This window comes from Xiphophorus couchianus, chromosome 13 (genome assembly GCF_001444195.1).
Source record: "Xiphophorus couchianus chromosome 13, X_couchianus-1.0, whole genome shotgun sequence".
In the NCBI taxonomy this organism is placed as follows: Eukaryota; Metazoa; Chordata; class Actinopteri; order Cyprinodontiformes; family Poeciliidae; genus Xiphophorus; species Xiphophorus couchianus.
The window spans coordinates 10,113,496-10,246,138 of NC_040240.1; the positions used below are offsets into that span (position 1 = coordinate 10,113,496).

At 39.1% G+C, this 132,643-nt stretch overlaps 5 protein-coding genes across 10 annotated transcripts; 3 read left to right on the forward strand and 2 right to left on the reverse strand.

Moving 5' to 3' along the window:
• Positions 1 to 13,637: 13,637 nt before the first annotated feature.
• LOC114156364 (chondroitin sulfate proteoglycan 5-like) lies at positions 13,638 to 25,756 on the forward strand. 2 transcript variants are annotated; one of them, XM_028036745.1, is made up of 5 exons: positions 13,638 to 14,236; positions 19,200 to 19,968; positions 21,672 to 21,860; positions 22,012 to 22,090; positions 24,764 to 25,756. In XM_028036745.1, the coding sequence occupies exons 1-5, from the start codon at positions 14,152 to 14,154 to the stop codon at positions 24,950 to 24,952; spliced, it is 1,311 nt and encodes a 436-aa protein (XP_027892546.1). In that variant the 5' UTR covers positions 13,638 to 14,151; the 3' UTR covers positions 24,953 to 25,756. The 2 variants fall into 2 exon arrangements, with proteins under 2 accessions (XP_027892546.1, XP_027892545.1); XM_028036744.1 differs by having other exon boundaries at positions 13,641 to 14,236; positions 22,012 to 22,174.
• A 15,637-nt stretch (positions 25,757 to 41,393) lies between these two features.
• On the reverse strand, positions 41,394 to 56,618 carry mrpl3 (mitochondrial ribosomal protein L3). Of its 2 annotated transcripts, XM_028037060.1 has the most exons (11): positions 56,552 to 56,618; positions 56,370 to 56,473; positions 51,392 to 51,573; positions 51,210 to 51,301; positions 49,870 to 49,968; positions 48,138 to 48,237; positions 47,991 to 48,051; positions 47,097 to 47,208; positions 46,918 to 46,995; positions 46,728 to 46,805; positions 41,394 to 41,593 (listed from the first exon to the last, which is right to left on the reverse strand). In XM_028037060.1, the coding sequence occupies exons 2-11, from the start codon at positions 56,459 to 56,461 to the stop codon at positions 41,444 to 41,446; spliced, it is 1,044 nt and encodes a 347-aa protein (XP_027892861.1). In that variant the 5' UTR covers positions 56,462 to 56,473; positions 56,552 to 56,618; the 3' UTR covers positions 41,394 to 41,443. The 2 variants fall into 2 exon arrangements, with proteins under 2 accessions (XP_027892861.1, XP_027892862.1); XM_028037061.1 differs by lacking the exons at positions 56,370 to 56,473; positions 56,552 to 56,618 and adding an exon at positions 52,992 to 53,029 and having other exon boundaries at positions 41,427 to 41,593.
• Positions 56,619 to 59,338: 2,720 nt separating this feature from the next.
• On the reverse strand, positions 59,339 to 94,513 carry cpne4b (copine IVb). The gene is made up of 16 exons (XM_028036775.1): positions 94,130 to 94,513; positions 87,300 to 87,490; positions 83,142 to 83,321; positions 79,572 to 79,643; positions 79,266 to 79,340; positions 78,693 to 78,776; positions 77,883 to 77,972; positions 73,401 to 73,502; positions 73,123 to 73,209; positions 70,418 to 70,477; positions 70,182 to 70,315; positions 68,449 to 68,503; positions 68,150 to 68,201; positions 67,491 to 67,624; positions 66,885 to 67,121; positions 59,339 to 62,411 (listed from the first exon to the last, which is right to left on the reverse strand). The coding sequence occupies exons 2-16, from the start codon at positions 87,468 to 87,470 to the stop codon at positions 62,280 to 62,282; spliced, it is 1,665 nt and encodes a 554-aa protein (XP_027892576.1). The 5' UTR covers positions 87,471 to 87,490; positions 94,130 to 94,513; the 3' UTR covers positions 59,339 to 62,279.
• A 3,330-nt stretch (positions 94,514 to 97,843) lies between these two features.
• On the forward strand, positions 97,844 to 107,163 carry dync1li1 (dynein, cytoplasmic 1, light intermediate chain 1). The gene is made up of 13 exons (XM_028037080.1): positions 97,844 to 97,996; positions 98,254 to 98,327; positions 100,171 to 100,287; positions 100,415 to 100,645; positions 100,785 to 100,939; positions 101,316 to 101,409; positions 101,855 to 101,990; positions 102,072 to 102,183; positions 103,292 to 103,351; positions 103,472 to 103,516; positions 103,633 to 103,720; positions 103,812 to 103,931; positions 105,856 to 107,163. Exons 1-13 carry the CDS (start codon positions 97,893 to 97,895, stop codon positions 105,972 to 105,974), a joined length of 1,455 nt encoding a protein of 484 aa, XP_027892881.1. The 5' UTR covers positions 97,844 to 97,892; the 3' UTR covers positions 105,975 to 107,163.
• A 2,820-nt stretch (positions 107,164 to 109,983) lies between these two features.
• On the forward strand, positions 109,984 to 120,880 carry LOC114155744 (catenin beta-1-like). Of its 4 annotated transcripts, none has more exons than XM_028035785.1 (17): positions 109,984 to 110,140; positions 111,084 to 111,133; positions 112,919 to 113,128; positions 113,251 to 113,501; positions 113,600 to 113,838; positions 115,568 to 115,769; positions 115,846 to 115,990; positions 116,085 to 116,188; positions 116,906 to 117,040; positions 117,143 to 117,346; positions 117,430 to 117,588; positions 117,686 to 117,805; positions 117,920 to 118,070; positions 118,164 to 118,285; positions 119,229 to 119,289; positions 119,621 to 119,816; positions 119,906 to 120,880. In XM_028035785.1, exons 2-16 carry the CDS (start codon positions 111,121 to 111,123, stop codon positions 119,809 to 119,811), a joined length of 2,307 nt encoding a protein of 768 aa, XP_027891586.1. In that variant the 5' UTR covers positions 109,984 to 110,140; positions 111,084 to 111,120; the 3' UTR covers positions 119,812 to 119,816; positions 119,906 to 120,880. The 4 variants fall into 4 exon arrangements, with proteins under 4 accessions (XP_027891586.1, XP_027891587.1, XP_027891588.1 ...); XM_028035786.1 differs by having other exon boundaries at positions 109,999 to 110,153; XM_028035787.1 differs by lacking the exon at positions 109,984 to 110,140 and adding an exon at positions 110,264 to 110,282.
• The last annotated feature ends 11,763 nt before the right edge of the window (positions 120,881 to 132,643 follow it).

Sequence of the window (132,643 nt, forward strand, 5' to 3'; positions counted from 1 at the left end):
TGTATGTGTGAGACAATCATGTTCCTGCGCAGGTGTTCGCAATCATTAGCTGCTCACCGTCACTCTGACCCTGGTAATTGGAGGCATCATTGGCTGGATGAGAGCTGTCTGAGACTAGGTTCCTCAGATCTGGGCCTGGAAGGTTCCTGGTTCAACACACTTCAGTCAAATAGCCTAATTACACCCTCAGTATGTAGGCAAGTTCTCAAGGATCTATCTTTCAATTTTCTGATTTGAAAAAGATGTTTGAGCTCCTTCAGCTTAGCCTTGCTAGAAAAGACATGGGAGGTTTTCAAACCCACATCCCACACTGAACTCTAATTCTGACAAATTTTGTTTTCTTACAAATGTTAACAAGGAATTAACAGGACTTATAATTATTCATCAGCAAGAAGCACTGTTCTACTAAGGTAATAAGTATTTATTTTAATATGGTGTGCTTCCAATGGCAGTGTAAAAATTGGTGGCTTTTTTTTTTAGCTAGTTAATATTTTGTCAGGTACTCTGGTCAGATATGATTAAAATAATCTGACCTTCAGTAAGTGTTTTTACATGGAAGATCAGTAGCACATTCCTGGTCTTGGTCAAAAACTATGAAGGTGGGTTTAAATTCAAAATAGTTTTATATCGCACTGAACCTTTTGAAATTGGAGTTATTTTGAAATGGTGGAAGTTCACTTTAGAACCAGCTTCTCTTTAGCAGTCGGCATCATTCACAGGAATGAACAAATCTGGTTCTAAAGTTTAACGCAATACTTTTTAACTGAACCGTTTTTCCGTTTTCTTATCTAACATTATCCACATTGATTAGATTATCTGTATTACAAAGTCTCACTCTGTTCAGAATGTAAAATATTTGGTTTTCTTTGTTTTCTGTGAATAGTTTTAGATAAATGCATCTGTTAAAATCCTTTGGCTTCTGCAAGTCACTCGGGTAAAGAGGGATTGTAAAGCTGTTTAAGTGTTGGAGAATTTTTTCCCTCCAAGGTGAATATTGGATACATAAAAAAAGCTTTGTGTTTGCTACTTCAAATGGTACTATAGAAAATGCTTTTTATTCAATATCTTCTTGTTTAAGTATGTCTTAATTGGCTTGGATGTTTTTTTTTTTTCCGTAAAGTAGCTTGTATTTTGATGCTGAGCCAATGGAAGCCCAGTATTTCAGCACAAACAATTCTTCTGTTTCACAGGTGAAATGGAGATTATGGAAGTAATAAACGTTGCAGCTGATGTTGTGATGGCTTCCATCACAGTCACTCAAGCTATAATTAATTCAGTGCCCAGCAGAGAATGCAACATTGAGATCACAAATTTCTCAGACCTCTACGTTCTCAAGAATCCCGGGTAAGGAGCTTTCTGTTGCAACTTCTGGCATTGATTGTCTCACTGTATAAGCTGATCAGCTTTCTTGTCGACCAGGATGTTCCTCTGCAGAGGAGTTTGTGTTAAACCTCTGCCAACAAGAATTCTGCCATCTGGATGTGGAGGTGCGTTTTTTGCCAAGACGCCGCGGACACGATTTGGATTTTCTGGCGTCATCACCTATGACCTTCTCAACAGCTCCACTGGAAAAATCACTGAGCAAATGGCCTTGTTTTTCAAGGTTCCTTATGATCTGAACTTTAAGGCAAATGTACACGCAGTGGGAGTTTTTGATGTTTGCAAGGGATGTAAAGTAAATCTCCATGAAGAAATGGCAAATAAAACAGACGTAACATTTATTAGAGGCAATGCCAAGGGCCCCTCCTTGACTCATAAAAGCAAAGATGTAACCATAAGTGCTACAATGTCAGAGAGCTATTCTTCTGTGATAAAGGTGAACTTGAGTGACAACTAACTCTTTTGTTTTTAAAAAAAATACTGTTATCAGTTATAGATTAAGGTTAAACAGGTGAAACACCACACCAAACATTAAGTTGCTTACTTTTAACATTGGTGGGACTTTGAAATAGGACAAAGATGAAGACTTATGTATGCCAATATCTCTAACATGTTCATTAAAGGGTTTTATTTTTCAGCATAATTGCAAGTTCTGTAACTGAACCTGAGTTTTTTTTTTTGTAATTATTTTCTAACTTTAAATTTTATGACTTATCTGTCAAAATGTATAAATACTGTATATATATTTTTTTAATCAAAATGACTGACTTGTCCTTCCTACATAAAAATAAAGGGACATTTAAGGGCACTATTGCTATGTGTTGTGTTTTTGTTTTGAGTTGATCCTTTAGAAAAAGCTAAATTACCTGATCTACTGTCTGCCACAGTAATTTCTCTCCACACTTCTCAACATGAAAGAGAAATCCTCTGTATTTTATTTTTTGCTTTTTTAAAATTTCTTAATTTAAAAAAAGATGCTTCTTTTTGGATAGCAATCATAGCATGTTTTCTCTCTGAAGTATCTTGCAAAAGTGTCAAAACCTCTAGAACATTTTTACTTTTATTCTATTATTTAAACAGGAAAGTAAGGATTCTAATATTTTCAGTAAAAATGTATAATGTATTCAAGTTTAACTCGGTGTCCCACCAAATAAGATAACTATCTTTAAGATAGCTTCATTTTGATTCTTAGAACAATCCTCAAGACTTTTCACCTTTTTTGTCATTTGAAATGGCCTAAAAGACTAAATAATCCAAGTAATCCCATATAATCTAAAGACGCAGCTCAAGTGGTACTTTTCTTTAAATGGCACAGCATTAAATATCAAATCAGGTTTCGGCTTTCTTTGGTATGACTGCATTCTGACTGTGTTAAAATTAAAACCAAACATTAAATGACTTGATATTTTTAAGTCTCTACATTAACCTTTGGTGCCTACACACATTAGAAACAAAATCACAACAATGAAAACTATGCAATCCTCTTTTTTCATGGAGTATAGTACTCCAGTTTATTGTATTAATATTTTATTATTCTTTTCATCGTTCTCTACCTATCATCTTTGAGCTCATCAGCTTCCCCTTCAGGTGCCTATAATTGCAAGCTGTGTCCAATCACCTGGACTTTACCAACCTATTTTGGTAGGTTGGTAAAGTCCTACCAAACTGTGGGAAAACTCAGTGGCTGTGATCAACACACTGCAGAAGACAGGTTGTCCAACAGGCGCTGGATATGGTTGCAGCTGCGTAAGGTACAACAAAGAACATCAAATTGTTTGGAGGTTATTCTTACTGTACAAAAAGATTGATCCAGGTTGAAAGACAAACATTGAAAGGAAAATATTTGTCTGTGTTCCACTTCTAGAGTAATCTTTGAAAACTCTTTACTTGTTTCAGAGTCTGCAGTGGTTGCATGTCAGAGGAAAGATCACTATCTGAGGGACTTGCTAACACCAGCATAGTGTGTAGGTTAAAAGTTCTCTTAACGTTTTCAAACTCCCATGGGCCATAAACCATAATATGAGAGCAAGATTAAGTTTAGATCCATTTGAAACTTTTTTATCTTTTTTTTAATACATTTTACTTTATTTCAGGCTGACATCATCCAGGGAAATTTACACCTACAATGCAAAAATAATTGTATGGAAACAAATACTTGCTGCTGGTAACATGCCTACTTGAAGTCCCTCAAGTGGTTACTGAATAAACTTGAATTTTATGACGAAACCAAATCATAAAAGTAAAAATCTAACTAAATTATTAGTCAAAATAATGGATGTCCCCCAAACTCCCTAATGTTTTTTTTTTTGAAGCAACCTGCTCTTGGTATGCTTTTATATTGTAATGTAGATAGTTGTAAAGTTGATCCTTTTATTGTTTTGCTGTGATTCAATTGGCATTCTGTAAGATGACATTTAAAATGTCCATATAATGCAGTGTATCTGATGCTTCATCAAGGTCTGATGATTCAAATACCCTGAAAGCACACTGATAAAAGGTCCTCAAAGGATAAGGGTTAGATCTTTTGTTTTGCTAATCAGTAAAACCAAATCTACTGTGAAAATGAACCAATGTCTTTAACTGCTGTGGCTTCCAGTACATTGCTTTCTTGACCCTGTTAATGAAGGTACATCCTCTGTATTTCGGTCGTCTCCAGTACACCAGCTCTGTTAAGGGCCAGCACTCATTACGAGAAATGGAGATTGTGGAAGCAATAAATTTTGGAGCAGACCTTAGCAGAGACTGCAGCTATACATCAATCCCCACCACGTCGACAGTGCACCATCCACATCATCAATTTTTCAGATCGCTACACTCTTGAAAATCCTAGGTATGTAACTTCCATCATGTGTTTGTACAATGTTTTGCCTTACTTTGGAAACTAACCCCAACTCTGAACTGACCAGGACATACGCGTGCAGGGGAAGCTGTGTTGATCCTCTGCCTCCTAGAATTTTGCCGACTTCTTCTGGAAGCGCAGTGTTCGCCAAAACACCTCGCACTGGACGTGGCTTTTCAGGCATCTCAATCTATGATCTCTGTGATAACGCCACAATGGTTGCCTCTGAGTAATTGACTGTCGTGTTCAAGGTGCCATATGACTTGAATTTCAAGGCAAACGAGTATGCACTAGGAGTCTTTGACGTCAACCAGAAGTTTAATAAATATGTCATTGAAAATATGATTAAGGATAAGGAAATGACAGTGACTAAAGGCCAAGCAAAGGGCCCCTCTCTGATTCACAAGAGCCAGAGTGTTACTATGAGAGCCACAATGTCAGATTGTATTGATCCTGTCATAAAGGTGCATGTAAGTGACAACTAACAGCCATAATATTTATTTGGATTGCACTTGAATATGAGCAATAAAGTGGTGATTGTGACTGAAAGAATGATGAACAAGTTTTCTCTTTTCTTATTTTAGTCTTAGTTTCAATCAATCAAATTTTATTTGTATAGCACATATCAGCAGCAAGGCATTTCAAAGTGCTTAGAGAGGTTTAAGGAGAAGTCTGATTCTAGTAAGCAGATTCTACTTCCAGAGCCAGAAAAGTGAGAAAGGAGGCAGAAGTTAAAATGATAGGGAAAACTGTGAAGTGCTTCACACATTGGTTTCCCAAAACTTGATTATGAACTTTTGCCTGGTACATCTCGTGTGTCTGGACATCATTAAAAAGTGCATTTATTTCAATTGTAAACTTGTACAGATTCATTGCACACACGGATACATCCACAAGCCTATTGTGTAAGTAGTGCTGTTGATGTCCATTAATCACTTTCTGATGGCCACTTCCAAGAGGATAAAGTTTAAATATTTTCAAAGCGGTTTCTTTAACATGAGCTCATTTTCTGCTGGTGGTTCAGTCAACAGATCTGAACTTCCAAAAGTGTTCAACAGAGCACTTTTGGAATGTGGTGGAACTGGAGATTTGTGTCATGGATTTGCTGGAATCTTAAAATGGGAGAAAATATGTAAGACTTTTTTTTTTTTTTTTTTTTGACATCTTGATGAATTACCATCAGATGTGGCAGTTCTGGAGAAGACGGGTGATGGTTCCAAAAAAATAAAAAAAGTAGTGCTTAGTGAGTAAGACAAACAAATAAAAACTTCTTCCTGATTTTTGCAGCAGTTTTGAAGGGGAGTTCAATGTGTGCATTTAGTGTGCCATCTCGTGGTGACATAGCTTTCAGCCTCCTGTTCAGCTGCTGCTGATTGCAATCAGCTAGAGGCTTTTAATTAGACCACGCTGCAGTCTTGTTTTTGTCTACCTCGTTTACCCCCATTGGGTTTTGCTTGGATGTCTTGAGCCTTTTCCAGCAATCAGAGGATAAATCGTGTTGCGTCACAGTCAGTCTGCAAGTAGGCAACAAGAATTGTACTGTTGGATGGGGAAAAAATAATTGTCCTTGGTTATCTGTAGAAGCCATCAGGGGAACATTAAAAACTGGTAGACACTATTGCCAAACAAGATTTACCTGCAGTATAAACACAAATTTTATTGCATCTGTGTGTTTTACTCAGTAACCACTTTCTTAATTTACCACTGGACAGAAGAACAGATTTCTCCATCCCTGTTTTGGTATAAACTAGAATATTTTGAGATTTTAAAACGTGATAGTTTAGGAATGCCTCGCAGTTCAGATCCCACAGTATCTTTCTAGTTTTTATGTTCAGATGTATGCCTTCTCTAATTATTATTATGCCGTCATCAACTTGCCAAGTGGGTTTTATTTGTGTCTGAACAGGTAGTTTGAAGAGGACATGGCGTTTTTAGATGCAGTAAGTGTGGGAGCAGAAATCTTGCAAGGCACTGTGGAAGTCGGGGGTGCCATCAGAAGAATGTTACCAGTCCGCCAATGCAAGATTGACGTCACAAACGACTCCAGTCGATACGTCCTTCACAATCCTAGGTAAACTTTCTATAGTTTTCAAGTGGTCTTCGTTTGATGGTGATCCTTATTCCTCTTACTTTTACTCCACTAGGACCTACACTCTTGGGGGAGCATACGCAGATCCCTTATCTCCTAGAATCAAACCATCCTCCTCTGGAGCTGCAGTTGTGTCGAAGACCCTCTACACAGGGCGTGGATTCTCTGGTGTCTTCACCTATGATCTCCTTGATAGCGCCACTAGACAAACAAGCGAGCGCCTGGCCGTCTTCTTTAAGGTGCCGTATGACTTAAACATAAGGAAAAATGAGTATGCAGTGGGACTGTTGGATGTTGTCAGAGAGTGTGACAAAAATCTTTATAAACACATGGCCACGAATACAGATTTGACAGTCGTCAGAGGCCAAGCAAAGGGTCCCTCACTGACTTTCACAGGCAAAGATGTCACAATCAGGGCCACAATGTCAGAAAACCATGCGCCTGTGATAAAGGTTGACTTGGATGATGACTAAAGAACTTTGTTTTTGAACATTTTAAGTGTTAAAATTTGATTCTTTTTCTTTTAATCTTTGACCTGTGAACCAGTAGCAATAAAGACAACAGCAAATTCAGAAAGTCTGTGAAATAAACCACCATAGTTTGTCTTTCTTGACAAGGTGCAGAGTGCAGCTTTTGAATCATTTTTAGGGTGCTTGAATTGCATACACCTGACACTAAGATGTTTATGTAATTACTTTAATTCAACGTTAGAACCGAGTAAAATGACAGCACTGAAAACCTGTCACTGCTTGGTTAAACATTTTGTTTGGTAATATTCGTTCTAAGCACTGTTATTGAAATTATTAATTTTTAATTGCAATTCAGTGTTGTAGCCTTTGAGGATTAACTATTTATCTTTGTTATTATACCTCCTTTTACTACATCTTTCTTTGTTTTTACTTTAAAAAGCTATAAGGATTTTAAAGACCTTTTAGCTTTGATACAAAAAAAATATCATTTTGTATCAAAAGATCAAACTTCCATTCTCTTACAACTTTGTAACTGGTTTTACTATTAATGAAGTACATTTTAGAGTGTTATGTTTGCAAGTTTACTCAACTGTACAGTTTGCAAATTACTCCTGTTGATTCCACATCAAGGGTCTGGAGGTCCTAGCATTGAGAATAGGGACGAACTCATCTGAAACTGTGTATTCGTGGTTTTATATGTTTCATTGCCGGTAATAAAGTTTGTAAAAGCTGCATGGAATCTGCTTTTTCTTTCTCCCTCCCTATCTCTGCCAAAAAGGGAAGCACATTCTATGCAGAGCCTTAAAAAGTGAACATATTTTCAACAAAATTCTTTTGCACATGATCTACCTGCTGCAGTGTTGTGTTGTTTGTCTAATTTTCTTTTACTTTTACAAAGGTGTCAGGAATAAGACTTCCTTTTATTTTTAAGCAACTTTATTTTAAATGACAATTTTTCTTTTACTTTGCATTTGTATTTACTTGGATGGGTTTATCTTTTGTTGGAACATTGCGGGGAGTAAGATGATATCTTTACAAATCCCTTAAAGAGCAAAGGGGTAACTAAGACTGTGAACCAATTTCTGCAGCAGGTTTGATGTGAATAAAGTTGAAACTGCTAAGAAGAAATTACATTTTGCCCAGATAATGTAAAAACTGGAGGTTGTAAGAGATTGTAAGATCTCAAATCTCCTACATTACGAATGCTGCATTTTTACTCTATAAACTGGTAATTGTTAGGTTAGCACAATAATTACTATATATCTGGTAATTGTTTGGTTAGGGTAAGGGCTAAGAATAGGCTACAGAAATACATGGAATCAATGCAAAGTCCTTGTAAAGATATTGAAACATAATGCGTGTGTGCCATGTATTTGATGCATTGTGGGGACCATTATCCAGACGCATATTACGTTGTGGGCACTCACTGTTTCTTCCCCAAAAGGAGAACTGCTGTTTTTGGGTTAAGGTGTGAACTGAGTTTTGTTTGGGTTAAGCGGGTAAGTCTACGCGAAGATACTGTGTGTAGCCCACAATTCACACAGTTCAAACCAATAACACTCTTATGTAACTGATTTGAACTTGACCTGATGATGAATTTAGGACTAAAGTTACATTTAACATGATCTTTTAAGATTAGATGATATTATGATTACAGGTATTGTGTTCTTCCAACTTGCATTGATTACAAAGTCCAGAATAGTAATGCAAGTTATAAACTGGAACCAAAAGTTTTATATTTGTCAGTCTTCAGCTTGTTCTCTAATAAATGTTAGTTTAAAAAAAAAAATTAGATTACTATCAAAAGGCTTTCTCTTAGAATAGCTAAGTCAATCTTTCAATGATTTACTAGCTGTTGTGCAAACTCTGTCAGTAATTAAGTATGGCAAACAAAACCTTAGTCATTAATGTTGGAATTTCAGCAACGCATTCCAAGATGACGGCTTAATCAAACTGCTCCTCCAGTTCTGTAGAGCCAAATTCATTTAACTTCTAGACATTTCTTTCTGTCAACACACATGAAACACATAAGTCACTGACAGGACTGTAGAGCCTGAGAGCAAGTGCAGCTCTTTAGGTCAAACGGAACAAGACAGCTGCTTTCTCCGAATATGTGGCATTGTTGGGGCGGGCTTAAGTAATTATACCAGGACATCCTGTAGTTACATTTGGATTGTTGGCACATCAAAAACGACTGAAATTTGACACACCTGCCTTATGTGTTTCCCACAATCACTAAAGACCAGTGTTTATGGATATTTTGAAATACCTGCAAGCAGATTGTTGGCCCAAGCTAATGTATTCACACCAGGTTGCTGATGCACCTTGTGCATGAGGTAGATGATAGGAGAGCAAAGTTGAAGGTATACGAGACTGTTCCAAGTAGTTGTTTGTGTCTGATGTGTCAATAAAAACCCCTGAAGGTGGAGCCAAGAAGGCATTCTGAGCAAACAGGGGAACCACCTCACTGAGTCCTTTAAATGTGGAGAAGTGACAAACTCCAAGATCCCCCAAAAAATATGTTCATAAATCCACGTGTTGTGATCAAATAAGCCAAATGGATTATCTCAGGCATTATCAGTGCTGTAGAGTTACAAAGCCATCCGTGTCCAAGAGATAAGCGTCATGAAAACCTGTAAAAAGTTGGAGGTCACTGGAAAAAAAAAAAAAGTTCACAAGCTTTTAAAGATTCCTCCGTGTACCAACATTTGAACCAGTAAAAAAATTGACCTAAAAAAAAAAAAATACCAATGTGATGATTTTTTTTCAGATACTGGGAAATTCCATAAAATAGTCATACAGTCACATCAGAGCAAATTAGATCTGGCATGACAGCTAAAAAAATGTAAGAAGTATATAGTTTATCCTCTTTGACTATTAATATTTTTAGCAGCTTAACCTTCACAAATTTGTAAATTCTTGTGATACATCACTAATATTAACACATTAATATTATATAAGCAATGTATCGTGCGGCCTATTTCAATTTATTTCAGCTTTTTTTTTTAAATGATTAAAAATCTAACTTCAGCAAGCAAACAATTCACAATTTCTTGATGTGTTGCAAGATACTGTATGTGTGAACATAGTCCTTGTTATGCAGAGAGAAGATTTCACCCGTTTATACTGGAGGAATTTTGGACGTCCTGTGCACCTCTTACTGTTCAACATGGGAACAGGAAGCAAATCATGTGGCCCAAGCGCCACATGCTAAGGGACAGACACACACATAAAGCTTGACGTCACCCAAGGTGTGTTTTTCTTCCCCTCTGGGTCCCATCCATCTGCTCAGCACCATGAAAAGAGCCCTTCTTGTTCTTCATGTTTATGTCTGGTTGTCATCATTATTTTTTGCAAAGCAAAAAATACAATAAAATAACCAGACATGAATATTGGCTATATTGTAAAAAATGTGAAAAGTTAAACATCGAATATGTATATCCATATGACATACGGGGTGTGTAGGCGTGTGTGGGTGTGTGTGTGTGTATGTTTGCAGGGATGGTAGGTGGAAGCGGGAACAATTTTGTTCTGCTCTGTTTGGCAGTACATCAGTGTGCTTTTTTGTGTGTTTTGTCAGACTGCACCATTCTTCTGCTCCCCCTCTTCAACACTCACCCATCTATTTTCATCCTCCAAAACTCTCTGTCTCCCCCGTTTTGTGACAGTCTCTGCTCTCTCCCATCATAGCACTCGTGGTTGGAAAAAGAAAATGCTCTCTGGTTTGTTTAAAGTATGGGGAATATGAAGTAAAAAACACAAATTCTTGATGCTGTAGAATATGAAATCGAATGAGGCGAAAGAGCAGGTATAATACATAAAAAGGTTTTAAAATGAATTCATCTTTTTTTTTTCCCAGTTGTATAATCCGTCACGGAGACTATCTTAAAACCTTTTAATTTTACAACATTTCTTAAGTTGAAAACAAAAAAATATGTTATTATATATTTGTGATTATGTAGGATCAATGTTATTCATACCACTCCTGTTTATATTTGAACAACAACCTTCTGCCCGCATAATGGCATAAATATTTTCAATACTGTTTCACAAGGTTGAAGCAGATTTAAATCACTCACCTTTGCACAATTTTTCCTACGTCATCCAGAGTCCTGGGTCCTCTCTTTTGTGTTCTGCTCTACAGCTCACCTCACAAGGTTTGTGTGGGCTTTTGTTTTGATGACTGGGAAACCCCATAAAACTGCTAAAATGTACCTCAACAACGCTCTCAGCCCCTGTAGAGGACAAACAGATCCACAGAGTAGATCTTCCACCAATTAAAAAGCATTTGGTAATGTTTTTAATGTGTTTTTCCATAAAATCCTGTCATTTGTTTCAGTCCAAACAACCCAAATTGTTTGTCAAAAACCTCTATCTAAAGGCAAATTCTTTGTGTGTGTATGCACGGGCTGATTGGACCATACTGACAATATTAGTTCAGTTGAGCAAGAGTGTTTCACTCAGAGAAATAGTTTTCACCAGAGTTTAATAAAAGACAATATTGTGATATTTTGTACACTTTCTACTCAGAACACAGGAAGAAGAATAACTGAAAAGGAAAAAAAAAGTGATTTCCTATATATATATATATAAAAAAAATCTATTTAGTTTTTATGTTCAAGTACTACTGAGATGTTCTAGCGGTCAGTTCAGAGTGTACCCCTGACTCTTGTCCAATGATGTTTGGAGATAAGCACCTCCTGCAAGTCAGACCTCTCCATCAGTTCCCATTGCCTGTTAATATGTTACCCTGTTGATCTCATCAGTGTAAATTCATGTAAATCATGTAAATTTGTAAATTTCTTGTGTTTCCGTGTGGCTTTGAAGACTGGGAGCACGCTTCGGTTTGTTCACCACATCCTGGTTATGCCATGGAATCTCAAGCCACCGTGTACACAAACACTAAATAAGAGGATATGCTGAACCTACTCACTTGAAGTACTTGCTGTCACAGGTAAGGGAGAAAACAAACCAATATTTTACCAACACCTATCTGCCTGTCTACCCACAATCCTCACATTGTCAGTCGAGCCACCTACCAACAACTAAAAAGAAACAAAACAAAACAACTCTTACTTCTTACTATTTCCTACTTCAGCCATTTTGACATTTCAAGTCGTCTTCTGCCGCCTGAACACTGACAAGAAAATCAGGCAAACAATTAAATAATTCTTTTCATTTACCACTGGAGTGTCAGTAATACTTCCTTCCTGCTTCCAAACAAGAATTGACCTCGTTTGTGTGTGAAAAATCAAGACTCGTTATTTTCATCTTGTGGCAGTAAACCGTTTAAACTGCCATTAGAGTCTCTAAGTGTTTCATATAATTGAGCCATAAACCTTTGCAAAACATGACACTCTCATCTGGCCAAGACACACAACAATAAAAAAACTGCTAAAACTACATCTAAATTAAAACAGTCGTTGCGGGTCCTAATAATTGTGCTTCCGGGGAGTCTATAAAATGCAATTATTTCTTAACATGAAATTTCTTGTCTTCTAAAAGAATGTATTAGACTGAAAGCGTGCCTCTTCTAAAAAAAAAACAAAAAAAATAAGTGTGAGATTATACAGCAGAAATAAAATGTCTATCTTTAGGCTTTGTTACACATATTTACCAAGGATGCACGCAAATATCTCTGTATAGCAGTGGTTTATCTCAATTCAATTCCAGATTCAATTACCGATAAAAATGGTAGAGCAACTAATTCACTGAAATCAATGCAGTCAATCCTAATTATTTCATAATGTTTCTTACATAATCCAATTTAGGAGGGGAATGGGATGACAGCCCTCTGCAGGCTATTCTTGTTTGCTGGATTAGTGCCAGTGAACTGTGATTATACCCGCTTAGGGTGATAAAAGGAACAGATAAGGAAATGTGATTGAATAAAATATATATCAGCTGACATCGATATAGAGCAAAAGCTTACATACATAAAAAGACATGTTTTCCTTCGCTGTTTTACTTAGTATTTGTAAATTTCAAGCTAGTAGTAGTTCTTGCATGCATGATGCCCCTCCTTCTTCGTTCTGCTGCCCCACACATACCCAAACACACACCCACTCCCACATACAAACCGACAGACAAAACTGTTTATTTTTCTGAACACACGCAAGAAAATCTCTTCTCAGTGTAAAATAAGCCAGTTTAGCTTTGACCAGTTGAAATGCAAAAGATTTTGTACTGGACATGGTCATGTGCAGTTCAAATATCATATTTAGTAAAACCTCCAAGTAGCTCTTTAACGTAGCACTGGATGATAAGCCGGAATCAGACTCCAGATTCAGTTTTGTCAGCCACCTTGGTGGTGTAATATTTTCTTGCACTAATAGAAGAAAATTTGCACAGACGTGGATATCCCACTGTCTGACATGTGCATACACAATGCATATTATTTTGGTGCAATTGACAGAATTTTCTTCTTTTCCTTTAACAGCCTGGGAAGACAGCCATATCCTCTACATCACAAACCGCCAATGACTGGTGCATTGGTCATTGTGTTGTGTGTAGTAAAGTCCTGCTATTCAGGGAGCCCTAAGCGGGCGTCAAGTTCGCTTGTACCTCTAGCCTGTCCTGCATGACAAAGTGATTAAGGAGCAGATGTCATTGTCTCGAGTCTATAGCATAACATAAAGAGGATTATCCAGTCCTGCGCGTGTACACACCAATTTCTGCTGGCAGTTATAGGCACCCAATAACCTACTGACACATAAACGCCACCCGAAGTGGGGGCCCACATCATGCTCTCTCATGCATCTGAGCTGGGGTGTAAAATGGAGCATATTGACGTGCAATTGACAGCAGACGCCGCGTAAATCCCCACGTTCACTCCCATTCTACACGAACCGCATTCGCTGGGTGTGTGACGATGTGTGTGTGAGTGTGTGTACGCTGGCACTTTGACACCAGAACCCATTCTGCGCGCGCTGTTCCGTTCAGACAGGCAAGCGACAGGCAAGCAAGCACGAGAGACTCGTGTCATTAAAATCTCGTCGACGGACCCCTGCGTTGGTCGCGCGCGTCATTACGCTACAACTACAACTCCTGGCGGCGCTGCTGCTGCTGTCTGTCTGTCTGTCGACCGAACCCCAAAGGCGCACCGAGAAGCACGAGGAACGCGCGCGCAAAAAGGTGCGAGAGGGACAGGCCAGCCGCTTGGGGACAATGGGACCGTCCCCTCGCTGTTAAGCCAAGCAGAAGGCGGCATGACCAAAACGGAGCAGATTTGAACTTTGACAGGATCCGCTTTGATCTGGATTAATTGCGGCCGCATCTGACCGGTGTGAAGAAGGGGACAAGATCAGATCAGATCTCTTTTTATTATTATTATTATTATTATCAGCGTGTCAAGGGAAAAGCTAACCCACACTATGGCTCGTGGAGACAGTCGACTGGAGACCTGGCAGGTGCTGCTGACCATCTCCATGTTCATCATCCCTCTGTGTGCACATAACGGTAAGACCACCGCTCCACCGGAGACCCACCCTGCGCGTGTGCCCGGCAGTGTAGTTCGGTCATTTGTGCAAGACAGCGCGCACGTGCGTGGATCAAATCACACCTGCACTTGGACAAGGATTTAATGAAACGTGGAAAATGTCCAGATAGAGATGTTCAGCTAAATATTTATTTTTCATCAACCACATGGACACAGGCTTTGCATTGATTTACTAATATGTTGTAATAGTGCAGTACTGCTATTATATTTCATTAATTCGGCAAAGGTAGCAAGAGGGATAATTAGGAGGAGGACATGCAGGTGTATCATTTCTGTTTCACTGGCTATTTTTTTTACCCTGTAGTATTCTTAATTATAGGTTAAGAATACTATAGGTTCTTAATGATAGGTTTAAGCTTCATTGCTATAGATGCAATTGTCACTGTTGAATAGTTCGAGTATATAAAAAGAAAAACATACATGGTAGTATAATATATAGGCTATGCCATTATATTCTTTTTCTAATCCAAAATCCTCGTTTAAATAGCAAAACATTGAAATAGATTAAATTAATGAATTCCATCTTTATAAGTGATTTATGCTTAAAGATGATAAGAGTTGAAGCGGTTCATCCCCAGACAAAGGCCGGATTAGGTGCTCTGTAGTCGGTCTACATGAAGCCCATTGTGCCGCAAAATGCAGTAAATTCCTCCAGACATTAGAGGGGGGCGGGCGGGTGGGGGTCACAGGACAAGCCCAATCTGCCCCCCTCCTTCTTTTAATTTCGTCTTTCCGTTTCCAACATATACAGAAAAATTCCAGCAGACTCCTGGAAATAAAGGAAGAAAAATCTTTCGGGCGTAACCCCCCCCCCCCCCAAAAAAACGTGCGCCGCTGCTGCCCAGCAACAGGGTGGCTCGTGCACGTACGTGGGGTCGCTGGGGTTCACGCGGGAACGCGCAGACTGTACCCCGCACCTCCCATTCCTCGTCGCCTCCCTCGGCCTCAATGTGTATCCAGGCGTTAATGCTGTGACATATTGACCAGGAAATAGGCACGCAGTCCTGGCGCCCTCCCTCTTGTGATTTAGAGCACAGCGACCACGTGGGAAGGGGGATGTGATCAATTAGGACCATGAGCTCAGGTGTATCATTTCAATTTGACTGGCCTGGTGGAACAGTTTTATCTATTGGTAAAATTTCTATAATATAAATCTATCTATCTATCTATCTATCTATCTATCTATCTATCTATCTATCTATCTATCTATCTATCTATCTATCTATCTATCTATAAGAATTTTGTTTAGGGCGTCTAGCATTTCAATGTGAAAGCTAAGGATTATAAAGTGAAGCTGATTGGTCCTGGAAACTGAAACTAGCTGATGGTTCGGTGCTGTGGCCTGCTAAGACCTGAATTTACATCTGATGTCTTAAAAATGTCTACAATTTCAAAACTTCATTGTGGTTTGTATAAATATTACTTTTAAGCCATCATTATGCTTGTATTGAGCAGTAATTTTCACAGATGCAAACAATCATAGGTAGGCGTTGTCACACTACAAATGATCTTCAAATGCATTATTCTATTCTATTCTATTCTATTCTATTCTATTCTATTCTATTCATTAACTATTTACCTAATTAATTGCTTAAGCTTCTATGATTGCAATTGCTCCTTTGGAAATGTTTCTGTGAGGAATTAATCAACATCCTTTCAAAGACCTAATCGAGTAAAAGGCTAATAAATCCATAAGTGCATAGCAATGGGCTTTTGCTGATGCAGTCATGGAAAATGACGTGGACCGATTCCAGACTCTTGGGTGCACTGTCATGCGAATGTGTGTGTATTAACTCAGAGACTACATACTGTGAGGTCCATCTGCCCTGCAGCCCTAGAAAGCTCATGATATGTCAGAATAGATCAGCTTGTCTCCATCTTTCACACCAAAACACACTGAAGGAGGTGAAGTCAGGATGGTATTTATAGCTTAACAAGCAGCGAGAAATCCACAAGAGATGATGGATAGAGTCATTTTAAAATGCCTGAAACAAAAATTCTGAATAAATTATGATTGCATTCTCAATTTTTAATTTGAGTCTTTTCGCCCATCTTGAATATTTTGGCGTTTTTAGTTTGCAACTTTGCAGCTGTGTCTCTTTACTACCATGTTTTTCCCCCATGTTTAAAATCGGTGTAACTCCTTCAAGTCTCCCCCCGAAACAATCAAAATGACCTCAGGTAGAACTTGTTACCATGGTGACTTGCTCAATGCAGTGCCAGAGGTTGCAAGCTGACTGTCAGTAAAAAGCACAAATCACAGCCTGGAAAAAGCAGATGTCACATAGCAAAAGCAGAGAGTTGTGCATTCAGTTGGAGCATCTTGTAATCTCCTCATGTTCCCCTTTTACTCTTGGACTCTCTACAAAGACTTCCAGCCGCTAACAGGATGCAGCTTCGCCTAAGTCTCAACAGAGCAAATTGGCAGATTGAGCCCTTAAGTGAGAGCTGAATCGGCTGCAGCCAGTTTGAGTCGGCGGGGAATGTCTCTTCCTACAAAAGAGAAGAAAAAAACCATAAGTTTTCAGATTCATTCCAAATCCTTCTTTTCCCAGAGATGGAGCTGGAATCCAGCACCTACCGACTGGCCGGGCAGTTGATTGAAAATCAGGGAAGAGAAAGAGCACTAACACTGGATTCTCTGTTTCCACTGCAATTCCCTCGCCCTGCTCCTCCTTTCAACACAGCACCTCTTTACATCTCACCATGGCAACTGTGCTCCACGAGTGTGTGTGAGTGAGGTGAATCTCATGGCTTCTCAGCCGCCACTGGTCTTCGTGACTCGAGGCACGTTCTGATGGTTTTTGTTTGAGGTCTGAATAAAGAGCCATGTATTGAAAGGTGCCACCTCTTTTTGAACCGAGGAATTTGAGGGTGGCAATGGAAGACAAGCCATCCAGCAAACCTTTTGGCTAGGTTTAGCTGTATCTGTAGCTATAGGCCAAAAGAAAAGTGAAAAGAAATGACAGACCACTGTGGGAACATATAAAAGTATTCCTAGAAAAAAAAGACGTTAATGGCTGGTACTTAAAAAACACTTTTATAGTCTTACAGGCCACTTATATGGCTTTTTTACACAACAAGCCACTAGCCAAGGGGCGATGTGACAAAATTTTAATATGTCCTACTACATCAGTAGATGTCTCTTAGAAGGTTTTTGTAGATTTTTACACTTAAATGTAATTTGAGTGCTGTTACCATGAAATATCAAGATCTTTTACTTCATTGGGTATTTGCACCCCTGTTGTCTGAGTCCTTCTCCCCAGATTGCAAAGTGCAGATGAGCCTGACCAGTCAGTCTCTAACCCACAGCTCTAAATCCTGATTTAATCCTCAACAAGTCTCAGTCACCCGAGAACGTTTGTCAGTCATTTACTGTAACAAATCCTGTATCACCACATGCACACTTCCATCTTCAACTTTTGCTTTTATTTCTATAAAGATCCTATTTGATTCCTATGAGATATTTCCAGTTTTTTAGTATGCATCTCTCATTAAGAAAACAACAGATTTATCAAAGGTGACGGTGTGATTGTGGTATATACTGCTAGGAAATGAGCCTGGGAAAACTTTCAGACATTTCCTCTGAGTGGTGTAAAGAGACACTAACATTACTTATGCACAAAGCAGAGTTGGAAACCTGGGAATTCTCAATTTGCCTTTAGGTAAGATGCAAGATAACAACAGCATAACTCAAAGCACTCCCTCTCACAGTCATGCTGACAGCGACTGTTAAACTCAGTCATTGATTTTATTCTGAATTGTCAGCTTGAGTGTCAGGTTGTATATGTGATCTTGTCATAATGCAGATGCAGTAGCAGTACCTGCCACCCCTGGCATAAAGTATGTTAAAAGGAATAGTATACAGTATCTACACTGAACAATAATCCACCTTTTAGAAATGCCATGTTAAGAAGCTAATGAATTAGGGTTTTAAGCAGAAATACTAGAATAACTCTTATTAGCATCCCAAACAATTCTTATAAAATAAATATAAGTGTAATTTAATACAACATTTTTGATTCATGATGGACTTTCACTTTTGCCTGGCCATTACCTTACTACATGATTCCATTCAATTCTCCTGCAAAGCATAGAATAAGGGAGTGGTTTCTACCCAGCTACCATTGGGCATTAATATGCTTTATCTGTAAGTCCATGATCAAAAATATAAAAGAAAAAGAAGCATTACATTCTAGCAGAGTTGTGGCCTATATTAAAATAGCTACTTTTATACATCTCATTATTTTGATCAAGAAAAAATAACTGTGGCAACTGTGACAAATAAGAGAGAACAAATAGGAGAGAACTGGGCTTGTCTTACCACCAGAATGAGATTTTGAGGCGACTAAGTCTCCATGGCAACTAGTAGAAGCTATGACTTGTCCTACTCTCACTAATGTGAATGAAGTGAGTTGGCTAAGTTTGCCAAATGCTACCAGGGGTTTTAACTGGACATGTGTGCTTGAGGCTTTGATATCTGGCCAGGCAAGAATTGACCTTTGAAGCAACAACCATCTCAGGTAGGTGTAATGTGAAAGAAAGAAAGAAAGAAAGAAAGAAAGAAAGAAGATGTGAAAAAGCTCTATATCACCATTGTTACGAATGGTATAGAATCAACGATTCCGTGATCTGTGGAAAATTTCATCAAACTTTTTGAAATACCAGAAGATTTCAAAGAAAGATTCAGCGGCTTCTGACCAAAACACAAAATGGATTGTCTTTGGGAGTTTCTGCAAGATAACAGCTTTCATCAGACACGAGGCGCTAAAGCAACCTCCTTGCATTGTCAAGCCTAAGGCAGATATAAACTATCATGACTACCAAGAGCTCAGAGTTTTGTTTTGCTTGTGCAAGAATAAGGAATCACAATACAAATGATCTTTGCAGTAAAAAATATTCCTTGCTGTTTCTGATTGACAGGGCGGCATTCGCTGGCCAGACGTCATCCTCACCACAACCACTCATCCGTCCACAAAGAGGCCTTGGACACCAGGATGGTTCTCAGTGATGACTCAGCAGAGAGAGAGCACCTGATCGGAGCAGGAATCGGTGCCCGACTCCCACTCAGCTCCACCAGGCATCACCACTCTCACAAACGCCACTACTTGGATTTTGTAGAGGAGGACCAACACGGGGAGGAGTTTACAGCCGGAGGGGCGGGGCCAGACCATCCCGGGAACCCATTATCTGATGACGTTATCATGGTGGCGTTTCACAGTCCAGCGCCAGATGTTGTGCCCGCCGACGTCACTCTGGATTGGGCAAAAACCCCCAAAGCTCAAAAGCAGAGAGGTGGAGAACCTAATAAATATTCCCTGACTGAATACTACGACTACCTGTCTTCTGACAACGACGTCTCAGCAGTAGACACGACCCCAGAACCCGAACCCACCCCTTCACCTCCACCTGACATGGAGGATGAGAATCCGCTCCTGGCAGGTTCTCCGGTGATCCGCAAAAACTCAAGGCCAAACACCAGTGGTGGGTCATCTTTGCCAGCTCCTCCTATGCAGGAACCAGACAACAACAACGGAATGGGTGTAGGTGGGGCTGTGGGTGCAGATGGCTGCAGGCTGGGCTTTGTGCTGTCCGGACCAGGAGTTTGTGTTTCTCAGTGCGACATTGAACAAAACTTTTGCTTCAACGGAGGGGTGTGCACCGTGGTGGCAGGAATGGGTGCCTTCTGCAGGTGAGAAATGTGATAAGGCTTCAGGTCAGCTTCATTTTGTCGCTTTTTGTTTAGCGTATTGCAAGCACAGCATTGCCATGAGGCTGATAACTGGCCGCTCTGATTTGGATCAAAAACATTCCCCTTATTAATTTGGCTTATTGCAATCATTCCCAAATGTTTTGTCCTCTGACACAAAAGGAAAGATTAAGGGAACTACATGCAAGCACACAAACACACCCACGCCTACACACACCCACACGCATGCACACAGACAGAAGGCTGGCTTAATGTGTCATGTGGGTTCGTCAAGATCACAGCAGGGTCCCCAATGGATTAGCTCTGTTTTTTGAGGTAAGAGATGTAGAGAGCACATGGCAGTCGCCTGCTCAAAGAAGTGTGAGGAAAATGACAACAGAAAAATGCACACGCCTACACACACACACACACACACACACACACACACACACACACACACACAGTATCCTCGCATGCACAATGCCAACACACAACGAAGACCGGACGCATCATGTTGCAACCATCTGCCCCATCTGCAGTTTGACCGTCAGCTTGGAGACAAACTGTTGCTCATCCTGTCCTATGCATGATCTGAAGCATATGCCCAAATACATACGTACACTGGCACCTTATACATATATGTGCAGTCAGTTGCACAGGTAGAACAGTTTAAGGCTAAAATACAAGCATGTATGCATGCACATGCTCTGATCCTTTGATCTTATTAGAAGCAAGGCTGCTTGCTGGACAGCCTCCAGGTTGCACCACATAATGTGCAAGTACTATTGTTGCAAGTACTGTTGTTTATACACTCCTGTTTTAAAAATGTTGCACATCTTGCAGTCTACCTTGCAAAAGTATCTGTACCACTTGAGTTCTTCCAGATTTGATCACATTGCATCCAAATTTTATATATTTTATGAGGATTTAATTTGATAGGTAGAAAGCATCTCATAATTCTGATTTGTAAGGGTGGTGATCAAAACAGTGTACTGTTTACTGTTTTCAGACGCCCTTCACTATTAAAGAAAACCAGTGCAACCTCTTGATTTTGGTCCACTTCTATTCCACTATGAATCTAGCAGATGAGCAAAGGCCTCAGAGGTCTGTTGGAAAAACTGGCACCGCACACCATTCTGAACAACATGAAACATGGTGGTGGCACCGCCAATCTGCTGTTTTCCTGAAGCAGGAACAGCAAAATAAGTCAAATTTGATGGTGGAAAAATAGATGGAGGTAAATACTGACATATATTGACTTACATATGTTCAAAAATGATTGAGATGTTTTCAGTCAGTCGCACAGACAGAACAGATTAACGGAAAAATAGAACATATGCTTTAAGATACTCTGATCTTGTAATAAAGAGGCAAAGCCAAAAACTGTTATTTTCCTTCAACTGTATAATTACTCTCTACGAGGTGCTGTTTAAAAATCTGGATGAAAAATGTTAATGTTTGTTGTTGTAACGCCACAACATTAATATATAAAAGTCTGTGTGGTTTGAATACACATACACTTTAAATCTGCCAATGCCGTGAGCTCACAGCCTTTGAATACTGACTCAATGACAGCAGGTGTCATTATCTACAAGGTCAAAGTGGTGATAGTATTTACAAGGCTAATTTAGCATTTAGTACTAAGTGGGGCTTATTGTCTGCTTTGTGTATCATATTTGTTCTTCCCTCTATCCCTTTGTGTCCAGGTGTAACATACAGGACTACATCTGGAATAAAGGCCTGCGCTGTGAATGGGCCGTCACAGAGTTCCAAGTGCTGTGCGTTGTGGTGGCCGTGGCCTGTTTCGTCTTCCTCCTGCTCTTCATGATCATCGTGTTCTTCGCCAAGAGCCTATACCGCCTCAAAAACGAGAACATGCGCCTTCGCAAACGCAGGTGTGTGTGTGTGTGCTCGATCCCCCTTTGCATTCCACAGTGTTGTTCAATTTTCTTTTTACTGTGACTCATATTGCAGCGAAGGGAGAAACAAAAAGCCACTTCTGTAAATATTTATATCACGCCTGTGTCCCTCATTGCGTTCCCGCAGTAAGTACCGCCCCCAGAGCAGCGAGCCACAGACGGACGGCCTCTCGGTTTCGACAACAGCTGACGGGTCGCAGCCAAATGTAAGGAAACTGTGTGACACCCCTCCGCCTGCCCCCCAAGCTCATACTCACAACCTGGCGTACTATGACAACATTATCTGTCAGGTATGCCTCCACTCTCCTCCTGTTTGCTCTTGTCCCTTTGTTTTCAGTATTTACAGTCTGTCTCTCTTTAACTTTACCTTTTGTTCTCGCTTCTTCCTTATTATGTTCTCTCCTATGCCCCCAAGCCAGCTTAAACAATTTGCTCTATGCTATGAATCTGTCTTGTTCTGCTGCCATGTGCATGTATGCGTGTGTGTGTGTGAGAGAGAGAGAAATTTTGCCATCTGTCAGTTTAACTCCAAACCGTCAGCGAAATCAGAAGATTGTCATTAGGATGTTCACTTGCAGATAGTTTGTGTAGCATGCTTGTGTTTAACCATTTTCACACCCACCAATCACCTCTCAGAGGCCATCAACAACCAGCAATCCCTGGGAGTATGGCCACAGAAAGCCTTATAACCACCTCCAGGTAAGCCCAGTGGAGAAGTCTGCGTTGCCTCCCTTCCCCTCCCTATCCTTGTTGGAAGCCCACCCACTGTGCAATTACTAGCTGTCAATTTTGCTGAAAACCTAACTTCCAACATTTCTCTCCTGAATCCAATCCGATGCACGCACCAGGTGAAATGACAAATGGCCGAGCTCTCGCGAGGCAGGCATTTGTTCACATGTGTTCTGCAGTGGCCTCTGCAGTATGATTAAACACTAGGCTGCCTCATTTGTTTCCTTTCTCACCCGTGTCTCTACAGCTTCCCGAGGTGCTCGGCGAGGCAAGAGCGCCTCCATTTCCCTCAACACAGCACATGCAGCCATTTTAGCTCCTTGTGCAGCTCTTCTCTATATCTTTTCTGAAACATATTTAGGGCTTCTATGATGCTATGTACCAAACTGCTCTGTAGCAGCACATAAATAGGTGCAAATGACAGCCCATTAATTACTGTCTCAATGGAGGGACTGTAGGGGGGGGGCTATTGTCTGCTTTGTGTGCACAAATCTTTGTTGTTCATGTAAAACAGCGCAGTTGGGTACGAATAAGACCGTTTCACTCAATCTACAGATACCAGCAAAGATTGGTGTTCTGTAAGACCCAGAGTAGAAATGAAGCATTCAACTTTTAAAACCTTTCATCTGTCATGCTAAGGCGTACTTAGTGAGTTGTGTCCAGTAGCAGCTAAGCGTGACCGATCAATGGTGCCCTATTTACTGCCTGCTGTGATGTTGACCTTCAAATGTCCATGACACTCCAATAAATGACACGCTTGAACATTTACACACGGACACATAAACAAATGCATAAACACCCAAACAACACAGCCACATCTCTTTGACTGATAATAAAGTCTGCTTAACTCAAATGTTGGAATTTAAACACTGATGGATTTATTTATTTATTTTTGATAAGTCCTGCACCTGCAGTGAAAAAACCTAAGCGAACAATTGTGGCTTTTCTTTTTTTCAACCTTAGTCTGTGCTTTCAGCTCTGTTAACGCTTCCCTGCAGCGATTATAGATGAGTTTCCGTGACTACCGGATGCTCTAAATGTCAGGGCTAGAAGCTAAAAAGCCACGGCAAGCTCATAGTCTGGACTGCATTTTTGGAAATGTCATAAAACTAATGGGTAGTTTTTATAAACCAGAGGCATTACATAAGAAGGTACTGTGTCAGCCCACATAATAACTTTTAAAGATATCATATAAACCTCTTTTGAGCTCCCACTCTCCATTAAACATTTTTCTTCATCCAATGTAAATGCAGAAGATAAGTTGCCAGTAATTATATTTACTCAGTCCAACAACTCTTCATAATTGCTTGCGATGGTTCCTTTCCTCAAGCCTCTCCTCCATCGCTTGTTGACGTGGTCATGAAACTTATCTTGAACCTAAAAATCAACACATTCTCCTATCCAAATACTGGCGCTTGCTGAAAGCCTACTATAAAAACATTTTTATAAAGCCACACTTAAATGTTTCAGATCATCAAACATATCTTCTGTCACGCACACACACAAAAAAAAATAAAAATCAGAGAGAATGCAAAAAACAGTTTTCACATAATGAAAAGCTGAATGAGGCATTTGCGATAAGTTCCAGTGTTCAGGCCACTCCTAGTCAATTCTGTCTCTTGAACTGGTGTTGTTCTGCTGCATAACGTTGATGGCTTTCACTTCCTGGTCATTTCCCCTTTCTGGTAGAAAGCTCCCGGGTGGTCTAGAATAAAATAAAAATTGTTAAACAGTTTAAAATGCAAATATCTATAGTTTTGAAGACCAATAAAAGTAATTTAACGTTGATTCTAAAATGCACCAAACTGTGGAGACATTAAAATCTGCATGTGTTATGGAAACTTGTTTTCTAGTCTCCATTTCCATTTCTACAGACATTACTAGACTGTTTTTGTCAATGTTTTACTTTTAGTTCAGTTAGAAGCAGTCACTTTTCATAAATTTCTAGGAGATAAAATTATTCTGCAAAGTAAACAAGACCTCGGCTATACCCCTGTAAATTGCTCTGTTTGGTCTTGGTGAGACGTGCAGGTTTTATTACACACGGACATCTCTCGTTTTGCACGAGAAAGTATTTGTCTGTTGAATTAAGCGTCATTTTATTTGCCACATCTCATTCATAGCTGAACAGGAATTGACTCTCTCTGCAGGATGAGCCGCAGAAGAAGGAGAACCAAGCCAAATCCCCCCAGCCTAAAGAGGAGGGGTCTATGAACATCCTGAACTCCCACTCCCCCAAGCATGAGAACAATCGCCCTGCCTCTGTTGTCCACGGCCATACCCCCAACAACACGGAGGAAAACACAGAGGTAAACATGCTCCAGAACAACCTGGTGTAACATCAGCGCCTGATCAAGTGTGCAGCGGTTGAATCAGACCAAAATATTTTACAGTGCACACACAGAGGTTTTTGGAAGAAAAAATAAAATAAAATAAAAGTTTACACCTTGCTAAGTAAGATTTTCTAAAAGGAACTAATAAGATCTAAAGTTAAAAGTGAGCACAACACATATTTATAGTTCCAACGCGAGAAGCACAATAGTTCTGTTTACGAGGCTGCCATGCTCACATCGATTACACAGTGGCGCCGCCGCCTCCTTTTCTCCTTCTATCTGCCTTTAATGCTGGACTAAAATCTCTGGCTCGGACCAACTACTGACTGACTGTTCTCTCTACTGATGCTTTGCCTTGGTCTTTTGACCAATGAACTTCTGCATTGTCTTTTCTCCTGTTTCCCTGAGCTTCCCCTCTCTCTGCCTTTCCCCCTCTGCCTCAGCCTTTCCCCCACCTAACTGTGTCTCTCTGCCGGCATGCATTGATGTTATCAGCGAAAATGTGTCTGAAAAACGTACAATTTGAAAAAAAAAAGAAGAAGAAGAAAATGTGTGGAAATAAAGTGAATCTGTATTTGCAAACTATTAATGTTCAGCATTGCTAAAATAAGTTGATATGTCTAGATTACCTGAGGATAAAGTAATTGCTTAGAGTTGATATTTGAATCTATATGCATATATTACAAGCGCTGTGTCTTGGTTTTCAATGTGTTTTGCTATCTTTAATGTACTTGATATTCTTTTCTACCTTTTTGGCTATTCATGGAGGGTTACAGTTCACAGTTGTTGGAATAAATCTTTTTAATTTTACCCAGCTTGTCCCCGTGTGTTGCTATAAGCTCCACCTCCCCCGGCCCCAGACGCTGCCTTCCTCTTTTGCTCTTTCTCCTTTTTCTTTTTCTGCTTGCCTGCACACAATGAAGCTTAGTACTGCCAAACCAAATAATAACTGAATGCATGGCTGACCCTACTTTTATGCTGCAGTAGGCTGCTCCTCACAGATTACGCAGCAGAAATACAATAGTGAGTGTGAACCTATTCAGAACCGTGGACAGCTCCTAGAGTGTGACTGCATTAGGAACTCCCATGAAAACCTTTCCTCTTCTTTCTTTACATTCCTAACTATAAACTGCAGTTTCAGTCAGAAGATTGCACGCTTTCATAATGGGCATAAAGGTTTGGTTAATTTGGGGCTGGTAGTGATGCATCTGAATACTTTTCCAAAGCCGAATGATCACACAACAAACAGCTTCAATGTTTTGTTTTGGCCTGTAGAGGTCCATATTACAGAGGTTCTGACTGAAGACTCTGACTGAAGACAATGTGCTTTCATATAACAGCTTTATGAAGAGGATTTCTGGGGTCATCAGTAATGTTCTTTATTTTTATCAAGATTTCCTCTTTGCACAATAAGCGGCAGATGTTCCACAGAACAGAACCACTCTCTCTTTATCAGCTTGTTGAGCCATCTTTAAGTCACTGACTCTAATGCTTTAACTCCAGCAAATGATGGCAGGAGAGATTGCACTCCCCACAAGAGACTTATGGCACTCTCATTGACAGAATTGGCAGCAAGTTGGCTTTTTAAGTATAGCCTGCCAATTAACTATTCCAGATGTTTTATATTAGTCTACAGCGAAGTGACTTTATATCAACATTGAGCTTAAGAGAGCAAACCAAGTAACAACCTCTTTTTCCAAAATCAGCACTTTCAGGTTTGACTGAAACTTCGAGCTTCCCACATGTGAAAACCAAATTGTTTATTTATTTTTTTTTTTTTTTGAGAAAGCACAAAGACAAAGAGTGAGATATTTGGCCAATGTGAATCTTTCATAGCATAAAACACAGTACAGTAATGTGTGGCGGTGCAGTATTATGGTATGGGTGGGATGGTGTTATTCACACATTGCGCAAAGCGAATGTAATAATTAAAGACCAACTCCAAACTATTCAACTTCATCTTGAATTAATGGTTAGACAGCAGAGACATGGAGTCAGTTGGATATTTTAGCCAAACAATAGCTGATACCAAACACACATTCAAATGCATAAATACTTTGCTAATCCCAAAGGACAATAAAAGTTGTAGCTCATATTATTCAAGGTAATTTAAAGAGATGTTGTTGATTCTGTGGACAGGAAGGATCTCCTGTAGCGGTCTGTATTACAGCAAATTTGAAGAAGCCTCTGAATAAAGACACTGTCTTTGTATGACATTGTCATGCAGAGGATGACCAAGGTTGCCAACAATTTTCTTGATTTTATATAAAATCCCTCTTTGCATCATCATCTCCAGAGGTTCCACAGTCGTCCGAACAGAACCAACCTTCTTCATCAGATTACTGGACCTTTTTAGGTCCCTGGCTCCGATGCTGCTGCCCCAACAGATGATGGCAGAAGACATAACACTCTTGACAAAAGATCTTGCTGCAAACACTGAAGGATCTTCCTCAAGAAGTCCAGTCTGCTCCGTCCTTTCTTTTAGACAGCTTCACTGTTGAGTCTCCAGTTCAGTCTGGAAGAATCCAGCAAGAATTCTGCCAAAAGCTTGTTGATGGGTATAGAAATCATGCAGTTTCTCTGCAGCCTACTAATACTTATTTTAGCAGGTTGGAACCATATAATTGATCTTAAGAATCATTGAAGCTGTTTGTTGTATAACTACTTCCTAAAAAAGTAATGAGTTATATATATATATATATAATGCAAAGTTTTAAAATGACTTTGATGTATGTCAAACTCCTAACCAGAACTGCGTATGCTTATTTAATCCTCTGTTAGCACATTTCAATCAAAATGTGCTAACGGTGCTAATGTGTGTTCCTTTCTTAATGCTAAATAGAGAAACCTTGATTTGAGTCTTCAGAAGGTCTAATGATTTGTCTTGTTCTTTAGTAAACCTGCAATATTAGATAATGGGTGTCCTGCTTAAGCACAAAACAACATCCTCTGTGAAATTCAAGCTATTTATCTACAGCAGCATTTCCACCTCATTTTGATAAATCCGTTCTGGATTAATAGAACTTACTAGAAGATGCAAAATCCCATCTAATGTAGGAAACATCATAAAATATGATTGTCAATTAAACATTATTTTCTAGCCTTGGTAAGAAGGTTTTCTTTATTTTATAAAAGCCTAAGGAAATAAATGAATAAACGTCAAATTGTCATGTTTTTGCCAGATTTGAAAAACATGGTGTTAGTGACAGAAATAATATTATTTCTATTCTTGAATCATCCTGTGTATCTACTTCCCTGCCTAGGTGATGGTGTTTGTTACCAAGTTATAATCTCCTCTGATTCATCCATGTTGCTATCTGGTGGTATGCTTAAGTAATACTTGCAGTTCAAACTCCTGTATATTAGGATTTATTTATGGATATATGATATATAACTTCCAAATTCCCATTTATTAACTGTTTGGCTTAAAGAAATCTTAAGTGTTGCTTTCAAAATTTAGCCAATGAAATTCTGAAGGGAAACATCACTTAAAGCTGATGGTGTGGAAGGAGGCTGTTGCCGTTCACCTCGCAGTCATAGTTTTTAGAAATAAAACGTAGCTTTTCCCTGGCATCACTCTTGCTCTTTACGGAGTTCTGATTCTTCTCAGCCAAACTTTATTGAGTTAAAATTACACAATTACATTCAGTCCTCCATCTTTTCTCTTTTTAGTTCTGCACTGAGGAACTGTGTCACATGATCAATCCACCCCTGGTTTTTTTTGTTTGTTTTAGTCCTTATTTTATCTTTTTTTTACTTTCCCTACATTGTTGCATCCTATTTTTTTCCCCTTATCATATTTCCTCATCAGGATGGAGTCACCATTGGCCTGGAAGTGCTACTACCCAAAGAGGCCAAGCTGCACCAGGAGGTCAGCCCACCACTTCAGTACGATGTCTTCCTCTACAAAGTTGCCAACAATGGAGACTCCACCTCTCATAGCCAAGGAGCTCTCTCTAACTCCCCCGTCTCTCAACCCGTTCCTAAATCTCCCAAAACACCCAAATCACCTAAAGTCACCACGGGTGCCGTGTCTGGGAGGCACTCCTCACCCAGCCGTCACTCCTTATCTGGTCGCCACCCGTCACCCAGTCGTCACCCAGCACCTGTGTGTTATTCCTCCCCCGCCTGTCACCCTAATTCCCCCCACGCTTCCTCCCAACAGAAATGTCTTCCAGGCCTCTCCGCTACCCCTCCTCAGCAGCGCAGCCCCCGAGGTGGAGCTCCCAACTCGGAGCGCTCTGCGAGGCGGAGAGACCACCAGAGCGGACCCATTCACTCATCTCCCTCTTCACCTCATCTCACCCAGCTGCCTCCATCACCATCCAGAGCAAAGTGCAGCGCAGTCAGCACCCGCTCCCTGCCGCCTCTCTCCTGACCAAATGTTTCCTCTGCCCAACCCCCAACAACTGCACATCCAAACACACAAAAATATGTCTTAATCCAATCCGTGTGGTCCAGTTTTGTACTAGCTTTTTGTAGATGTTTTCTCATACCCATCTGTGCGCTCTCAACCCACACATTTATTACTCAGAGGAAAACGGGCCGCACCAGGTCCACCGGACCGGAGCTAGAAGTGCTAGAATTCATGGATGCACAAAACTACAAATCATTCTGTTGTCACTGCAGCCTCAGATATTATCTTTGATGTAAATAACAAGCTTCCTAAACTCAGGTTTAAGACACCTCAGATACAACTCCCGTAGCGCGGTGCCAACGTCAGCAGAAACTGAGGGCGTAGCTCAGAAAAACTTAATACTGTTATCATTGTTTTATATGAATCTTTTGCTAAAAATTTTGTTTTTGTGTTTCTAATCTTAAATAAATAATAAAGAGAGAACAACAAGCCGTTGTGTTGTTTTATTCAGACAAGAGAAAAGGCAGAGCTGACGATCTGAAGACCTCTGCTTCCACCCTGTGGACAATGTAGGTATTGCGACAGAAGGCTTAGTAATTCTGTTGTACCTTAAACTTTGTTTCCATCAGGTAAATCTTTTGCTAGCGTTTTTTTTTTTTTTAAATAAGACGGTTTGATTTTGCTACATTAGAATCTCATTGAAAAGGTTACATTTCAGTAATTTCATGAAAGAGGTGAAACTCAAATCCTGACTTAATCATGCACATTCACAATTCAAAAAGCACTTTCTCTGACAAAAAAAGCCTGAGTAGAATAGACATGGATGTTTTATTGCATAGGCACTGGATTCCTGGAAGCAGGATGGACAATGTGATTTAGACACTTTGCTAAAGGCACCATAATTAGAGATCTGGAAGCAAACTGGGATCAACCACAGGTGACATAAAGATCACATCGACACCAAGAAGATTAAATGAGACAAGACAAACAAACAAAATGAGAAGAGGGGTCAGAAAACGTAGAGATTAAAAGCCCACAAAAGGGCAATAGCACAAAAATGATTTCAAATCTTTTATCCTATCAGCTGATGTGCCAGCCCCAGATGGTGGAAAACAACATTTGCAAGGACAAACAATGTTAATTGTATCATTTTCCTCACACATTAGTGGAGAAATTACAGTAGTTATCTATTTTTATGTGTTGTGACCAAACAACTAACTGCAGTATTTCGTCAAAAATAAATAAAAGTTTTCAGTGACAGTCACTGGTAAATCTTTCGGAACATCTTTTTTTTTAATCTGTCAGAAACCATGTAAAAGCCAGTCAATATTGGCCTGACAGAAGGACAGTCATATGAAATGCTCTGAAGTTCACAGACTCTGTAAAAAAGTAAGCTTTGACCTCCCTCTGGGGGTCAAAGCTGCACTCGTTCAGACTGCAGCTTTGTGCTTTAGTCTGGCAATGCAGAGCCACATTAAAACTGATTAGTTAGATGTCAAAATACACCAGCAGAGTATTTTACATGTCTTTATCATTGCTATAATTATGCTTGAAAACTATTAATAAATCAAGGCTGCTTCAAATCTTCAATCACTTTGTCATGTATGTCAATGTCAATTTATTTATAAAGCACTTCAAAAACAGCTATTAAGTGCACCAAAGTGCTGCACAGTATTCTTAAGACCACAGAAAAAAACCCATATAAGAATAAAACACAATAGATTAAACAGACAGTACAAGTAGATTACAAAGTCAAGGCTTAAATAAAGCGTTCAAGACTATTGGCAGATCTAACGGTGAAGGGTAAGTTATTACACAAATGTGACGGCATGTCGCTGGTCTGAATTAGTTGTATGGTGTAATGGTTTGCACTCTGACCTTTGAAACAAGTGATTTGAGTTCAAGTCTCAGTAGGACCTTTTGACAGTGCACATAACCTTTTGCACAAGGCAACATTTTCCATACAGTAGCTGTTCTCAGTCTTGTCAGTCTGCTAAAGGAAAGACGTTAACATGGTTTTAGTCTAGCTGTTGAGATTTAGCTCTTGATCATCCTGCTTGAGCTTTTAGGGGGGGGGAAACTCATGGCTTGTTTTGTTGACCTCATGAGGCTTTGCAAAATTTCCCCTCATTATAAAGGTGGACAACAAAGTTGTCTTGAAATGAGAAAATGCAAGAGGACATGTTCAAGTAAAGAAATAAAAAGATGCAAGAAAAGAAAAAAAAAATTAAATTAATTAACTGATTAATGTAACGCCAACATTTTAGAATGTTTTAAATCAAACTCCTCAGACGAATGTCCCGTTTCAAGTGTCCAATCTGCCTGATGTGCATTTGGAGGTCAGTCTGCTGATTCTCTGTAGATCACTCCTTAGCTGCACTAAGGAGTGCACTCCTTAGTGCAGCTAAGGAGTGATCTTGAGCCTCTTAGTGTGTTTTAAATCAGCTGTTACCATTCACTGCGTTACTGCATGCTTGCACCATGACCGTTTACAAAAAAAAAAAACAACTAAATAAAACGTTGCAATGCTTTCATGTCTCACTGAGAGGATCTGATGAAATATTGGAGCAGCAACATTGTTGTTCACAAATCCATCAGTTGTTTTTTGGGAGCAAAATCACCTAAGAGTTTAGTTATTCTAAAGATGAACTCCAAATTAATTATTAGCTTAATGAATGCAGAACCTTACACCATTTCCATACAGCCTAGTCCTTTGTGATGTTACCTCGCGCGACCCGCCCTCCCGCTCCGTCGCTCTGTCTGTGCAGCTTTTGCAGGAACCTCTCAGTGGCGGTGTTACTCCACAGTTTGAGCTTGCACTCCTTTGGCGGAAGAATATAACATAACCCTCAGGCACTTTGAAACCACTGATCTGCATCCTCATTAGCATTCCCTCTGTGTGGACTGAGGTAACGTGTGCTGATTCAACATGATGCAGTGATAATAGATTTTGTTATCACATAGATATCTGGGCGATCTTTGATGATCCCCGGTGTGTTTAAAGATCAGATTAAAGCTGGTGCGGTGTGTAAGTCTGCGTGTGTGTGTGTGTATGAGTCCTCCAATCCAAGCAGGGCTGAACAGATGATACGTCTGCAAGCTGAACAGATGATTGTGTATTTTCATACGTGTGAACCACTCAAGTGTGCTGCCTTTTAGAGATGTCATTACTGCCTCCTCATGACAAGCTGTAAAGTATTTTTGCTGACCCAAAGCAGATGGAATTGTTTTTTTCCAGCTTTGCTCCCACTCCGCCCACCCTTCTGTCTGTAGCTCATCCAATGCACACACACACACACGCATGCACACGCACGCAAACAGAGGCACGCTCCCGTCCCCTGAGACGCCTTCATGGCAGATGAATATTCTTATAATTAGTGGAAAACACACAGAGCGGAGGACTGACTGTTTCTCAAACATTTTAAGCCTTTTTTTGTTTATTACTATGCTTTTTTGTGTCTAATCTCGACAAATAGTGTCGTGCATGACTACTCATACCCCTTTGAACTTTTTAGCCTTTTGTCACTTTCTCACCACAAACCTCAATGATTTTATGTAACAGAGCAAATACAGAGTGGTGTATAATTTGTATTCAGCCTCCATGAGTCAATACTTTCTAAAACTAACCATTTGCTGCAATAACAGCTTTGTGTTGTTGGCATATTGTCTTCACAAGTTTGCACATATTGAGAGTCGGAATTTGGCACATCTTTCTGTACAAGCTCTCTGAAATGAAGTCAAAATGGGAAGAGGGCTTCTGTGAATGACAGCTTTTAAGATGTTTTCAGAGATCCTCAGTTTGATTTAGCTCTGGCTGTGTTTAAAGTTGTTTTCCCACCACTTTTGTAAAGTCTTTTTCATCCCCTAACATGCTTTTTTTCTAAAGTGCCTTGTATTAAGTTCCATTTATCCTCTGTTTGAATCTTACACTTTCCCTCTTCCTGCTTAAGGGAAGTGTCCCCCCCCCCACAGCATGACGCTGCCTTTCGCCTTGGTTATGATGTATTCAGGGTGTTGTGTAGTGTGACTTTCAACCACATAAATAGCTCTTCTAATACAAATAAACTATTGACATATGATGATTACTGAAGGCAAATTTTATTTGCAAAGGCAAAGGTTATTTTGTTTTCATCCGGTTCGCATTCACTCCCTTTCTAATGTCACCATGCGTAACTGCCCATATGACCCAATTACAAAACTACCATTGCATATAAGAGGAAAGGAGAATAACCGCTGGTGCATGCCACACTTTTCAGATCTTTATATCGCTTCACTTCACAATGACACTTCTATGTTTGTCTATCACATAGAATCCCACCAATATACATTGAAATGTGTGTTTGTAGAGCGACAAAATGTGATAAAAGCGTCATTGAGACACAACATGAAACAGAAACAACTATTTTCATGTTGTGAAAACTCTTTTTTGTGCTTTAACCTCCACCATAATACCAGACCTCCTGCTCAGTCTTCCTTCCTCATCTCTTTTGATGTTGCCTCCTTTGTGCCCTCCAGTTTCTCTGAGTCAGACTGAATGGCTTGCTGTTCAGGAGCTGTCACTTCTGCTTCATTCATGGGTGTACAAAGAATCATTTCACTTAAACAGTATACACAAAAACAATCTACTGTTAACTTTCTGAATGTAGTAATTCAATTCAAAAGTGTTGCGAAGTAAGAAAAGCAAAGTATCATTTTTTTCTGACTGATCAGGTAGATGACAGACTGAACAGACTACAGTTGTTTGAGAAACAAGATCTGATTTTGAAATTGACTTTTCGTTTTTCAAAAAATATTGTTCTGATGTCTTTCAATTTATGCTTTTCTGCTGAAGTACCGACACATATATTACTCCTTTGCAGAAAAAAAATGTAATGTAAGAATGTAATAAATTTTTTTTTTTAAATGTTCACTTCCAAGTTTGTTGGCTGAAATCTTTGGAGATGTGCAAAAATTGTCCATGTTTCTAATAGCATGGACAATGTTATAAGAAACATTTTTGCTTCGTGCAAAAATGAAGCTTTTTTTTCACACACTTGCTTCACTTTATTGTTTTTGTCTTATTGAGGGCCTATATGTAGGATTTTCTAAAATGCCAAGGACAAGTATTTCTAAAATGTCCTTGGCTGGTCTAAAATACTGACTGGAGCACAATATTTCTTCAGGAGTTCTTTTTACCTGTGAGATCACTGGAAAAAAATATCTAGCCTTTCTCCAAGGGGTGTTTTTTTTTTTGGACAGCAAAGACTTTTTTATGGTGCATTCTTGATGCAGGTTAAAGGGTTACTATCTCTATCTGACTGCAAACACCGAACTCTGTCAGCTTCTAAAAATGCCCAGACTTATATTACATTTGTGTTTTTTGCTATTTGGTTTTAAATCAAACACTCTCCCCCACGGCCGAAGTTCTACAAAAGCAGGCAGAACTAAAACAAGTATCACTTGTTGTAGCAGAGTTTCTTTACAGCAGTGACTCATTTCAAGTTGAAGATTTTTATTTTTTTTAATTTCATGCCAGACTCGTGGGCATACAGAACCATTTATTTATTTATTTATTTTACGTCAAAGGCTTTAAAAAAGTCTGGATTTTGAAGGTTCAATATAAAAGAGAACAGCAGGGTTATAAATCAGAATATGAAATGTTTGTGTGTATGGTCATGCAACTTTTTATATGTCTGTTCCTCTCTAGTTAAATATACAGAATACATTGTGGTTTAGTATGTATATTTGTGTCTTTATGTGAATTTTATAGATAAAAATATCAATATTTTACTAAATTATAGCAACAGAGCTACATATATGATACTGGATTTTTTTTTACAATGTCAATATTATTGTTAAATATTACAATGATGGTATCAATTGCAATAAATCCATATTTTTCTCATTTCTCCCTGGGAACCTTACTCTGAAAATTGGTGTTTGTTGGGTCTTTCAGGAGGATAATGATGCAAAACATACAGTCAATAAAAATAAAAAAATCTGATGTGGACGTGGACCTTTTCGTGTTGCTGTGTTCTATAACAAACAATAAAACAAACACAAAAAAAATCCAAGCCTAATACAATTGCACCACTTGACTGCTTGAAGAATGTAATTTCAAATTATTATTTTTTTTAATGTTCATTTCCACGTTTGTTGTTGGAAAAGTTGAATGAAAGGTGCCTTAAAGTTGGAGCTGTGATTGGGAAAGTCAAAGGTTTGTCACCAACGTTGATCTCAAGATCCAATATGGCTGCCTTGCATATAGAATTCAGTGGCAGGCACGCATCCAAAGTGATGATTTGCACTTCATTTTTTATTTCATCAAATGCTTCAAAATATAGAGCAATAGAGGTTATAATGCAACCTTGCTAAAGCGTAGTCTCCCTAGTGACTGAACACTCCAATTAGCAAACCCCACTAGTTTTCCAACATGCAATTCATTTTGGGAATTTCTGAACATTTTCTACCCTACCATTTCTCCTTTGACCAGTAAACGTATCTACAGATGCTTGATAGATCTACATTGTTCATCCTGCAAACAATTAATATTAGATTTTATTCTGAGTTCCACTAACGGCAACCAAAGTTATCACTGGCGACACCTGCAACTGAGTTTAAGATGCTTTTGCTAAAGCAAAATGCTAAAGACATTTAAGAGACAGAATTCTGTTTTTTTTTTTTTTTACCATTTCAACAGTTTCTATTAATTTCACTCCAAACACTGACTGCTATCCTGTTCTTTCAATGTTTCCAGTGAGCTGGATGTGGACACAGTTCCTAAGACACTTTAGGATGACAGCAGCAGACGGAGGAACTGACAAAGGAGTTAAGTTGTGTTGCCCCTGTGATCGGGTCAAAGAAACAACATCGTTCTGAGTAAAATATTTCTGCTGTGTCCCTTTCCGACAGGCAACAGAGGCTGCCATTTCTCTCTTCAAAGCCACCATGACTTGACGAAAACAGTAATTTCACTTCACAGCAAACGAAAATTGCCATCCAAGTGCTGCCTGAACCACTTTGTGTGAGTCGCTGTGAAAAACAGAATTCAAAACTACCTCTGGGTTGTTTTTTTCTTCCTTTTGTTGTTTTTCCGCCAAAGAATAAGCAAATATGTCTGATGATCTCATCTCCTCAATTCTTATCTTTTAGTTTGTCTGATGCCTGAACTCGGCATGCAGTCTCTTCTCGCTAATTAAAGTGCTATCCAAGTTTCAGCTGAATCTAAGCATTCTTAGGGAGAGAGGAGAGTGGGGGATTACTTGGGACTGTTTGAGAGAGAAGGTCGGCCTGTTCCGACATGATGGATTTACTGCTCCACTTCTGCTGGCTCAACACATGAGAGATCTGATTTCAATTAGTAAAGAGGACACACACATCTCATCCCCCAATAGCAGCACACACACTCTGCCTAACTGTCACACTCTAACGTATTGTGACTATCTCTAAATCAGAGATTTAATTAATTATTTTCTTTTTTTCTATTACCTGCAGAAGCTCTGTCCAGGGCTTGTCAGCACTTACACTGACAGTTGCAACCTTCTTTTTGGGTTTATACAAGAGTTGGTGAACCGATAAGCTGACCCGCATCTACACAAATACGCACACAAACGCGTGTGTACGTGTGTGCCTTGCAGCATGAATTATTGAGTATGTTATTTGAGGGACAGCTGGCTCCTGAGCACATTAACTGCCTCAGTCATACAGCGACGGCAGAGGAGTGAGAGGACGCCAAGAAAATCTCACTCAGACTTGTATCATTAAGCAATTACGCCACAAAGTGTTTGTGTAAGCGCTCGAGTCAATTAATCCGAGGAACTGAAAAAAATTCTTCTATTTTTCTCTTTTTCCAGCAACAGACGATGAAATTCTTCGTCTTTATTTGCTGTCCGTAAATAGATTGGAGTCAATTGTGAATTGATTATGAGCTGCAAAAGCTCTGCTTCTTGCGTTGCACGATGATTCCTCTCCATCATGGAACAATTTTCTTGCTCCTCGATGGAGAGTTGCTGAAATTATTGGACTGTTAAGACAAATTTAATCCGGAAGGATTATTTTCCTCAAATCAAGTACAGTATCATGAAAATTGTGTCTATTTTGGTGCTTACACTCATGAAACATTACTACAGCCTGTGAAAACATGAAACTGTTTCTCGGAGGGTTTGGATATTACATCAAAGCATTAAAAATAGATCGTTACTGACAGTAATGCTATTTTACGGCCTAAACAATTATGGGAAAGACTTCTGGCTTGAAAGCTGTCTAGTAAATAGTAAGCGACACGCTACACAACAAGAGTAAGTAGCAAGTACTTTATTGCCAAAGATGTTGGCTGATTGGAGTGCTGTGCCGGAGCACACTGATGGAAAGTTGAGGAAGAAAAAACTGATGAGAAAAAAAATAAATATTTTTTTAATCACTTTTTTTTAAATTATTATTTTATCTACAACTACTACTCAGTGGTAGTTGTTATTGTGTCTTGTCTCTATGCTTTAACTGCAAAGTAATTTCCCTGCTGGGATGAATAAAGTACTTCTATTCTATATTCTATTCACACTTCCCTCTGTTGTCAATTTTTTCGGAGATGCTGGTTGAATTCCCAGCTGGACTTGCCACCAGCCTACACTGCTAAATGTACAAATAAAAGTCCAGATACCTGCTTTTCACACCAAGATGTCATGCTTATTGACTAGCCTGCAAACTGTCCTGACCGAAACAAAGAGGAGAGACATCAGAGACAATGATGCAATGCGACCTGAAGGCCACTATTGAAGCAACCTGGGATTCCTTAACACCTCAGCAGAACCACATGCCACACTGCATACGGCAAGTATTGAATGCATATGGTGTACACTTACTAGAGTCCAACATTTTTGTGATATACACATATTTTTTTTTATTTATCTGATGTAATATTCACATTTTCAGTGAAACTGGATTTTTTGTTTCTTTTAGCTGTAAAATTAACAGAAATATATAGACATGCAACATAACACTAATGAATCTGAAATTCAGTTAAATGGCTGAAATAAATACGTTTTCAATAATAATCTCATTTGCTGAGATGAACCTGTAACCAGCGGCACTAAATCCAGAATGAGGACAGAAAGTAGCTTCTTGTTCACAGCCGTCACCACGTTTCCCTTTAAGCTGAGCTGCCGGGGATCCTGCTGTGGCAAGCCCTTCCCAGTTGCTCACACCTGCGTCTCCTGTGGGTGTGTATGTGTGTGTGTGTGTGAGTGTTTGCCTCCCACCCACGTTGGTAAATTTGGGTTCCTTCCTTGCAGCGCCGCTGGGTGAGAGCAGGGTGCAGCCTTTGGGTCCCCACTTTCCTCTCGGTAGGCGTCCCCATCCTGCCTTCAGATGTTTGGTCTATTAATCTGCATGTGTGTCTTACATGACCTTACAAAAGCACTGTCTCACTAATTCCCACTCAGTTGAACCCCACTTAAGATCTGAGACATAAGAGGAGTCAAGAAGGAGTGAAAATCCATGAATGTGAACAAGGAGGACACGAATGTTGATGCTTATTTAAGACACTCCAGTCCTTTATTTACCCTACGCAAAAAAAAAAAAAAAAACAACCCAAAAACATTAAATTGCTCCAGTACCTTGTTAGAAATATTTGCAGTTGGCCATTACTTCTTGTGGGGTGTGGATGGGGGTAGCTGACATGTAAAATCGTCCCGTTTTGCGAAGTTTAAATGAGCCACGTTGTGACTGCGAGGTAAATGTCAGGGGGTTTTCAGCCGGAAACCTTCGCCACAAGAATGTGACCGCGGGATGTCGAGTAAATCAATATGGAAGCAGAGGGAGAAGGGCTGAGGGAGGGTGGGGGTAAAGAAAGAGGAGAGCTGGGGGAAGAGAGGCTTAGTGCTGCAGGTGAAAAGGAAAATGATAGCAAAAGGAGAAGAAGCAGGAGAGAATGAGAAGAATAATGACAAGTGGAAGAGGAAACTGAAGGAGGGACTGAGAAGTGTTCTTTGCTTTCTATGTGACTCTTAAGGAGTAGGTCAATCTGTGACATTATCACATTGTGTGTGTGTGTGTGTGTGTGCATAATTGTGTTAAAATAGGCTGTTTATACGTTATGTTTTTGCTGCTTTAGAAAAAAATTCACTCAAAATCTGTGCTAAATAGAACACAATTCTACAATTTTGGGTTAAAATTGCTTTATCCTGGGAAAGATGTACACAAAAAACCCTTAAAATCAATTTCATTGATGTTGGATACGGTGGTCATGGAGACAGGATCTAATTGTTGTTAGGAAGACTTGTTCATTTCAAGTCGCCACTCTTTGCGGCAGATTTATTATGACTTTCCTTGCTATTCTTGTTACTATTCGTGGGGCAAAGATAATTACGAGAGTTCCTCCTGCCTTGTCAGAAGAAAAGTGGGTCAGAATCATGTCGCATTATTACCCAGGAGAAACAGAAAATTATTGATTGTTGATGAAAGGTTTGTAGACATTTAGATCTATTTAAACTTTTAGGGGTGCCCACAATTATTTATCCAAGTGTTGTTGGATAACTAATTATTTGTAAACAAAGATTTTTTTTTATTTTCTAAGAGTTATTCTGCAAAAAAAAAAAAAAAAAAACCCACAAAAAAACACTGTAGTTGAAGAATTGTGACACATTTTTGTCAGCCTTTTTTCTTTCTGTTAAACATAAATAAATAGTACCATACACAACTCATTTCCAACCTTGAAAGTGCTAAAAGCTTAAATGAGTTCTGATCCGTTAGTTGAGGGTGTTGCCACAACAACCAACCAAAGCACTATAACCAGAAGGTGAGGCATTCATTAGCGTACTTCGCTTTGTCCTTCTGCTTACGCGAGTCAAAGTTGTTCAACTACATGAACTGAACTCTGAGGTCCCAAATCAAGGACGGGTTTGGTCTTCTGTATTTCTGCTCTGCTGCTTTAAAAGACACCAACCTTCCCAGCCCCCCCCACCAACCAGGAGCCTGATGATGTGCAGTTCTCTGCAGAGCAGGACTTTCAAACGATATTATTTCCATTTCAAAGCGCCCGCTGCTTCCTCACAAACATACAAGCTGTGGCATGTTACACAGAGCAGGACGCCACAAACCGCCTCATCACTTTGTTGCCTAAATGACAGTTAACCCCGTGGTTGTTCCCCTGGTCTCAAAGAGCGAGCTGCTGCGTGCCGTTTCAATTAGGGAGCAGGCGTGGATGCAGAGGCCGTCCGCCGATGTTGCAGGGGTTTCTCCTGTGAGGCATCGCTGCCGCTTGACAGCGGTTTCAAACAAAGGGGCCTTGTTACCGCGGCTGTCAATTACACGGCAGATGTCTGGAGCAGAGGGCCAACTGATTTATATGCAAGCTGAGGATAGATCCGCTAAACGGCACTAAGCAGTTCAGAGGATGCAATTATGTGATTATTTATCCAACCCACCACAGAAAACTTTCATCACTACCACACACACACACATATATATATATATATATATATATATATATATATATATATATACACAGTATATATATATATATAGACAGAGAGACAGCAGATTAAGATCTGCTGGTCCCAAAATTAATCTCCCTCATCTAAAAACCGCTGAACATGAACACACAAACACACACTTAAGCGCACAGCAGTTTCTCCTGCAACTTTAATGTTCTCATTTATCCTCTTATGCACAAATGTCAACCTTTGTCAGCCCTCAACTCTGCCTCTCCCTTTGCTGCCCTCCACACCTTCTCCAGCTCTCCCTTCTTCCTTTGTATTTGCTTCCATCCCTTACACCCCATTTATTGCCCTCCTCTTCCACGACAGCTCGTCCTTCTTCTTGTCTGCATTCCACTCACTTTTCCCCTTATTGTGTTCGGCTCAACTGCTCCCCTGCCCTCTCCGCTCCATTGTGCATAGATATTACACATTTCTCCAAGATATCCGGCTCTCTCTTTGTTTTGCTTCATTGTCTTTCCCTTCTTTCTCTCTGCTTGGGGATCCTCTCGTGACATCATCACTCCTACAGTTACCATGGTTTCAAGGGGAGAGGGACAGTAAAATCATTTTTTGATCAAACAGACCGGCTCGCTGCTACTCGCTGCTTTTTACGCTCGCCCAGAAACAACGAGGCAGATTCAGGAGTAATTCTTTATTAAAGCATTAAAACACATAGTTACAAGCGGGTCAGGTCAGCGTTACGGACGGCTCTGTGTGAACAAACAGGTCGTCATCGTACAGATCTTCATCCAGGTCGCCCTCCTCTTCGGTGAAGTAGGTGGGGAAAGGCGGGTTGAGCAGAGTAGAGCGTCTAGTTGGGAGTACTGTGTCTCTCACCTGCAACACAATCGCACACACTTAACTAGAAGAACAAAAATCTAATCAATCAATCAATCAAATTTTATTTGTATAGCACATTTCAGCAGCAAGGCATTTCAAAGTGCTTTACATCATTACAAACACAGAATCACAATGCAATATAGAATCAATCATTAAGTCAAGTTACATCAATAAATTTGTAATTGATTACATTTCAAATACAATCCTAAACAGGTGGGTTTTCAGTTGAGATTTAAAAGAAGTCAGTGTTTCAGCTGTTTTACAGTTTTCTGGAAGTTTGTTCCAAATTTGTGGTGCATAGATGCTGAAAGCTGCTTCTCCTCGTTTGGTTCTGGTTCTGGGGATGCAGAGCAGAACCAGAACCGGAAGACCTGAGAGGTCTGGAAGGTTGATACAACAACAGCAGATCTTTAATGTATTGTGGTGCTGAGCCGTTCAGTGATTTATAAACTAACAACAGTATTTTAAAGTCTATTCTTTGAGCTACAGGGAGCCAGTGGAGGGACTTTAAAACTGGTGTTATGTGCTCTATCTTCCTGGTTTTAGTGAGAACACGAGCAGCAGCATTCTGGATCAGCTGCAGCTGTTTGATTGATTTGTTCGACAAACCTGTGAAGACGCTGTTGCAATAATCAATACGACTAAAGATGAACACATGGATGAGTTTCTCTAGATCTTGCTGAGATATTAGTCCTTTAATCCTGGAAATGTTCTTCAGGTGATAGAAGGCCGACTTTGTAACTGTCTTTATGTGGCTCTGGAGGTTCAGGTCAGAGTCCATCACTACTCCCAGGTTTCGGGCCTGATCGCTGGTTTTCAGTTGTAATAACTGAAGCTGTGCATTGACTCTAGATCGTTCCTCTTTAGGTCCAAAAATAATAACTTCAGTTTTGTTTCTGTTCAGCTGGAGAAAGTTTTGGCACATCCACACATTTATCTGCTCTAAGCATCTGTTCAGTGATTGGATGGGCTCTGAGTCACCTGGTGACATCGTAATGTAGAGCTGTGTGTCATCTGCATAGTTATGGTAGCTAATATTATTTCCTGTTATAACCTGAGCTAGTGGGAGCATATAAATATTGAATAAAAGGGGTCCTAGGATTGAACCTTGGGGTACCCCACATGTGACCTTTGACCTCTTTGATGAAAAGTTTTCACTTGAAACAAAGAAATCCCTGTTCTTTATGTAGGATTTAAACCAGTTAAGCAATGGACCGGAGAGTCCGACCCAACTCTCCAGTTGATTCAGTAATATATCATGGTCAACAGTGTCAAAAGCTGCACTGAGGTCCAACAGAACCAGCACTGTGGTTCTCCCACAGTCCGTATTTATATGGATGTCATTGAACACTTTTACGAGGGCGGTCTCTGTGCTGTGGTGAGCACGAAAACCAGACTGGAAGGAGTGAAAGAGGTTGGTTATAGTTAGGAAGCTAGTTAATTGTTTACACACAGCTTTTTCAATAACTTTGCTGATGAATGGGAGGTTGGAGATCGGCCTGTAATTCTGCATTAGTGATTTGTCCAGATTGTTCTTTTTTATCAGTGGTTTGATTACTGCTGTTTTCAGAGCCTGGGGGAAAACGCCTGATGAGAGCGATGAGTTTACTATTTGGATCAGATCAGCAGCAATAACAGGCAGGACTTTCTTAAAGAAATTTGTGGGTAAAACATCCAGACAGCAGGAACTGGAGCTTAGTTGACTTATAATTTCCTGTAGGGTTTTATAATTAAGTAGTTGAAATTGGGTCATTTTTCCTGTATTTGTTTTGTTTGGGCACAGCATTGGTACTGACTTTATAGTGGATGTACAGATTAATGCTCAGATTTTTTGAATTTTCTCTGAACAGAAGCTGGAAAACTGGTTGCAAGCGGCAATACATTGGAATTCAGGCGGTAACGTCACAGAAGGGTTTGTGATTCTGTCAACTGTTGCAAATAAAGCTCGAGCATTGTTAATGTTTTTGTTTATGACATCTGCAAAGAAAGCCTCTCTTGCATGTTTTAGAGTTAAATTATAGTTACGTAGTCTTTCTTTATATATGTCACAATGAACGTGGAGTTGAGTTTTACGCCATTTTCATTCTGCCCTACGGCAGAGTTGTCTTGCAGATCTAACTGTTTGTGCATTTCTCCATGGAGATTTCTTTTTATCAGACACAACCTTCATTTTAATTGGGGCAATGGAATCGATAATATCTGAAACTTTAGACTGAAAATCATTTACCAACTTATCTACATCATTACAGCTTAAGGGTGAGGAAGAAGAGTAGATTTGATTAAAAGTTTCTTTTAATCAAATCTCCATTAAGTTTCTAAGTTAAATCTCTAAGTTTCCATTAGAAATCTCTAAGTTTCCATTAGAAATTCCATTTTCTAATGGAATTAGAAAATACATTTTCTAATTGTATTTAGAAAACGCATTTCAAATTAACAGGAATTTCTTACTCAGAGATGCACATTTGCATCATAAACCGCTATAATGGATCAAAAAGGTTGAGGCAGGCATCATACTCAAACAAATTCATTAAAAAATTGCCAAAAGGCTCGCTAAGGAATGCTGAAGCAAGAAAAGATGACAAGCTATTCCTTTTTCTGTTTACAATAAATAAACTGGGGAAGTCCCAAACCAATCTCTAGATCCCATTCGGGCATTTTTAAATAACTAGTATTAAGAGTCTTGGACAAAACTCAGCTTTGCACGACTGCTGATGTACCATCTGCCGTATAACATAGTGGAAGCAAAATGGAGATGCAGAATGTGCTTTGAATTGTAAATGTCTTCAAAGTAATTGCTTGTTTTCAAGTGAAAGGCTTGTAAAACTGAGATGTGCCAATGCACAACTCAGCTTTTAAAGCACTGACCACAATATCACATATTTCTTTTAGAAATCAAAATTTCTTCCATCTGTTTTTTTGGAGGAGAACCATTCTGCAACCAGTCTGTTAGAGTCCGGTCAAAAATGGACTGTAATACATATGGTATAACAGTAGGTGGTGATATGATTGACATTAACAACATCCGAATTCAAAAGAGGCAAACAGTGCTGGACTAAACAGTGGCAGCTCTTGTTTTCCTTTCTACTTAAACAGATTTTTGTGCTTTCATTTGGAGTTTAATGCAACAGAGTGTGGACAAAGTTAGAAAGTTTAAAAAAATAAATAAAAAAATGGCTGAAATGTTCCTGTAGTCTCGGGTATACAAATTAATAGTGTCCGTCTCATTGTATTATTTATCTATTTCATATAAACTCATCATAACTTGGCAGGAGAGGCTAACATGTAGCAGAAAATTTCAGTTTTAACAAGCCACAGAGATTCAGCATCACAACTCAATATTTAAAGATGCACTGACAAACTGGCAAAATCAGTGCTGAAAAGTGCAGCAAGAGTCACAGCAACACACACTGGTGTTTATCTTGAACTGAATCTCACAAAGTTTGGTGTAAATGAAATTTGTATCCAAGTAGAGAAGCTCTCTGCCCTTAGCATGACATGAACTGTACATGCTCCACAACTCTTGGATCAATGACTAATACCATTAAAACAGAAACATCACATTCCAAACACAGAGAAGTCGGAGCTACTGACTAACACTCAGCAAAATGCTCCAAGCAGATCAGATAACTCTGATTTTATACGGATCAGGATGTGAGATGAGTGAACGGAGGAGTAGCAACTTACTTGTAAAATGCGATTTATAAAAAATTATTTTACTTTTGCAATTATATATTTTTGTTTCTCTTACTTAAACGTTTATTCTTTGTACGTCGAGTGAAACACAGTCCTGTTTCTGGATTCAATTAGAAATCCCCTGCACTTTCAAACAACAAAATTTTGGGGGGTTTTTCTTATGTAATCTGTGAAGTTTTAAATTGAAGAAAGAAAAAGAAATAGCTGAATGTGACAATAACAGAACAGAATACACATTATTGTGAATTTCTGTGGCTGCTGCTCCTCAGGCTACATTGTTTAGTCAATTCTAACAATGACAAACACTCCGCCTGCCAGCGAGGGGACGTGGAAAATGAATGAGCACAGAGGAAGAAGGAGGACCTGCGCTTGAAGTCATTCTGTTCGAGCGGGGAGATAATGCCCAGTCACGTAACGCGTGAGGCCATGAATGAAACCTTAGTTAATGACAATGACGGAAGAACTGCCACCGATTGAGGCTAATTTTAAAGCTTCCACTGGATATCTTTGCAATTTATTGTGTTCCAGACACACAAAGCAGCTCAGGGACCTTGGATCACATTGCAGTATCTGCACACCGCTTTAAATTCATGCAATAACAATGCAAATAACCATTAGATGGTGATCTGCATGATAAACTAGGGAACAAGAGGGTGGGGGAGAAACAGCAATGGAAAACCTTCCTTTAAAGTGCCTAAATGCTCATCCATCACATCTTGAAGATATGATGGATAAACCTTTAGTTTTCCCACATGAATCACTTTTAATTTTCCCTCGGCTACACATCAAAGAGACCCTGACAAAGTGTAGAAACTACCGACTCAAATGAGTTGCTAATTAGATGTTCAAATAATAAGGATGCAGAAAAAAATCTTAGCAGTTAGCTATAGTGGTAAACGCAATCAATAACTTAGACATAATCCTCATTTGCATTTGGGCATTAAGGTTCATCAGAACAACAAAAACAACTAAGGCATATTTATTATTAAGCTGTAGTCTTTGGGGTGTTGCAATCTAATGGGTGTGTGTGTGTGTGTGTGGGTATAAAATTGTATTCATTATTACTTGTCTCCAGATCAAATAAGAGTCCAGGTATATGCAACACTCCCACACTGATGAGGCGAGCACAACACGCAGGGTAGGGAGATGGATGCTGAGGGTATTACTAACATCGTTAGGCTACACGCTTCCATTTCCCGTCCCATGAGAAATAAATACGCGTGCACCAACACACACACGGCCGCGCACACACACGCATGCATGCTGCTGATCCAGCACAGTGTCAATGAAGATAAATCGCACCATCTTGCAGATGTGACGGTGTTTCACAGGTGCAAGGTCACCCGTCGCAGTCAGATTTCCAAACATGCCGGAGCTAACCGCTGACTTCACACTCTACTGTGTGTGCGCATGTGTGTGTGATTTTGTTTTGTTTTACCTTCAGGACGCAGTTCCGGTGACCGGGGATGGTGCCGTGAACGTACAGCACGTTGTACTTGGTATTCACCCTCCATACCTGGAAGGCAGAAATGCGAAAACAAAGCAGATTGGACAAGATTGGATTAATAAAGGAGCGAAGAACAAACAAGCTCAAGGCAGAAATCGCCCGCGTTTGGATCGGCGCTCACCTTCAGTCCGTGAGCCGTGATGTACGTGTTGCCCATCCTGCCAGGCATCTTCTTTCCTTTGAAAACTTTGGCCGGATCCTAGACGGAGATGAGTATCACAAATGCTTAAAGTAACGGATAAAGAGAAGCAAACCGCTCATGTGCGGGCGTGGGGGTTTGTGGATGAGTTCGTATCTTACCCCTCCTGGTCCGGAAGCTCCTGGTCTGCGGTGAGTTTTGGTTTGACCGTGGCTGGCTGGCTGACCTTTGAATCCCCATCGCTTCATCACACCTTGGAAACCTTTACCAATGCTACCAAAATACACAAGAAATTCACCAACACACACACAATATGGAACCGGATTTACATTGCCTTAGAAAAGCATTAAAGCATTCTCTTTGTCACATTGCAGTCAAAAACTGTATTTTAACATACATGTGATGGATCCACTGGATGATTGACAAATGGAAGAAAAATGAGGAAAAATAATTTTAAGAAACATCTGAAAATGTGATGTATTTCTGTATTCACTCCAAACCACCTCAAGGGTATAAAGGAGAGGTGAATATGAATATTATGTATTGTCCAGAATATGAATATGCTGGACAGCTGATGCTGAGGACCAGGATTATGAACTGCTGGTTTTTATCAATGCCTATCCATATGTTAGAATGGCCTAGTCCAAGTCTAGACATAAATCCAAATAGAAAATTAAAACTCTCCATCCAGTCTGACTGAGCTTGAGCTACTCCGCAAAGAATAGACAAAAACTGGTAGCTGTAATTGCAGCAGAAAGGTTTTCTAAAAACAACTAAATCACAGGGTTTGGATATAAATGCACACCGCACTCTTCAGATTATCATTATTCTCTTTTCTCTTCAAATTATGCGCTATCTTGTTAGGTATGCATACTCTTTCACGGCATTTCAATGGATTTAAGTAGATTAGTTGGTTCAGTGAGAAAACTAATTAAACAACAGACTTAAATTTGCACATAAAGTGAAATTTTCCTAAACAAATTAATTGACAAGAACTGGGAAAGAGAGCAACACAAGAGAAGACGTGCAACAAAAACACAAAAAAAACAACTCACGATTTAGCTGTGACGTCTACGTATTGGCCTGGACGAAAATGTGCTGCATACAGAGGAGTGCCTTTACACGAACGAGACAAAATAAAGGAATTAATATCCAGAATTTCAGCTTAGTGTATAAAAGCAGGAGCAAATTTCTACCCATACCTGGTTTAATGATGGCGTTGTCAGACACTCTAAAGACGGTGACTTTCTGTTTAGGGGGAACTCCTGCATTCCTGAACATCTCCATTGTTTCCTCTGACCTCTGTCGATCATTGTGATGGGAAGGAGGAAAGAAAAAAAACAAAACAAAATCGAGATTGATGGAACATGGCAGGAGAAGTAGGAGCAGTGAGCAACAGTTGGACTATTAAAATATACCATCATCCTGTTACGACTGTACGGGAGCCAAAGAGACACACTCGCATGGAGACGCAAGCAGTCTTGGCAGCGAGAGTCTCTCTGACATTTGCTTTCGCTCCCCTCACTCTCAAACTCAGCGCCTCCGATCACTCCAGAACTCTCCCTCTTCCCTTCTGTTAACTGGAAATCAGTCTGCCAAAGCTGCTCCCTCCAACTAACGCTGACTGAGGAGTCATTCGGCTGTAAGGAGGGTTTAAAGCTTCCCCACCACTGAAGTCCTGACACTGATCCATCAGGCATCCATCGAGCCGCAATGAATAAATTACACCTTCATTTATTCAGTCTCGCGCCGCTGTTTTTCACCTTATAACAATGAATTTCTTCCGTACTCACGCCACGAGTGGGCTGGCGTTGAAAAACAAATTTTTTAACATGTCCTCCATTCCTGCGTGGGACAAAGGATGGATACGCTAAGTACAGTATGTTCACTATGTGAGAAAAATGGTACAAAAGAAAAAGTATTCAGTCATTCAGGTTATCTAGTTTTTGAAATGCATTTTTTAAGGAATTTTTGGAATTGAAATTAAAAATATTTCAGCACTAAAGCAACTTTTCATTTTAACTGGGACAGAAGTAATTGGACTCCAACAAATTTAACACGAAGTTTGTTATAATCAGTGACTTTAAACAGGCTTAAATGAAAATTGAAGCTTGGCGTAGTTAAGAGAGTGAAATTTAACAAGATACACTAACTGGCCACTTTATTAGGTACACCTTGCTAATACTTACTTTAGCTTGTCATCTTCATCAGGCCTTGATGCCTAAAGCTATTGCGCTCCATCCATGTGACTGACTGATTAACTTTGTGCTAACAAGCACTTACACAGATGTACCTTATAAAATGGTCGATAAATGTACACTACATTTATGTAGTGTCGAACGCAACAATAATTTCCTGCGTCTTCATTTGCTCGGAGGCCAGGAGCGCCTCAGGACTTCTGTGGTTTTGCAGTCACCAGCAGAATATCTGGTGTTGCTGAGATGCCTTTATGAAGGAGCCGAGGCTCTGGAGAGAAACTAAAAATGGCAGACTGCAAAGCAGAAGCTCGTCTTTTATTTTGGGATCGCGCCAAATCAGCTCTTTAGGGAAAGACTAATAAAGATGCGTAAAATGGGGATTAAACAGAAGCAGCACGAAGAAGCCTTAAACAAAAGCATGGTAATTCAGGAATTTCAGGAGTTGCATTCATTATCATGTTGCAAACCAAGTCCTTTAGAGAATTTAGGAGACAGATGATTAAGCTACTGAATTTCAAAAATGTGTGTCTTGTGTCTTTTTGAAGAGAAAAATAAACAAATATATCAGTGTGTTTCCTGACTTAAAAAAAAACCCCAAAACAAAATCAAGAACAACAACAAATGTCTTATGAACAGAACCAAAAGAAAGCCTCAACAAAAACACTCCATTCCATTTTGCACATAATTCTCAAAGCAGCATATAAAACGGTGCGATTCTGACAATTTTAACACTTACATGGAACGGTGACACGTTCTTCCCTCCTACTACAAGAGCAGCAGAGTGTCCATCAAACTCTTCTTTGGGGAGACACTTTATTACGTGGCAATCTTGCACCTGGGAAACATGTTAGGAGTTGAAAATATTGCAAGAAAACTCAGGAAGACAATGTCAGCAAAGCGTCTGATTAAACGCCTGCCTGATTGTAGTGTCCACTGCTCAGCCTGGTCCTTGTGAGCAGTGGACACAAATAGCTGAGCAATTAGACGGACGTCTCTGTTGTAAAGCGCTAATATTCATCCAGACGGTTAATTTACTCTCACAGCATTTGGTCTAATCTAAATGGATGACATCAAATCACGACACACATGTGCCTCTGTATGCAATGCGTTACATACGGATGTCATAAAAACAGATGTTTTTTTGTTTTCTTTTTTACAAGTTAAAATGAGCCTCTAATCCAAAATATTTAATTAAGTAAGCGAAGCGAGTAAGTAGGTAAAAGTAATTATATAGCACCTTTCAAGAGAAATCTTGACGCGCTTCAATAAACAGATTTAAAGAGAGGCGTTTTTAACTCCCTGATAAAAAAACCATGTGGTGATACTTTCAAACCACGAACACAAACTGAAAATTTAAACACATTTTACATAAACCCCAAATGTTACAGCGGGAAAGTAAATTACTTGTACAAATTTAATGGGCATTTTCTTTCAACTGGAACAAAAGACGACCAAATAGAAAGATTTAGAATTTGCCAAGAGAAAATATTCACGTCTTGCATATATAATTTTTCCACTTTGCAATCATATTTTAATATATTTTCTCAGGATTATACTTGATAGATCAACAGAAAGTAGGACTGTACTGTACATATGCCTTCTGTAAAAAAACTTATGTACTTAATGTACTGTAAGGCTACATATCCACATATTCTATATGTTGCTACCCACTGCAATCTAACATGGTGTACATGTTTAAGCCACTTTGTAAACTCTAACTTTTCAATGCTTTTAAAGTTGAGCAGGACAATCCTGATACGATTTTTCCAATCTACCTTAACAAGTGCTGGTGGAACATGGTGTTCCCAATAAGCAGGCTGGCTGTGCTGCCTTTTAAACATTATCAGATACACCTTTCACAAAGGCAGACTGTGGAACAATCAAACAGAGCATGAAGAGATGCTTTCATTGTTATATTTTCCGTCTTTAGTGTCAGTAAAGCCAGTCATTCTTTCAAAGAAAATTGACTTTGTTTCTTTTTTTTCCCCCCTGTTGCTCATTTCCCTTCAGATGACAAGAATTCACGCTTATTTTGATGCAAAGCAGACATAAAAAGTGTTTTATTTTTTGTACTACCTGCAACAGTGTGACTGGGTGTCTTTCTCCCGTTTTAGTCCAGATAGGAGCCATCCCCAACTTGACAGCAACTAAACCAACTCGCCGACTTCCTGCGGAGAGGACAGATGAAAAGCTGGTGAGGACAGCTGATAGGAACGGCGGTCCTGATAAACGGAGCGCTAAGTGATCACGGCTTCCACCTTCTGTCCAGTCCTGTCGCGGCCAGGGCTCATCTCTGAGAGGGTTGAGCTTCTCGGCTGTCTGTTTTCTGTAATCCTCTGCCGTGAGGTTTCTCAAGTACTTCTGGTTGTCCTCTGTAAGGTGCTCTTCGAACCATGTCGTTTTCATTACAGTCCTGACACAACCCAACAGCTGGACGGGGCTGAAAGACAGAAGAAAATAAAGATTCTGAATCGGCTTTAATTCGCAAGTCGTTGTGCATAAACCAGGAATTTCACATGATACCTGACAACAAACATAAATATATGAACTTTAGAGGACTTGGGGAAATAAAAGAAGAATGTTATACATACATCCATCCATACGTACACCAAATACTTTGTGAAAAAGAGTGCAAATACGCTTTTTGTTATTTTAGAGCCGAGTAGATGATTAAATTGGCTTTAAGATGTTTGTTGTGTCCATCAGAGAGAGACTGTGGGAAGAAGTTGTTTAAACAGTTTGTGTCCAGAAGGTGTGGGGTCTGCAGAGATTTTAGCTGCCCGTAACATCCCTGCCCCTAACTAGAGGCAAGTTACAATACATTGACACTTGGAATAAAGAAATAATAATAAATCACTCCTAAAATCAGAAGCAGGAGCGAATCTAAAACACTCAAGGCAGTGTACCATAGGGAAACACTGTCCTAAAACATCCCTAATATTGTTTTATTTTTCATGAATGTGTTCCCCTTACAAACGAGCAAGGTTGCAAATGGGCAGAATATTCCCAGTTTTTCAGAAACTTTCACTTATGGTGCGTTTATACCAAGCGCGTCAAAAATGTATCTGACTCTTCAAGTTCGATGCGTGTGCAAAACGAGTTTTGAGCCTCAGGCGTGTCTCGTTTGCATTCAAAGTCTATGTGGAGGCGCATCAAGGGCCCGTTGCGGCACATTTCGAGCATCTAGCGCGGCGTGATTTGAAGCGTTTTGAGCGTTTGACCCGTCCAGCACGTCCAGCATGTCCGACGCTCCACGCACCATTAAATTAGGTCAATGGTGTCCAAAGTCAGGCCTCATGGGCCGAATCCTGCATGTTTTAGTTGTTTCTCTGGATCAACACACCTGAATCAAATGATGGCTCGTTAGCAGGCCTCTGCAGAACTTTGACATGCTGAGGAGATAATTAGACCATCTGAACCAGCTGTGTTGCAGCAGAGACGTGTAAAACTGGAGCTCGACGAGTTAGAGAACTTCAGGATTTTATGGGGTAAGTTAAACTGAGTCATGTTCAAAGATAAATATTCAAATTCAAATTGATCACTGGTAGACATCCAAGCAAAATTAATGCAATTAAAAAAACAGATTTGAAATGATAGAACTTTAAAAATTTAACTGAATATGAATATTAAATTGTTCCCCAGGACAACAGAAACATACATATTGAGTAAAACATTCCAAACCTTCAGACTCATACATTAAAATCAAGGTTTGAAATGGAAAAAAATCTCGCTGCTCCCTGTAAAAAAATATAAAAATAAAATAAAAGTCCAATTTGACACACAAACCAAACAACAATCATTCTTCCAACCTCTCAAGACTGCTTTCTACATTTTCGCCAGACCCTTTCAGACACTAACCTCTTCCTGGGCCTCATCAACATCCTCCGTAAGAAAAGTGGCCTCAATACCCCAAGGTACTAGAAATCATCTGTGCATGTAATGGAAGGATACACAGTGCATCTAGAGGGTGTGGCCTCAGTACCCCTGTGGGAAGCGGTGTGCTATGTGCATACTTCCATAAAATCTGGTAGTTCTGCCAAAAACGCTATACTATTTGTAACCAATCTAAAGTTGAGCCAACCTTCAATATTTCAAACTCCATGTTTATTCCTGTAAATGCCTGCTCATTTTCAAACTTGGAAAATTCCTGGAATTTTGCTGCCATAGAAACAGGAACACATTACAAAAGATAACCACAACAGGGAAACTAACTTCTAGGACCTAATTTCCAGCTGTTATTGTGATTTAATTGGTAAACAGACAAGTTAAAATGTCTATTAAAAGCTTGTGAGGATTACCTAATATCACAGACCATCTCAAATTGGACCAATTTGAGACATGAGGGAAGATATGACCTTCCCTCATATCTAAACATATAACTACATTGCTTCAGATTAAAAACATTCTTTGCTCAGGTAATTTATATTATTGTCTAAAACTCAATACGTCTCATCTGGACCTTTTCGATTCAGTAAAGCCAATAAATGAAAACAAAAACCAACTGATATCTTCTGAGTACAGTCCTAACTCATTAAGTCTTAGGACAGTTTTCTCATGCCAACATGTCTTTAGTGTCTGAGCATTTTCGAGACGCTTGGAAAAACATTCAAAGTAACAAATCTGATTAGATGACTGGAGGTGAACAGTTCCAGTGCTCTGGGCTGGGTAGGTATCCCTGCTGCAGCACAGCTAATTGGACTGGCTGAATTATCTCCTCATTTTTGTCACAAAGTTCTGCAGGAGCCAGATGATGGCCCATTCATTTCAATTTGGTGTGCTCAAGGAGAGAAACTTCTAAAGTATCTGAAACGCTGGTCCTCCAGGACTACAAATGCTTTTAACCTGCTTTTACATACTGGGTTGAACGCAGTGATTTCAGCGAGGTAATTCAACCCGAGGGTGACTTAAAGCAAGTCTAAAAAAAAAGAAGAAACATTCCCCCAAAAAAGACAAAGAATCAGAAAGCCCTTAGGCGCAACATTTTTAATATGCAGAGGAAGTGAGTAGAGAAAGATTTCTACTGAATAATAAGTTTATAACTGATTACAGTGTTGATTTGTTTTTGTAGCTTGTTGTTCACAGTTTTTTTGACTTCATTAGGGAAGAATTATGTAAACACAATTTCTGTTACCATTTATCCGCTGATCAGCAACAAATAGCGGGAGGGGGAGGGTAACATTATAGAAGTCTTTAACAGCACGTTCGAGATGGTTTTCTATAAGAAGCCTTTTAAAAATGCTGATCAGAAAGCTGCATTAGTAGCAATTTTATCTCACTAAACCGTATGAATAAGTTATGGGCACAAAAAATATATGCAGTCTTTCTGAGCTCATTACACAAATACAAGCATCCAAGATGGATTGCAAAACAGGTTTAGCTTTCCATAGTTTAGTGTGAATAAGCGTCAGCACAGTTTGTCACCAAAAAGGTGAACTGTGCACATGAGTCATTACTGCTGAGCTATTTGAGTCGTCTCTGCCAACTGTGTGTGCAGAGCTGCTTTTCTAAAAGTTGCAGAATGCTGCCTGAGATTAGACACATTGCATGTCAGCGATGCATTCTCAACTTTTAACTCTTATTTGAACTATTAAGGCTGTGCATGCATGTGTTAATGTGAAGACTATATTCAGCAGCTCAAAATAATTTTACTTCATTCTGCCTTAATCACATTTAAATATGGATATTATGTGAATGAGTCAGATTTATACAAAACACATACCTTTTTTAAAAGTTACATTTAAATTATTTTTAACAGATTTCTTTTGTCTATTGCCAGTTTAATTCTAAGCTGGTCAGTCTGGGTTTTTTAATTCGTGAATGCATAAAGAATAATAGCTTTATTTTTGGCACTTTATACATATTTTTAAGTCCAAAGGTACTAACATAGTACGATGTTACATTTTTTTTTGTAAAATTTATATAAAAATTAATAGTAAAAATAATTATTGTACTTATTTTCTTTTTCAGCATCACCTGCCTTTTTTCAACTTTTACTATCCTCAACAACAAGGCAGGTTTATCTTTCCAAATGCCAACCTGACTTCCTCTGATGTTAGTTTTCTTGTCATTTCATACCACTTCGTTGTCTTCTAACCCTACTGAGAACCTGAGATCTTTCTTAAACATATTTAGAGTGAAGGAAAACAGTTTGCTGTTTTGTGTAAACTGGTGACCGTGACTTGACTCTACAAACTAATCATAAGCTAATCAGAAAACTAACAGACTCCGAACGGCTCAGGTTGGGTGTTGAAAATAAAAGTATCAAAATCGGTCATTGACCCTTTTTGAAATAGCAAAAATGTTTATTTGTACATTTTGAGTTGAGTGCTTATTATTATCTAATTTAGTTGCAAAATAAGTCTATATAGTAATGCTTGCCAAATAACTGTGCACACTGACTGTTTCCCAACAACATTACAACTTCACTTTAACTTTCTTAAATATTCAGTAATAAAACAATTGTGCAAACACTGACAATATAAACAATTCTCAAACAAAGGTTTTCAAAGACTCATGAGATTATTGGTAAAAAAAAAATAAAATTCTGGAGGCAAGACCTTGAATCTGATTACAGAGCTGTGCTGTTTGAAGCTTTCAATGTACTTAGGAACTAAATCAAGACATGTAAAACCCGAACTTAGCCCTGGAAGATGGATTCTTGTACGTAAAGACTACTCACGGCACTGCTTTTGGTTGAATTATGGTTATATCTTATGGTTCAAATCCTTCTGGAATTAAAGGATTAATTCCAAAATATATTATTATTAATTCTTCTGGAAACTGGGGGAACAGCTTAAACAAATATTAATACCTCATCAAATAAATAAAAATCTCCCCACGAAATAATTAATTAATATAGCTTGTTTTTATTTCATGAGTGAGCATATTTATATGACTATTTATTAATATTTAAATTTGAATAATACAGTTCTTAAATCAACGGCATCATAGGACAAATGGGTGTGTATAGCTCTGCTACTGTAGCTGTATATTGTGGCTTGTAATTTCTGACAGAATAAAAGTGTTCAGCTTTATATTTTAAGCCACACAATAACTGGCGATATGGCTGAAAACATATTTCAATATCCCAGCCCCAAACATTGACATATGTCTTACAATCCCAATACTATATTAAATGTTAATGTAAAAATGTTAAGTATTTTGACCATAAAGAGACTCGCCTTCAAAGCAATCAGAGACGAGTTCTTAGCACAAGTAGCCAGTTAGCATCTTTACCTTTCAGCAGCTGCCCGAGGACAAACGAGCTGTGCTCCCCGCTGGAGAAGAAACCGACAGCCCAACTTTGCCATCATCCTCATTCTTCGCATTCATTCATAAATCTGGCACCAATAAAAGTAAATTAAGTTATGTTACCGGTTTAAACATGAAAACACATGCTTTTGTCTTCGTCCACTTACCTAATGTCACCGCTACCATTTCCGGTACTTTAGCAAAATATTTCCGCAGCACTGCGGTCGATGCAAAAGGTTCCGTATCATATTAGAAATGTACAATCTTTATCGCTTCTGAATCCAAAAATATAATAAACATTGATGTTAACAATATGCAGCCTTAGTTTCACATAATTTTACTTTTATTTTTACATGCCGTTATTATATTGTACTTTGGATATAGGTATTCTTTTTTCTTTTGTGTTATTTCCAATAATATGTTTGACTCTAGTGTTAAAGTCAAATAAAAAAAAGTTGAAAAATAGGAATTGACTATTTACAACTGGTGTGAAATATATTAACTTAGAAGCTCTTAGGTCATCATTACTGTTTCCAGACTATTCTCTGAATAAGAAATAGATGTTAGCTGGTCTTCTGTTGAATACTAATTGGCCTTTCCACAGAATGAGACATTCATAGAGTGTACCCAAATGACAGACTAAGTTCGGCTCCCCCTAATTATCTGTGTGGAGATTGGTGCAATAATTTATTCTTGCATATTTATTGTCTGTGTGGGAGACAATGAAAGAATATGTTGTCTGGAAAGGTGTCAATTGTGTTGGCAGTGTTAATTATAGCAAAGGAAATGTGTATAAAATGTTTAGATGTGTGTGTCAATATTGATTGACACTCCCATCACTCTCAAAGTTCCAGATTATTTACTAAGATGTCACTGTGCATACGTGTTTTTTTAGAGCCAAGCATTCTTTTTGTCTACTGTTCATTTTTGTGTTGACACTACACAATGCCTTGAGATTATTTTTACAGGGAGATGCATAATAATTTATTGCAAAAGGTTTTGTCAGCATTTACTTTTATAACAAAGCACACATACTGTACCTCAGATGTGAGGTTTAATCTACAGATCTGTCCTTGAACTTACACAATCACTGATTCAGACACTTTAAATCATTATTCATAGAGTTGGTGGCTCAGTATAAAAAAGCAATTAGAGTCTAAATGGAAAAATCATGTTTACCATCTCTCTGGGCACTAAAATAATAAAATCAGTTAACTTCATTTCTAGCATAGCATATCGTAAGCATGGGTGAAGCTGTGTTTGAGTCCAGCTGAAATCATTCTGTCAATCGTTCAACCAATGTCTTCTTGTTTTAGCAATGGCTATCATGAAAGGAGAGTATTTTGCTATTGAGAAAAAATGCACAGTTGGTAGCACTGTTGCCTTGCAGCAAGAAGGTCCTGGGTTCGATTCCCGGCCGGGGTCTTTCTGCATGGAGTTTGCATGTTCTCCCTGTGCATGCGTGGGTTCTCTCCGGGTACTCCGGCTTGCTCCCACAGTCCAAAAACATGACTGTCAGGTTAATTGGTTTCTCTAAATTCTCCCTAGGTGTGAGTGTGTGTGTGCATGGTTGTTTGTTTGTCCTGTCTGTCTCTGTGTTGCCCTGCGACAGACTGGCGACCTGTCCAGGGTGAACCCCGCCTTTCGCCCGGAACGTAGCTGGAGATAGGCACCGGCAACCCTCCCGACCCCATTAGGGACAAAGGGTGAACAGAAAATGGATGGAAATTGGAGAAAAAATTTCATAATTATAATGAAGGACTTCCAGCTGAGAAATTGAGTTACAATGAAGTAGAACTCAGTGTTGTCCAAAAGACCCATGTTGACAATTTGCTTGAGGGAAGGACACTACCAAATCACATTGCCAACTGTGCAGAGGTTGCTCAACATTAGCAGAATTGTGAGTGCATCTGCATGCAGAGTTAAGTGAAGACATTAAGACCACATAATTATGACAGAAAGGGTGGCTTAAAAGTATGTTCTGTCCATGACATATGGACAAAAATTTGGTGCAAAGTTATTGTCTATGGATTACTTTAGACATCATGAAAGTTATTTGGTTGGAGAACAAACACTGAGAGTCCTGCGGCATGCCAAGAGTGAAGTACTCCAATACAATACTGTTTTTGTGTGGGGTGTCTTCTCATGCCAGGTTGTAGATTTACTGTCCTTAGTGATGGTGTCGTTGCTGCTGGATAAACACAAACCAAAATCAACTACACAAGTTCACCTTTACAAGTAAAGATCTGAGTACATACTTTATTCCCAACATAATTTGGGGGTAAACTAGACTTTATATGGCATGCATTGAACAGATTTTTTTTTCTCAGCACTCTTCAATAAAAGTTAGATTTGTGGAATGCACAAATAGTATTTAGCCTCTCAGCAGTTACTCCCACTGGAGCTGTTGCCTCCGAGTAATCATGAGCCTTTTGGCTGCTTCTCTGATCAATTTTCCCCCTGGCTGACCTGCCAGTTTAGGTGGACGGTCATGTCTCTGTATGATTACAGTTGTGCGATACTACTATCACACTTTTATTTTGAGATGATGGGCTGAACATTGCTCGAGTGATGATCAAAGATTAGGATACTGTTTTATAACCTAAATCTAAGTTAACGTCGACACGTTTGTCCCTGATCTTTCTGTCGTCTTGGTCTTTAATGTGATGTGTTAGTTCAATAATTTCACAATAAAATTTTTAAGGTTTTCACAGAACAGCTGTAATATAATCAAAATAAATTAGACACGGACTGAATTTATTTACCAATTTGGTAATTTCTGAAGTCAGTCTGTTGCACTAGATTTTCTAGGGGTATCAAGAAAACAAATATGTGTGATTCTCTGACAAGATTTAGATTTCTATCGTAGTAACAAATCCTTTCTCTCTCTTTTGTCTCTCTCTCTGTCTCTATCTTACACAAACAGACACAATAACAAAAAAGATAACGCAACGTGAGAAACCCAAATCATCTTTATTATCACCAACATGCAGGATACAGAAAAAAGAAACAATTTCCAGCTTACAAATTAGACTCTACCACAAACGCTTTTCTACCATCCTGAAACTCTTTACAATGTAAGAAGGTTATTAAGAAATTGTTACAATTATCCATTAGTTATTCATTTCCATTTAGCAAAATCACAAGCAAATCTGTAAAAAAAAGAACCCCAAATGCCCGAGATTACCCCACTGCTTCACACAAATGACAGAGATACTTTATTTCATAACTAGCAAGCGGCTACTCGAGATTGGATATTAGTGGGAGCTGAATTATGCATGCATTCATGCAGTACACTAAATCGAATGCCACCAGTCCCACAAATAACATTTGCAATGCTAATTCTAAGCATTTGGGGAGGGGAGGGAGTTTGCAGGCTCATGTTCAGGCTTTTCCCCTCAAATATTGGGGAACCTTTAGCATTGTGTACTTGCTAGTTATCTAAATAAGGTAGAAGTGTCATTTCTTTCAGTGGGATATGGTCAGACTATGCATGCCGGTTCTGAAGACTGTTAATATTTCTACAAATACATTTTCAATATACAGTATATAGCAATAATTTCCCAAGTGATGCCATTGTGGCCAAACATGCAATAGTCATCAATGGAGTAGTTCAAATTGCTTTACCATAACAAGCTAATTCTCTCAGCTAGACTACAGTATGTTGTATTGATGTGTAAATGTATTTGCTTATGTCTGCTTGTGCTTTTAGACATGTATATATTGTACAAGATTTGGATGCATTTTATATAACTTATCAGGGGTGTAACAAGATCTGGTTATGAAATTCCACTGAATTAAAACACTTTATTTTCAAAATCAGTCAGACTTTGACTTTAGCTTAGTAGTTATGGTTGATGTAAGAGTGTTTTTAGTAATTTACGTATGTTTATATTTGTAGTTATAGAGTTAAGTGATTTCACCCCTGTGCCATAAATACTCCTTGGTTCAATTTCCTCCATTGTCAGATCCTCTACTGTCTGCCTGCTGCTGGCAGTCTGTTCTTGTCTCCTGAGTTGTGTTATCAAAATCCTTTATTTACTAAGCTCCTTCTGTCCTTGTCTGCATTTGGGACCCCAGCAAAACCGAAACATGACATATTTCACACTGAATTGAAGCCAGGGTTGCAAAGTGCTATCCAGTTTGTTTTATTTTGTGCCTTTTATCTTGTCAAGCAAAACCGAGCTATTATCATGGGCCCTGCACATTGACCAGAAGCTGCTATCTATGTTTAAGGCTGCAACTTTAAAGTATAGGAAAGTAAGTCGTTTTTGAGATGAACTGATGTGGTGAACAATCATGAAGACTGTTTGTCAGGCTTGCCGATGACATTGGTTACAAAACCAATGAAGAAGCGTCTATAGCTTTTAAATTATTTATCACAAAGCGTTCAGGTACTCAAAAGAACACAGGAACAGTGAAAGATGAGATCTGAACAATTTCCTGAAGCATTGTGAGCATCTTAGGCTAACTGTGTGCCAGAAATGATGGCAAAGTTGGAGTTTGTTTCACAGGTTCATTATAGAGCTAAAGTTAACACCCCCAGTCACACTACCGCTTAACTGCGGAGAATTTCAATGGCACCTGAAGATGCACCGCCTAAGGTAAATAATGCTCTGGCATTGTCCTCTTACATGTTACTCCATAGAATACATAATTTGATTTCCAGGTAAACCAGGCAGGTACAGATTTTTCTAAAGATGTCAAAAAACTCAGCAGCATGGGTGCTGCAGGTCTCACATGCCATGTGTGCCACATATGCAGCACTTCACTGCTACACATATATTGCTGCAATTACCCATCCATCCATCATCTTCTGCTTAATCCAAGGCAGGGTAAAACAGAAAGGTCTACACTTCCCTCTCCACAACCACTTGGGGTAGCTTTTTTGTGGGAATCCCAAGGCTTTCCAGGACAGCCGAGAAAACTTAGAACCTCCAGCGTGTCCTGGGTCTTCCTCTGGGTCTCCACCCGGTAAGACGTACCCATGACATATCCCCATAGAGGCATCCAGGGGACATTCTAAAAAGATAACCAGCCCACTTTAACTGGATCCACTCAATGTGCAAAATCCCAAGAATAATACTAATAAATCTCATGCAACACTACTATCTGATTTATTTGGCAATTTTTTTTCTGGCCACCTAAGGGCACTTATTCAGCACTAAAAATTCATTCGGATCAGCTGGAGGATATTTCAGCATAAAAACACACCACAGCTATACAATGATGTGATTTCAAAAGTAACAGACCACTAGTTATTACAATGTGAATTCCACACTCTTGATCCCAGTATACACGCTCCATTCAAAACAGACGCGGATCAAAAGCAACACACTTCGGAAGCATAACAAGACAAATGTTCCACAAAATTAGCTTAATTTCTTCACCTTTAGACCTGCATGCACAGCAAGATAAGAAACTGCATGATCAGCAGTTTCAGGACTAATCAAAGATTTTAGGAATTACAGCACAAAAAAGAACAAATTTATTGCTTTAGTGAAATTATAATTCCCCGTCTGCCCCCCAAAATGAACAAGCATCCATCCATGCTTTGTCTGGACCCATTTATCATTGCAGGGTTGTGGAGAGGCTGCTGCCTATTTCCAGCGGTCATTTAATAAGCGTAATAACCTCATTATATGAACTGGTCATAGCCAGACTGAATTATTTTAAATTAATTACTGACTTGTGGAAGGCAGATTGTTAAAGCAAAACAATTCCTAGACTCCGCCAAGCTACTGCTAAAAAAGGATTGTGCTTCCTTTTTGAGGATCCATTATTTTGCATTGCTTTGTGTGGTCTTGTTTCATTAAATGGATGTTTTGTTACACCCCTGTAACTTATATATGTATATGAAAGTGTTATGTATACATATGTGCATGTTGTACATCGTCAGGGGCTGAAGGTTCTTGAGGACTCGTAGTCCGATATACACTTAGGTTTGATTCCTTTTGCATTGTAGTAATCCACCACTTGGTTAGGAACTTCGGCCAAAACACTCTTAGCCAAAGCAGCTGGAGAGGCCTGAAGAAAACAGAGGCAAAGAGATGTGTTTGAAACATACAAACAAATACACCCGCACACACACACCACTATCCACTCTAAGAACTTGAGGGGAAGAATCTAAGCTATACTGTGTGTAGACCACCGAGACTGAAGTGATCCGACAAGATTGTCTGACAGCCTCTAAAATATTCTTGCTTTCTGTTTTTTTGTTCTCTGGTGTCACTTGATTTTTGTGCACAACACGTGTGTGTGTGTGTGTGTGGAGGGAAAATAGCCCAGCCAAAAACAAAAAAAAAGGAATTGCATCATATTCTTTGAGCTCCTGTCACCCTTCTGCATAAAAGCGCTGTCTTAACACAACATGAAAGTAAACGATGGCACAAAAACTAAGCCACAGACTCTGCTTTTGCATGGAATTAATAATGCGCAGTACTGAGATTATGTTTGTTCTTGTTTGCTCAATGTAGATTGCTCTTTAGTTTAACTGGGCTGATGCAGGCCTCTTCTCCAAGAAGGTCATTTTGACAATAAGCTGCTACTTTGTTTGACCTTGGGAATGTCAGTTTTTTTCACTGGCATGTAACAATGTAGAATTAAACAAATCCAGTGTGGCATTATTATCATCATCATAATCTCAGCAATGCAACTTTATTATTTTATGCGTCATGATTTATTGATATATGTGAGCTACTTAGCTAAAGGTTTGTGTTTAACGGACTCTCACTCAGTGAGACGCATGCGTGCATGTTCAGATCTCCCCGTCAGCAGAAGGCCAATATTCATTCAACTTTCAGTGTGTATACGCAGTTTTCAATGCAGTCTCGTATGGAGCGATAAAGTGCAATTTGTCTAGTGAGAAGAAAGGAAAGAACTGAAAAGAAATGGGTTTCTCATTGCCATGTCACTGCAGATTTTTCCTTTATTGTTCCATAGTGATAAAGTGTCCCAGTTGGGAAGTCAGGAAACACAAGCATAATTGTTGTTTTTCTTCTTCTCCGCCTGATCTGATTTGCTATGTTTTTGTCTGCTTTGTATTTATTGCCTTCGTTTGAATGGGAGGTTTATTGATACTACTGGTGCACACAGTGTGTGCGCCTTAGTGAGCAGCTTGTAACTAGGACTGGATTATTTTCATTTTGACCAACCCTGGTTGGATGATCAAAAGCCTGATTTATTCATTTCTTTTTTCTGATTGGTGAACACGTTATGCCTAGTTGCAGAAAGATCATGCTTAAAAATCAGGAAGTGAGACTTCAGCGTCTGGCACTTATCTGCATTTGTAGTTTTAGTCTTTTGTACCCAAATAAACTGCCATTTTTTAACTTGCATTTGGGACTTTTTGTTGAATTGGCAATGAAGTCCCCAAGCTGACTTCAGCAGATACCAGGAAGGCTAAAACATTTGCTTCTCACAAGCTATGTGACAGCAAATGTCACATAGCTTATGAAATTTGTGACACTTTTAAGCTTTTGCTTAAAAGTGAAAGCTCTTGAATCTTTCACCTTAGTCTGTTGTGTTGTGTAAATAAATAAACTGGTTTTTGTAAAGTAGTCAGTTCTAGATGCAAGGCAGCCATGTTGGATGTTGTTGTAGGGTCATGTTTGTTTTATTTAGAATATTTGGGAACCACCGCTTAAGGTCACAAGTCTCCAACCTGTGGTTCCAGAGCCACATGTGGCGGTCAAACATGATAAATAAATATGACTTGTCTGTGTTTTAAATGAGTAAAACCATGTTTTACAGTATATTGCGGAAGAGGATTAGGGCCACGGAAAAAAAAAAAGAGTTCTGAGTTTAAAGTCAGAATTCTGAGATTAAAGTCAGAACTCTCTTTTTTTTTTTTTTCGGTGGCCCTAATCCTCTTCCGTAGTATAATGCCTGGATATATCATTTAATTTCCTAAGCTTTCTGGAGGCCTTCAGGTGTTTTTCTCTGACCTATTTTAATTCACATTTATATGTCTAAGAAAAATGGCATAGATAATATTGATGTAAAGTGGCTATCAAAGAAATGTGTTCTTTGCATGAATTTCTTCAGTTTTTTTTAAACATGGGATTTTCTTATATAGTTCACCTGCTCTAGATATTTTTTATTTTTCCTCAGACATTCTCTTTGACCTTGTTCTGTCATATTCTCTTATTTGTAAGTATGCACTGCACAATATGCTCTAAAGGTAAGGTACCAGGACTGAACAGAAATGTTAGTTAAAACCTGTTAAGACCTTCAGAAAGTATGAAAAGTAAAAATCAAAGGCAAGTTAAAACACTACAAGAGAGCCTGTTTTTTTCTATGCAGGTGCTGTATAAAGAAATCAGTTATGGTTTATAAGTCCAAATAAATATAAGCTGAAAATACAAGAACATTTTGTTCATATTTAACTAATAAATCTGCAAAGATATGCTGAAAACACTGAAAAGTTGTTGTTACTTTGAGAATTTCAGTCATCGTCCCATTTTTCAGTGCTTTCAGGAACACCAGGAATCAAGCAGACAGACTCACATGACTCTTGAATCCTCAAAGTCAGAGAGGCCGTTGTACTCAATCTCACATAATTCCACGAGACAATGCATCATCAAAGAGCCTTCACCCAGGCCTCTTCACCCTCTTCTTCCTCCATTCCCCTCCTGTCATTTCTAGCCTTCCTCCTCCTCTCGTTCCTCCGCTCCTGCCTACCTGTTATCCCCCACTCCGCCTGTCACCCAGCAGCTCCGTCCTCCTAATCCCTTCTGAAAAGAGACGACGGAGCAGAAAATCACCTCTCCACCTCTGTCACACACTCCCTCGCTCTCTTTTGTCTTTAGCTCTGGTCTCCAGCTGACCCCCTCAAATGCCATCTCTAGCGAGCTGTCTCTCTCCCTCATCTCCCTCCACAATATTCATCGCTTCTCCTCTCTGGCCAATTTTCCCTCCTCAAACACTCAGTACATGTTCCCTCTCCTTAACTTACTGATGCGATGGGATATAATTGCTTAATTTCTCAGCTTGTCACAGGCCAAACTCACCATAACGGACCCCGCCAAATCCATCTGGTCAGAGCCAAGCAAAATTAATGCCAGTGGAGAGGAAAAGACGTAAACACAAATGAACATGAACACACAAACACTCAAGGGAGCGGAGACCTGATGTGTTTTGATGAGACTGGCAAGCATATTACACCCATATTGGGGGAGGGAGAAAATCCCGTCATTTTAAGTGTAAGCGCAACAAATGTCCTACCTTCAAAAGTTGAGTCTCACAAACATATATCATATATGCACAAGCAACACTAATAAGAAGATGTACATGGCATTTAACAAATATATGCAAGACTACTTTTTGAGTTGATACTCATCCAAGTTAAGAAAATAAACTTATTTTTATTTGCCTCTTATACCAAATCATGTTTCTTTTAGGCTTAAGTAGCTCTGGCTCTAGAAAGTGCCCCAAAATTCACTTTTGAAATAAAATCTAATAACATTTTCTACATTGTAAAGTCTAGCCTGTTGTTTCAACATAAAAATTTAAGTGGCTGTCTTAATTTTCAAATATCACTATCAAACTATTGCTTTGTGATTCAGAGTGGTATATATATAAAAAAAATAAAATAAATAAAAACAAATGCTACAATATTGTGGTTAAAGTGAATGTATTATTTTAAGGTAGATTTCTCAACAGTTACAGAAAGTAAAATACAAGATTATCATTTATTTTTTCCATCATGTATTGTGTGTTTAGAGCCTAATTACACCAAGTAAAATTCAGAATAAACAAGTTAAAAATAATGATAATAACAAACCCGGTGTTTAAAAAAAAAAGTACAAATGCCATAGTACCTAAAGTTGGGTATTTACTTCTCTCCTAACAAAAGTTCCAAATCTAAATTGTTTCTCCACTAACTTTATGCCAGCAACGGCTTCCAGGAGAACTAAATAACCTGCCCACCCTCTCTCGTCTGATCTTTATCCTTCTTGACTAATTCGCCTCTCTAAACTAGAGAACAAAAACAATCTATCGTTATAAAAGTCTTTGGGAACTTCTCTGCTTGACAAATAAAAGTGGATTGTGACCAGGGGGATTTTTGCCTATCAGGATGTGCGGGAAGCCTTCCAAAAAGCTGGTCTGTTCGGGGCGGAACATTGGCAACTTATTATTTGTTTTTCTTTGTTTTGTTTTTTTTTTACCCCACACAGCAGCAGCGCTGTCCTAATGGCCACAGGTGCAGAGTGAAATGTCTGATAGTTTGCTTATTAGGGGGAGATTCAAGCGGTGCCTCCAATTTGAAAAATAAGACAGAAAAAGGAAATTTAGGGAGGAACAAAAAGTTAATGCATAATGTAGCCAAATCTGCCAAATTATCAGATATTTTCAGAGGCATAGGCAATAAGACAAATATTATTCCTTGAGTAACATAACATAGTAGTGGGACTTTTGTGAGTCAAACCTTATAGTTGCTTGATAAAGTGGCAGCGTTTTTTGGGAGTGCAACTGCATGTATTTGTGATGTACACCTACGTGTTTGAAATCCTTGAAGGGGACAAACTGAACGATGTCCCGGAGAACGGGCTCGCCCTTGGGGGAGCGCAGGATCCCGTCGTCGCCGTCTAGGATCTGCATGTCCGTGAAGTCGGCGTTACCCACGCCAACGATGATGACCGACATGGGGAGGTGGGAGGCATGCACGATGGCCTCCCGCGTGTCCGCCATGTCTGTGATGACTCCGTCCGTCAGGATTAGCAGGATGAAGTATTCCTGGAGTGACGAGGTAAAAAGGGAGGAATGAAACTGATGTTTCAAAAGTGACTTCCTGTCAGGGACTGATTTAAATAAAAGCCATTCTAATCCACCGAAGAGACGGGGGGAAGCAGATGGCATTAATGCAGAGAAAAGTCATGCTCCAAAATTTATGACTGGAATTAAATTAATATCAATCAGCCCTCTTCAAACACACACACACGCACATCTCCTTTTTCAGTTTATTACATTCAACTCGTCTTATCCCTTCCTATCTGTCACTTTTTGTCTTTTTCCTTACTTCCATTTCTCCTTGTCTATCAGTAGTAAAAGGTCACAGCAATAAAAATATATTCTATGTTTCATCTGTTCTATTCACTCTCTCACCATGGCCTCTTTGGTGTGCATCTCCTCGGAGGCAGAGGAGGCCACTTTCTGGATGATTGGGGCGATGTTGGTGGGCCCGTACAGCTGGATTTTAGGAAGGCAATTCTGGTAGGCCTCCACCACACCTTGGATCCCTGCAACAGAGACATATGTGGGTTCTCGCCGCTTTGTTTATTTGTTTCCCCCCCTTCCACCAGTGTGTAAGTTGCGCCCACGCCGGCCTCGCAGAGTCGAAGTTCATATACTTGCAAACGTGTCTGCTAGAATAAATCAGGCTCTCTGTGTGACTGCGCTGCACGGTGACTGAGCATTTTTCGAAAAGCATTCCCTTATGGTCCTCACAAACACATGATGCGACACACAAGCACACCATCGCAACAGGGACTGCTGCTATGTGCGGAGAGGAGCACAGAAGCCCATTTCACACATACAGATTAGTGTTGCTTCTCTCTGTGTCTTTGAGCCTGAAATACATCCTGCAGCATTGTGACAAACCTCCCAGCTGCATTGGTCGGCACGCGTGGTAATGTGTGCATGCGTGGCCATATGTGTGTGTGGTGTATGTGTGAGGGAGACAGGCCTATAGTGCTTTCAGTCAGTCTGTCTTGGTGCATCTAAAAATGAGAAAAACTATGTGCGTTTGAGATGCGTTAAATCACCAGCACATTCTGGATTTTCCTCATCGAAGTTCACAGCGAAGTCATGTGAAACCTGCAGGCATGAAAGAGAAGAGAGAGGAGAGAGAAGAGGATGGGGAGAGAGGGTCTTCAACAGCTGCGACAAACCGATCGCTCAGCACAATGTGTCTAGTCCAGTTTACAGGTCTGACGCACAATTTCTGCTTTCATGCTGATCAAAAGTAAGCGGCACCTCCAAAGGAGGTTTAAAATTTAATCTGAACCATCCAGAATTCCCCTTGCTTCACTGAGTAGACAAGCGTGCAACTCTGGTTTCTTACCTTGAAATCCGGTGGTATCAGAGCTCCGAAACCAAACGCAGGAAACATTTTATCACTGCAGAAAAGGAATGAGACACAAATTACTGAAAACCTTGAGAGAAAGAGAGAGAAAATAGTAAAAAAAAAATTAGAATAATTATATACGCCTTTTTAATTAATTTACATTTGCACGCTACAAATACAAAATTCAGTGTGCTACTTGGGTTTTATATGGTAGACTGACACGAAGCAGCACATCTAAATAAATAAGGTTACATTGCCTTCAGAGGTAAAATAGATGTTTTTTTGTTTGTTTGTTTTTTAGATAACTTTAATAAACAAAGAGCATTAGGAAAACAAAGAAAGACAGTAGACAGGTCAGAAATAATACACTTGTGAAGAAGTTAAAAGTCATGCACTTTATAAATCTTGGTTCTATTTTGTTATTGCTATTGGGTGGCAATAACAAAACTGATCAAGTCCAACAAGCCATAGGGAAAAATCTAAAGTGAACATTTATTCCTACATTTAAAGCGCTATCTGTGCCAGAAAGCTAAAACCTATCATCACCCATAACCACAATCCCCAACAGTGGTGCGTCTTCTTAATAGTACTTTGAGGGAGCTTCTACCTCCCCACCAAAGCCCAACTAGACAAAACACAGGAAATTATGAGAGATTCTAGGAAGAGATAAAATGCATCGCAGTCCCACACAAAGCATGTTGGCTAATCTCGCTATTCTTAGCAGCCAGCAGGGGACGCCTACTAAACATTTAGGGGTGGCAACTCCCCATTGACGAGGGAAAGCAATAGAAAACTTTCTCATTACACAATTGCCAATGCCACTGTGGAGAAGAATGCATAAGGGCCATATCCAAAACCACCACTAATGTGTGGAAATGCTTTTTTTTTTCTTACAGCAGGAATGGAAAAGCTGGTCAGAGTTAATTGGAATCTGGGTGAAGCTGGATACAAGGCAACACTGAAAGAAAATCTGTTGGAGGCTTGAGAGTGGGGCAGAGGTTTTACTTCCAGCATGATAATGAACCCTCAACACAGAACCACAGCTGCAAAGAAATAGTTTAGATCAAAACATATTTTGTGTTAGAACAGATCTAACACAACGCATAAATCCAAATTCAATTGAAAATCTGTGGCAGTCCTTTAAATAGATATTTACAGATATTCTCCATCCATCATCAAGTCCAACAATGACTTGATGCAATCCGCTGGGTTTCCTTAAATAGAAATTTTTTTAATTACTTTGAATAATTAACTGAGAATACTGTAGTGTTTGATAACTAGAATCAATTGGAATGCAAGTGTGGTTGAATTGAAATTATTTTTTTTTTTTGTAAAATGCCTTGAGATGACATTTGTTGTGAATTGGAGCTACATAAATAAACTGAATTAACTTAAATTGAACTTGACTGAGGTTGGGTTAATTTGCATACAAGAATGGACAGTTTTTAGTTGTTGAAGATTGTTGGGACATTCCTCAAAGTTTGGCTGCTGTTACTGCAATGGGAGGTTGCTCTATAAATTGATAGAATACAAATGCATACCAAAAAAAAACAACCTTTTCGCTTTTTTGATTGAAAAGTACATCTCTTTTTTAATCTGCTTTTAAGTTTCACGTCATATTTAGGGGCTTCTTAGTATTGGCCAATCATAGACACTGTATAACACAAAGTAAAAACTCTGTCAAGGATTTTAGATGTAAAGCCAAACACTACAACTGCAAGTTGCTTCACCTGTCATAGTCCTGACAGATCTCCCCTACAGCCACCAGTGCTTTGAGGTACTCGTTGGGTTGGTAGGGATGGATGTAATGGAGAGAGCAGCTATTTCTTGGATCCCCATTGGATGCTGTGAAGTCTATGGCCACCTGTGACAGAAAAATAAAAACAGTCACAAAGCACGAGTGAGCACAAATTAGCGATGGAGCGCACAAGTGCAAATATCAATCACTGTGTCCTGGATGTCTTACCGTGAACTGAATCTGGCAGCCTCCCATGATGTAATCCAGGAAGGAGTACATTTTGATGATCTGTCAGGAGAGATCACTTTAATTAAGGCTGTGGTCATGAATTGTTCATGGGGTATGAAAAGACAGATAGATAGTGGTTACTGTCTCGGTGGGAGAAGTGCTTCCCTAACAGGCTCAAACTGGCTTTCCGCATAAATTGTGATAACGAAATATGCAGAGTACAATGAACACATGGTTGCATATTAACAAAAAGGTACAACCAATTACATTAAACGTATTACTATGAATTGCTGGGTAAACAACAAAATTGTGTTTTATCAAAACTGACAAAGAAACAGACTGAGTACGTGCTGACTGGAACAAGATGGAGCGTTTTGGAAGAGGGGAATCGGTTCATTTGATGGTGCCAGCCACGATTACTGGCACTCCTGGCAAAGATGTGTAAACAGCATTGAGAGAGAGCATTGTTTTACCAGCTAGCAGCCAGATCATATTGACACCACTAAACAGGTGCAATGTTAATTTCCAAATATTATCATACGCTTGCATCAGCCAAAGCAACAGTTAGGTCATTCTGGTAGCCACCAGCACAAAAATACATTTGGATTGGAGCGCTCTAGTAGGCCGCTCCGGGGGAACATTTGGATATCTCCACTCTGCTGACATGTCCTCAGGCCCCACATTGCAGTCCAGATAGGACCCCAGGCAGGATGGTGCATTCATGAGCCCAGAAAACGGGGGGAGAAGAGTCGCGGGATTGAAAGGTCAAAGAAATATGTTTTCTAGTTACATCTACTGGGAAGTATGAAGATGCAATAAATGGAAAACAACCAGTAAGTCAATGTCATTGTCCATGAATTGAAAGTAATATTAACATGTAGTCTCTAGCATGCTGGGTTTATGACAGTGGAGCAAAATGCACAGTTTTTATTTTCATCCAGCCACTTGACAGTATATTCTATAACACTGACATTAAGTTAAGTTGCTAATTTTTTTAAATATTTTGTTCAAACTATATAATGACAAATAACAGGTTTACCACACAATTTTACAAAATGGTTGGATTAATGGAAGAAAAGAATAAATAAGAGAGAAATAGAGAAATCCAACTTAGATCCCTTTGGGTGTCATGTAGATTATCTCAGCATCCCAGAGCGTGCTTGGCTCTGGTCATCCTCTCTTTATGAGCCAAAAATGCAAGAAAATCTGCTTGTTTGCCTAATCTGGACAGCCCGCTACTGACACTGATGCATTCATATGCATCTAAAGCTCTTTTTAGTACATGTTGCAGAAAGAACATGGTCTTCTCAAAGCAGAACACAATTAGCCAGTAAAAAGTGCCAGAAAACAGGGACGCCTCAAGTAAATGTCTGTATAAAAGTATTCACACCTGTTGAACATTTCCACAGTTTGTCACATTACAAGCACGTTTCAGCGTGTTTTATTGGGATTTTATGTGTAAAATAGTTTCCAACAGTGAAGTAGAAGGAAAAGTATTCACGGTTTTTAAAATAAAAAAAAAACAAACAAAACTTTAAAAAGTGTAGTGTTTGGATTCAACCTCCCTCAGTCCGCTTTGTTGAATTACCTTTTATTTCAACTCTTTTGGTGTGCCTCAACCAGTTTTAGCATCTAGAGAATTTTTGCCTATTCTTCTCCGCAAATTAGCTCCAGCTCAGTCAGAGTGGACAGCTTGTCTGGGAAAGCGTCCCTATTGTACAATGCTCCATGTTTCACAATAGGGTGGATGTGCTCAGGGTGTCGCTTAGTGTGACTTTTCCACCACAAAAAGAATAATTTGCATGTGGGCCAAAAAGTCCAGTTTAGGTCTCTAAGGCACTTTCTTCCACATGTTTACTGTGCCCTATGAATCTCTTGTAGAAAACTGTGAAATTTGTTTCTATGGCTTTCATATAACAATAGCTTTCTTCTTGCAACATATCCATTATATCACATTTGTGGATACTGTGGGTAGTTTAAACTGATTCTCCTCTGCAAGCTAGTGATCTGTACAGCTTGTCCAGAGTTACCACATGTCTCTTGGCTGCTTCTCTAATCGATGCTCTCCTTGCCCAGCCTGAGTTCAGTAGATGTCCAACTGTGCCACACTCTCTATTTGTGCATGAGGGAAGAAACAATGCTTTGTGAGATGTTCAATTCCCATGAGATTATTTTATAACTTAACCCTGCTTTTAACTTCTAAATGAATTATTTCCCTTACTTGTCTGCTGTGTTCCTGATCTTTGTGATTCTTTCAAACAGATTAAATTATACACAGGTGGGCTCTACTTACTAATTATACATAAGGCAAAGTATTTTAACTATGGGTACCAGAGAAAAAGGGGTTACAGCCAAATGAAAGGCCATGATTTTCAGATTATTTTTTTCAATTACAGAAAAATCAAAACCACAAATCAGTTTGCTTTCACTTCATAGTTTTACACTGCTTTGTGTAGGTCTGTCACATAAGACCCCCCAAAATATCTTATTATATTAGGTTTATGTGAGAAATTGTGAAAAAGCATACTTTTGTTAAACAGGGATGCAATCTTGCCATTATGTTAAGCTCTGAATTACAGGACATTTTAAAGACATAACAACTAATCACCAAAACAGTTCTTGCCCTCGTCGTTTGTTTCAATCATGACCACAAGAAGCACACAAGCATCAGAAGATGCCGATCAGGATTATGCTGTGCAAATTACCTTGCAGTGGTTGAGCATGACAGTTCCAGAGTTTCTGTAATTCTTCTTCTTCATCTGATATTTGGGGTTGATGCATTCCCACTGAATCTGAGAAAAGACAAGAAGGTGGCGGCGGTGGGTGCTTTGCACTTGAGGGTGTTTTAAGGCACTTTCTGGATATTGTTACACAAGAAATTATTTAAATGTGGTGCGGAGGGAGCACAGAGGAAGCTGCATGCCTAATTACATGCAGAGCACATACGAGCCAAAGCTTTGATTTTGAACGTGCATTTTCTTACCTGCTTGCCCTCCTGCGCTGCCCTCATCATCTCCTTATACGTGGTTTGAAACTCTCCAATAAAGTCATGTTTGCCATTGGAGTCCCAGTCCCAAACCGTGCACTAGCGCAGAAACAAAAGCACACACAGGAACACGTGGTGAGAAGAACTGCTACCAGAGCATCCACACATGCACCCACAGGTCTGCAAAGAAATGCCATGCTGAATGATTGATGGAGTTGGTGGGGGGGCCATGGAGCAGTGAAATATTAATCTGACGATGCTGAGAGGCTTTAGAGACAGCTATATGAGTGTCAGGGTTTAGACGTAATAGTTTTTTTCTCTCTCAGAGGAGCTATTTTGCGATATAAATGACTACAATCAAAACGGGGTCAGAGGACAAAGCTTCAACACCTCACAAAGAAGCAATCTGATCATTTCAAAACATGACAAAAGACTTTTATGTATACAGACGCGCACAGGCCACTTTATTAGGCACATATGTTTTTACAGTTGCATCAAATGTGACAGTAATATGGTGGGAAAATAGTTTTCTCGCAAACCCGAAGTCATGGGTTCCATTACAGCTTTCAGCTGCCACCAGGCACATAGACAAAGCTCCCTACTGATCCGCATATTGGTGTGTTAATGTGAGTGTGTTGGTGAGCTTGACTGAGTAAATGGGGCTCTAGTTTGAAGTGCTTTGAGTGGTTTGTTTGATTAGAAATATGCTGCTACATATAATATCGGTTTATTTGGCATTTTCATGTTGAATAGCTCGTTAACAGAAACAGTGAATTAGACACTCAGTGAAGTTAGCTGTCTAAATAAAAGGAAGATAACTAAAGTTCTAACTTAGCATCAGAATGGGAAACAAAGGGGAAATAAGTGACAGAAGACTGTCAAAAAAAGAAAAAAGAAATAAGCCACAGCAGCATGGGGAAAATACCTTGATTGATGATAGCTGTCAGATTAAAAAAGGCAGACAGGTTTAAGATAATAGAAAGGTGACTCTATTAATCTCTATAAATATCAACTTTCTAAGTAGAAAATGTCCAACTTGGAAGCAGAAGGGCTACAGCAACAGAAGATAATGTCAGGTCTCACTCCTTTCGACTAACAAGAAACTGAGACCTCAATTTCCACAGAATTTCGGACAATGCTACATTGTGTAAATGCTGCTTCATCTAAAGAGCCTCAATTTAAGGTACAACATTAACATCACAAGTTGGTGCAAACCTAATGATTGCATGGATCCATCCTGGCATTTACCAGCAGTTTAAGCTTCCTTTGGTGAAGTTGTGGTGTAAGGAACATTTTATTGGCACACGTTTAGTTCCTCAACTTTTCATTGCTCAAACACTACAGCCTATTGTTGCTGACCACGTCAATCCCTTTATGACCAGTTTCTCTTAATGGCTACTTCCAGTCTCATGTGTCATGTTGTAAAGCTCTAATCTTCTCATGAAGATGATTTTATTGTACTCCAGTTGCTTCCAAACTCAAGAGAACTCAATCCCAATAGAGCACCTTTGAGACTTGCCTCATTTGGTTGTTATGCCACAAAGAATTAAATGGACATAGTTTATATAACACCTTTCCAGTTATTCTGATCACAGCTCTTTATACTACGGATACATTCACCCATTCACCCCCACAGATCAGGAGGCGACTTCAGGTTAAGTGCCTTGTCAGGAAGAAGCTGGAATCAAACCTATGACCTTGCGATTGCAAAGTGACTACCACTGAACTACAGTCACCCCACATTAAAATATTTCTGAAGGCAAAATGTGGTACAAGCTGGCTCCAGCAAGGTGTACCACGAAAAAACAATAAAAATTGTAAGGAGATATGGGTTTTTCCACTGAGGTACGGTGTTCAATGACATCCTAGAGAGTAGATTTCTGATTTAACACTTATATCCAGATGATTCTTGGGTCTGTTCTGCTGGAGAGGTAATTTACTGTAAATCCTGTGACCCTCTTGCCTTTTAGGTCAAACCAACGACCAGCAATTTGAACCAGTACAGCTGTGGTGATTAAAAACAAGGACCAGCAATAATCCTCTTATTTCCTGTCTCCCATTTAAGCTGTTGAGAGCCTGCACCTGAAGTGTGCATGCTCATTTTTTTGTCTTTACGTGTGTCTCATAATTTGTGTTTTTTGTTGTTGTTGTTAGTAATTTCCTTGTAGAAGGGAAGGGAGTTCTTGCTTTTGGAGCCATGCTTCACTTCAAGAGGCAGAGAGGCTGTGCGAAGGACTAATGAAAAAATGAAGAAGCTCTGTTCCATTCACTGAATACTAACTGGCGGTGAGAGAGAGAAACCAATGAGAGTGGGGAGAGAGGGAAGGGTAGGGAGGTGAAGAAACGAGTAAGAAGAAGTACAAAGAAAGAGGCAGCCAGACTCCACAGAGGAGAGTTATGCATTTATGCATTGGTCACTTAAAGACCCTGGTGAAAGTAAAGTCCTGGACTGAATAGAAATCTTTGCCCTGCCGTTTCTAACTATTGCTGTGATGCTTCAAACAGGTAGTCCTGGAAGCAATGGTCGATGGCATCCATGTACGTTTCAGAGTACGCAAGCCCTTTCTCCTGCTGTCAGGAGCCACGCAGAGTTAAGAAGCCTTTGAATAATTAATGAACAAGTTCATGTTTAGTCATGAGGAGAATAAATGTTCACAGCTGATGTGCAGCATTGCGCAGGCGAGAGAAGGTGAGAGTTTAAGATGACCACTGAGCCCATTAAATAAAATGGACAGCTGCACCAAAACCGAGCCAAGTGCCAAACTGACAGACCTACTTACGCATTTTGCAAAGGTACATTTAAGTATATATTTATCTGCGGATTAAAAGTGTTTAAATAGTTGTGTGCACTTATGGCACTGGTAGCATCATAGTTTCTTTGTAGCATGTGTCCCTCCCACATGGTACAACTGAGCTGTGAAAAGGCCTGAATCTAAAAATCGCACCATGCTTTAGTTTCCTTCAAGCACGAGTCATTGTGTGGTTCAATCTAATTCTACTTTGAAAAAGTCTCAGTAAATAAGAAGAAAGATGGACTGGAGCTGAATGAGCCTTGAAAAACTTCACAACAAAAAGCAGATCTAATACAGTCTAGGGTTTGTTGTTTTGGTGGGGTGTATATACACAGAGAAAATAGATCTGGTATGAAAGATAAAATTAAAACTGATGGCCAATTTCCAACCAATAGAATGATTTCTAATGGGTGGATTTATTATTAGTGTCATAAACGTTTTTAGCAAACGTTTAACTTAGGATGCTTAGATTCAAAAGAGTTCAAGGCCTTTGTCAGCAATTTCTCAAATAGAAAGAGACCACAAAAAGAAAAAGAAAAGATTGTGGGTTTTGCACTACAATTCTGTTTTTTTACTCTGCAGAACCTGCTGTGAGCAAGGAGTGAGACCAGCTGTGGGTTTGATATGAGCAAATGATGCAGCTGCAGATTAATGGAAGAAGTACACGTATAACTTTATTGGACTATTGTACTGGCAAATATAGATGCAACTAACACAGGCAAATATTGGCAAAGAATTTTGTCTTTTGTGGTGATGAGTTTAAACTGGAGCTAACATCATAGTGCATTGATGTTTCCTGCAAAAAATCAATTGTCACTCCTATCTTTAAGTGAAAATATTGATGTTTTATTTTCTAATAATTAAAATTGGGAAACAAATGAAAGAGCACAGCTTTATTTTTGAGTTCTGCCTTGGCAAAATATAGCCCATTTAAAGTAAGGCAGAATGACAGAAATAAAAAGATGTAAATAAGCTGGGAAAGCTTAGTTTCAAAAGACTTTGTTCTGACATAAGCAAATTAATAAGGAGAGCATCTTGACTGCTACTGATTTTATTTAATAAAAATATAGGGGAACTGTGAATTTAGTTGAGAATTTAGTTAAGAACATTTAAAATCAACAATGGCAATGAATTAATTCAGTGTTAACCTTTGTGAACCAAACTTGCCTAACACTGTGCACTTTGACCTCCAGTAATTTTGTTGATTGGAACTTGTTGATTATTCTACATACTCAGAAAACAACAGCCTTTAGTCTTTCTCACATTTATCTGCAATCAACTTGCATAGTTTCCTGATTTCAGGGAGAATAAATAACTTGCTGATTGTCGGCAGAGGCTATTAGGAGTAAGTGTGTTTATTTAGCTTTGACTTTTGTATTACATCAAGTCATAGCCAAAAATATCTAATTAAGGTCTGCACCCTTTCTATGGGAGCACAAACTTGTGCGTCCTACTTAATGTAGATGGTTTCTTATGAACAGAGAAAAAACATTTATGTAGACAATCATGCTAACAAGAAACTTGAGTAGGCGTTGATGGTCTATGTGGCCTTTAAGAAAGCTGTGTGTCAACTTACATTATGAAACGAGCTCTGCCCAAGGTTTTCCACAGAGTGGCGGATTGTATTTAAGACTAACTGGCTCCTATTATTTTCTCTTTTCTCACACAGTGGGACTTTCAAACTCACCTTTAGCTCCCTGTCATGGTCTCCACTGCAGAGAGTGTTCAATGAAACTTTAAATGATTTCCAGATTGGGCTCAAGTTGTTCATCACTGTCTGCAGAAGAAAACAAAACAACTTTCAAAAAGATCTGTAACAGTTGACCACAAAATGTGAAAAATTAGACTTTTTTATTTATTTATTTTTTACATTTTGTCATGCTTTGATCTGTCCCCTATAGTAGCTCTGGTTTAAGGGCCATTGTCCCGATGAAAGGTGAATCTAGTTTGCATTTTCTAAAAGCTTTTCTTCATGGATTGTCCTGTACTTAGCTTCATCCATCTGCATAATTACTCCAACCAATGTGCTTGCACATATGCTGCAGGGATGGTTACAGACGCACATGTTTGCTATGTTAACTGCATGGCTTTCTTTTAACAAAGGTTTCCTTTGTACAGTCCCATTAAGGCCAAATTGCAACAGCTTCTCCCATCCACGCTGTGGATCTCAGCAGGTTCTACAGAGTTATCAAAGTTCTCTTGGCTGCATCTCTCATTAAGGCTACCCTTGGACAGCTTATCTGTTTAGGTGCACGGCAATGTTTTGGTAGATTTCTCTAATAAACCATTGATTGCTTCACAGAACAGCTGGATTTATACTGAGATCATATTACAAAGATTTTACTGACTGAGTGTTTTCATGGAATTAAAAAAAAATAAGGTGTGGTAGTTAAGAGGACATTGAAGTTTGTGGTTGTAACATGACAAAATGTAAAAAGTTCAGGATGCTTCGATAGACACCATGTGTGCCGAATGTGTGTGAATACACTACAATTACCTCAGTTCGGTGTACGAGCGACTCAGTCCCATCGTCATTTACTCTAAAAATCTCCAGAAAAGGATCCGACTTACTGAAGAAATCCTTGACAGAGAAAACGAAAGAAAACACACACTTTGATCATAAACATATATTATTCATACAACTACCAGAGCCATCATTTCACCTTCTGTCTCTGGCTTTCTTTTTATTTCAACCAGCCATCTCTCTCCTGTCCTCTCCGATTTATGCACCCCTCCCTTGTTTATACTCCATCATTCCTCTTGGGCACAACTCGTTTGGATTAGTCATCCGTGGCTGTGGGTGAGGGCGCGTGTGTTAAGGGAAGCCAAAAGTTAATCTAGTACTCTGTGTGTGTGTGTGTGTGTGTCTGATTGGGTTGTCTAGATAAAAGAGGGTTATTGTACCAGGGAGGTGCCCACCTATCTCCACAGGTCTTCTTTCATGAGCTCAGACTGTACCGTTGTATTCTGCATGAGTTATTTCATCATCAAATCTCACTGGCCTCCACCTACACACCCCCACATATAAAGCTCAGATTCCTAAACTTCAAAAACAAGCAACTGGACAAACCTTGTCGTCCAGCTTCCGAGCACTGAAAGAGAGTTCAACATAATCGTCGTTTCCTGACAACTCCTCTGCTGTCACCTATACAGATGAAGTGGGGGGTGATGGGGATTAGGGTAGCAGAAGGGGAGATGGACACAGAGGCGTAAGAAGGAGGTGAGAGGAAATGAGATGGAAATGAGGAACGGTGCAGAGCAAGGGCAAAACATCATCAAATTAATTATCTCCAAAGCTTGTGAGTGCGCGGTGTTGCGCGCGTGTTCTGTGTGCATTGAACTGAGGTGGGGCTGGCTTTCGGAAGGGACATCGTACCATTATTGAAGACTTTCCAGCAGTGTTTCCCTGTTTGAGCAGAGCTTTGGTCAGTTTCCTTTGTGAGACAATCTGAAACGAGCACACAAACAGATAAAATGCCTGAAGATCAAAAGACAAAAACCCTGCCATCTTTCCATTTTTGTTTTTTGGTCTGTTTCATGTAAAAAAACACATTCATTCATATGTAATGCAACAATTATATAACTGCAAAAACAAAAATTGACTCAATTTTTTATCAGTTGTTTTACTTGCGATGTATTTTCTGGCAGCTAGCTTGAAGTAGAGGAACTAATTTAACATAGACATGCTGCATTTGCTTTGTCTTCTTAAAGTATTCAAACTCGTTTAACCTTTACACATTTTGTTAACTAACGTTAATATATTTTATTGTGTGACAGACAAGTGCGGCGGCTTATCATAATGGTAACACTGAAAGAAAACAATGCAAGGTTTTCTAATTTTAAAGAATAAAGGGGGACTGAATTCTTGCTTTTGCTTTCCTATGACATAAAACTGTTTATTTAAAAATAAAACAATTCAAAAATGCAAAATATTTGTGCTAGTAACAAGACAAAAAAGTTTATGTGATATGAGCATAGGGCATGTAAAGTTGGTGGCATACCGCTGATTGGTTTTCTACACCAACTCCTTCCACCTCTTACAAATTTTTGGCAGCAACAACAAACTCTGCTCACTGATAATGGCTTTTAGAGCTAAGTTCACGCAGCAATTTCATCGACAGAGTGCTGCGTATGTCCTTAGCAGACTACTAACTGCTGCCCTGATAATTGCAGCTTTCATACAGTCAGCACGATAAATTACAGTATTAAACTCTTACATAATCTTGGCAGAAAACTTTCTGGTGTCTCTCATTTTATGAATAGATCAACTATTTCCTCCTCACTGGCATTCCTCTGCACACATTTATTGATTTGTACTAAACAGAAACAATGCTGTCGTATTCTTAACAAAACTCTGGATAAACAGTGGGAAATTGCACATAAAAAAATTGGCTCGGTGTCATTCTACTAAGCTACACCTCTCTGGCATTAAAAATCCTTCTCCTCTTCTGAGGCCGTTATCTTATGTCTACCAACAATTGTAAATCCACCAGCTTTGTGCTGCTGATAACATCTCTGACCTGAAAAAGTAATAGCAAACATATTTCACTATTCTGCAGTGCCAGCCGGATCTTTGAGATGCTGCTCCTGCTATTTCCTTACATTCAATATGTCACCAGGGGGCTACTCTCTCAGGGGGGAAAAAATCAACCAACTCATCATCTTAATGAGCATCGAAGAAATAAACGTTTTCTCTTTAAATGGCCCCGGATGCTGAGTGATTGGAGTAAATGAAGAGAATCTTTAAATATTGATTGCAGCTATCAGCGGGTGAGGCTACATGTATTAGCATATGCACATATAAATGTGCTGAAAACAGTCTGGAAGAGCTTTTTAATGCCTTATGTAAATAGAAACACCAAGGACACCGAAAGAGTGAATGCAGATGCTAGTAGCTGAACTAAAGGGTTCAACAGTTAAAGCCAGCTAAATAAAGCGCATATTATCCATCTACAAAGGGCTAAATGGCAGAGACCTTTACAATGGTTCTTCAACAGACTGTGAAACCTTATCTTAAGCACCTTGCTTTCAAGCAGCTCTGGCATGGAGATCGTCTAAACTAGCACCCAAAGGTGGCTCTTCTACCCAAATTTAGCAGGTATCAAGCACATTTAAAAAGCAGAGAAAAATCTACTCATCGGGTGAGCTCACTTTAAAGTATGCTCAGATGTGAGTCATAAACATCTCTTACACGCCCCAATTCTCCTATAGAGGCGACCCACCTAACACCGTGTTCTACATTCAAGCTGCATGAAGTGGTGGAGATCGACAGTAAATAGCGCGACCATACTTATAAATCTTGCATGTAATGGAGTAACTGTGGTCAGAGTTTTAGAGAACATGTCGTGTTCATGAGAATGAATTTAACCCAGACAGGAAAGTGAATCAGAGCAAATAGGGATTGACATCTTAAGAAAGAAAATATACAATTAAATGAAATTGTACCATGCCCAAAAATATTCAAAACATTTTTTTTACATTTTGCAGTTACAAAATTGTTCTAAAGTCAAATAGGAATTGTTCTGCTGACAAGTTTTAACCTGTTTTCAGACATTTTATAAATAAAGTAATACAAACATTTAACAGCTGCATAATTTATTACACTTATGAATTAATATTTTAATAAAAGCACCTTTCACAGCTTCAAGTCTTGTTGGGCATGTCTCTCTAAGCTTGGGAGATTTTATACAGGGAATTGTTTTGACAAAGATCAGTTTTCTGTACATCATTGTAAGCTTATTAATATTAGATGGATAGCATAGGTAGAAAGTCACAGTTAGATCTTTTCAGAGAGGTATTCTAGCAATGCCATGCAGTCTGTCTGAGGTGCAGACAGAGCACTTCGTGAAGGTTTTCCAGAAGACTTTCTTTATAATTTGCTGCTACCAACTCGACTTCTAAGGACATCCCCAGATCATGTTTGACAGTGGGGATGGTGTCAGCAAGGAACGAGGAGTTCCCAAGGAATGAGGAGTTCCCATTTTTTTCTGACAAATTGCTTGGCGTACAGGAAAAAAAAATCCTGCTATGTGACTGATAAGATGAGTGGGGTCTGTCTTATTGATGGATTGCATTAGGAATATTGGATCTTGTGGATGGTTCTTCTAACTTCACAAGAGAGCAGTGCAGCTTTCCCATCAGTAAGACATAGATTTTTGGTTAGCTCCTTGACCGTGTTCTTCTTCCCACAATTACTCAGTTAGGTTGAGCTGTTATGTCAGAGGAAGGACTAGGTAGTTCTAAATTTCTTCAATGTCCAAAATAAGAGAAACCTCCAGACATTTTGGGACATTTAATGGAGTCTGTTTTTTTTTTCCTTGGTTTATGCTCTGACATGCACCGTCAGCTACCCAACCTTAAATAGACAAGCGTGTTCCATACAAAAATGTCTGAAAACATGTCTGCACTTTGTCATCACAGATTGTTTTGTGAACTGTACTTAATGTGGTTTCAAGTCTTTAACCAAATGCGGTCAAAATTAAGGATTGTCAATACCATTTGGTTTCATGTCAAGTGATATTTAAGCATTTTATGATTATTTATTGACACAATTTATAAAAATCTGTATTAACAAAGACAGGTAAGTCGACATGCAAATGTTAAGCACACAGATGCGGTGGGTTTATAATGGGTGCAAAATGGCATTAAGTTGGGGCAGAAATGTACAGAGTGAGAAGAGAATAGGGGTAAAATTGATCCACAGTCCTTTAAGCATTGCTCCACATAAACATGAGTGTTGTTAGTTTCCACAACTTATGTCTTCAGTATGGCACTTTACAATATGGACTCGAGCAGAATACGTTTTTAGTATTTATTTATTTATTTTATTTTATTTTATTTTATTTATTCGTTGTTTTCTTCTATTTATACATAATGACTCTACTTAATCAAAGTTTACTGCATAAGCAAGCTTCCTATTTACTGCCCAATCAGAAGGCAGCCTGACCTGTCCCAGTGTGCACTCCATGGCTCCCAGGAAGTCCGCGTCACGGAGGCCGTTGTTTCCAGAGCTGATGTCGTGCAGCTCGAATCGAAGCCTCTGGACCTCCTCAAAGTAGTAATCTACCAGGAAGATCTTAGAGAAGACGGGGCTGCTGCTGCTACGGATCACTTCAGTGCGGTCCACCTGCACACCCACACACACACACACAGTTAAACACAATTCACGCATAAGTAAATCTGACAAAATTAAAATAAAGCAAAACACGTTCTTATGAGCATAATAACCTTGAAAAGTGACAGACGTTGATATGACCGTGGGTGAGAGTGTTGACTAACCAAATACTGGTCATGTTTAGGAAAACTTAAAAACTCTAGCGAGCAAAACAAAAATGCAAACAATATTCCCTTTAAAGGAGTTCTACTCTGATCAAATTTTAATAAACTGTCTTGTTCTGTCAACTGGGTCAAATTTAATTATAGTTATGAGCAATTTATGTGTTTGAAAATCAAATGTAAATAGTTTTGTATTATTTTGATAAAATTACATAAAAAACAATGAGACCTTCAGTATTCTGATATAATTACATTCACTCAAATATCAAACTTTTAATACTCCTGTTAATACAAATTCAAGTTAGTTCTGTTTAAATTATGCCTCAACACACATAAACAAATTGGCTTAATGCAAAACACTATGCAGAACAAATAACTCTGCACATCTCCCCAGACACACCGTCCCCATGGTGGAAAAAGGCGGTGGCTCCATCACCATTATTGCCCGAGTCACTTTAAAAAGACTTCTTTATATTCATGCGTGCTGAAGTATGAAACTCTCACTGAGCATCCAGCACACTGCAACTCTGCAACTCTGCATCGATTGTGAGCTTTGCGAGACTTTTCAGCTCTGCAGCAATTACCACAAATAGCCATTACCACATTGTTTACACTTATCAACTTGAGGACTGCAAACATTGATTTTTCTTGATGCTTTAGAAAAATCCCACTCGCTGTTTGACTACACAGAAATCTGACTGGAGCTGCAGCATTGATCTCAGATTTTCTTCTCTCTGACTGCCTGACACAGAAAGGATCAGAGTGCCAAATTAAAGTCCGTCACAGCGCTGACAACAAAAAGCTCGAGAACGCTGGCAGAAACGAACGCCCGCTTTTTTTTCCTTTTTTTTTTTTTTTTATCGCTGATAACCCTGTGGCTCACACACACAAGCACAACAAAAAACAAGAAAAAGTTTAATATAACAGAACATACACCAGATGTTGCCGTTTTTTTTTTTACCTCACCTCAATGAGTTGGCAACTCATTGAAGCAAAAAAAGAGTCTTTAACACATTACATATGCACAAACACACCCAGCTGCTTCCCAACAACAATCCAATTAAGGAAGTAATTCTGATCAGCAGAGATTGTCCATTCTCAGATCCACACACACACACATGAATTCTCTCTCTCTATCTTTTTTCCATCTGAATAAACACACAGACACTACTATGCTGCACAAAGTAGCTTTTTCTGGACTCCCCTGAGAAACAGTTGCCTAACACTGCACTACTTTTTTGAACACTTGATCTTGAGCCCCTGTGGAAAAAGCACTGCTTTTTGTGAGTCTGTGCGAGTTTGAGTGAGGAAGTTTTTCTGACTTTTTGTGTCACGCTTGAGTTTGTGTGTTGACACGCGTCTGCTAGACCCCCACCCTTTGTAGAACAAGAAGTTGACAAAAAAAAAAATGCAATGGATATTTACAAGTGACAAATTGCAAAGATGTCTCACTTAATTAGAAGATCATTGGAAATTACTTTCATCTGAAAAGAGAATTATGTAACACTGAGCAACAGCCCAGTCCTTTAGCACAGCTTAGATGCATCTGATATCTCTTGTTCAGGAGTGGCACACAAATAATGCGATAGCTGTAGTTCATGTCCCTGATGAGACTGTGTGATGGCTCTTTAAGCACTGACTTTAGCTTTAATCAATACCGTATGAATCTCTCCTACCCTCTCCGATTCTTGTTGCCTAGGCACCTTTTCTGTCAGTTTTTTCTTCCACCAAACTTCACATTAACATGTTTGGATACAGCTGTCCTTTTACACTGTATCAGTGGTGTTTGGTAAGCAAATCAGCAGTTTTCTTGAGGTTGGTGTAAGACATAACATATTATTTCTATATTAGATTTAATAATAAAACTATTAAAATGTGAAAAAAATATGTCACTCTGTGTAATGAACTTGTATAAATTTCACTTTTTGAACTGAATTATTGAAAATAATTAATTTTTCAATTATATTCTATATTATTGAGATTGACTTGCATCTACTCCGTACATTGAAAAGAAAAGACACAATGTGTCTCAATCTGTGGCCTGTTTAACACGGAAAAAACGGATGAAAATTTACTTATTCTAAAAATCCATTAGGATTTATCTTTCTCCTAATGTTGGATTTTAATTATGCTCAGATAGTCTTTTGTCTAGTCCATTAGAAAGGGCTGGGAAAGCATGTGTGCCTCCCTGATAATTGGAAATGGAGTGGAACACTTTAAAGCAGCACCAGTTATCCATTTCCACAGCCAAAACAACCTACACAGAGAAGCTGTTTCCTCCATTTATTTGGGACCTCTTTAGCTTCGAATGAGGCCAATAAAACTGAAAATGTGAGTTTGAGTGTCTGATTGCTTTCATTACCAACAAAAAAAAAAAAAATACATGGCATCTGTTAGAAGGGCATTTGCTAGATAAACACAATTTAGACTATGCTTGTAGCAAAGGTTGGGATTCCAGTTGAGCTGCGTGATAATTAGGACACGTAGCTCATGCAAGCTAAAAGGAAAACAACAGAACACACTCACAGTCTAATATGGTAGCTTGAATTTTCTGATTTAGAGCCATAATTTCACCAATCATTACTTCAGCGGAGTGCTTGGATTATCCCAGGCAGGCCAATACCCATAGTGGTACTTACACTGCCTCTAGTGGCACTCAAAAGAAATTTTGGTATCAATTATTTTAACCAGTTAGCCCTCTGACATATTTCAGCACTTTACCAAAGCACCATTTAATTGGTGTTTTCATGTCAATTCTGCCTCTGTAAATAACAGAATTTGCACCAAATATGAGGTACAAAACATCCACAACAGCCAGTCATTTGTGCTCATCAAAGTAGCATTTTCTCATTCCTTCCAACAAATCCTTTTTATCTCAATAGATAGAGTAATAAGTCATTTGTTAGTCTGCTTTGTGAGCAGAGTAGATTTCAAATGGCATATGTTGCTGTCTTGGGCATTGTCAGGTGAAGTCACCAAGGTCTGACTTTTTTTGCACTGGATCAGCATCAGTAATCAATCATAATGAAAACATGACAAAGCAATTTGACTGTCTTGTTCATCAAAAAGGATATCAGGACTTTTCATTTTGATCATGCTGACACTTTCTTTTTTCATGAAAACTTGCTTTTGAGGAATGAAAAACCAATTTTTAACAAGAGACGGACTAACTGTTGTGCAAATATTAATAGTGATGGGAGAAAATCGTCAAAGTGCCTGGGAAAGATTCATTTGACCAAAAAGTGAATAAAATCAATAAACTAAACAAAAATAAAGTACTAAACAATAATACACCAAAATGAAATAGCCTGATGTTTACATAAAAGTGATTTCAGATTATTTATTTATTTTGTTTATGTTTGAGCCAAATGTTATCATCTTTATAATTAGTTTAGACCCCATTTCCTCCAATGCACTACTGCTATTTTTTTTTTTACTTAATACCTTGTAATAACATTAAAAGTTAGTATTATTACAAAGAGGTGTCAAAATATATCCATTGTCTTCCATCAAATATTATAAATTACTCCATTATACATGTGACATTTATTGTAATCCATAGAGGAGCAACATTAGAAGTCGCTTTGACAAGCCAGATTGCACCTTGAAACATTCAGAGTTACTGCCACTTCACTTAATATTCAGAATGCTTCATAACGGCTGAATAGGTGTCATATAAAAGAACACTTAAGAATGACAAACTCCTGATTCACTCCTGGCCTCACCATTAAACCTTCATTTTCAGAGTATGAAATAGCCTTTCGCAACTGGAGACTCATTTGCGTGGAGCGGCATCTCTCTCATTATCCTCTCTCCATTTTCATCGTACCTCAAACCACTGGCCGTGTGACTGCATTTTCAGCACCACGCACGGGTCGGGTTTGGAGAGGGCGTCGCGGTCCGAGATCCCCCGGCAGGCCACTCTCAGCTCCACTTTGGTCAGGCATGGGGAGCTGATGAAGCCCAGCGTGGCCTCTGCAGACTCATAGATGTTACTCATGATGGCCGTGCAATCACACACTGAACAGAAAGAGAGGAAAAAGGAGAGCTCATTTATACATCATACAAGATAGATAAATAGATAGATAGACAGATAGATAGATAGATAGATAGATAGATAGATAGATAGATAGATAGATAGATAGATAGATAGATAGATAGATAGATAGATAGATAGATAGATAGATAGATAGATAGATAGATAGATAGATAGATAGATAGATAGATAGATACTTCACTTTTTACTAACCATCACAAAATACTGCAGTGTTGTGAATTATAAGGGAAAGGAACAATCTTTTTTTTTAATTTCTGTTTTGCAAATCTTGAGATTTATTTATTTTTTGTCTGTTTTTCTTTTTCAAAAAAAATAAGTAGATAAATAAAAACCGCCTCACAGTATAATGCTGTCAAGACAACTATTAGTAAAAAAATAAATGGAAGCCAAAGATCTGTTTGCCAGATTGAACCTATCTTGTTAATATCCATCTGAGACAAACCTTAGATCTACATAGGAGGTGTAACGTATGTTTTTAGTCCAACTGGGTTCCAAAAAATAAAAACACGAAGACAGCCCTGGCCTACATTGCATCCTCCCAGCCTCAGCATAATCCATACACATGCTTTACTTTGGGATGGCATGTTCAGGGCTGTAAGCTTTATTGGTTTTTCAACATACATTTTGAACATGAGGCTAAATATATATCTGCTTTATTCAAGTGTTTACTATGCCTAGCTTTCTGTTTATCAAGGACTTATGGATGGATGGATGGATGGATGGATGGATGGATGGATGGATAGATGGATGGATGCTGCAGTACATCTGAGCTGTCGTCTGTCTGGAATAAAGCAGATGCAGAGGATCTGACTAAGCAAACAGAGCTCAAACAATCAGGACAAGGTCAGGACTCTGTAGCTACTCAGTTTCAGGCACAGTGCTCAAATGCACACAAAAAACACGTGTAACATACGCAACAAACACACACGCACTTGCACATCCTGAATGCAACACATAAGTTTAAGTCTATCGGAACGCTGATGATTGCAAATGTGCACTAACACACACACAACCGCGCTGTGAGCGGCGCTGAGTCTCCGGTACACGAGAGATATGTCCCTCCTCAGGTTTCCACAGACTGCATAGCGTTTCCTGTCCCTGAATAGAACATTCTAAAGAATGTAATCACAGCAACGCCGTTATTCTAATATGTCGATTGAATTGATAACAATTCATCACATTTTACAGTGAAACGTGGCTGGAATACAGCTAATTATGATAAAGCCTACCAGAAGCTGTAAATTGGATTATGCCACAGCATTCCTTATGATATAGTTAAGATATGAAGGCATAATTATCAGTAAGGGGACATATATATATACTTATATATATATGAGGACAAATGTCTAATGGGTTAACAGGGATCACATCCATCAGCCGCCCACACAGGTGTTTTCAAATATTCTGCTTAATAAGACCTTCTCTCAGGACTGTGTGGGTGTGTGCAAACTCAGCTCCGCATTCTTCTGTGGAGTTGCTGCACCTGTTTCAGTGTTTATGCCTGTACAAAAAGTACACGGGTAATTCCCAGCATAACCTAAAGCCCTGTCTGCAGCCTTCAAAAGAAGCTGCACAGGAGCTTTGAGGGATTAGTTCAGCGTGTTGGCGCGATGTTTGGAGCGCCTGCTTTGGATGTTAGCAGCCCGACTTCACAGCCCATTCTCATGATAAGGCAATAAAAGTTGACACATAGTGGAAATTATTTATTACTGCTGATATCTTGGAAAGGTTCACATTTATCTAGGTGTGAGATTTCTCTAGTATCTTAAATTCATCTGGAACACAACCGATGCCCCAGTGAGCTCAAGAAACTGAGATTTCTAACATTCATACCAGGAAGATCTATTAATGTAGGTCAAAACATTTTTTTTTAAGCCTACCGTATGCATTTTTTAACAGTTAATTCCAACCAAACACTGAGGAAAGGTGAAATAAAGCATAAAATATGCTGGGTTGGATATACCTGGGCCTCCTGGGTTATAGCGACTAAAAATAAAGGATACTTTTTTCCGCCTGTCAAAACATGCAATTTAGGGCAGCTTTAAAGGCTGTGGGGTTATTAGCAGCATCAATTCCCTTTAAAAACTTTAGGATTTATGAGTTGCCGCAAACTTCCGTATATTTGTATAAAAATGATATGCAAAGTAGAGCATCAATATGAAGTGCAATAAAAATTAGACTTGGTTCACAGATAAAATTCTGAAAAGTGTGCATCTGTATACATCCCCTTTAGTCAGAGCTTTGCAAAACTTGCACTGTAATTATAACTGCAAGTCTTTTGGGTCATGTCTCTACTAGCTTCACACATCTAAAAACAGGATTTAACTCAGTATTAGGATATACTGTATATTTTTTAGTTAAATCCAACCTCCCATTCACTTTGACCATTTTAATAGTACTTCTCATCTCTTTCTGTCACCAAGGACTTTCTTCTTCTTGCCACTCAAATCCAGAGTGAATGATTCGGTCCTGTCTTCAGTTTCTCCCACCTGAGCACGAAATTTATGGAGCTCCTCCAGAGTTACCGTGTGCCTCAGTTCAGGTGGACGACCATGTTTGCAGCCGTTTTGTATTCGGATGTTGGATTAAACAGGGCAGATGATGAGATAATGTTTCTTCACCTTCAAACTGATGCACTACTTTGTGTTGGTCTATCATGAAACAAAAATACAGTAAAATACATTTTTGTTTTGTGCTTGTAATGTGATAAAAAGTGAAAAAAATGCATATAAACTTATGATTTTTTTTTAGCTGCTTATTCTAATAAAAGCAAATATTTCAGTCATTAAGTTAACCTCGCAAGTTCAGAGTTAGCCACAACACTACCTCCTTTTATCCCTCTGTAATAAATATGAAACTACAAGCGGGAGCTGTTAATTTTGAACAGACATAACGGCTGGAGCTGGAAACAAATAACTCGGCTCAGTTCTGGCTCGCTGCTACAAAGAAGCAAAATTAGCAAACCAGATCTTCTCAAGCTCGCAAATTAACAAGTTATGTTAAATAAATGAATGCGCTACATAATCGGGTGCAAAAATGACAGCGTGTTAATCAGTGGCCTGAAGAGGTGTTGATAGGCCTGTTTATAACATCTCGAACTGAGATGTATCCGGGCAAACTGTTCCCTCGCTGCAGCCTCACGTTTGGCAATTTACGTCAAGAGAAGTAACTTCTAAAATGTTGAACCGTTTTCTTTTTGGGTAACACAAATAGAGTTATATTTTTCAATGTGTATTGTGAAAACCTAAACCCTTCTCTGACCCTGGGTACAGTTAACCTAAGCTGAAGGAAGAACACAGGTTCGGTGCTCCAGATGATACCAGCTGAATTTTAATGCTGCGGTCTAGTAGTACCATCCTGAGGGAACAAAGCTCTTAGAACTGGGTCTGACTCTGACCTGAATGTCTCTCCCCCTCTCTCTCCGTCCTCCATAATTCATGTTCTAACTGTGTGTGTGTGAGTATTTTTAGCTAAGCACAGTGAACAGGCTGTGTACAGACAAACGGACGTGGACAGAGCCACATGGCAGGTGTGTGACACACAGCCGACCTGTGAAGGAGAGAAGTTTCACTGGTTGTGGCTCCACTATTTTAGCCTCAGTGTGGAAATGTGTGTGCGTGTGTGTGTGTGTGTGTGTGCGCGGGAAGAAGCAGATGCCTGTCTGTTCTGGTTGACAGCAGATGACACTGGTAGTGAAGGGAGATGTGGAAGATTTCCACATTCATCTTCTGGGTGCAGAGTCTGTCCTTGCAGCCCAGCAAAGCATCAGCCGTCACATGCGTTACACACTGGCGGAGGTGACAATTAATTTTCACATTGCACCTCATCATAGGATCTCACACTACCGTCAGTGCTCTGAAAAACACTCCAGTCAACTGCTTAATTTTGACATTTATGTGCCGTATTACTCATTGATGGTGCAAAAAAGCCAAAGCACAATTGGATCGTGAACGGTGAAAGAAATGAGAAGGGATGTTTGAGAAAACTTAACAACCACGTGGAAAATCCATAATCGTTGGAGAAAATAATGAAACATCAGAATGGTCAAATACAAGATGAGCAAGCTAAACATATATATATATATATATATATATATATATATATATATATATATATATATATATACAGCACAATATTTTAAGGAAATTTCATTTTGTTCAAAACATTTCTAAAATACAGATATGCAGCTATTACAAATATGCGTTTATGTGTCCTAATTCTGAAACTGGACACAAAGAGAGATTTGCTCATAGAAAGGCCCTGCCAATCAAATACTGCCTCTTTGCATTTCGCCATTTGAACATATTTAAAGGAGGCGTAAAGCATGCATTTAGGATAAAGCTTGCCAGTATTTATGCCAATTACGAAGAGAGTCAGAAGAGCTGTGTGTTATGCTCAAATTGCCTGGTAAAAATACCATCTGCTGAAAACAGCAAAGTAAAGATTTTGCTTCAGGTGATTAAAGAAAAAGTAAAAAGCAATGTTTAATTGTTCTGCTTATCTATTTTCTATCTTACAAATGATTGTTCATGGTGGAACCTGAATCCCACTTAATCTCTTAGTCCTCAATCGCAACATACAGGTTTCAAGTACAGGGCAACCCCCATTGATTCTGTGGAGCATGTTATAAATTCAGACTCTTCAGTTGCAAACCTAAAACAAAAGACTAGTAAATGTAATGTAAATACTCAATGTCTTTGAAGCAAGTCTTCAGATATATTCTGCATCAGTGTTAAAGCTGCAGTTGGTAACTTCTATAAAAATATGCTTTTATATATTTATTAAAACCGTCACCATGTCGTAACATAAGACAGATAATCTGTGGAAAAGTCAGGCTCCTTTGGCTCCTTTCTCCCTATGAACCTATTGCCATCTGCAGAAATACAGCACTCCTGGTCAGAAAAAACAATCAGAGAAGATTGAAGGTCTTTGTGCTGTCAACCACACTTGTGTACTCGCCGCTCATGCCTGCCGGTTTGCTGCAGCAGAGAAACAACTTACCATTTCAGGAAAACTGTTTATCTGTGGCCATGCTTACTAGCCTTGCAGAGCAGAAAGCAAGTGGAAGGGTGTGAGCAGTGTACACAAGTGTGATTGACATTGGTAAGACTCTCCTCTTGGCTCTGATTGGGTGTTTAGGTTGGGATCATTGCATTTCTACAGATCTCAGTCGGATCACAGGAAGGAGGCAGAGCAGCTTGATTTTTTTTTTTCACAGCCCAGCTGTGAAAATATATTTTGTATAAGTTACCTACTGCCGCTTTAATGATTTTCAACAAAAATAGTAAAAATGTCATTTTTCTATTCCATACATTTTACCAATGTAACCATTATTATGATTATTACTATTATGCATACTTAGATATTTGTTTGTTATCGTCTCCAGTTCTTCTCAACAAATAAAACAGAAAAATAAACATTATTGTGAACAAAACATAAAATGACCGATTCTAAGATATCCAAGTGAAAAAAACTTAATATACATTTACTGACATGTTAATATATGTTTGTTCATATATGTTTGCATATTTTCAGTAGAGTAAGCACTAACACACTTCAAGTACGATTATGCATAAGAATAGCAAGACCAGTTTTTTTCTTTTTTGTGCAATAATCATAACGTCATTGTCTTGTTTTGTTTCCATCTTCCAGGTCTAATGATTGTTTGGCCATCTAGAAAGTGAAAGTTAATGTTGCAATATTTTCATAGAGGCAGCCATCAGCCAACAGATTCAACAGAGTCTGACTTTTTTCAAGCAATTCTCAAATAAAAACTCGACTGGCTGCAGAGTTGGGGTTAGAGCCCTGAGTGCCCTCTTCTCTGCACACTGTGACAATCACCAGCTCCACTGCCTTGACCCTTGCCTCAGTGTGTACATGCCGGTGTGTGAGTGTGACCGCTCACCTTCACATATAAGCGAAACAGCGACTCTGACAGATATTGCCATCAACAGTGCAGTCGCAGGAAGGTGTGTGACACCATCTATAATTGCTTGGTCACATATTGATTATCAGACAGATAGAGGGGTTGCATTCACAAGCACCTTGTCCTGTAAAGACGGTACGTGGCATTCGCTGAAAAGCAGACATAATCATAAAATCTCACCAGGATGGAGAAAAGCAGAAAAGAACATGAAAAAGGAAAACTTTTTCAGTGAACTTTCAGCGATACTGGAGCTGAAATATGAGGACGAATGTGGAGAGTTTGGTTGGAAGAGAGGGGATTAGTGAGACTGATTCTGAGAGAAAAGAAGAAAAGAGGTAACTGGGGAAGGATGAAGCAGAGCATGACACAAGTGAAGCGAAGAATGTGGATCTTCACGGAGCACATCTTTTCTTCTGAGAGTGTTATATTAATTAATATTTTTGTTTCTTAGTAAAAAAAAAAAAAGGGTGATTTTATTTCACTGCAATTCATTTATCTACAAAGTCAATAAAGATGCAAAACTATATATTTTTTTTAAATCTTCCTTTTCTTTCTCTTGCTTCATACGCATGTTTACATCATAAGCGGTTTGTTTTTACAGGTATGTAGTAGCTACTGTTAAATTATCCAGAGCAAATAGAAATCTATTGCCAGAGATTGCAGTGGGGAAACTCACCTCAGGGTCCTGGAGGAAAGATCCGAGCGGAGCAGAAGAACTTCACCCCGTTCACTCAACAATCACGAATACCTGACCGCCTCCGGACCCATCTCACTCTTGTTGTGTAGCTATGTTTCCCACCCCACACCCCCTCCTATACTCACACTCGCACACACACACACTCCCACCCCTACCCCCTCCTGCACTGCAGAGCTCGAGCAGTTTTGGGGGCGCTGACTAGAGAAGCGGGGATGAACAGCCGCTGCTTCCAGGACGGAGAGGATTCGCTCCGCACGCCTGGTTCTGCTCCGGGCGCAAGATGTGGTGGAGGAGGGACGGCGCGCCACTTAACAGGAGTTTGTAATCCGCTGGCTCCATCAGGGGCCGCAGGGAGCGCACCCTATACCAAGGGACCAGCAGACACTCATCGCGGTGTTTTATCGCCATCTAGTGGTTGCTTGAGGAACGCTTTTCCATTAGAAAAAGAAAGAAAAAAAACCTGCTCCTCTGCTGCTCAGCTTTGATTGGCTGCGATGCGCTTCAGTGGTTTCATAATAGGGACTGACCACACACCTGAGACCGCTTAGGAGCTGAAGTTCACAGTGTTCCCAGCAGATTCGTCCCCTGAGATAAATTTAATGTGCTCAGAAGCCATGCGCATGGCTGAATTATCTACATAATAATTCGCAATGGAAACAGCACAAAACCCACGTTTTCATTCCTTAATTTGACTAGAAATATGTTATTGTAAAACACATCGTTAGACTTAAACCAATCAGATAGGGATAACACATTTGAACACATTTTATCTATACCTTTTGTCATGTTAATTTATAATCATTTTTTAAGTTAATTTCTCCACTTAATTAATTTAATTGCTCAGATAAATTAAGTTATCTTTAACTATATATATATATATATATATATATATATATATATTAAATGATTTAAACCTTAGGTAGATAATTTGTTAAATTAGATTTTACGGGTGCATCTGGACATCACCAAAAAGTTAATACATTGCAGTAAATCCGTTTAAAAGTAAAGCTCCTCAATTAAATAGATTCCCATGTGCTGTGCAATGGATACTTGTTAGGCACACCTTTTACATGAATTTCCTCAACAGTGGAGATGATCAACCTGTGGCCTTGTTGGGGTGTTAAGGAAGCCCAAGTTACTTTAATAGCAGCTCTCATCTGCATTGTTACCTACATCTTCTTCTTGACAGTCTTCCACAGTTTCTCTATGGGAATTACATCAGGCGAATTAAATAAGGATCGAACTGCTATGGTCCTTAAAGCTGCTATTGGTACTTAAAGCGGTGTGGGCAGATGCCAGATACTGCTGGAAAATGAAATCAGCAACCCCTGCTAATCTGCAGAAATGCATGACATGCTCTGACTTTGGACTTGATAAAGCACAGCGGACACCAGCAGCAGATAACAAGGTTCCCTAAGTCGTCACTGACAGTGGAATCGTCACACTGGGCCTCAAGCAGCTTCCAGTCTGTGCCTCTTCACTCTGCTAGAGAGCCTCTTCAAGTCTGAATGAAATGCAGAGTTCACTTTCATCTGAATACAGGACTTTGTATACCATTAAGCAAGAATGCAGTCCTTTTTGTAACACAATCCTCTCAAGGTTGGAGTCATTCCAACTCTTTGTGCATCGTTTTCTAACCCACTTTTTCCATCCGCTCAACCGTCTATTAATTTGCTTGTCGTTTGAAGTCTTGATTGGGTGGGCCTCCCTGTGAATATTTTATTTTTTGTTTCTCTAATGAAACACTTTAATACCAAGAAACTGAGTTTTTGATTTTCATTAACCGAAGCCACAATCCTCTCAGTGACGGAAATAAACCCTTTGAATGTACAATGTGACACAGGGTGTAATGAATCTACATAATGAGTTTGCATAACTGAATTCTGACTTCCTAAACTGCATCTATATTAGTGAAACTGAAATGTAAAATCTCTTCACATTCAACCGTTTATAACAGAACACCATATAAATCACATATCTCAATCTACAACCATTTTTTGTTGTGTAAATTCAAAATCCACAAGCCCTCTTCAATCAATGGTTGCCCATTATTCAGTATTCATGTGCCCCACTTCTAATGCTGTCCTGGGCAATTGCTCTTATGGTAACAATTATTTTCTACCAGCGTACATTACAAACAACGCTCCTATCTTCAGTCAAATTCTTAAAATATTTAGCTAGGATTTGTTACCAAATTAAATATTACACATTGCATTGACAACCTAATATGTTGAATTAAAAGTTAAAGAATTTCAATGACTCACATTTATTACGAATTAATTTATTTTTATAATGTAGTTTTGCAAAGAAATACGGGCTGTAGCCAACAGCCTCTGTTTGAAGTGCTTCCAAACCCTACATGGAATTATAGCTTTATCTCCTTACAAGCTTAGGCCCGGTGCCATTTCATTCACAAATCAGTGGCAGTGATTTAGAAGGCAGCATATTTAGGGGGATAATTCGTCTAAAATGGATTTGTGTTGAAAATGCATTTAACCTGAGAATTTGTTTGCTAAAAAGGCCAACATATTCAAAAACATATTTTGTTAAAGTCCTCTATATTGTGCAGTCATTGATTATTTCTTTCTCTCAAGGAGAGTTTGTCTATGGATCACGTGGATGTTTACTATGTCATTTTAGATTCTTACAGTTTAATACATCTTGCTGCTTTTTTTGAAATGCCCCACGGATGCAAATACTTCACTATTCTGTCAGATTTTCTGCAACAAGCTGATGACCTTTCAGTAAATAGGAAAAGGGAAAACATGTATGTATTGGAAAACTGGTGACAGCATGTTTCAGCAATAAAACATAGTAACTCAAGGGGCTACGATGCCACACTTTGAGGCTTTTACTTGTAAATAAATGAATAAATGAAAGCCATTACCTTCACAAATACACTACTTTGCTGTGGTCTGTATCAGATAAAATCCCAAGAAAATACAATAGAGTCTCTAGTTTTAATTTGGCAAAGTGTGAACAGCTCAAGGATACGTTTTAAAGGCACGTTCAGTGATAAAAAAAAATTACTATATATACATGCGGCTGTTTTCTCAAACTTTTACAAATTAATATCAGAATAAAAATTTTCTTTCAGCTCTGAAAGGGTTGTTATTATTTTTGGTGCAGATTTTGTGAAGATATTGAGAACAGGTGCATTTTTCGATATGAAACCCTGCATTTGTCCTCTTATCTTCTCCATCTTTCTGCGTGAAGATTCAGTCCTGATGTGACATCGTTGTTTGATGTCTATGGCGGAGCGGGAGCTTTGTGCGGGCGGACCACGCCCCGGCCACGGCGTGCGGTGTTGTCTAACAAACTGGGTTAGCTCACTGCTGCCGCTGCTGCTTATTTCAAGGTGTTGCGCCGAATAATGTACCCCTGCAATAAAAAGCACATCCATCTGGGGAGGTCATTGATTTATTTAATAGTAATTTTATTAACAGTATTTCTCTTGGAAAAATAAAGTATTTTTAATTAAAATAAATAAAAATAACACATATATAGTGGGGCATGTTGTCAACTTAGAGCATACAACCTTTTTCTTTTAGTTTGGGGAAAATATTTAATGTCAGTGATATTATCTACCAAAACCAGTCATCAGTTCCATTAACAATATATTTTTTTTAAATTGAAAAAGGGGAATTAAAAACTGCCTTCAAACCATTGCACTTCAAATGACTGGGGGTGCGTCTTTCGACATAACACCGTGCGTCCAGTTAGGTTTACAAGCCCTGCGAAGATGGCGACTTCAGGGAGGAGTGCATTATTATCCTCCACATCAGCTGGACCTAAGAGCACACTGGAGAGCTCCAACCCAGAAGAGGATGATGGGCAGAACCTATGGTGGGCGATGCGAAATTAAAACTGTTTCCGTGCGCACAGGTTTTGAGGTTTCACGGCGTAGAGTCACAGTGTTGGGATAAGGATGGTTTGACAGCTAGTCTGCTAGCGATGCTAACTAGCATCAGCACCAGACTCAGTGGTGACACAGCGGCACCAGCTCGCGCTAGCCTCTCGCTGCTGCCAGTCATTGTTTATGTATGAGTGAACAAACAAAGACTCGTTTGGCTGCGTTTTTGACGGCCCTGCTCTGTCTGCAGGTCCACCATCCTGAGTGAAGTGTCCACCCATTCAAGATCAAAGCTACCGTCTGGGAAAAATGTCCTGGTCATGGGTGGGTATCTGTCTGCAGTCTCCTGGCTAGCCAATGGGCATCGTTAGCTCGGATAGCCCTGTAGCTGCTGATCACCTCATCCTGTTCCCTTGACTTATACCTGCTCTGTAGCTAAGCTAGCTGCCTCTTGTGATGGGGCTTTTGTGTCAAAGCTTTGTGGCTGGAGAGACGGAGACAGGTGTATTTTCCTGACACAGTCGTTCATCATCACATTATGAGAAAAAACCCTGCAAGTCATTCTAGCTCCCAGTGATGCTAGTCGCTGCTAGGCAACGATAATTCTAGGAAATGAATTAAAAAAAAATGACATGCAAAATACACAGAGGCAGTTTGGTATTTTGGGGTTGATTGAAGCAGAAAGGGTGCCTCCCAGACCTCGCTAATGTCCGCACACATTAACACCCAGCACACACATCCGCCTGAGATAATCCGCTGCATGCTATCCATTACAGCTAATCAGCCACTTGGTTGCCTATGTATGGAGTGCTGTGTGTGTGAGGCCATTTGCTTGTTATGCTGTCCATGACAACATCAGCAAGCTCAGCTGTAATACACCGCGTCCCCCTGTTGGTATAGATTAATATGACACACAGCAAGAATGGGTGCAGAGCTGACCTTACAAACACGTTGTATAAAACAATGTTATGGATGGTGTTTCCATGCAGACATTCACAGCTGTGTTTCAACGATGTTTAAGCTTATTTGAAAACGTCCTCCCCTTAGTTCTAATTATGAAATTTCAAAAACAGTGTCTATCAATTTCACCAAATTGTCAAATACCCAAGCATATCAAATCCCCATAAACTATACACATATAAAACAATATTCATTCTAAACAAGACAGCAAAGCCAACGTTTTTGGTACTCTGATACATAGCTGTAACTTCAAAAAGTAATGTCTTTATATATTTTATAAACAGAACTAAGGACATTAGTTGAATTCTACACTACATGTGAATATAAAAATACTCTTTCTGAATACTATGAAACGTTAGATTTAATATATACTTTAAAGTTGTAGCACCCCTCTCTAACAATGTTTGGATTCTTGAAGATTGCATTTTGTTTTTAACTAGGAGTAGTTGATAATACACTACAGTACATGATTAAAAGGATGCACATTAAAGTTGTTCATCTGCTCGTGTTCTCACTAAAACCAGGAAGATAGAGCACATAACACCAGTTTTAAAGTCCCTCCACTGGCTCCCTGTAGCTCAAAGAATAGACTTTAAAATACTGTTGTTAGTTTATAAATCACTGAACGGCTCAGCACCACAATACATTAAAGATCTGCTTTTATTGTATCAACCTTCCAGACCTCTCAGGTCTTCCGGTTCTGGTTCTGCTCTGCATCCCCAGAACCAGAACCAAACGAGGAGAAGCAGCTTTCAGCATCTATGCACCACAAATTTGGAACAAACTTCCAGAAAACTGTAAAACAGCTGAAACACTGACTTCTTTTAAATCTCAACTAAAAACCCACCTGTTTAGAATTGTATTTGAAATGTAATCAATTACAAATTTATGGATGGAACTTGACTTAATGCTTTGTTTTTGATTCTATGTTGCATTGTGTTTCTGTGTTTGTAATGATGTAAAGCACTTTGAAATGCCTTGCTGCTGAAATGTGCTATACAAATAAAATTTGATTGATTGATTGATTGATTGATCCTTACCACCTGCAAAATGTTGGTTGAGGTCAGTCACTTTTTAACTTGACCACTATTCAACCTTAGAGCATTTTTTTTAAATGAAAAAAAACATTGAAATGTAAATTTTAATCAAACGGGGTGATTGATTGTCCGCATGGGATCCATGTTATTCACCTATTTTCTGTATTTAGGTGAGGTGGGCTCGGGGAAGACCACCTTGGTTGCAAAGTTACAAGGTATTGAGGAGTACATGAAAGGGCGTGGCCTGGAATATCTCTACTTCAGCGTTCACGATGATGACATTGATGGTAACCAGACTACAGATTCTCTCTCCTTTTTTCTTTTTTTTTAATCTCCATCTTCTTTTAAAACACAGGTAGAACCGCGTGTCAAGACAAGATTTTAAATGTTGACCTAGTTTGTGTGTTTTTTTAGATTACACTCGATGCAACGCGTGGGTCTTGGACGGAGACCTCTACCACAAAGGTCTGCAGGGAGTAGCTGTTCCAGTGGGCTCCATCGAAGACACTTTGCTGCTGATAACAGTTGACATGTCACGGCCATGGACCGCCCTGGACTCTCTTCAGAAGTGGGCTGCCGTTGCTAGGGAACACATTGACAAACTACGAGTCGCTCCAGAAAAGCTGCGGGAGCTGGAGCACAAAAGTGAGTCAACTGAGGGGCGGGGGAGTGAGGGGAGTGGTTTTTACAGAAGCACATCTTATTTGAAGTTTTATCTAAAGAATGTTTCAGAATGTGCCCATGTTTCAAATGTTGACTTGACTTTTTTTTTTATGGTTTTTAGTTGTAAAACAGTTTCAGGAGTACACAGAGCCGGGCAGCGGAGAGGACGGCACGCCACAGAGGAGGAGTGACGAGGAGGAAGGCGTGCTGCTGCCGTTAGGGGACAACACGCTCACACACAACCTAGGAATACCAGTGGTGGTTGTCTGCACAAAGGTACAAACTTTCCAAAGTGTGTCTTGGTCAGAAGGAGTTTTTGAGAACCTACCAATGTAACTGTAGAAAGTTCTAAGACTGGTCAAACGTTTAGCCAAAACTTTGACAGAGTCTGCATTCATAATTCTGACGTTTTTATGGACTAGCATAAATTCACAATGAATTCAAACTGTGGACTCAGACCTTTTTTTTTTTTTCATAAAAATCAGTAAAGTTGCTTTTCATTCAAGACTCCAATGAGTGCATGTAATCTTATCTCCGAAACGACTTTTATATAAAACTTTTACTTTAAGGTACATTGTGGATAGACACTGATTTATTGCATCTGTTGGCAAACCTTCAAACTAATTTCTGTTACCTGCTTATCTGTCCTCAGTGTGATGCTATCAGCACACTGGAGAAGGAGCACGACTACAGAGACGAACACTTGGACTTCATCCAGTCCCACATCAGACATTTCTGTCTGCAGTGTATCCTTGAACTAACACAATGCTGCACCCTTGATGCTGCAGCAGAATATGCAGCACTAACACTGCTACATTGCAACACATACTTTCTGATCATTCAGCAGTTTACCCATGAAGTTACTTTTTTTTTTTCTTTTCGGGAATATGAAAACTTGTGCCCTTCTGTGCGCAGGTATTTGGCTATGAACAGATCATCTGTCACTGCTTCCGGTAATTTGTTCTTCTGCTTTGCTTTATCTTGTCAAGGTTTATTAAAAAAAAAGCTTTCAATTGTTGTTGATTGAAAAATGTCCAGGATTTGTAGCCCTTTCTCAGTGGATTTCAATGAGCCAAAGCTCGAATCAGTTCATCTGAAAGTCCTTCTTTTTAAAGATGTTTGTTGCCATGGTTTTCAGGCCCTTGTTAGCTGAAATTGCTTTGTTCGGAATAGCCTTGACAGTGCCTTCAGATGGCGCCTCTTTGCTTTACACGTCAGTGAAGGAGATGAAGAACCTGGACATCCTTTACAAATATCTTGTTCACAGACTCTACGGCTTTCCCTTCCACTGCTCGGCTCAGGTGGTGGAGAGAGATGCCGTTTTCATGTAAGCTAGTTCGCTTCCTCTCCTGGAGGACGACAGGATCATCTTTTGGTTTGGTTTGTAACCCCCTCTGTCTTCTGCCAGTCCGTCAGGTTGGGATAATGAGAAAAAGATTGCTATACTTCATGAGAACTTCCAGACGCTGAAACCAGATGACAGCTACGAGGACGTAGTAGTCAAACCGCCAGTTAGAAAGGTACAAACTCACAAAAGAGCATAATGGCTTCCATCACACATCATGTTTACAGCTAATGCACTGTAAACAACCTAATGGGCAGTGTCTTGTGAAAGTATTGATATCTGACCAACACAAAGTAACACAAAATTATAAAACAGGAAGAAAAGAATCTCTTTTAAACATTTTTACAGATCAAAATCTGAGAAGAGTGGTGTTTATTTACATTTAGCTCTACTGACACGATACTTTGTAGAGCGCCTTGGACCGCAATTACAGCTGCAAGTCTTGGAATGCTTCACCAGCTTCACACTTCTAAAGGCCAACATATTTGCCAGTTCTTAGAAAAGTTGCTCAAGATTAGATGGAGAACATCTGTGAAGATCTTTTTGAAGTTTGGCCACGGGTTTTTAATTAGATTTAGGACTAGATTTTGACTGGGCCATTCTAACATAAGAAACAGATTCTTTCATAGCTCTCGCTGTCTGTTTAGAGGATGACCCTGCACCTCACTTTCTACACCACACTTTTGCGGAAACCACATTATCTTGGAAGTGTTTACAAAAAAAACTTCAAGCAAGACTTCTTGGGGTTTTCTTCTTGCTACTTCTCCATAAAAGCCAAATTTGCAAATTACCCAACAAATTGCTTTCCTGTCAACAGATCTTCCCACTTGAGTTGTAGATCTCTGCAGCTACTCCAGAGCTACCATAGCCACTTTGGCTGGTTTTTCGTCTGATGCTCTCCTTTCACAGCCTGTGAGTTTATGTGGACCCCGAGTCCTGGGTGTGCAGATGTATTGCTCTTTTTATTTTTAAACGGTGACAAGTCCAAGGCTTGGAGCTTGTTTTCTAACCCTGCTTTAAATTTTGCCACTATTTCCCCCTGACATCTCTTCTGATGCTTGTTCATTCATCTTCTCTAAAAATCCTATGAAGCCTTCACAGAACAGCTGTAATTATGCCGACATTGTATTTAAGAAAGTGGCTCATGAACCAACCATCACAATTGGTTCACACTATCAAACTAAATCACACAAAAATTCAATGCATCGGACCTTTGGAAATTGTAAGGTGCACTCAGATCTATAAGCTGCAGGTCGTAATGTTTTTCCTTTTCTTTTCTCTAGATTGTCCATGAAAAAGAGATTCAGGCAGAAGATGACCAAGTGTTTCTGGTAAAACTGCAGGTCAGGAAACATTTCCACTTTGCTAAAGCATGCTGGGCCGCACAGAAATTAAATCTGTCTTGATATGTTAATTAGGGGCTAATTGTTGGGAGTGTGCATATTGTTGCATCTAATTTGCAGACGCTGCTTGCCAAACAGCCCGCTGTAACAGCAGGGCGACCAGTGGTGAGTGGCTCTTTCATTTATTTTTTTCCCAAAACCTTTGGCTTCAGTAAAGGGAGTCCTCCTAAGTTGCCATATGTGTAATCTTTTGTTGTTGGTGGTGTTGTTTTGATCAATAGGACACCACTAGCAGGGCGCCCACAGGTTCACCGAGAACAAGCAATCGCTCCGCAGCGGCCAACGTGGCGAACGCCATGCCACAGTCAGGTGTGTACTCATCTGTCTTTGTTCCTTGCTATCTCCTTGCTTCTGTATTTTTTGCGGCACATAAAGGATGTCTTAATTATTTACACCACAGGTCAGACAAGTGAGGGTGTGCTGGCCAATTTCTTCAACAGTCTACTGACAAAGAAAGCCGGGACAGGCGGCCCGGGAACACCAGGTGGTAACAACACTCCAGGAACTGTACGGAAGTCAGGTGAGAACACAAGGCCTCTCACTTTTCCTTATTTTTACAGTGTGACATGTTAGACAATTGTGCTTGAGGAAAACATTTTCATCCTTAGTCACGCCTCATCACTTCAGCTCCCATTTGCTGTCTGTTATCTGTATTTTCCCACTTGTTCTCCACTCCATTTATAATGTGTGTATGCACTAGTCAGAGGATGCTGGCCACGTTAAGGTGTGTGTGAGCAAGATATTTCTCATTTACTGCTGCTCACCTTTTTTGTGTTTTTTCTTTATAAACCAAACCCTTCTCCCTCTTCTGAATGTCTATCCCAAGTATCATAAGAAGACCATTTATATTACCTAGATGTATTTTTGTCAAAAATGCCTTTTTTGGCAATCAACTTATCTTACTAAAATGAATTTAAAACAAGAAAATCATGAAATTATAACTAAAATATTAGATAATTTTTTATAACTACATTTTTAGTTGCAAATTGGATTTTACAACAAAGCAGATCCAGTAATTCCAAATGACATCATTGGCACAAAGGCAAAAAGACATGAATGATACGTAGTTGTTGCATGTTCCCCTTTCTCCTCCAATTGCCAAAATATTTTTTCTCACTTTTTTGAGGGGTTTTTTTTTTTTTTTGGTCTTGTCTGCTTGCTGGAATTTATTTCTAATCACTAACATCTGCATCTGCAAATGCACATGATTCTAACTAAGAATAAAACACAGTGAAGGAGCAACAAGCAGCATGGAATGGCTGAAAGCCCAAATGTAGACATCATTGACTGTACTATACTGCTGTTGTTGGAGACAGAAATTGATCAGAACCAGATGTCCTCTTCTGTTGCATAAATTATCTTGAAACATCAGGCTTATTTAGCTGTTCGTTAAGGTTAGATATTCTCCTATCCACAACAACAGAGTCTGCAAAGTCCTTTTTCTTTGCTTCCTTCTAAACATTTTCTTGATCAGTCAAGCTTCAGCTTGACCTTCATCAATTCTGTTCTTGCATCTTCTCATTTGGCATCAGATATATTTTAGCTATGTGTTTGACTGCTGAATGGAGGCATCTGTAGTTGCGCTGATTGTCAAAAAATGCTAATAGTAGTTGGTCTTGGTATCCTTTAAAGTTTAGGATGTGGAAGTCCAGTAAACTGTGAAACATGATGTGGAAGTGCTTTATCTTTTAGCAATGAAAGGGAGACTGCAATAGATGCATTTTTAGAACGCTAGTATGCATGTGTTAGAAAGGCCCAGTTAAAGTTCAGATTGCGGTTCAGACACCCTCCATTACATCTGATTGAGTTTAAACTATTTTTTCCAATTGAAATTTTAAGAAAATTTTCAGATGTGAAAAGATAAATGGATACCTCATAAGTCTAGCAACTGTCTGAATGCAAACGTGTGATAAAACGTGGAAAAGGGTTGTAAATACTCGACTTGCTTGGCTCTATATGTCAGATAAATCAGACTGGAATTGATCATGTCCAGCTCCTTTGAAACACTCTGTGGCTTTTTATTGATTTCCTGTTACCATTCTGGGATTATTCTTGTCAGTGTTGGCTGTTATTCTCAGCTGCAGCGACGCAACAGCAGCTGCTCTTCCTTTCTGCTAATGAGTTCAGACACAATGAGACCACTGGAAGCGCAGCAGCCTTCTGAGATATTTGCATTAATCTGAGAAAAATGGCCTAATTAATAATACTGCGGTTGCAGTAGTGCTTATTCTCATCCATTCAGAATGATAATCAGACTTTTAGGGTTAAGGAGGTAAATTAAGCAAGACTATCGCTGTCCTAGTTTCACCCAGTTCTTATTTTAATCATGTGCATTTGAAACACAGCTTATCGCGGTGTGGGTAAAAACTGCGTCAATGTTCACTCCTCTGCAGTGTAGTAGCAATGGTTTACTTTCTTTTCCTTTTTTTTTTTTTTAACTTCAGGTTCAAAGCTGGGACTGAGCGACGTCCAGGCAGAGCTGGACCGCATATCCAACCGGGAAACTGACTCGGACTTGTCCAATGCCAACGACACCGCCGCCACCGACGGCCAGGACACATGAAGAGCAACGCACTTCACCACTGCTCTCCTTCTATTCCCTTCTCTGCACCTCCCTTCTTCCCTCCACCTTCAACCTCCACTTCATCATAAAGAACGCGGTGAGGGTGGGGTCAGGGGGTCGGATGGGCGGACAGATACTGTCGTTCTCATCACTGTCTCCTCGAAGAGAACTCCCCATCTCTTCCCCCTTACGTCTTCTCTCACCCACACCTCGTTCCTGCCCCCTCGTTTTGTTTTTGGTTGGTTTTTTTTTGTCTTCTCAGCTGTTACACCAAGGACAAGTTTGTGTCACTGTTACATGCAAGTACGTGTCTGTGGGGAAAGCGGGGACCAGTTGGGGTGAGAGGGAGAGGGTGAAAAAGGATTGACTGAAAGTGAGGATGTTTTATGCATCCATTTACTGTGATGGCACAGTTAGTGTTTTTACAGTATAAATGCTGAGGGCGCATGTTGATGAGACTGCACTTAGGGTAAAATAGGAGGGAGGGCTTTTTGTTTATCGTACAAAAAGCACCAGATGGGGGACAAAAAAAATAAAATAAAAATGCAAATTGTCTTTTTTTTTTTCTTAAGATGAAGGGAAAACATACCAGTATTTGTATGTGTGTGTGTGTGTGTGCTTGTATGGATGTGTGATTGTGTGAATAAAAGTATAAGAATGTGGTAGATGGAGGATGACTAGGAAAGTTTCAACCAGAACCTGTTTCTTACGAGAGATTTTTGGGCTGTTCACTACCAAATGGGAAACGTCATTACCATTGTCATACACTACAATTACACCAGCTACATCTGTTACACTACCAGACTTAATTAAGAAATACAAATAAATAAACGTTGATACGCAAACACTAAGGTTTCTTGTCCTATAATTGGCCAAACGATCCACTGGGGTGCTGCTACCAAACACTTACAGCAAGAGGCGGTGCAGCAAACTGAAAGAGTGCTAAGCAGAGGGTGAGCTTTACTTGTACAGAAAATAAAAGCATTTGCAAGTTTAATAGTTGCTCCTTGTGGGGTGGGTGGTGGTAAAGGTTTAAGGGGAGGGGGCATTAGAACAAAGGGAGGGTCACATCCAGAATGTACAGTCATTGTCTCGCTGATTGGTCCTGTTATTTCAGAGCTCCGTGTTGGCGTTTGTATAATCAGACATGTCAATCAGTCAAATAAAAAGGTGTATTTATTCGGATTTACCTTTCATCTCCTTTGTTTTTTTTGTTGTTTTTTTTTTTCAGAATTTCTACGCAGTCTGGAAGAGCATAGGATTTGATTTAGATGATTTCTGGATCTGAAACACCATATTATGAGAGTGTTTTAATGTTCCAGTGTTAAAAAGTTCCCCTCATCTGTTCGTCAATCTATCTACCCATCATTTTATCCGTCTTTGCCAATCATTAGTCCATTTATTCATCCATTCCTATGTCTAGCGAGCATCTATACATCCAACTATCCTTGAAACCTCAAGATCATTCATCCACATCCTCTCATCTACCTCTTTTCTATCCATCCATCCATTCTTACACATCACATATTTATACCCTCCCCTCAATAGAAATATCTGCAGAAAATAGATTGAACTTTTTTTTTATTTATCCTCTGCTAATTTGAGTCTGGAGGAGAATAGGATTTGGTGGCGATAAATGTGCATGAACCCTGTCAAATGTTCACATCACATACACCTAATTAAATTATACAGATCATTTAGAAATAAAATGGTGCTCCGATGAACGCCTTCAAGTGCTCTCACAAAGAGTACCGAAGGCTGAGCTGTGCTGCCACATCAAATAATCAAATAGATTTCTTTTTTTTTTTCTTACATGGGGGTGATATGGCGCCAGGATGCTGGATGGGAGGGAAGAACGTCAAATGTGTGACTTAAGACTGGAATAAATGGGTCAGGGGGAGAGAATTATGGTTTCCTCATTACTTTGATCAAATTCAATGGTTTGTGCTGGGCAAAAAAAAAAAAAAGATTCAGGGATGCCCCGTCTCACAGCTTACAGGACTTTAAGAATCCTCTATTGGCAGCTTGATTTCAGATACCACACAGCAAGCCATTAGCGGATTAGAGAAATACATTCCTTGATAAGATAGGGCCATTTTTAAGCACAGAGTAGCAGCGTAATATCAGGTGAAAAGTTGGTTCATTGGTGAGTTTTATTCTGAGTTGTCTTTTTTGCATGAGCAGTAAAAAGCCATTTAAGCCCTGGATGTTGCATTTATAGCAGTTCCCAGTTATCTTTTTATGTAATGAGTAAACTATGAGGCTGCTAAAATTTTATTTCTTTCCTTACCCAGTGTCAAGGTAAATTAGGCAGTGGTTAAGCTTAATTTAGCTTTATTCCAAAGAGCTGATTTTATGTATTTTCACATACAAAATACAGACTCATTCACTAAATTAGAATGCTATGTGAAGGGTAATTTATTTTCTCTCAATTCTCTATGAGAAACACATCATACAAATTATTCACACACAGACTGTTTTCAAGTCTTTCTGATAATTAGCAGTTTTTTTTTTTTTTTTTAACATACAGAAATACCAGTTCAATGCAAATATTTTTAAAACAGAGACTCACTGGAACATGTATTCTAACTTATTGGATATGAATACAAATCTGAACGAAAGCCTGAAAAGAAACAAAAACATAAAAGCAAGAAAGAAATGTCCACACCGTAAAGTATTTTCCTTGAGTGTTTCACCCCTTCAGTGGACACGTTGCATACTACTGTATAGCTTCCTGGTGCGTTTCCTGCTGTTAGAACAATGTGTTTCTCAATAACCCTTCTTGGACTTTCATCTTTTGACGTCTGTGGCACGCTTCACACACATGGCCATGCATTACTGTGCATGCACGGTAGCTACTTGCTTTTTGTTTATTTTACTTTCATCTCTAGCTGTTCTGCTCCCTTTCTAGGCTAGCCTATCGATTCAACTGGAGTTTTCAGTTATAATTTAACTAACACTTGAGTTTGTTGTTGACAATGCGTTAGCACAGGCAAGACTTCATTAACAACATACAACCATAACACTCCCATTATTCAGCTGTTGCAATTCCCACAATGGAAAAACAAAACAAAACCTTTATTTTAATTCACGAGTAATGTCTAACAAAAGCACTAATTTTGTTGTCCTTGCAGAAGTTTAGGTAATTTCCCAATGTAGAAATGAAGAGTATAAACAGCTTGCCTATTTGTAAGATGTTAAATCTATTCAAAAGCAAGTATTTTATATTTTTAGTATACAATTTAAAAATATGACATCTCACGTGTTTTTGTTTACACTTTGAAAAGAAAGAAAGAGAGAAAGAAAGAAAAGAAATGGCATTTGTGAGCCAGACTTGCGTGATAACTCCAGCTGTTGGATGCTCACTTTTAGTTTGGGGCACTAGGCAGCTGCTTCGTGTGCTTCTTTAATCAGTTGCCTCATGTGGGCATTTGTGTGCTGAGTCTAGTTTATGGGAGAGAGGAGTTTATTTTAAATGTTACATATCAATGTTATATGTAACATTTATAACAAATAGAAATAAAGACAAACCATCACATATCATCCTCTAGGCAGCAAACTACAGTACATCTGAAGTAAGTTAAAGTCGACAAGAACCTGGTTTGAAGATCCAAGTAAGGGAATCTACTCATTTATTTACAATTTGCAAAGTTTTCTTCTCAAAACAGTAACTACATTTTACCATTTAAAGAAAAGCTCCTTGTGCCTAACTATTTATCTATCGTAATTTGCATTAATAATAAAAAAACCACCTACGGGAAAGGTACCAAAACTGTTTCATACCAAGGATCCAATGTCCTCATTGCTACTTTTAAATCTCTAAACTGAAAAGGCAATAAGCACTTCATAAAAACCTTAGATTAAAAGAGGCAGATTGGCCTTATAGGGGAAACGTGTAGCTATTAAGACATCGTTTTAAGTATGTTAAAAACTTATTTTGAGGAGACGCTCTACTTTTTGAAGCGCGGCAGAATACCGTGATTTTGCCCCCTTCGCCATCTTGATGTTCGATTCCATTGGCGGAAGCAACATCTTTGACTGAGCAGCAAGCGGGTGTGGTTTGGACCAGGACGGGTGGTTCACCTAGCAGTCCTTTTACTATTTTCAGCCAAGAGAAAGGAGAACATTCGGCCCAACAGAAACAACGGAGGAGCCTTTCGACTCTGGTGAATACCGCATGTCAGTTCCACGCTTTAACCAAGAAAATCATCTCTGGTCGACCGAGGAGGGGGGCTCCGGTGGGGTTTTCTGATTCGGCTGGCAGCAGCACAGCAGGTTTTCTATGGTGGCGCCTGGATCTACTTTTTCGTACGTCTCGGATGGCTAAGCTAATCAAATCTGAATTAAACATTTGAGGTTTTCTTCTCGTGTCAAGGTTCTTGTGAATTAAAATAACATTCTTCAGTAAAGGTAGCCAAGGGTCACGCCGGCTGCGCCCATGAACAAAGGCTTGTTGCTAGGTGTTTCAATCATTCAGCATTGATTGTTTATGTTAGCTAGCTAGTTGGCTAACTAACGGTGAGGATAGCTGCGCACGTTAGGTGGCTAATTCTTGTTAGCACTCCCGTTATTCAGCACGCTGACTAAAAATCGCTGTATTGGTGCAACAGACAGTTTTATCACTCGGCGTGGGTTAGCGTGCTTGTTATTCTTCCAGTTTGAGCCTCCACGAGAGAGGAGGAGTCGTAGAAGAAGTGATTGCGGGTGGAGGGGGGTTGTGTCTCTCATTGGAAACCCAAGCTCCGAGGTCGGAACTTGGCCGTGGTAAGGGGGGAGGGGGAGAAATATGCCTTTGATGTTGTATGCCGCTGAATAGTGAATTGTGTTCGTGCTGGAAATACCCACCGCTTCGCTCTCTCTCGGTTTGAGGTGGAGACTCGGCATTTCCCCCCATCCTGTCCTTTCTGCGTTAACTAAGCCAAACAAGCGGTGAAGACCTGGCAAAAGGTAGCGGAGCAAAAAAAGAAAAGCAGACGGCAGTTTATTGCAGCACTTGGGATAAAAACACCCAAACACCACGATTTGATTAGGCTGTGAGAAATATGACATTTAGTTGAGACTGTGTTTTCTTACTTTTCCGTGCACTAATTTTACCATTTTTTTTTTCAGACATATTTGCTGTGCGGGCTGAGGGCAGGCAAGAACAATGGCTACCCAGTGTGAGTATCCAAACTTAGTTATTCTCAAATTTTTCTTTTCTTCTATTCCAATTTTTGTCCCTCCCTCCACCCCACACACATCGCTTTCTCAGGCTCAATTTGTACACGTCTTAATTAGTGAATTACAGTAACACTTTGTCAGTTGTGGACTTTTGGTTGGAGCACATGGTTACTTTTTTTTTTAAAGTATTTTGTTCTTTATCATTAGGGTACAAGGCACAGAGTTAAACATGATTTTAGTGCTTTAAATCATTTTTATTCCGTCTTGAGTTTTGTCATTTACATTCTTTAATCCTTTTGGATCTTTGTCATTGCTTAGATTATTGCAGAGAACAGGCAGTAACAGGCCCCGTTCAGACCTGGCATTAACATGCGCTGACTCTGATAAAAGTCTACAGAGCAAAGCCTAACCATTCACACCTGGTATTAACACCAGTCCGAAGCGATCTGATTACTGTTGCCCACTTTATTTCCACAAAAACATGAAGCCACATCAACAAGTTTGTTGGTTTTTCTGCAACATCCTTTCCTTTTCATCCTTAAATTCACAAGGTCTCATTTTTTTCCAGGTTTTACAAGCCATTCTATTCTAAATACCTAGAAATCATAGCTAAACAGTCCATTAAAAAAATCTAGATTTTTAGGAAGGTTTTAAAAATGCACCCTTTCTTTGCTGAACATTGAAGTCTCTTTAGTTACTATTTTGCTTCGTAGTATGTTAATTGCAGTTAATTGTGTGCAGACCTGCCTCATTAATTGGGTACCTCGATTTTTAATCACATGGGTTGAGCATGTCGCATCAAATAGCAGCAGTGGCCAATAAGGTCGGAGTTTCACTGTGAATGTTGGTCTTTTTACTGTGGAATCGCTTAGATTGTTGGGCCAAAATCACAAATCATGTGGTTTCAGTTAGGAGTAAATTTTAATTGTCAGAGTCGTCCATATTTCTGACATCACAGAAGTCATAGGATTGTATGTACAGTCAGTTACATGAGCTGTATTATTCAGACATCCACTGATTGTCATACTGGTGGCCATTTATTGTAACATTTATTGTTATCCTGCAAAATTGCTTATGATAAGAATGTTCATTTATTCTGACAATGAGGAATTACAATTAATGACGTTTGAAAGCTCCTAAAACTGTCTTTATTGTTGGAGTTATTTCTGTTTCTATTTTCTTCACTGTTGGTTTCACGAGCATTTCAATAAATGAGAAAATATGAATAAGTGATATTACTGTTTGCAGTTTATTCTTATGTCAGGAGTCTTGAAGAAGCCCCTTCCCAAACAGGTTTTCAATTTAAGAGAGGTATTTTGTTTGTCGTGCTTTGATAGCAGTTGCCTTAAGGCTAAAAAGAAGTTGTAAACACTTTTTTATTGTCATCACAATAAGTAGCACAGCATATTGCAATAAGGTTTAAATGTATATTGCCCACCCTTATTGTGAACTAACAGAGTAGTAAAAACATTTTGTATTTTAGGATTCTTAGGAGTCACAAAACATCTGGAGTTTGATCACTGTTTTCTTGTTGAAGTTTGGAAGACCCTGAGAAGTTATTCATATTGCTTTTAAGTATTTCTAGGAACCATCATAATTACACAGATGAGACTCTGGTTGTTACATTAGCACTAGAATAAGACGTTGGTATTTTCCAAATATGTATTTTTGCACAAACTCAGCAATTGTTAACACAGCAATCTGATCAGTCCTTTGTTGCTGAAAATTCACGGTGAGAATTTGTTCGTCTCATGTCTTATTTTGTCTTTCTTCTGCTTGTGTAGCTGATCTGATGGAGTTGGACATGGCTATGGGTGACAGCAAGGTTGCTGTGAGCCAGTGGCAGCAGCAGTCCTATCTAGATTCAGGAATCCAGTCTGGCGTCACCACCACAGCACCATCTTTGAGTGGCAAAGGGAATCCTGATGCTGAGGAAGATGATCCAACTCTGTATGACTGGGAGTTTAACCAGCCCTTCACTCCTGAGGCGGCAGGTAAGTCGAGCGTCAACAATTTGGTAAATGTATAGATTGAGCTCTAGAAAAATATGACAAATTTTAGTAAAGATGTCCTTGACCACACACAATGTAATTATGATTTTCTGTATTTTTTCCAGACATTGAAGGTTACGCCATGACCCGAGCCCAGCGTGTGCGAGCTGCTATGTTCCCTGAGACCCTAGAGGAGGGTATTCAGATCCCGCCCACCCAACTGGACGCTGCCCATCCAACGGCAGTCCAGCGTCTGGCAGAGCCCTCTCAGATGCTAAAGCATGCCGTGGTTAACCTCATCAACTATCAGGATGATGCTGAGCTGGCCACTCGGGCCATACCCGAGCTCACCAAACTGCTCAACGATGAGGACCAGGTCTGTGAACAAACCATTACCCATTACTTTAGTTACTCAAAAGTACTTGTTTATATTTTCAGATTGTCACCATTCTTAACAAGACTCTTGTTTTGTAGGTTGTTGTGAACAAAGCTGCCGTAATGGTGCATCAGTTGTCAAAGAAGGAGGCGTCGCGTCACGCCCTGATGCGCTCGCCACAGATGGTTTCAGCAGTTGTTCGTGCCATGCAGAACACCAACGATGTGGAGACGGCTCGCTGTTCTGCTGGCACGTTGCACAACCTTTCCCATCACCGTGAGGGGCTCCTCGCCATCTTCAAGTCTGGAGGCATTCCTGCTCTGGTCAAGATGCTGGGGTAAGATGTGAATGATTTATACACCAATAGGTTTTTAAATGCTGTTGCAGCTTTTTGATGTCTACTTTATGTGAAGCTTTGACCTGCCATCACAGATTCCTAGCAGATTTTTCTTTTGGAAATGTAGTTACATGAAAGTTAGTGGTTTTGTGTGATACAACTAATCATTATCAGGAGCAGAGGAGATGGATTATCTTAAGGGGGAGAATAGAAGCTCTAAAATGTGATTTTTATAGTGTTATCTGCTCACTCTCACAGCCTGATTGGACCAGAGACTTCTCTCGTGTTCTGACGATCATTTCCTTCAAAATTTTGTTTAATTTATTAATTTATTGATTTATGAAGCAATTTAAAACATCTAAATAAGGAGACCAAAGTTTATAACAATAAAGGCAGGATAATTAAGTAGCATTGCTAAATCTTTCTGCTTTCTAACACATCACTAATATTAAAGAGTTAACTTTGGATGTTCCTTTAATAATATAAAGGAGTGTTGTTTTTGTTATCATGTCTTGGTAGAGCTGAAGTTTGGTGTGTTGACTAAAAACTAAAGTTGGGACCAATCTGACCTGATACTGATGTCATCATTTTTGGATTTCATATTGCATTTGGACTCCATGGTCCTTCAGATACTGCAAGTCATATTTTGCCAGATTATTCCTTGTTCTAAAGCATGTAATAGTTAAATTTGCCAGGTTACTCAGGTTTGTCACAGTACGCTGCTGTTGGTGGATTACCTCGCTACTCAAAGCCCATTTTATTGTTCAGAGTGAATAAAAAAACAACAAAACAAAACTATATGTGTGTTTGTTGCAAACATTTAGAGGGATAACATTTACGTGAGATTGTTGCAGTAATGGACTATATCAGTGAGTAGGCAGCAGATATTCAAAGTCTGTAGTGGTAATAGTTGCTAGTTTCATCTTTTTTTTTCTGCTGACTTTATTTTTGTTGTCCTGCTTCTTGCTTCTGTGAATACATTTTCACAACAAAGCTCTTTCTACTGTCCCCAGTTTGAAAATGGAGTGATTTGTTCTTTCTTTCTTTTTTTTGTCAATTTACTCTCTGCATTGTGTTCTGTGCATAGTTGTGTGCATAGTAAAGCAATTTGCAGAGGTGCCCCCTCCAAACTATTCTATAGATGAGCAGCTATTTTGGAAAAGTGTGACGCAAAATTTCCACAGAAACTCCTGCACTTCTCACGTGTTTGAAAGCTCATAAAGGCCTAAAGTTGCAGACAAAACACTTGGCTACAAGGCAAGTTGAGACCTGTTGGACGGAGCACCTGTGTTTGACTTCTTTGTCTCGCGTTACTGTGTTTTCAGTGGATGTTGGAACGTTTACAACTTGGACAGATTTTCACCTGGCATAGAACTGAATAATGTGTTGTAATGGTCTTCATAAATACATTTTAAAAGAAGGTGCTCTGCTTGCATTCTGTCTAATGCGACAGTAATTGCATCAACATTTCCTTGTTGGCCTAATTGTGTGGACACTGACATATTTTGTGCACTTTAGCATCACTTTGCAGTAATTATCTCTATCGGTCGTTGCCTGAATTTAGTAATTGCCACAAGCTAAACAAAATGTTTGACGCTAGATTAAGGAATCAGAAGGTAAAAGGTGGCGTTTTGGAGCATTAACTACAATTAGTATTCTAAAACTATTAAAAGTTGTTAAATCTTGCTGTTCCTTGTGTTTGCTCACCTTTTTCTTTTATGTCTTTCAGCTCACCAGTGGACAGTGTGTTGTTCTATGCCATCACTACACTCCACAACCTGTTGCTGCACCAGGAAGGGGCCAAGATGGCAGTGCGCCTCGCCGGAGGGCTGCAAAAGATGGTAGCCCTGCTGTCCAACACCAACGTCAAGTTCTTGGCCATCACTACTGACTGTCTGCAGATCCTGGCATATGGCAATCAGGAAAGCAAGGTACAGGAAGATCTGTTTTTCAATGCGTCGTCTTTGTTTTAGCGGTGTGTAGTAAACATAAAACTCTTTGTTTTAGCTGATCATTCTGGCCAGCGGTGGACCTCAGGCCCTGGTCAACATCATGAGGACTTTTACATACGAGAAACTGCTGTGGACCACAAGCAGAGTGCTAAAAGTGCTCTCTGTCTGCTCAAGCAACAAGCCAGCCATTGTAGAAGCTGGTACTTATGACAGAAATGAAACAGATTAAAACAGTGCCACTGCATAGGTTTAATGATTTGATTATTCAAATCATTATTTTATTTAACTTTTTAGGTGGGATGCAAGCTTTGGGTCTTCATCTAACTGACCCCAGCCAGCGTCTGGTTCAGAACTGCCTCTGGACTCTGAGGAATCTTTCAGATGCTGCCACTAAACAGGTACTGTTGGACATAATTTAATAGATAATAAAAAAAATAGCTGCCGACTTGAGTTAAGTCAATTTTATAGTCGACTGGTCCAAACTAGTGACCCCTGGCTGTGTGAAAACTAAAAATCTAATTTTTTTCTGATCAGTGCTTATACCAAATATAAGCTCCCTGCAGAGCTTTGTTCCTGACACTGAATGAATGAAATAACCTTAGATTTGACAGAACTAGAAGCTGGATCTCTTTACTTTCAAATGTTAGCTTTTCATTTTGAAATCATCAAAAATGTATGTTTGGTCACGCTTTGCATATTATATTATACAGTCAAAAAAGGAAATAAGTGAACTTTCTGTAATGTCTTGTAAGGGTTTTACCTTTGTCCCATAAACCAGAAGGTTTATTTATCTTATATATATCCTTTTTTTTAAGAAGCAAGAAGCAGCTTTATACATTTGGGATGTTTTTGATACGTCTACTTTACTGTAAGCATTTTGTTACAACTGACACATTTTTAATATAACCAGAAATTCAACAAACAGAATTTAGTAAAATATCAGGAAATCTGAGTTGGTGTTCAAAAATCGGCCATCACAATCTGTTGTTGGTGCACTTCTGATGTTCAGTTTAACTTATAGCTGTGATTTTAGTGTTCAAGTTTGAGCTCAGTTTGTAATAAGAAAATCTAAACCTCTAGGAAGACGAGTTACATTCATTTATTCTTGTCTGTAGGAGGGGATGGAGGGTCTCCTTGGTACCCTGGTCCAGCTGTTGGGCAGCGATGACATCAACGTGGTGACATGTGCTGCTGGCATCCTCTCTAACCTGACCTGCAACAATTATAGTAACAAACTCATGGTCTGCCAGGTATGGGCTGTAACCATCTACATCATGTCTTGATTTAAGTCTCACTGGGACTCCATCTTGTTTTATTGATGTGTGACATTAACACACGGATGTTGCTGTTAGGTTGGCGGCATTGAGGCTTTGGTGCGAACTGTGCTCCGGGCCGGCGACAGAGAGGACATCACAGAGCCGGCTGTGTGTGCCCTGCGTCACCTGACCTCACGCCACCAGGATGCAGAAATGGCCCAGAATGCAGTGCGCCTTCACTATGGCTTGCCTGTGGTTGTTAAGCTGCTGCACCCACCATCCCACTGGCCACTAATCAAGGTCTTTTTTCCATTACACTTGTAAATAATGAAACAATTACAAAACTTAAAATTTTTAAAAGGTACAATCCATCTACTGTTTAGGCAACGGTTGGTCTTATTCGCAACCTAGCCCTGTGCCCGGCCAATCACAGCGCTCTGCGGGAGCAGGGAGCCATTCCCCGATTGGTCCAGCTGCTTGTCCGAGCGCATCAGGACACCCAGAGGCGCACGAGCATGGGGGGGAACCAGCAGCAGTTTGTGGTATGCAGCTTGTTTAACTTTCTCTTTTGAAGATTTGGATTTCTTTTTCCTCTTCTTTGTGTTTGACTTTCTTTTCCCCACCCTTGAACTCATCCAGGAGGGAGTGCGTATGGAGGAAATAGTTGAAGGTTGCACAGGAGCTCTGCACATCCTGGCCCGGGATGTCCACAACAGGATTGTGATCAGAGGGCTCAACACCATTCCACTCTTTGTCCAGGTACAACCACAGAACATCCATCACTAAATTTTATTTTCTCCCAATTTTAGAATAATCAGTAGCCTAAAATCTTGGACATTTTTAAATCTTATTCTCTCTTGCTGTTGTATCCAGTTGTTGTATTCTCCAGTGGAAAACATCCAGCGTGTCGCAGCAGGTGTGCTGTGTGAACTGGCGCAGGACAAAGAAGCAGCCGAGGCCATTGAAGCTGAGGGGGCCACCGCACCGCTCACTGAGCTGCTGCATTCTCGTAATGAGGGCGTCGGTGAGAATACAAACAGATGCAGTTTACCCTCTTGTGTTTTTGTTTTACCGGTTGCTTGAGGGGTTTTTTTTTTTTTTGTGCATTCTCCTTTAGCAACCTATGCTGCAGCTGTCCTGTTCCGCATGTCTGAAGACAAACCCCAGGACTACAAGAAGCGTCTCTCAGTGGAGCTGACCAGCTCACTGTTCAGAACTGAGCCCATGGCCTGGAATGATGTACGTTCTAATACTAATAAATGAGCCAAAACAAAATTAATGAAACAACCATAATGAAGCTTGCTGGAACTGTGTTATTCTTCTGAGCCATAGCATGACTAAACAGAAGATGAAAGCTAAGAATTCACATCATTTGGTGCATTATTTATCAAAGTGAATGTTTAATTTCTCTCTCCAAAGTAGCTCTTTTTTATTTTTTATTAGTACATCTCAAGTGACTTCACATAATGATCTTTCCAGCTACTTCTAAAAAGCAGTGCATCAACTAAATAGGTTTGGTTTTAAATTGAGGTTTGCCTAAAAATTACAAGCAGTAAAGACCTTATTTACAGAAGATAACTTATTGGAAATCTAGAACAGTTTATCCTTTAATCTCGAATCTTAAAAATGTGACGCTAGTTGGCGAACCTTTTAAAAGGATGTGGTTTTATTTACCCAGAAGCTGTAGATAATTAGGAAGGAGAGGCGGTGCACCACTAGCAAACTTCCTGTGGGAAACACAAACTACAAACTGTTTCCCAAAACTAAAGTAGCAGTAACATTCGCAGAACAACTTTTCACGAATATTTTTTGACTTTTAACTTGCATTTCATTTAGTGCTATATGTTCCAGTCCATGTATGTTTAGGCTCCTCTGCAAACACCCTTCAATGCAAACATGAAGGCTTAAAGGTTCCTACTTTGACAAAAGTCCTCAAGTAGGAATCTTTAAATCTTAAAGGTTTACATTAACTATGATGTTTTTGAGATCGAAGTTGATTTAAGATGATTGAAGTCAGTTTAGTACCAGAGAGAGCTACTGAAGCTAACAATAACTGCTTGTAATTTTAAACTTTGTGCTTCTGAACCATCAATGTTTTGTTTATTGTGAATATCTAGAGCCATTCTATTGTACTGATAAGTAGTTTCTATCAGTTAGCTAATATCAGTGTTTGGTTCTTCAGACCGGAGACCTGGGTCTAGATATGGCAGCACAAGGAGATCCTCTGGCTTTCAGGCAAGATGGTGAGTTTTTAAGCTTTACATGAGCTTCATTCTTTTTTTTTCCCCCCCCAGATGTTGCATTTCTAGAAAACCTTTAGGATTGTTATTCTTTTGGTAATTGCACTGAAAGTAACTGCACTTTTGTTTCTACACTGAGGCTTCTCTCTTTCAGCATTGAACTGCACAGGAACAAACCTGTGAGTTTGTACTTATCCAAAAACTACTGCAAAGTTACGCTACTGTACATATTTCCTGACAACTGTAAACATGCCAATTAGCATGAACTAACAAATGTATAACATAACATGGCGTTTTTGCATTGAACCTTGGGGATCTTATATTTACCTTTCAGACGGAGCATATCGGGCGTACCCAGCAGCTTATGGCCAGGACTCTCTGTTAGACCCTATGATGGAAGGTGCAGACTACCATGCTGATGCGCTGCCCGACCTGGGTCACCATACTGATCCTTTGCCAGACCTTGGCCATACCCAGGAACTGATGGACAGCAACCAGCTGGCCTGGTTTGACACCGACCTGTAGGATTGGTAAGAGACTGCAGATCTTTGACGTTGTTTAAAAAGTCATGAATGGATTACAGTGTATTAATTACGCATTATCTTATGTCTTCTTTCAGTTATTTTCCAATAGAACCTGCATTGTGACTGTCCTGTATTGTCTGAAGCAGCATTACGATTGCCCTGTAGAGTGTTAAAGGTAAAGAGAGAGGAAATTAAAGTGGTCCTGGGAAGTGCCTGACACAAGAAGAAAAAAAAAAAATCAAAGATGGTTCCCACAGGATTGTTTAAGCAAGTTGAAACCGAGGGGAAAGGAGAATTTCCAAGTATCAAAGATAACATACAATGGAGGTTAAAGAGCAGGTTATCTATTTGGATGAGTGCACAAGAGGTTGATCTTAAAAGTGTGAAACACATGTTTTAGCCTTGCCTGTATTAGGTTTTTTGTTTCTACTTTTCTTATTCTATTTTATATTTCTTTTTGTAATACTCATTATATGTTATGGTACTGACCCAGCTTGCCTTCGCACTATCCATTTTCATTTTCTCTCCAATGCTAATCATTTGTATTTTTTTTTCTTTCTTTTTTTTTAAAGAACGTATATTATACGTAGTGTTAAGTTATAGTGATATTATACAATGTTCCTTTGGTTATGGTCGAATGTGTAGAACACTAATAATCAGTTGAAATGTACTCTGACTTAAAGTGTAACATTGTGTAGGTTTTTTTTTTATATAATCTCAAAAATGGAGAATTATGCACTCTTAATATGTGCTTGTTTAAGCATAAAAATATGTCGGTGTCAAATGTTCTAAATGGGGAAATGGGTGAAATTAAGGGCGGGATGGGGATAAATCTACAAACAAGTGTTTTATATACAGTATCACTGGTAGGTTAACAACTATTTTGTATGCCATCATTGGATGTTTGATAGGAAAAAAAAAATAACGCTATCGTTGGTGGTTTGATAAAACCCACGTTTCATGTCCTATCAATGGTAGCTAGGTTGACAAACGGTTGTAGTCCTGCTGTGTTTATTTTGGAGACAAGGTTATGACACGGCTGAACAATAAAAAGCATTTTATTTCATCCAGTCTTTGTCCTGCGTCTTCTGTCTTGGCTTGGGAGCATAAGTTTTGGTTCCATGACTTTCATTTCAACCACATTTCTAACACTTTCTTTATTTACAGTTCTTTATTGCTTTTAATGATGTTTAAACTTAAATTTCAATAATCCTATATATGTTTTTTTATCAATTGTGGTAAAATCAACCAAAGATCGGCGCTCATTTCTTTCAGTATAAACAATTACATACAACTTTCATTAGCTGTTGCATAGCAGTAACTATTGTGGAAGTCCATCAAGACTTAAACTTTATATCAACATTACCTTCACTGAATTAAAATAAGTTTTATAAAGGTCGGTTCAAAACCTGTCTTGTATGCTTGCTTTCACTTCTGAAATAGTTTGTGGGGAAAAAATGGATTTACAGCCTTTAATCATTTTTATTTAGCAAAAAAGATACTTCACAACTGATATAAACCCCCTTTCCCACAGTGTCTCAGAAAGATTTTGTTTTTTCTATCTGCAAATGTTTTTCTCTCATCTGGAAGAAGAAAATGGCAAGTTAACTGTTTTATTCTACTTTTTATGTTCTTCACAGCATTGTACCATTGGAGGTATTTTTACATGAACTACCATTATCTTGTGAACTATTGTATCTTTGAGTTGAGTCAGTCCGCTAAGGTCCTTTAATATGGAAATGTGGATAATGGGTGGTTTGACGTTGATGTCTGAAAGCTTGGGAGGGGTTAGACATTCATGACAAAGATTCTTGTCTGATGGCTTACTGGAAGGGTTGTTTTTCTTTTTAGTAGACCAGCAGGTGATGTTTAAAGACTCAGAACAGTAGAATTAATTGGATTGTTTTTCAACTGGCTAGGCTGTCCTGCAACAAGACATCCATATACCATGATATCTCCACCTACATAGTTGGTTCACACAGTATTTGGCTTATGCTCAACTCCAAATAATTCAATTTTAAGTAATAACTTGTGGTCTTGAGTTCTCACTGACAACTCTGTCTGGCCTTCTCCTGTGAAACTAGTTGCCTAGTAAACCGTCAACATTTCCAACTGCTTGCTTCTGTAGTCCCATGATGACATTCTAGATTTTCCCAACAGATTTTTTTTTGTTTTATTTGGTCCTGAAGGAAAGGGATTGTAGAAATCAGCGGATGGGTTAAATGGAAGCACAAGCAGTCTCTAATGTGGGTGATTTAACAAGAGCAGTGTTTAATGGGATATTTCAAATGCAAATGAAATGGCTACATTCCAGTCATTTTCACCTCATTTAATGTCAGCACAGTCTGACCCAGTGGAGCGACGGGGCTGTTTTGTTCGGAGCCGTTTTCTGAAGTCCTGAGCTTTTTGTGTTGTAAATATGACCAGAATAAAACCTTTTGAAGCACATGTAAAATTCATTTAACAACAAAGCATGGTTCTTTATAGTTGCAGGTCAAATATGTATCACATGTAAAACGTGTCAAGCTTTTAAACTGATCAGGAACTATTTGTTAGTTTTTACCAACAAACAATCCATGAGTGCCTGACTTAAAGAATAAATATGCACCAAAGTAATGCATGGTGGAGCATCTGTGATGCTGTGTGCAAGTTTCTAGTCCAAAGACTATATGGAAATCTTGTTATTGAGCACCAAATACCAGAACATTTTAATTAAAATCTGTTAGCCTGTGCCTAAAAACGTGAAATTGATCTACATTAATTCTCTATTAAATCCGTATTCTTCAGAATACTTATCCAACAGAATGTTAGTGATTCCTATTAAAAAACACATGAGCTAAACTGAGGAGGAAAGTAAATGACAGAAGAACCAAAACTAATTTATCTGACAAGACTCTGTTTAAAAGTAAAATTAAAGGTCACCATCTTTGTTCAAACTTTCTTGAAATGCTATCAGATTAAGTGTAAATGTGATCATGAATACATTTTGCTGTTTGTTCTGATATAACTCCTAATTAGCAAAGAACCAACATTTTTGATCTGATTTCTAAGTAATATTTACATATGTTTTTGTATTTCTCCCTTTTTTTTTGGTGTTTAATCTCAATGCTTTTGCACCTTAATATATGTGACTATTATTAGCCTTACTCAAAAATGTTTATCTGGGACAAAAGGGAAAAGCACTGAGACACAGCTAATACAATGACACATTAATTTTCCTCACTTCATATAACTTCTGCATTCTAATATTGAAAGAATGCAGTTGCAACATTTTTACAAGTTTCTAAGAAGAAAAAGTGCTTTGATGTATTTCACCAGAAGAAAATGCAGGAGACTGGTTTTACAGGTGTGAAACAATTTATTGCCATACATGAGATGTGACTTCTGTTGTTATGTTGGTGCGGGATAAGTGATGAAACTGTGTTGTGCGCTGGTGAAATAAGGAGGAGATGAGGGATGATGGTGCACAGGACTCCACCTGATGGGTTCAACAGCTCTGTTAGCAATGAGTGTGTGATCTGTGCTGCCCCCTGCTGAGCCGATATGGGAAAAACAATTTGAACGCTGTAAGATAACGGGTTCCACGGGGTAGCAGATGAAGTCTCTTTTTGGGGTCGTGGGCAAAGGCTGCTGCTCCATCCCAGACAGATGGGAGGCTGTGGAGGTTTGAGAAGGGGGGCTGTCTCTCTTCAACAGGGATTCGATGGAGAAAGGGCCAGTGAACTTCACCTCACTTCTGACCGGATCAGCTCTGCGGGATGCAGGTTGAGGAGAGGGGAGAGCTCTGTCCAGCTTCTCCATTTCCAGTTTAGAGGCCAACTCAGGGAAGAATAGCAGGAGTCCGTTAAAGTGACGGCGCACCATCTTTGCTGTGATCTGACTGCAGTCCAGTTTCCAGTAGTTTTTCTTCCTGTTCAAGGAATTCGGGATCACTGGAACCTAAACAAAAAAACAAAAAACAAAAATATAAATAAAAGGGTCAATAAAATGCAACCATGTTCACGTTATTTTACAAAATATATTCACATAGTCAAACAAAAAGTAACAAAAGTGAAACTTACTTTGGTGAAGCATCTGTGACTTGACAAACAGACTCTGATGTTGTTCTCAAGACATTTTCTGCCCCTGGACATCAGCAGCATCAGTCTATCCATCAACTGGAAAAAAAAAGAAGAAAATATTTAGCATCCTTCTGACACATGACAAATTTCCTCATATTACATCCAGCAAACGATATGCATTTTAAAACTCTTCAGCTTTTCTTACCTCAGTAAAAGTGAGCATCCAGTTTGGAGCATTCCGGAGGATTATAGCAATCTTGGACAGGTAAGTCGTGGCCCACTTGAATGCAGCTCTCTCAGTAATTCCAACCGGAACAGGATGATAAAACTCAGCTTTATAACCCCTCATCTTGCTCTGCTTTCTTTTTCTTGGAGATTCGATCTTGGCACGGAGACTGGTGATCACATACCCTGCTTCTGTCTGGTCAAAGTGGCCGGCTCTGAATTTAAGTCCCGTTGGAACAATGAGACATCAGAAGGTGTCCACTGCAAGATAATGGAGAGCTTTTCAGAAGATAACGGCCCCATTAGTGCTGGAGGTGGAGCCAGATCTAACCTGAATTTGCGTTTTCCAAAGTTGTAGACAATAGCTGAAATGTGCAACAACAGCAGCAATGTCTCTTTCCAGCAGTTTATGCCTCTTTGGGGCTTCAGACCCACTGGAATGTTTTCCTAACAAAGTTTAAGAAGAAAACTCTGAAGTTTTCTCAGAGTTTTCTATGCTCTGAAGAAAACTCTGAAGTTTTCTCTGTAGAAATGTTCACAGCTTTTTATTTAAAAAAAAAACTTTACAGGGAGACTTTTATCAGGAAAAATGTAAAACTAACACTAAGGTGTGATGACAGCAAACTTCTATGCTAGTCTTTGTAAGATGTGTTGCACACATATATATAAATTTCATTTTCCCCGTAATCTTACTGTCTTTATAAAAGAAAACTGCTAATTTTATTTAAGCCACTGATGATGTGTGTACTTTATGTAAGCACTAAAAACAATTCACAGGTACATTGAACAAAGGGAGTGCTACTTGATATTGAAATGTGGTGCTCAAGGCACACCGCCCTTCATGTTTTAGGCATTTCCTTGCTTCAGTCCAGCTGATTTCAATTGATGACTGATTAACAGACGTTTGTTAATTAACAGGCGCACATTAAAGCAGGGAAACCTCTAAAACATGTAGGACCGTGTGCCTTGAAGACCAGGATTGGGAAACACTGGCTTAGCAGACTGCTACATTAGTTTTTTTCTTGATACGTTTACATTGAATGTACTGTATTTGTTTGCACTGAGATTCTCAATATAAAATAAAACCATAGAAAGAAATGATATACTTTATGTTCCCCTAAGGGATTTAACTGTACGTGGTAACACAGAAACGACAAAACATACCAACACATTATAAGAAACACACACAAAAAAATCACTGTGCAGACAAATTTCAACAATAGAGGCAGCTGTACTAAACCTGGAAGGAGGGACAATAATGCTGATGTCACATTTCATGCATGAATTATGATCCTTTGTGTCAGAATTTTTTTTCCATTTTTTAAAATTTTTTTCTTAAGGCATAAAAAAGGTAGGAAATTCTTTTTGTAAAAATAATTTTTTTTGTATTTTTTATTTTTATGTGATCAATTGTAATTTTGTCCCAATACAAAGTTGTTATTTGAAAAATACATCAGTAGTATTGTTCCTTAGGGGTTATCTGATGTCACAATATTTTTTTACTTGCAAGAGTTGTCTACAGTAGAAGGAGGGACTGGGTTGGTTCTCATGCTTTTTTGTCTGTCGGCCATATTGTATTTAACAAAAATAATTTCTTGCATTTGCAGCTGATGGCCAGTAGTTGATGGTATATTTTATGATGCATTAGTGTCCACTTCAGTGGTCTGTGTGCATTTATAACATAAAAATCCACAGGAAGCACAAGAAAATGGCTTTTAGAACGCTGTCCACTGTAGTGACCACTATGCATGAAAGGGTTAAAACGATACATCTTCAGATGTCAAAGTCTTTATTAGTATGCTAAACCCTGTTTGGCTTTTGCTGTAGTTTCTCCTAGCAAACTGAGAAGCAAGTAGGGAGTGCGACCACCCCCTAATCACAGACAAACAAATTGAGCTGGTATGGTAGCAAGACTCTCATCCCATCAAAGTTGTACAACCTGTTCAACTTATTTAGATCTAACACCTTGCATATAGGAAATGTGTTGATGAGTTCCAATGGGGGATCCCTGATGTTAATTAGTGCGGTCAATATCAGGGACAAAAGGCAGGAGAGTGAACTATAAAGGTGAAATAAGAGACATGTTATAGGTTGGGATAAGATTTGATTGCTCTCTGGATTGTCAAAGATAATTCACAATGTAGATATCAGTAAAGCAACAGGGAGGGAAAAACATAGTTAATTCTTTTTTTTTTTTAAGCTAAGAGTTTTGGTTAATTACATTTTTAAAAGATGTAATGAACCAGACGTCTGCATGTTTTCCACAGAGAAAATACCCAAGCAAATATAACACCTGTAACAGCAGCTTAAGATTTCACTAATCTAACTTATTATCTTGAGTTCATAAATGTACATTTTAAACAACATAGCTACCATGAATTACACTTCGATCAATAAAAAAGATATTCAAATATTTTCCCACCTATGATTAGAGTTTTATGTTAGATTTCTCTACTTTTGTGTATTTTGAAGGCTTAACCTTTTGTTATTTATTATAACAGTGGGCACAAAATACTTTTAATTGAAATCTCTGAAAAAGACAGCTTACATTTCAATGAACATATTAAGATATTCTAGAATGTGTCTTTTAAAATGTCTATAATGTTATTTTCACTGTTTACAAAATTTTCAAACTTCAGAAAATTTTAAATGGATGCTTAAGGATTACTAATGTATTTGTTTTAAATTGTAAAATGTTTAAATGTATGTTCTGTAATAGATTACCATGTTAAATTAAGTCGAGTTTAGTAATCTAATCCAGTGGTTCTCAAACTTTTTTCAGTGATGTACCCCCTTAAAAATATATTTTTAGTCAAGTACCCCCTGACACGGGCAAAACATTTTTGGAATTAAAAAGGGGTACAGTGCTGTAAAATCACTGTCTGATTTATTAAAGCCAAACAACTTATATCAGTGAACCTGACAAATACATCCATATTACAAACATTGCATGGTTAAACAAAAAAGAAAAACAGAAGACGGTGACCACCAGGAAGGTATAAAACCAGTCAAACCGTTTTATTTTAAAGGATATTGAAACTAAATACTGAATATAAAATTCAGTACATGAACACACATTTATATTTTATCGAACTTTTCACAAAATAATTTTTCCCAAGACTTATTATGAGGAGTCTACTGATTTTTTAAAGATATTTTGAAAAGCTTCACGTACCCCTGGAGTACCTCCACGTACCCCCAGGGGTACACATACCCCCATTTGAGAACCACTGATCTAATCCAATGCAGCTACACAGTAAATCCAATTTGTGCAAAAACTGATAGTTTTATCCAAAATCCCAAATAGTTAAATCCAAAAGCTCCTCATCAGAGGTCATAGAAATATATTTTTTAAGTTTTATTTGACTGTGTTGTGATTTAATAGATCCTACCTTTTCATTCAATTGTTTCAACTAAAAAATAAACAAACAAAAAAAACCCTAAAAGTATAACATGGCAGGCCCAAAACTTTCAGGAGTATTTATGATTTATTTGTTAATATCATTTGAAAGAGCTTAGAATACAATTCTAGAGAACCTAAGATGATGTGTGTGATGGTTATAAAAAGGGCAAATTCAATTCATTATTTCAGTTTATTGTATGACACAGACACCTAAAGCATAGTTTGATAATTTCAGGAATTTTATTTAAATTTTTAAATTTAGATGGTAAAAAAAATCCTACATGTTCAATTGTCTTTATGTAAGAAATGTTGGACATCCACTTTGTATCTAAGGAATTAGAAATTTGAAAAGTTTCAGATGAAGGTGTGCCTTCTGTATTCATATGTAGTTTTTTAGTTGTCCACCACTGCGGTCTCATGCTCCACCTCCTGCATTCATTGCTCATCGTTTCATGAAACGATTACCCATTACCCTGCAGCACACACCCTCTAACTTCCTGATGCTCCAACAGGATTTAAGACTGAAAACCACAGACTCTCATCTAGACCTTTTCATTACTCCCATTCACGTGAAACCTGATTCTCTAAGAATCGAACTTTTCACAAAATAATTTTTCCCAAGACTTATTATGAGGAGCCTACTGATTTTTTAAAGATATTTTGAAAAGCTTCACGTACCCCTGGAGTACCTCCACGTACCCCCAGGGGTACACGTACCCCCATTTGAGAACCACTGCTCTAAGAAATGAGATGCAGAGGACTGAGAAGTTTAAGATTAAGCCATTTTATTTTGATAAGCTGCTCAGAACGGATACTTCATAAAAAGCATCACATACTTGGCAAAGATTGTCCTTGCTTTCCAGAATGCTCCAGGCAAGATGCTTACCATCACCCAGGTCAGAAGACATTTACAATTTCATCTTTGTCATCGAAAGCAAAACGTACAACTTTCTGAATTTTACAGTTGTGGGACAAGTTGGCTCGTCTTTTTTCAGAAGACAGAAAGTCTTTTGAGAACAACAGCAGAGTATGCTTATCAACTCACAAATGTTTTCTTAAGGTACATGTATTTTTACTTATTTTAATATAAACTTAAATTTGTTTGGCTGTCGCATATCGTCTAATCAGATTCTACTGATCTCAGATTCAAGGGACCGCAGGAGGAACTACTGGAAAATGGTCTGCAGTCAGATCAGCTCAAAGATGGTGTGACGTCACTTTAATGGTCTCCTGAAGGTCTTCCCTGAGTTGGCCTCTAAACTGGAAATGGAGAACCTGAACATGCCATCAGAGCAGAGCTCAACTCTCCCTTCTCCTCAACTTTCATTCTGCAGCGCTGCTCAGGCCAGATGTGAAGGGAAGTTCACTGGTCCTTTCTCAGTCGTATCCCTGCTGAAGTGAGATGGTCCACCTGCTCAGACCTGCAGAGCTTCTCCTCTGTCCAGGGGTGGCGATCTGGGCAGATCAGCTCCCAAGGTGCACCAGCTGCTGTACTCTAAACAGAATCTGCTCCTTCAGACTTCATCTGGATCTTCCCCTATGTACTCAGCAGGGGGCAGCACACCAGGAGGATTCTTGCATACACTGATCTCTCCTCCTCCATCTACACAAGAGCTTCAGCAGCTTCCTATTTCACTGGCTCGCACTATGGTTACATCACATACTCTGCACCAGCATTTCCAACAGAAACTCTCCGTTTTTAATTGTATGTTTTTGTTTTAAGTATGACAAAAAAATAAAAAAAAGCATTTTTAATTTGTGGTTACACTAAAATGTTTCAACATGGATATGCTGTGATTTGTCTTATTTTATTATTCTTTTTTATTTTGAGTTTCAGGGCAAACAAAAGATTTTCTCCTGGGGTAATGCTCGGAGAGATGAGATATTTACTTTTGCAATAAATGTATGATTTTTTTTTTTTTAACAAAATGTCCCTGTTTCTGACCACAAGATGGAAGTAGAGCGTTTCAATTTGAGATGTACCATGAGACAAAATTAAAAGCTTGTACAACTAATACAATAAAATCTCATTGTTTGACTTCTGGTGTCAGGTCAACTTTTTTTTTTTAATACCTTTTCGATTTTAGCTAATTCCTTATGAGGTGATGAAAGAAATGTCAAACATTTCCCAATGTTGACCCAAAGAGTCAACATTGCTGGAAACTAATTTCCCTTTTTAAATGGACTTTAAACTCTGGTCACACTCACCCCATTTGTCAGAGTGAGTGGCATGACACAGAGTTATAAGACCACTGTGAGATTAACTAGAACAAATTATTTAACAAATAGAAGCACATTTAGTTCCCACGGAAACAAGTCTTAACTTGTGCAAAACATCTCACCTTGGGAAAGCAAATGGGTTCTTCTAACTTGCATGAAGTAAAACCAGCTGACTTTTAAAGTCAATGGATACGCTAGACTGAATGATGGGTTGTGCAGAAACAGAACTAAGCAGAAAAGCAACCAAGTGGCTCATGGTGATTGTGCAGACGCTGCAGAAATCTGTTGCTCTGGAATAATACGTCAACAAGCAGTTAATTTCACAAATATGCCAATTATAGATGAGGGAGTGTAAATACATTTTGGAGGCTGTGTGTTTGCTATTGTTGCAGGTCAGGTCTTGCAGTTCTTGGTATGCTTCAGTTTGTAATGAATGCAATTAGGGCTGTTGCGATGACACTGATGTGTCATTATGACTAATGCTTGTTACATTGTAAAGTAACATTTTGGTGTAATTTTTTTTTATTGGAATAATACAAGTTATTTTAAAGGTGTGGTTGAGAAAGTATAATCAGATTTTTGGGAATTCTGAAGAGAGTGGGATTAGAAAAGGTGTTGGAAGATAGAAATGGGTTAAAATTGCTATATTCCAAGAAATCCAAGGCAATCTAGGCACTGAATAAGAATTGAGGTGTTAAAGATAATAGGAAAATATTTAATTAATTTCTATAGCACCAGAGGTTCCGTTTAAGATGTTGTAAAAAGGAAGAAGACGTTCATGTTGAGTGCAAGTTGATAAAGTACTAATAAACTTAAGCTCTTCTTTTTGATGTAAGTTATTTCTTTAAAAGCTTCCCTCTTTGTCCTCTGATATAACTCCAACAATTAACATCTTTGTCCCTGAATGTAATTATAATCTGTAGTCTAGCTTTTTATGTTACTTTTCAAGTGACTGCTTCTTTTCTACTGAGTGCCCTTTGATTTATTTCAAATTATTGGTCTACCACTTCACACAAGGAAGCAGTGAATATGAGGTGTTGCCTTAAAATACATCCACAAACATCTGGACGTTCTCAAATCGATCTCTGGTGCATGTAAACATTGGAATCTGATAAGACAAAAAAAAAAAATCTCAAAATTCTGGCACATTCACTTAATGAATTAATTAATAATTTCTCTAAAAGAGGCAATGTAAGGTTTTACTTAATCTCAGACAGAACAACTGTTTTCATATAGTGCTTGTAAGTATCTGGTTTCAATTGTATATACAGAGAGAATAACAGCAGTGGGGAGAAGGGTATTAAGTGTTTTATTGGAGATTCCCTCTGCCAAAATCCAGATCACCCTGACGATTTATCAAAAAAGGAATGTTTGGAGCTCTAAGTTAAGAGTGAAGTAAAAGGAGTATCTGTCTCCCAAACTCCAGCTTGGAGCCTGATAGCTGATGTTTTTTGGGAACCCTATAAACCACACACATTATCACATTAGAATATGATTTGATTGTATAAGATACACTGGAACACTGCGAGATTGTTGTGAAGACCTTTACACATTTGTATTTACTATTTACTTTTTTCAGCATGTTCTCATACGGCGATCCTGGAAACCGAAGTTTTAAAGGACACCTATGATGTGCAGAGTGAATCAAAAAGAATTCAATCTCAGACAAGCTCTGAGCCAGAGCTCATTCCTTTCCCCTGGTGAACGTGGCCTGTTTTATCCCCTCCTGCAAGTCAAACAATGTCCTGCAGTAAATGAGCATGACTTTTGCCGATAATGTACAAAAGAACATCCTCAAGCTAATGCTCGCACAGTAGCCTCTCGTACTTTGCTCTTTAACGTTTCCACACAGAGCAAACACTTTACAGGACATGAATCGAGCATCAGGGCCTGAGCTTTGAGGTCAAAGAAGACAAGGTTCAGCTGAGGTCTCCATCACCGTGTCCGGCTGAGAAGTCACAGGGAAGTCATGTACACATACAGGACAGCTGGCAGTTTATGATCCAGCGAATCAACACCAGACATGTGAAACAGACGAGCACCATAAATGGTGATTAAGTAAATCATGTGCAAACAAATATTTCTGAGATGCTTTCCTTTTTTATCATAAAGAATAGAAAACACAACAACACAAATTAAAGCATTAATCTTCTGGTCTTTTGGTAATGTAGAGGGAAAAAGTTGATGCAACATATCTAAAATGTCTAAATTTATTGCCTTTTAGCACCGTCTATAGCAACAGTAACTGTGGCTAAATGTTCTCAGTAGCTATTGATCAGTTTTGCACAGTAGCTTTGTGCGATTTTAGCCCTGTAGCCATGATTCCTGATGTATTTCCTCACATAAACTCTTTGCCTTCTGCCCCTTTCACAACCTTTTTGTTCGATTGAGGTCAGGACTTTGACTTGGCCACTCTAAAACATTAACCATAGGCTTTTATTAACTACTATTTGGCAGGTTAACTTGTGTGTTTAGGGTCATTCTCCTGGCGCATTACTTACTATCTCCTCAGTTCATGGACAGATGTTCTCAGGTTATTCATCCATCTTCGTATCAGTCAAAACCCCAAAGGACATTCAACAGGTGGTTTTTTGAACATTCTTACAGTAATTATGGAAATCTTAATAAATTATAATCTCATTAAAATTGTAATTTGAGTCATTCCATGAATTATCCAGTTCAGTTGTGGTCATTTTAAAAAGTAAGACTCATACAGTTCAAGTTTATTGCACACAGAGGGAACTATTTCCAGCATTTCCTTCTGTTAATTTTCATGATGCCATGTATCGAGGACCCAAAGTAAGTTTCTTTGACAATAACAGTATGATGTAAGATGAATAGAAAAGATTTTAAAAATAGAAAATATCATGTTACAGGCTACACAATAACAGGAAAGACTGCTGACTTGACAGGCAGTCAGACAC

Coding starts and splice junctions, on each gene's coding strand:
- LOC114156364 (XM_028036744.1), top strand. CDS start 14,152: ATGGCTCGTGGAGACAGTCGACTGGAGACCTGGCAGGTGCTGCTGACC. Junction 19,969..21,671: donor GGAATGGGTGCCTTCTGCAG/GTGAGAAATGTG, acceptor CTTTGTGTCCAG/GTGTAACATACAGGACTACA. Junction 21,861..22,011: donor ATGCGCCTTCGCAAACGCAG/GTGTGTGTGTGT, acceptor GCGTTCCCGCAG/TAAGTACCGCCCCCAGAGCA.
- mrpl3 (XM_028037060.1), bottom strand. CDS start 56,461: ATGCGAAGAATGAGGATGATGGCAAAGTTGGGCTGTCGGTTTCTTCTC. Junction 51,574..56,369: donor CCTCGGGCAGCTGCTGAAAG/GTAAAGATGCTA, acceptor TCTGTCTTTCAG/CCCCGTCCAGCTGTTGGGTT. Junction 46,996..47,096: donor GAGCTTCCGGACCAGGAGGG/GTAAGATACGAA, acceptor ATCTCCGTCTAG/GATCCGGCCAAAGTTTTCAA.
- cpne4b (XM_028036775.1), bottom strand. CDS start 87,470: ATGAGTAACATCTATGAGTCTGCAGAGGCCACGCTGGGCTTCATCAGC. Junction 79,341..79,571: donor CTGGAAAGTCTTCAATAATG/GTACGATGTCCC, acceptor TCATCTGTATAG/GTGACAGCAGAGGAGTTGTC. Junction 68,504..70,181: donor ATCTGTCAGGACTATGACAG/GTGAAGCAACTT, acceptor CCTTTTCTGCAG/TGATAAAATGTTTCCTGCGT.
- dync1li1 (XM_028037080.1), top strand. CDS start 97,893: ATGGCGACTTCAGGGAGGAGTGCATTATTATCCTCCACATCAGCTGGA. Junction 97,997..98,253: donor GATGATGGGCAGAACCTATG/GTGGGCGATGCG, acceptor CTCTGTCTGCAG/GTCCACCATCCTGAGTGAAG. Junction 103,721..103,811: donor GAACGCCATGCCACAGTCAG/GTGTGTACTCAT, acceptor TTTACACCACAG/GTCAGACAAGTGAGGGTGTG.
- LOC114155744 (XM_028035785.1), top strand. Junction 117,041..117,142: donor ACAAACTCATGGTCTGCCAG/GTATGGGCTGTA, acceptor TGTTGCTGTTAG/GTTGGCGGCATTGAGGCTTT. Junction 117,589..117,685: donor GGAACCAGCAGCAGTTTGTG/GTATGCAGCTTG, acceptor GAACTCATCCAG/GAGGGAGTGCGTATGGAGGA.